At 42.1% G+C, this 127,500-nt stretch overlaps 4 protein-coding genes across 5 annotated transcripts; all 4 read right to left on the bottom strand.

Annotated features, from left to right (window-relative positions):
* Positions 1–3,365: 3,365 nt before the first annotated feature.
* On the bottom strand, positions 3,366–30,020 carry slc24a2 (solute carrier family 24 member 2; the record flags this gene model as incomplete). The annotated part of the gene is made up of 9 exons (XM_079498291.1): positions 3,366–3,615; positions 4,023–4,189; positions 6,092–6,181; positions 10,572–10,709; positions 10,932–11,038; positions 14,588–14,671; positions 16,160–16,289; positions 17,095–17,130; positions 29,046–30,020. The coding sequence occupies 9 exons, from the start codon at positions 30,018–30,020 to the stop codon at positions 3,366–3,368; spliced, it is 1,977 nt and encodes a 658-aa protein (XP_079354417.1).
* Positions 30,021–36,102: 6,082 nt separating this feature from the next.
* nansa (N-acetylneuraminic acid synthase a) lies at positions 36,103–44,111 on the bottom strand. The gene is made up of 6 exons (XM_079499807.1): positions 43,794–44,111; positions 41,656–41,871; positions 39,907–40,006; positions 39,162–39,316; positions 38,410–38,676; positions 36,103–38,203 (listed from the first exon to the last, which is right to left on the bottom strand). The coding sequence occupies exons 1-6, from the start codon at positions 43,923–43,925 to the stop codon at positions 37,994–37,996; spliced, it is 1,080 nt and encodes a 359-aa protein (XP_079355933.1). The 5' UTR covers positions 43,926–44,111; the 3' UTR covers positions 36,103–37,993.
* Positions 44,112–53,568: 9,457 nt separating this feature from the next.
* Positions 53,569–66,699, bottom strand: clta (clathrin, light chain A). The gene is made up of 5 exons (XM_079500168.1): positions 66,317–66,699; positions 64,147–64,175; positions 63,158–63,275; positions 62,807–62,918; positions 53,569–55,366 (listed from the first exon to the last, which is right to left on the bottom strand). The coding sequence occupies exons 1-5, from the start codon at positions 66,510–66,512 to the stop codon at positions 55,195–55,197; spliced, it is 627 nt and encodes a 208-aa protein (XP_079356294.1). The 5' UTR covers positions 66,513–66,699; the 3' UTR covers positions 53,569–55,194.
* Positions 66,700–69,417: 2,718 nt separating this feature from the next.
* Positions 69,418–116,842, bottom strand: gne (glucosamine (UDP-N-acetyl)-2-epimerase/N-acetylmannosamine kinase). Of its 2 annotated transcripts, none has more exons than XM_079498229.1 (14): positions 116,716–116,842; positions 95,796–95,867; positions 94,886–95,043; positions 84,597–84,843; positions 83,664–83,871; positions 82,688–82,840; positions 81,751–81,963; positions 81,357–81,444; positions 79,530–79,740; positions 76,344–76,473; positions 75,957–76,178; positions 73,868–74,050; positions 73,426–73,539; positions 69,418–72,389 (listed from the first exon to the last, which is right to left on the bottom strand). In XM_079498229.1, exons 2-14 carry the CDS (start codon positions 95,847–95,849, stop codon positions 72,154–72,156), a joined length of 2,217 nt encoding a protein of 738 aa, XP_079354355.1. In that variant the 5' UTR covers positions 95,850–95,867; positions 116,716–116,842; the 3' UTR covers positions 69,418–72,153. The 2 variants fall into 2 exon arrangements, with proteins under 2 accessions (XP_079354355.1, XP_079354354.1); XM_079498228.1 differs by lacking the exon at positions 116,716–116,842 and adding an exon at positions 104,827–105,046.
* Between the last annotated feature and the right edge of the window lie 10,658 nt (positions 116,843–127,500).

Raw genomic sequence — 127,500 nt, 5'->3', positions numbered from 1 at the left:
CTTAAGGGAGATGACATACAGTATGATAAGAAATGGGATATTGGTTATGATTTGTCAATGATTTAGAGTACAAATATTTTATTTTTATACACATAAAAAACACTTATCACTGATGACAATGCAAAAAACAGAGAAGCTGGGATTTTGTTTTTCTTTATAGAACATTTTTTTGAATGAAAAGAAAGAAAGAAATGGTCTACGAAATGCGTTTGAGTTGAAAACAACACAACATTTGAGAATTCAATTAATGTTTTTCATCAACTTGCTCTAAAATGTGATTGTTAGAAACATCAAGACGTATTCAACGTGGTTTTATGTCTGCAAATAATACTCAGAATCAACAAATAATTGTATTTCTGCATACAGTTTACACTTGAAAGCTTGTGACCTGAGATGTTTGTCTTTCCATATTCAAGCACTACAATGTAACAACATACTGTTTCTACAGTAGCCTATCTTTATTTTGCCTTTAATGTGATTGTTGGGGTACACTGAGCATTATTTTAAGTATTAAAGTATGCTTCACATGCATCTTTATAGAACACAGGCAACATAAGGATGTTGAAGGATGCATTATTTAGCAACATATATTTTGGATAGTAGCCAAAGATCGGTCATTCTCATGCAAGTGTGAATTGTTGTTTTGATGTAAAAGATGTTGATCTGATGTTAGAATAGTCTTAAAGAAAGTACACCTCAAATAAATTAAACTTTGTAATATCTCCCTTTGAGAGCTGCATTTAATTTGTGGGACATCATGTAGTTCAATATGCAACAATAGGTGATGGGTTACAAAAACAAAATGGTTAAAAACTTTCAATATCTGCTCCACAAATCCAAATCTGATCTTATTATTTGCAAGTTATCAGATCAGATTTATGTACTCTGATTGCCCAGTCTGCATTATTTGCTGTGATAACAACAACAACAATGTCACTCACAACATGTTGGAATGTGATGCATGCCTTGCATGGTGACGTTCTAGATCTGCTATTTTAGGCAAGAAAACACCTTTGTATACAACAACGTATAAATCAGGCTTCAGTGTCCAGACTGAGACACATCTTTAGAAATCAGATTTAAATGGCATTTGCATCCACCTAGGAATTAGTTCCCATCCAATTCCAAAAATCAGTTTCCATCCGTTGTTCTGCTGTTCAGACTTGATAAAAGACAATCTAATTACAATCTGGATAGGCTAAAAATCTGATTCGGGCTATCAGTCTGAGAACACAACCTAATATGCTAGCTACTGTAGTGTAGCCTATATGATCTCTTCACATCAGTGACAATGGGATTTACAGTAAGCTCAAAATTGGAGAAGTTTCCCTTTAGGGACCGATTACTATCATAATTATAATCTACTTACGAAATTGGTGTGAAAACACCTGTATGCCTACTTTTTGTGTAAACTATTAATCTAATATAGCAGAGGTGGACTTTTAGGGGAACACATATAATGGGCCTATTTGATTTTAATTAATACAAGAAGCCTACAACGACCAGATGGCCTGTGGAGAAGTGGAAACATACTGTTACATTACATTTACTTGATATCAAAAGGTCCAAGAGAAAAACAATGATTATAATTTGCTTTCATATACAGTACAGTATTTTGTTACATCAATGGCTTTGCCTCAAAATACTGCAAAAGAAACCCAGTTACACTTTACATGAAACATCCCCTTTACAAATAACCAGGTTCAGAAAAAAGAAAAAATAACCCACTCTTGTGGTTAACAATTTTTAATAGATATATATATATATATAGATAATGATAATACATTTTCACATGCTGTCCAGACACCATACCCTCGTAGGTTGTCACTTGCTTGTTGTGTCATGCACTGCAAACATGAACCAGCATTTTCAGTTTTTATCCATCGGGGCGTGACGCTGATGTTTCCGTTATCGAGTGTGTTTGCATCATGCATGATAATGTTCCCAAGTCATTGAAGACAATCAAGTATTTAGTTTGTGCTGTTGGGGGCCGGTGGATGGGCCAAACTGAAGCTGGTCAATCCAATCAGATCAGTCATATCTGACACATGTCACGCATACAGTGAAACATGTCACACATAAAGTGGAACAAAGCAAAACTCTTTCTTTTCTTTTCTTTTCTTTTTTTCCCCTCAATGTTTTCACTTCCTGTGTTCAAGTAAGAGGGACAACCCACAGGTTGTAATGGCTGCTGATAAGAGTATGTGTACCAGTACCAGTGGTATCCTGCTGGTTTCCTCCCTTCCATTAAGAGTATGTGTACCAGTACCAGTACCAGTGGTATCCTGCTGGTTTCCTCCCTTCCATTAAGAGTATGTGTACCAGTACCAGTGGTATCCTGCTGGTTTCCTCCCTTCCATTAAGAGTATGTGTACCAGTACCAGTGGTATCCTGCTGGTTTCCTCCCTTCCATTAAGAGTATGTGTACCAGTACCAGTGGTATCCTGCTGGTTTCCTCCCTTCCATTAAGAGTATGTGTACCAGTACCAGTGGTATCCTGCTGGTTTCCTCCCTTCCATTAAGAGTATGTGTACCAGTACCAGTGGTATCCTGCTGGTTTCCTCCCTTCCATTAAGAGTATGTGTACCAGTACCAGTACCAGTGGTATCCAGCTGGTTTCCTCCCTTCCATTAAGAGTATGTGTACCAGTACCAGTGGTATCCTGCTGGTTTCCTCCCTTCCATTAAGCACTCTGAACAAACATGAACACATCTTTGATTCTCTCAGGTTGAATGGCTGTGATTGGCTCATGCAGCTGCTGACCAATGCAAGCATGTGAGTGCAGTCACACGATGGCGAGGGAACTCGCTCCTATTGGTTGACATAAAGATGAATGATTCCATCTGAAGACATTGATGTTTCCACATCAACTTGGAGGGTTGATAAAGGTCAGTCCTTGTCCCTAGCTGTTATGTTCCATTCGCAACTTGTGATTGCTATGTAAGGAAAGGGTGTGTATTGTGCGTGCCTGATGGGTGGGTGTATACGACCGGGTGGGTATAGGATTGTTGCTGAGGTTAGCCCTCACTGTGTGACTGTGTCTGGCATTTTGCTTTAAAATACAAAATTACTTTTTTCATATATGCTATACTCCAAGTGATGTCGTTTACAAACGCATGTTGCTTACGTGCTCATGTACAGCTAAATGGTCCATTAAAATGTTAATGTGCATACATGCAGGCAGGCTGTAAGTTTGTGTGCGTGCGTGTGCGTGTGCATGTGTGTGTGTGTGTGTGTGTGTGTGTGTGTGTGTGTGTGTGTGTGTGTGTGTGTGTGTGTGTGTGTGTGTGTGTGTGTGTGTGTGTGCGCGTGCGTGTTCATGCGTGCGTCTCTGTTCAGATCCGTGCGTGCTGTACGTGTCTCAATCAGACGGTGATGGGACAGGTGATGATCTTGTCCTCCAGCATCACGCTGACGATGAGGAAGACAAAGTAGAGCAGGAACATGCAGAAGCCCAGCATCTTGCTCATCCTCCACTTGCACGCGGCGATGGAGATGATGACAAAAAGGAGCATGAGGAAGAGGAGCACGATGGCACAGAAGAGGCCATTGCTGCTCACCTGCACCGGCTTGAAATCGTTGATGAAGTGGTAGATCAGCCAGGGGAAAGGCAACCTGAGAGAGGAAGAGGAGACGAGACATTTTTAATATCTTATGTTTTATTTCACTCATATTTTCATATTATTTGGGTTCTCATGTGGTTAAATGAGTGCCTAACAACATAAGCCCTTATTTAATTCTTCTTTGTTCGACGGTGTCACATGGCGGAAATGGCGCATCTATAAGCTAACTACATGTCGCGATGTGACACATTGTAAGCTGTAAACAGTCAAATCCACAAGGAAGGTTTTCCAGGCACATCCAGGATGCCATGGGGCAGACCGTGGACCAGGTGGGGGGCATTATATCTCCACACTGGCCTGGGAACGCCTCAGGATCCCCAGTCAGAGCTGGCTAACGTGGCCACGGAAAGGGAAGTCTGTGGCACCCTGCTGGAATGGATGGATGGATGCTGGACTCACCCCACAGTGATATCAAAGATGTTGGATCCCACAGAGCTGGACACAGCCATGTCACCCAGGCCCTTCCGTGCAACGATCACACTGGTGATGAGATCAGGGATGGAGGTTCCGGCTGCTAATATGGTCAGACCCATGATCTCCTCTGTGATCCAGAAGGTCTCTCCAACCTGAGTTCATCAAAAGAACAAGTCAGTCAACCTCTTAGAGAGCCTACCATGATGGAACTATTCTTGTCATCACATGAAACAATCTGGTGTAACTTTTACAGCAGGTAAATAGCATCTTTGACAGCAAAACCCAACCCAAGACCAAACAGATATTCACAATAGCCCCATTAAGCAACTTATAGAAGCATTGAGAGAGAGAGAGAGAGAGAGAGAGAGAGAGAGAGAGAGAGATAACACAGCTCTGTTTACACCTTTATTTGATTCCTATTTATATCCAATATTTATTTGTAAATACATTGTTCTATTTTGATTGTCTTGTTCCACTTCTGCTTTGGCAATGTAAACGTACGTTTTCTCATGCCAATAAAGCTCAATTGAATTGAATTGAATTGAATTGAATAGACGCCTTATCAGACGACGTCACACTGATAAGAAACGGCATGCGCGCGCATAAAGGCAGCAGAAGAACACCACCTCTCATAAGATGCAATGGAAAAGTTCTAACTGCACTCACGTGTAAAAAATGCCCCATCAAACTTTCAGATGCTGTTTTTCTCCCAGTGTGGAGGAAGAATGATTAGGATTTTTATTGTGATCTCTCGCCCTTGAAATATATAATCCTTGGTTTCTGTTGTGTTTGAACAATAATCAATAATTCAAAACAGTTGTCCTCAAAACCACACCTCCAGTCGCTGTCATAAGAACGGGAGGTGCGCTCATGAACACGGCAGCAGTGCCTGTTTGTCCACGGCTGCACGCGCACCTGCAGTCCATCAAGTATAATGTATGCTTCGTCCCGCGATGGTGTCGCGCATGCAGACCTCTACGCTCACAACAGTCGCATTTGCGATGCGATGTGAGCTTGTATATCAGCTGTTCTCTGTGCGCAACACTGTTGGGCTTTGAAGTATAAATGTATCCTAGGGTGCATCTCACTAGCCAAGTCACAAGAGGAGGTTGAATGGACTGAAACCAGCGCTCTGCGCTCCCCAAAACAACAGGTTTGGAGATCTGTTGGGAATTGATTACATGAAACAGTCACCTGTGCGCCCAGTCCCAATGTTTGTAAACAAATAATTGGTCTATTGAATTGAATTGAATTGAATTGAAGAGAGAGAGAGAGAGAGAGAGAGAGAGAGAGAGAGAGAGAAGGGGGGCAGTGAGGCACCTTTGATTAGTTTCTAAACTAGTAAGAGAGACAACATCAAAAAAGAAAGGCAGGCCCGGGCGGTTAGCTCAACCGTCTGGGCACCTAGGCTGCTGAGCCAGCCTGACGGTGTGCCGCGGGTTCGACTCCCGATCCCGACTGCCTTTTCCGCGTGTCATCTCTCTCCCCATTTCCTGTCAGTCTACTTTCAATCTATCAATAAAGGCAGAAAAAGCCCAAAAAAACATCTAAAAAAAGGCAGATAAAGCTATCAAGGATGACTTGTTATACTGAGTGAAAAAATGCTGAGATATATTTGGGCCAGACTGATTTGGTTGAGTTGAGCTGAGCTGAGCTGTACTGGCACTGTCCAGAATAGAATCTCATCTGGTCCTGGAGCCAGGGAGATTAGGTGGGATTAGCTGCCACGCTCACACATAGAATGACCTGACTCCTGATTAGACCAATTTCAGAGAGGAGAAGAGAAGAGAAGAGAAGAGAAGAGAAGCTCCACAGATGCATATTAAATATGTGTGAGAGAGGAGATAGATGATGATGCCCATTGATCAAAATGGGAATGTTACAGGGAATTAATATAGCCCATTAATGAATGATAAGTGTGCGCGAAAGAGACAGCTTTGAGTGTGTGTGTGTGTGTGTGTGTGTGTGTGTGTGTGTGTGTGTGTGTGTGTGTGTGTGTGTGTGTGTGTGTGTGTGTGTGTGTGTGCGTGTGTGCGTGCGTGTGTGTGTTTTACCTGGTGAGCCCACCACACCATCAGATAAGAGAAGGCAGCGATCCAACTGATGGAGCCAATAAAAGTGATTGGAAAAAACCTTTCGGATGTCTGAAATAACAACAACAAAAAGGAATCACCTATCAATCGATTATATACACTAGGGCCTTACCCGTTCTAATATATGAACAGGGAATTATGTAAAGTGTGGCTAATGCGATATAATAGATCACATTGATTGGGAGGGAAGTGTTAATGGATGATTGGGAAGTTGGGTTGAATTTGGGAACAAAATAAGTGGTATTATCTGACAGATAGGACATTTGGGTGTCTTCTCATCTCCTGCAGCCCCTCTCACCTGTGGGGTACCCCAGGGCTCTATTTTGGCCCATCTACTATTCCTCCTATATGCTCCCCCTCGGTCCCATCCTCTCCAAACACGATATATCCTTCCACTGTTACGTCCTGAGCACGACGTTAAACTGCTCCCGGTCCTCCAGGTTGGGGGTTGGGCGTGGGGTTAACAACCCCACCCTGTAAAACAAAAGCCTGTTACAGAAACGACGAGAAGAAGCCATTCCGGTAAATCACGGCGAAGAAGAGACGGCACATCCTTGGATGTAGCAATGACGGGGCCGGGTGAAATCCAGCAGGAAGCCCGACCCTTGATGACCCCGATCTTCAACACCAAAGCTAACACCAGAGTAGGCACCTGGAACGTACGCACACTATTCCAGTGTGGTCGCATGGACCAGGTGCTGAAGAGTATGAAAGACTATCGCCTGGACATCTTAGGCGTTAGCGAAATGAGGTGGACAGGGCAGGGGCGCCTCATGGTTGATGGAGCAATCGTTCTTTACTCTGGGAAGCAAGACCACCATACCCATGGAGTCGGCATCATCCTCTCCAGCCATGCAGCAAAAGCGTTGGTTGGATGGAAGCCGGTGAACGAACGCATCATCACAGCGAGGCTTTACACCAGACATGCCAAAGTAACCATCGTGCAAGTTTATGCCCCAACCGAAGTTGCCTCAGAAGAAGATAAGGACGCCTTCTACAATCAGCTCCAAACCGTGCTCGAAGAGATCCCCAGCTATGACATCAAGATGCTGATTGGAGACTTCAATGCAAAACTGGATAACGACAGAAGGGGCCTTAACACCACAGTGGGACCACACGGGTCTGCAAGCTCCACAAACGACAACGGGGAGAGACTGTTGATGCTAACCAGCACCAACGGTTTCAGTATCGGAAACACCTTTTTTGGGCACAAGCAGATCCACAAGATGACCTGGGTTTCACCTGGTGGTGGGACCCGGAACGAGCTGGACTACATTTGCATCAACACAAGGTGGCGCTCGTCATTGCTAGACGTTCGCTCCCATAGAGGTGCAGATGTAGGATCAGATCACTTCCTTGTGGTGGGTAAAATCAGGCTGAAGCTAAAGAAGGTGGAAAAGGTACAGCCCAAGAGACCTTACGCGGTGGACAAGCTGAAGAATAACAACATATCAGAAAGCTTCCGTGAGGAGTTGAGTAAGAAGCTTGCGGTACCACAACATCCTTCAACCATTGAGGAGCAGTGGAGCCTGTTCTCGCGTGCCATCACTGAGACTGCAGAGGCAGTTTTAGGCAGAAGGAGGGGTACCAACAAAGAAAGGTGGATAACAGACCACACATGGAAGTTGATCGATGAACGGAAGGTGGCCAAGATAAAAAGAGAACAGAAGAGGAGGCTCCGGAGTTGGAGGATGGAAGACGAGGAGTACAGGCGTCTGGACAGGGAAGTGAAGAAGAGCTGCAGAAATGATAAAAGGCGGTGGCTAGAGGAGAAAGCAAGAGAGGCACAGGAGGCAGCGGAGAAGAACAACACAAAAACGCTGTACAGGATCGTGCGGGAGCTAACCAGCTCCAAGAGCAGCTCCGGTGTGCCAATCAGGAGCAAGGATGGCAGGGCACTCCTGACCGACGAAGAGCAGGAGGCAAGGTGGGTGGAGCACTTCAGAGAGGTTCTCAATCAGCCAATACCTTCCATTCTCTTCAATTTCGATCACGAAACACCGGCTCCAACTCTGAATGTTACTTCAGGAGAGATATCCGGGACTGAGGTTGTCCGAGCAATCAAGAGCCTCAAAAACAATAAGGCACCGGGACTCGATGAGGTAGCCGCCGAGTTGTTGAAGCATGGCCAGGACGTTGTTGTGGAGAGCCTCACTAGCCTGTTCAACATGATTTGGCATGCTGAAGACGTTCCAGCCGACTGGAGACGTGGGGTCATTGTGACGCTGCCCAAGAAGGGAAACCTCGCGGACTGTAACAACTGGCGGGGCATCACACTGCTGTCTATCCCTGGCAAGGTATTCTGCAGTGTATTGCTCCAACGCCTTAAAGAGGAGGTGGACAACATCTTAAGGGAAGAGCAAGCTGGTTTCAGGAAGGGAAGGTCCTGCTCCGAACAGATCTTTACTCTTCGCAACATCATCGAGCAGTGCCAAGAGCTTCAGACACCCCTCATGATTAACTACATAGATTTTAAGAAAGCTTTCGACAGCATCCACCGGGAATCACTGTGGCAGATCGTCCAGCTGTATGGTGTACCACCCAAGTACGTAAACATCTTCAGGTCCCTGTACCACAACTCCACTTGTAGAGTCAAAACCAACAACGGCACAACCGATGACTTTGACATCGTGACCGGTGTAAGACAGGGTTGCATTCTGTCACCACTGCTCTTCATCATTACAATTGACTTTGTGATGAGGAAGTCCGTCACCGGGGAAAACTTCGGTATCAAGTGGGGAGGGGGCAGACTGGCCGATCTGGACTTTGCGGACGACTTGGCTCTGTTAAGTCATACCCAGCCGGCACTCCAAGAGTTGACCAACAGTCTCCATGAGCACGGAGATAAGGTCGGTTTACGGATAAGCCAAGAAAAGACTAAGGCCATGACCATTGGACAATACCAACACCTTCCACCACTCACTATAGGCCTACATGACATAGAATATGTTGAAAACTTCACGTATCTTGGAAGTAACATCTCAAACACAGGAGACGTGGAGAAAGACGTCAATAACCGAGTTGGAAAAGCTGCAGGAGTGTTTCAGCGGCTCCGCAACATTTGGTCGTCTAAAACCATCTCTACGGCCACCAAGCTACGCCTCTATATGTCAGTGGTCATCCCAACAGCGATGTCTTCCACCGACGATGCCTCAGATCCGTCCTGAGGATCTCATGGAGAGACCACATCACCAATGAGGAGGTGATGAGAAGGGCAGGGGTAGCACCACTGTCTGTCATCGTCGATGAAAGGAGAAGGAGAATGGCTGGACACGTACTCCGACTGCCAAGAGAGAGACCGGCAAGTGTGGCAATGGACTGGATGCCAGAAGGTGGAAAGAGGAAGAGAGGGAGGCCAAAGAAGACATGGAGACAGACAGCTAAGGAAGACCTAAGCGAGATGGGTGTCAGCTGGCACGGAGCAAGAAGGGTCGCCAGAGACCGGAGTAAATGGAGAGGACTCGTCGCCCAATGTTCCAATAGGAACGGGAGGAACTAAGTCTAAGTAAGACTAAGTCTAAGACTAAGTCTAAGTCTAAGTTACGCTGATGACGCCTGCAATTAGTTCAAAACACTGCTGCCCGCTTCCTCACCAGTACCAAAGAATTTGACCACATCACACCAGTCCTTATTTCTTTCCATTGGTTCCCGATCAAACAAAGGATCGATTTCAAGATCCTTTTATTTACTTTTAAATCCCTTAATGGCCTGGCTCCCCCATATATGGCCGAACTTATACATCGCCACAACCCACCTAGAGCTCTGAGGTCTGCTGACCAGTCACTATTGACAATGCCAACAGACCTAACCCGGAAATCAGGAGGTGACCGTGCTTTTGCGGTTGCGGCCCCAGAGTTATGGACTCCACTTTGGGAACCACTGCTAACCCTAACCTCACAGAAACTATGCCTAAACCTAACCTCAAAACCACATCAACCTGGGCGAAATACCGGGAAAGGACACAGTCCGTTCCCAGTTTCCACCTGTGAACCCACTGTGAAATGCACATCATTTTGGGGGTCCTTGGCATGAAAACTTTGAGAACAACTGATTTAAAAAGCATTTTTAGATTCTCATTAATTACTTGCTCACATCACTATAGCAATATTATCAGTTCTGACCCAGAAAATTAGACAATCTTTTAAGTCAATCTTTATGTTTTATGGAGTTATTCTTTATGTCACAGATTAGGAGGTGGGCTGGAATATCTGCTATTTCCAAATATTCCTTATGTTGGAGTAACGTTTCAAGTCTAAAACTCCCTGTACAATATACGCCTCTAAAAAGAAAACTTTAAAACCATCTTGATTCTTTATAGTGTGTTTGTTGAAACGATAATTGTGGTGTTTGTTGTTAATGATTTCCCTTCAGTACTGAGGCAATGTCATCTTGTTTTAGTGTGAGTGCGTGTGTGCGTGTGTGCGTACTGCGTAGTGCATACCTCTCTCCTGACATCAGGCAGTGTGAGCCACAGGGGCAGGACGATGGGGAGGATGATGAGGTACGTGACACGTTTCCTGTTGGTGTCTGGCCAGGCCAGGCTCAGGGGCTGGTCCTCATCCTCCTCTTCATCATAAGCCTGAGGAAGAAAATGTATATTGTCTCTGTCGGGTGAAAACGCGACGCAAAGATCTGCTACTTTTGATACTTTTGTATGATCAAGTAGGGCGTTCATTTATGAAAAAACAAAAAGTAAAAAGTAATAGACAGCATAATCTCAGAAAATTATCTATAGTTGCAGCCCTAAACTCAAGAGTGAGGATAATAACAATGATGATGATAAGAAAGATGGAAGCCACACCACGTCTCCTCCTATGCTGCCGTTCATTGGTGGCGTGACCTCCACGGACACGTTCATCTTGGGGGTCTTAGAAATGTCTTTTGCCTCCACGGTGGAGCCTTTGTTTCCTAGAAGAAAGAAAGAAAATTAGGGCGGAAAAGAGGAAAGAAAGAAAGAGTTGTTTTTAAAGCTGCCAGTGATAGTAAAGGGGCACGTCGGTAGCGCTGTCGTCTCACAGCTAGAAGGTCCTGGGTTCGATTTCCTACTGGGGACGCTGTGGGCGTGTTCTCTCCTCCACGTCATCAGTGCCGATACCCTAGGTGGGGTTGGCAAAAAAGGGCCTTTCTGTGTGGAGTTTGCATGTTCTCCCCGTGTCCCCGGACCTAGGCCTAGGTACCCTCACAAAAAACATGCAGTAATCCTGGTCTCTATACTGCCTCCCCCTGGCCAGTCAGGGCACCTGATGGAGGTTGGAATAACGTGTTCTTTCCACACGCTATGTCTAACTGGGGAAACTCCCCACTGTCAGGTGAAAAGAAGAGGCTTGGGGCCCTATTAAGCAAGACGAAAAACCCATGCGGTAAATACAGATTTCGCCCTCGCTCTGCGCCTTTTCGTATTATGGAAGCCGTGGTGAGCGCTCACTCATATGGAATACCACGTTCCTGCATAATTTAGCATTGGGGGAGTGTCCATATGTTAATTATTTTCGCTTTGCGCTAGTTGCTATTAAGCCCCTTGACCTAAAAACACTCAGCGCATACCGATTCCGCCTGGGTCTGACCACGTCTTAAAAGCAAAAAGCACTGTTTGATTTTACACTTGAGCGGCTCTAGGTGCTGCCAGACGGTCAAAAGAGCTGCGCACGTTCTCGGCTGCGCGCAGCTTAAAGCTTGAGTTTTTAGACAGCTGGTGGATGGAAATTAAGCTCCACCTCCGCTGAATTCTTGCGCGACGGCCAGATTCCCGGAAACGCTCTCCTCCGCTCAAGTCTTCAGCGGAGGTGGAGCTTCTTTTCCATCCACCAGCTGTCTAAAAACTCAAGCTTTAAGCTGCGCGCAGCTTAAGAAGTGCGCAGCTTAAAACCTTTTTGCGCTCAGGTGTGGAGACGGTGTCTGGAGTGCTGCTGGAGTGTTGCCATGTCTGTTTATTATAAGCGGCTTCTTTTTCTGCAAAGTTGCTTGTAAATATTGGTAGTTGTGGTTGCTTTTCTTGTTTCTAAAGTGCTTATTTGGGCTTTTCTCCTAATGTTGTTTAAACCAGTGATCCTCACACAGCGACATTCCCATGTCAAGGACCCCCATATGAATGCATTTGCCCAACTAAGCCAGTGACCCCCATGACAGATTTGTGTTTTTAAATGTTTCAATAACATTTTTCAAAAATATTCTTATTGTCACTTTTTTCAAAGATTACTTTTGAAAATAGCAGATCTACCAGCTCACAATGCATCACATTCATTCATTAAAACAATGAACTCTGACTGCAGGGGGATATATATTTATAATGATCATTATAACAATGTGCAAGAAAATATGTAAAAAGAAGGAAGAACTTTATATTTGTGGACAATCAAAATATGCTGGAAATTTTAATGTGGTGTCATTAAAAGGAATCTTGATATGGCAGACTCACTATCTAGAAAATAAAAACATGGCACTTCATTTAAAATAGGTTGTAGACCCCTGTTATATGCGATTCTTTTGGGAGTATGTTTATAGACCTATTTACTTGTTTCTATGAGACATGGCAACAGCGAGCTGTCTGGCTTTCTCGTTGAGATTATAAAGGGTCATATATCGCTCATTTCTAAACCTTTTTTAAAAATTAAAACATCTCCATAATCACTGGGAATTCTTCTTCAATAAAATGCTACGAGCGAAGACCATAACATTGGGGCCGCAGCAATACGCATGGCGCACGTATGGCATTTCAACTCATTCCTTCGTCGTGACTCGAATGAAATAAAATAAAATAAACGTTATTTTACTGGTGTTTTTCAATAGAAACAAATAAAGAGCGTGTGTGCAACAGTCAGTGCATATACGTGCATGCACTATAGGCTATATTTCCTCCTTGTCGGGATGGTGAGCTGAGCTCTTCACAGCCCGTTTGTCTTTCATATTATTCTTATAATATTTGATATTATAAACACTCATGGTTCTCTCATTTCTCAACCGTTTTTTAAAATGTAAAAATCCCCATATTCCTTAGGAATCTTGCTTTCATTCGCTGTATGGTACATGGTTCTATTTTTATCGAATTAAACAATATCAAACGAACTTGTATGTTCGGGGGTTAGACGATTCTGGGAACATTACGCATGGATTGCCAATTTGCCAGCCAATGCTGCGTATCTACTCGCAGTTCCATTCCGATCTGAAAGGTATAGGTAGGTGCCATTTCAAAGGCTTAGTTATTCATTTATGAATCAAATGAACTAGAATAAAGATTTTTACAGCTGTTTTTCATGCTTAGAACAGAAACAAATTAAGTGATGATGTGCGTATATCTCCCTCCCTTAGCATATGGCTGCGCCGCTGTAATGACTTTCCAATGAAAACTGCAAGTTACTTAACAAAATAGAGACATAGGCCTACAAGCTATGCACATCATGGCTGTGACAGCTTGTGGATCTGTTCTTTTGAGGCATAAAGGTGACAGCATGCAGTGCAATATGAATAATTAACCCAAATGTGACAAAGTCATGTCATGTCTATGGTGCCAGTCTGCAGAAATGTAATACCACTTGCCGAAAAGGGCGCATTCCATGAGGACATCAGCTGGTGTCGTAAAGAGAATAGTACGGACATGTTCATTGGGTAAGCCTCAAAACTCCCTGAAACACTCCCATGACTAATTCAAGGCCGTTTTGCTCACACCACGGGGTGTCGAAAGCGCTTCTCACCTGGCCCATAATTGTAATATGACATTGCACCCGCCCCCACGTCTTAAAAACTGTAAAATTATATGTAATTAGATTCCACTTGCTTAATAGGGCCCTTGGGCTCCTAATGCATATATGCATGAAGGAAGAATGAGTTCAGTCTGTTGCTCTCCCCAGGTTGGCAGAGGGAGTATAGCGCCCAGGATTACACTCAATTGACAATTGACACTGGGTGAAATAAATGGTTTAAAAAAAACGTGCGATAAAAAAAGCTCTAAAGAAGTCAGGGTAAATAATAGCTGGGAATCTTACTGATAAAGAAGTGATGTAGATTGTAGAGCATTACAATTTACAATTTAGGCATTTAGCAGATGCTCTGAATCCAGAGCGACTTACCATAAGTAAGAACAACACAAGGTAATACATCAAATGCATAGAAATAGTCACCTAAGAATAAGATCATAAATAAACTAAGAACCATCAATCTTAACTACGTCTACATAATATACTACCTAAATTACATATTTTAGCCTTTGCATACGCCTGCAAGGTGGTAGAGGACGCACGCTGTCCGCTTCCATCTCATATGAGCTGAACTGTCAATAAAGTTGGGCCAAGTTCAATCTGGCTGGGCCTGGGCCCACCCAGCTCACCCGTAGGTCTTGCACAATAACAGACGTGTCTCATATGAAGTAGTTTGATAGATGATTTCCAGCATCGTCTCAGGGCTGATCATAAAATTTTGCAAAGAATGAATCAGAGCAGCAGTGGTTTACTTTACTGTACTCACCAAGACCGTTGGCACCGCCACCCTCATCCTTACACTTCTTCTTAGCCATTCTGTGGAGGATTGATGCCTTCTCTTTGAATTGTTCTAGAAACACAACCAACCGGTGAATCAGACGTGTGTGTGTGTGTGTGTGTATGTGTGTGTGTCATCCTACTCCTCCCGCCCACCCAACAGGTGCCGCTCCAGCCCGTGGGTAGGAATACATGCAGAGATACCCTCCCAGCCCAGCTTCTCTCCCCCCGAATACAGACCAATTCACCCTTTGTCAGCCTTCTGATTGGCCCTGACTGACTAACCAGCAGGCTCTTTCTGCCTTGTTCCGCCCTGGTTCCGCCTTGTTTATGTTGAATTTGTTAAAACATCATTTTTGGAAAAAACTAAAAACAAACATGATATGCCCAGTCACCATGCTGCACCTGTGATGTTCCTTTTTACTGACACCAAGTTTAAAATAAGAATTGAGTGAACAGAATATCAATATTAAGCAACTGAAAAACATGTTATTTCAATGGTAGTGGATGGAGAGAGAGGATTTTTGTCCAACCACGAAACGGCAACCAATGGGTGCGAAGAGGGCCACAACCACGGGTGGGACTTGACAAAAGGTGAATTGTGTGCGTATAGACGGTGGATTCGAACCCACAACATTCACGGTGGTGGGCAGATACTTTACCACTGCGCCACCCGGAGCATCTATATATATATATAACACAGAGACATTGCTATCACTTTCAACCTGGTGTCCCACAACATGTTGTGATGCATGCTACCTTTGCAGTATAACGTATATAACGTTACAACGTAACGTATAACGTACAGCATTCATTTATTGTGAAAAAACATAAATACATTGAAGATAAGGTTTCTGTCAGACAGCAGCAATATTTTTGTATATATGTCCACTGAGTGTGTGTGTGTGTGTGTGTGTGTGTGTGTGTGTGTGTGTGTGTGTGTGTGTGTGTGTGTGTGTGTGTGTGTGTGTGTGTGTGTGTGCGTGTTGTGGTTGATGAAGAGTCCAGAGAAGTGTCTGTATTAGAGATAGGGATGTCCTGACACTTTTTTCGTTCCCGATCCGATCCCGATAACACAATTTCTGTGTTAGCCGATACCGATACCGAATACCGATACCAGTGTTGTGATCTTGTGTTGTGTTTATAGCTATCTAGGTATATATATCTCGTGTTGTGTTTATAGCAGACTCCTCACTCATATGTGCACCTCACTCCACATGCCCCAACATTTTATTTACCTGCCATAGTGGCAACCCCTTACCCCTGTGTCGGATCGGTGGTGAGACTGGCATATTCGGCGATACCGATATGACCCGATATGACAAATAAGGGCCGATACCGAAACTTTTCCGATACCGATACAGTATCAGGGCATCTCTAATTAGAGATATAGCCTGCACCTTTGACACTAGCCTAGAGGAAGCCTTTATGACTACTGTGTGTGTGTGTGTGTGTGTGTGTGTGTGTGTGTGTGTGTGTGTGTGTGTGTGTGTGTGTGTGTGTGTGTGTGTGTGTGTGTGTGTGTGTGTGCGTGTGTGCGTGCGTGCGTGCGTGCGTGTACCATGAACATCAATTGTACCATGTGAACTAATCGGGTCGAGTGTGTGGATCATGAGCTGGAAGATGCTGTTTCTCATCAGGGAGTTGTGTAAAGATGCACAGCTGCCTTCCCTCTGCAGCCTGGGCTTGGTCTGAAGAAAGAAAGACAGACAGACAAACAGACAGAGGTAAGGCTGGGAGAAAGGCTCAGTTGTGTGTATACACTGTGCCAGGCACAACAAGCTACAGTGGGTGAAGTCATGATATATGGAGATCTAGGGGTGATCAGGTGTGATCTATTGGCTAATTTGGGGCCCTATCCAGTAGTGTTTTACGGCCTATGGTATAGAGCGTCACAGTCCCGCCCCCTACCAGGGCCCAGGAAATGATTCTCCGTTCATTTTCCTCATAGACATTTCAGAAAGTATTTAATTAAAGACGTTTACGCCGCGGACAAAGCCAACTCTTGTCGTGACAAATCATGACAACAAACTGGGCCGAACAAATAATTAGAAAGAAGAAACACTTTTTTTGTTGTTTTTCTTCTTTGTAATTATTTGTTTGGTCCAAAGATATTGTGTTTGTTGTCATGAGTTGTCACGACTCGAGTTGGCTTTGTCCGCGGCGTAACCGTCTTTAAATAAATTATTTTTCAAATGTCTATGGGGAAAATGCATTGGGAATCATTTCCTGGGCCTGGCGTCGTCATGAAAGGGGGCGGGACTGCGACGCTCTATAGTCCCTGTCTCTGCTAACCCCTGGTCATGTGGGAGAGTGTACTGTAGACAACCATGTGTCTCCTCCGATGCACTGTTGCACTAGGAGGAACGTACAGTATGCGAATGCGGCCATTTGTATTCGTTGGAGATAATTCAAACACCATCCCCCCATCGTGGTTTGGCAGGAACTTTACCCTGCGCCACTCAGACCACACACACACATTCTTGCACATCTTACCGTCAGCTTGCCCTCATCCTCTCCAGCTTCGTTTGCCTTGAAGAAAAACACACAGTGAGAGTTAAATACATCTGGATATGTGAGGGGGAAGAAAGCAGTGAAAGTTTCAAATGTATAAGGGCATAAAATGGGTAAACAGTCAGATGAGATGCGTAAACCTGATTAACCACTTGAAAATATAACACACTCAAAATGAACAAAGTCACAATAACGTTTTTGAAACAACACCAACTAAACAGATGCAGTAGGTTATTGAACATGTCACAATAGAATTTGTATCAGGCAAGAAATGGTAGTGAAAGAAACAAGTCAGATGTACGGTATCAGTGATTGTTCTCCATTTCAGCATCATTCATTTTAATGATTTTAATGACAATAGCCTATATATCTTCAATAAGATATTTATATCTAATATAAAATCTTCTAGTTCTGCAAAAGGTGGATGTACAGTAGGCCTATATCAAAATGTTTTTTCAAGGCAGTGGCCAACTGGAATGAAAATTTGTCAAATTATATAATTTATATTTTTACAGAAACAAGAGAATCATTTGTGACAAGAAACTTTTTAAGCTAACAAATTGTCAAAATGTTGAAACTCAAAACTATCAGCTGTAGTTACCTTGCCATGATGTAACTGTTGTTTTCTGTCAGAATCAGCTTTTTTTTGGTTTATTTGGCTAAAAAAGCTCCTCCTGAGCTTCTTCACTGTACAATGTAGATCAATGATGAGCATATATTTTGAATTATCAATTCCTAGTCAGTGGAATCAAATTATTTTAAATGTCTTGCCCACCGTTGTAGTTACATCATGGCAATTTAACTACACAACCCAAATCTCTACCAAAGTGGTCTTGCCCTTCAAGGGGTGATTTATAGTTAGTTGTGCGCTGGACGGTGTCACGCCCCAACAGTAGCAGATTTACAAGCTCATAATGTGTTGCAGACAGTGCAACGTGTTGCTTTTGAAGAGACAGAGGACACTTTTCAGTGCGTGACATATGGCGCACAGTGAAGTATAAATCAGACCTACGGTAAAACTAATCTAACCCCAGCATTTCTTCAGAGGACATATTCTGTACAGGGTACAGGACAGCCATGTTGCCTCAAACAAATAACACACATTTGAGTGGTTTATATGTTGCCACTTTGCCAGCATGTTTTGTGATTTATGGTATGAGGAAGCTGATGACTTATATATTTTTATATACTGTAGATAGGTTGTTTTTATATCTAGCTTGGACAGCCAGATATTACACAGCTAGCTTAGGTGCCCCTGTGTGCACATGCACGCACGCACACACACACACACAAACGTCCAGTCATCCACACATTGCATGTTAAATAATACAATTTCTTCTCCTATGGTATAGTCAAAGTGTATTGATTATGTACATTTTGATTGTTTGGTAAGGCTAATTTCTTAAATGTTTAAATGACAACTTTAGTTTTTTTCAACCAAGGCTCATGTTTTAGGTTGTTATTAGATAAACTAAAAGATGAGTGTAATGTTTTATATATTTTTTTCATTTGCTGCTTTCTTTCATTTTAGCGATGTTAGCTATTCTTTACAGGGGGCGAGGGCATTCGAGCATGGGGCTAAATATGTATTTATTTATTTTTACAAAATTATGTATTAATTATTATTTACTGTAGTCCTACTAGACCCTGTAAAATTACATCTGGCCACAAAAGATCACAGGATCTGCTGAATGTGAAGGGGAGGTGACAAACTGACAGCCTACAACACAGTATGGCAGCTCCCTATAGTACCCCCTTCACATTCAGTAGATCCTGTGATACAATGTGATATGTTCGGGGGGAAAAAGAAAAGAAACTAAAATCACTAAAACAAAAGAAAGCAGTAAATGAAAAAATATATAACATTAATCTTTTACTTTCTCTAATAACAACCTAATGAACCTTGGTTGAAAATAACTAAAGTTGTCCTTTAAAGTGTTACTAGTTTTGTTGAAAGACACATCAAAATAAACATCTCATTCTCTCAGCCTAGACCTAGAGTAACAAATTCCACACAAAGCAATGGGATCTAGTCTGAGTTTTGGGCCACACAACAAAGTGTGTCATCATTAATTAATGATCATTAAACAAAAACAAAAGTCCTTCTCAGAACCACTGCAGGGTCATATCTATCTAGTGAAAGGTTCTTGTTGTTCACATGATTTCTCGGTTCATTCTCAGACTTTTGAGCATCGATAATCCCTTTCAGATGAATGAGAAGACACCTGCTGCTGTTTACGTCAGCTCACAGCAGGGGGCGGGGTTCTATCCTTATTAGCCACCATTATTTACATAAACAAACACTTACTAAAGGTCTGTGCAGGATATTAAAGAACACGGCATGCAATCATCGTCATGCCCTGTAAACCTGTGTCATCCATATGGTATATTGAACTATCACAAACACATCATGTAGCCTACATTATGTCAAATCCCAAGACTGACTGCTTCTTTAAACCATGGAAAAAAAACACACAAATGATTGATTCTCATTGTTTTAGAATATCCCTACAGGCAGAGCAGGTTCCATGGCCCTTGGTTCAAAACCTTTTACTTGTACTTTTTTGTGGTAAAAGCCTCAAACTCTCTTCTTTCCTGGCATGATCTCCTTAGCAGGGGTGCCCAAAAGGTAGATCGCGATCTACCAGTAGATCACAAAGGCTGTGCAGGTAGATCACATGACATGCCCCTAAAGAGTATTTCATTTAAATATATTGAAGAAAAAAAAAAAAACATTTCTCCCCCTCTATTTCCCATTCCAAGTGCATTTGTCTTATACTGTACAGAATGTAACACGAACTCTACTATTCCAAAGCCCCCTCAGGTACATATTTAAACTATTTTCAGCAATGCTATAATAATTTATTTGGTGGGTAGATCTTGCCGAGCTGGTCATTTTGAAAGTAGCTCTCAAGTCAAAAAGTGTGGGCACCCCTGCAGCGGCTATACGATCACCATTACATCCAATCATATTTGGAGTCAGTACTGTGTCAATAAATTACATTAATAAATAAAAAGGTGAAAGTGGAAAATACAGAGAGAAAGCAGAGGGTGTTTAATTGCGTGCGCGTGAGAGAGAGAGTTAGAGAGAGAGAGAGAGAGAGAGAGAGAGAGAGAGAGAGAGAGAGAGAGAGAGAGAGAGAGAGAGAGAGAGAGAGAGAGAGAGATGATGATGTTCAGCATTAGGTTCACATGGCTCCTGGGACAGACATTATTAGCCCTCAGCACCTGCTGCTCTGAAGCTTACACAGAGAGGGGGTGGGGTGGGGGGGTTAACACTGCACTTGGGCCATTTTTACACGCTCACAGAGTTACATTGTATGGATATACTGATCTACACACACACACACACACACACACACACACACACACACACACACACACACACACACACACACACACTCTGTCTGTTGGTTTCATAAATATTTAACCAATGAAAAGTAATAGAGATTCTGACTACTTAATAACCACATTTGATTCATTAGAACACAATTAAGTTAATTTTTCAATTTTTCTTTTTTGACAGGCTAGGATTCCACTCGACAGCAACCATATGCAAAACAGGTAATTGTTTACGCTTATCATTGAACCTAGCTTGAGGAGACAGGATCTCCACTAGCAGTTATTTTAAAAACCCATTCATATTAGATTCAAGGAGGCATTATTAGATAAAAAAAGAAATACTAGTAATGTCTAAAGAAAGTTTGGACCTCTGTTCATCCCCAATCTAGAAGACATTATTATGAAGCACTTATAGACTGCCTGCCTGACAGAATCATCAATCATTTAGAGAAAACATTTTGATGGGCAATAGAGGGAGACATCTACTGTAAATTCTACATGATTTGGTTCCTTGTATTGCCGGTGGTGTGATATAGCTGTGGTCCAACTATGTTATTCCACAAGCTTTCTAGATCTGTCTTTTTCTTGAAAAATCTTGAAATATCTTGAAAAGGTCTAACAAAACAAATCTCCTATGGGTGTCCCTGGCATACAATTCCAGACGGGAGACAGTGGACAAATAACTGACATGAAAATGTTTGAGAACCAATTACTTGGCTAGTGAACATTAGCCTGGAAACCAGACTTATCTGTAATAAAAAATGGCCCTCTTGCAGATTTGGTCTGGCACCGCTCAGTTGTGATTGGATTTCACTCCCTCCAAAGTAGTGAGGGATCAACCTGGAATACCAGTACGGAAATATGGGGCATTTTTTAATCCCCCCCTCGGACATGTAGGTTCCACACCGAGATTCCATACTAATATCTACGCAGTGATATTAGTCTGGCCATGCCAGGCTAAGTGAACATGGCTGAATGACTGGAAACACCCATATTGTGTGCACACACATACTGTATACACACGCTTGCACACTGTGAGCATAACTATATGCATATTTATATCACAAACCTGTGTTCATAAATACTGTAGTTTATGTGATTCTGCATGCGGTGGTCCACTATATCAGCATTGAAAGAGAAGTCATTGTGAACTATTTACAACAACAAAGCCATGTTTTTTTATACCACATTAACTGTAAAAATGATGGTACACACTAGTTTCCAAAAGAAACCCATAAACTCTGTAATATAGCCAGAAGTCAACCACTTAAACTTAATTGACCAGGGTCCCACTATATCCTTGTATTTACACCAAATCTATTCAGTGACAATAGCAGATCTACAAGCTTACAATGAGCGTGTACACCTGCTATTTTCACAGATTGCTCAACCCAGAATAATTTACAGAACAGAGTCAACATGCACACAAGAACCGAACCCATGACTGCAGACCTAAAAAGCCAATGAAGCAGACGGGGCTGAGGGTTCAGCCTCACTTTGTCTTTATTTTGTAGGTCATTCCAAGTCACTGGCTGCAGCCAGGTTTGTTCTATTTTTTGGGACCTTCAACAAATAGCTAAGGGCAAGGCGGCTATTCTGTTCGTCTCCATCAACCAGTAGCACCTGCAGTGTGTCTGTCTACTTGACCGTTCATCCAAGCTGTGGGACTTATCTAGGATTTAATCGGCAGAGATCTCCACTTTTAGAAACGGTGACTTTAAACCCTGCGTGTGAACTCTCTCAACAATCTTCACATGATGTTCGGGAGTTCTCCGTTTACTGCTTCATCCTCACTAATATGTGTAGACTATCGTTTCCACTTTGATGGTTTCATTTTCTAGTTTGTATTTATTGTAAATTCTCAAGTAACCTGCAACCTATACTGACCTCACAGTCAGGACAGAACGGTGATAGCTCAGAGGCTCAGCCCAGGATTCAAGAGACTAGAAATAGATAGTTTCTTTTTACCTCATGCACGCTCCTTCACCTCACCCTTGAAATGGGTCGCTAACGCAAACTATTAGATTCTCTTCCTCATAGCCAGCCTCCAAACAACAGCACTTTGTTATGTTTTGTAATTAGGATAATGTAATGGCTTGGGCGTGAAGGGGTGGGCGACCTCTCTTTTTGTTGTTATTATTTTCTCTGTGTTTGTTAGTTATTTGGTTAGATATTTGTATTTCTGGTTTCCTTTATGTTAGTAAGAGTAGGAGTTCTGTTTTGTGTTTAGGATTTATACACCCTGAGGTTCATGTTTTTATCTTAAATGTCAAATATATCCTTGACTTGTGGGATTTTAAACCTTTTATGTGACTTGGCTGTTTGGGGACTGGGAAGGAAGGAGTCCATCTTTTATGTTGTTATGTAATGGGGTGGCAGTGGCTCAGGTGTAGAGTGGCCGGTAGAACGCTCCAGATGGGAAACGCCAGGTTAGTTTGATCCTGGGTTCCCCCAGAGAGTGTATAAGTGTCCTTGAGCAAGACTCTGAACTCCTAATTGCTCCCGATGTGCAGGTTGATGCCTTGCATGGTTTCCTCCGCCTTCGGTGTATGAATGGGTGAATGTGATGCACATCTAAGGACTTTGGATAAAAGCGCTATATAAATGCACCATTCACAATTTAGGTTACACCTAGTGCGTGACCCCTAGCCTGGGCCGTAACACTGATGCATCATGACCATTGCGAGAAACGTGGGTGTCCAATTTGACCCCAAACTCTGCTTTGAATGCCAGGTAGAAAAGGTGCTACAGACCTACCTCATGCACATAAGAAACATCCAAAAGATAAAACCATTTCTTTCTACAGGTATTCTTAAGACTCTTGTGAACGCTCTGGTGTATTCTCGCTTAGATTACTGCAATGCCTTGTACTCTGGTCTTAACCATAGCTCAAAATGCTAGGCTATAGGCTCATCACTGGTACCAGGAGCTTTGAGCACATAACACCTGTTTTACCTGCACTTCACTGGCTGCCAGTGTCCTTCAGGATTGATTTTAAGATTTTATTGCCAACTTTTTTCTTAATGGTCTAGCTTCTAGCTATGTATGAATATTTTGGAATATTTTAGAAACATTTTAACAACACAAATCTTGAAGGGGGCCCCGCACCAAAAGATCTTCAGAAGGTGGTCCGTGGGCCTGGGCCATGGCTGTGGTCCAGGCACCTTGGCTGGCAACCCAGTCTGGCAGTGTGCCGCAGGTTCGACTCCCGATCCCGACGGCCTTTACTGCATGTCTTCCCCCCATCTCTCTCCCCATTTACTGTCAGCCTACTGTCTGTCCCTCCATAAAAAATATAAAATAAAACAAAGTGGCCAAGTACATATTAATTTGGCGGTGCTTGACATGACACTGCTGTACATTTTTCTGCTGCATTTCAGAAGCACAATGTTGAATGGCATGTTTCATAAGACACCTGACGAGACGCACCAGGGGGGTATAAGTGACAGCGAGGAGATTGCTGTCCTGTGTTTGTTTGCCGTCGTCACAGCGGGTATAAGCAGGTGATCAGGGGATCAGAGAGGATTGGAGACTTTAGAATGTTCAACCAACAAAACCAACTCATGTCCCATCATCACGGACTCCGGCCATATCTGCCGTCAAATCAGCACAAACATAAACTATGTGCAACAGGAAAAATGCTCCATGAAATGAACACGGTGACATTACAACTGAAGGCTTTTATTTTCACTCTGTGACTCTGCGATGATTTCTGGCCCCACCCTGCAGCCGTCTATTCTTAGTGGCTCTAATAGGATTGATGCAGATTTAACCTGGGGGATTAACGCATGAGCCGCCGACACATGCGGGGCAAGTAAAATCGTACATCAAGTGCCCGACGACAGAAACACAAAAGCTGTTGCCAACTCATCAGACTCATCTTTGAGGTGAGACGGACTGAGGAACAAACCAATATAGCGCTTAGCTTACCCAATGATACTAAGGCTAAAGGCTCTGCTCAATTTAGTGTAACCTTTTTGGGGCCACCAGTGGTATTAGTGGTTGGGAACCTGATTCTAACATACACGACGACAGCACCCTGACTCTGTTTGACCTGAATGGAATATAGTTGACCCATGTACTAAGTCCGCTCCATTTTTCCTTCTAGTCTACACCCAATCATATCTCTTTGCAGCTTGCCATCGCTGTGAGCTTGCAGATCTGCTATTTCCACAGAACGCTAGGGTTCTAGCATAACAGCTGTGTTATTTAATGTCAAAATGGCTGCTGTGAAAAAGGTCTATTCCCAGAGAGACAGCAAGGAATGCTTCAGTGAGGTTGAGATTGAGGCAGTGAGAAGGGTGTGATGAGGATAAAACAAACCATTGTATGTAAATGGTGCATTTATATAGCACATTAGATTGTGCATTACGTCATTTACCCATTCACACACATTCATACACCAATGGTGGAGTAAGCCATGCAAGGCTCATCGGGAGCAATTAGGGGTTCAGCGTCTTGCTCAAGGACACTTCGACACTATAACTCTGGGGGAACCCAGGATCGAACCGGGAACCTTCCGCTGGGAACCAATTGAGAGTGGATATGTTACTCTGAACCCGTTCCTTATCAATGTAAATACAATTATAAAAAGAAAATTGCTTTTTTAAGGTTTTGTTGAATTGACAGCATAAATGACACAAAAGTCATGTCACGGTAAATAAAGGTCATGTGGGCTCACTGACCTTTATTTACCTTTATTTACAAAGCAGTTGTGGTTAGCATAGCACTCTAATCTTCTTAGAGTGACATTTTAATTGAACCCTTGTTGACATGCAATACAATACGGGTCTATAAGACAAGTCAATCAAACCTAATATTATATTGTAGATGCTCCAGTACAGTGGTTTTCAACCAGTGGTTCGGGGACCACCAGTGGTCCTTGAGAGGATTCCAGGTGGTCCCCAGCTAAATGATGGAGAGTTGGTAACTACATTTTGGACCCTTATAGATCTTTAACTCTGTTAAAAATGTATGCAGGTGTGTTTGTAGCACGGAGTGTGATGATTTCATTGGCTGATGTATGATGATAAGAGCACTCCTCTTATCATCATAAGCTTGTGAAATGAGGGCATAAAATACGCTCATTTTACGATCTCAATAGTTACATTAGTGTTAAACATCTGAATTACTTAATTTACAAGAAGTCTACACAATTAGAAAATGTAGAAGAATTGTTATTTTGATCGTTTGCCTGAGAGACCTCATCAAATGGTGGTCCGTGGCTAAAATTCTGAATAAATAAGTGAGCCCTGGTATCAAAATGGTTGAAAACCACTGCTCCAGTATACAAGATCAGTAATGTTTGGACACTTGTGTGACAAATAATTACTTCTGGTTACAGGGTGGTCCCTATATCTGTTATTACTTTCACAAACTGATATGGCTGAGTTAACCACTTACTAAACTAATACAGGAATTTTATAATTACAACTAATATGCACATCAAATGTCATGGGGGGTTTTAAGAAAAAACTAAACAAAACAAAGGTCAATTGTGAATGGTCTGTGAAACTGCTCAGTATATGCCCCTGAAGAACTGGTGTTGGGTTCTTATTTCACACCACTGTACACAACAGACATGCTGCGCTAGGACGTGGCTACAATGTGCAGTTGTTTGAGCAGAATCACCTGACTTCCATATGTGATTACAACATCAGAGAGCAACAGCTCTGACTCCGACTGCACACAGACAGACAGAACACATAAGAGATGGAGACAAATGTGACAATAAATAAAATCATAGCCTTAATTTTGTGGGTTTTTCTTTTTACTAGTTTGACCAAATGCGCCACATGATCATGTCTTTTCTCTCTCATGGTGATGCTTTCTTGTGGGCAGGAAACTTAAAAGAATATGAAACACAGATATTACAGGCAAACATTTTCAAAGAATTTCGAAAATAGCACGTCTAAAAACCTGAGAGATGTAAACTTAAAGATCAGAAGAGGTTCACTTCCACAATATCAGACTTTCCCAAATGGCAAATGTCTTAATTCATTTATGGTTATTATGGCCATGTATAGATCCATTTTTTATTTGAGCAACTGGTATAATATGACATGGATATACCCGAGGCATGTTAACTTTCGTTCTAAACTCCTTGACCTTCGAATACTGTGGCCCTCAAAACCACGCTTCTTCCATCAAACTGAAACAGAGCATACAGTGTGCAAATGTGTGCAATTATCAAGGAAGTCTGTCTGGTTTTCTGTGAAACCTGGTATAATTTTGGTCTAAACTCATCCACTGAGTGAGTAAAAATGTAGCTCTCAAACTATGATCACTGAACGAGGTGATTAAAATGAACTACGTACTGTAGTTGATGTTTATCAAAGCAAAAAAAAAAAAAAACATGTCCTAGTTAAAAAGAAGGGGCAGGCTGTCCATTGATGTTAAAGTTGCTGCTAAACTATTTGAAAACATTGAAGTATTTTTCATTTGATTTGAACATCCAACATCCGTCAGTAGAACCATGAAGGTTTAAGGCTATAGCAAACTGCTTTCACAATCTGTCTATGACTCTCTACAGGAATAGACCATAACATGACTAGTTAGACTAGATAATAACAGTCCTCTCTACAGGAATAGACCATAACATGACTAGTTAGACTAGATAATAACAGTCCTCTCTACAGGAATAGACCATAACATGACTAGTTAGACTAGATAATAACAGTCCTCTCTACAGGAATAGACCATAACATGACTAGTTAGACTAGATAATAACAGTCCTCTCTACAGGAATAGACCATAACATGACTAGTTAGACTAGATAATAACAGTCCTCTCTACAGGAATAGACCATAACATGACTAGTTAGACTAGATAACATGACTAGTTAGACTAGATAACATGACTAGTTAGACTAGATAATAACAGTCCGACAGGCATTAGTCCGACAACACCGCCGCTCCCGACATGCGTGGCCGTTTGGAACAAACCTGTGGCCGGGTTAAAACTCACCCGTGGCAGGTTAAAACTAACCTGTGGCTCCTGACATGCGTGGCAGGTTAAAACTAACCTGTAGCAGATTAAAACTAATTTGTGGCTTCCTGAGAGGTTAGGTTTATGGTTGGGTTTTGGGTAGGGTTGGTTGGCTAATAGACTGCCAACCAAAACCAGGTTATTGATGGCAAGCGATAACAATCACACGATGGAGTAAATTAAGCTTAGACTGTTCTCCCATATTGTTTTAGAAGACTGTTCTCCCATATTGTTTTAGAAGACTGTTCTCCCATATTGTTTTAGAAGACTGTTCTCCCATATTGTTTTAGAAGACTATTCTCCCATATTGTTTTAGAAGACTGTTCTCCCATATTGTTTTAGAAGACTGTTCTCCCATATTGTTTTAGAAGACTGTTCTCCCATATTGTTTTAGAAGACTGTTCTCCCATATTGTTTTAGAAGACTGTTCTCCCATATTGTTTTAGAAGACTGTTCTCCCATATTGTTTTAGAAGACTGTTCTCCCATATTGTTTTAGAAGACTGTTCTCCCATATTGTTTTAGAAGACTGTTCTCCCATATTGTTTTACATTTCATATAGAAGTGTTTCTGGGAAGCCATGCATGGCCTGAGTCACAGCTGCATGCAGTAGGTTGATTCCTGTTTTCTGGGCATATGCCGTCATTCGTTCTAAACGGTTGAATTTAGATCTGTGCACTGTACACAGATACCACTCAATACTGAGTGGTAATTTAACCCTGAGAGGATCCATTCTTACACTGTCAAAGTGTATGTACCATATTTGCTGACTTGGACAGTGTCTATCTAATCTAATTGAAGAACCAATGACAGTGTCACATGTACCCTCAAGACATCATCCCTACATACTGGAGGAGAGTATTTCATTTTCCACCTTTTTCTTTCATTCTTTGATTTGTAGCCAGTTGTAATTATTTCTGTTTAGATTTTTGTCAAGCTATTGTGTGAGGGAGGGAAAGTTAACTGGCTCTGGTAATAGATTGGTTTCCAATAAGAAACGCCAACAAGGCCATGTTTGAAAGAAACTGAAAGCAAAAACATTGTTAACTTGTTGCTAAAACCAGAAAAACCTGGTTCTAGGATTTGGGATGATTCTGATTGCAGGTGAAACAAACCAGTGTGTGTGTGTGTGTGTGTGTGTGTGTGTGTGTGCGTGTGTGTGTGTGTGTGTGTGTGTGTGTGTGTGTGTGTGTGTGTGTGTGTGATTGCGTATTCTTTCATGCTATAAGATTTGTTTTCAGTTTCGTTATAAGTGAAACTATAAGTGAAACTGAAAATGTTCTTTTGAGTGGCACTAGCCCCTCCTATGCACAGCTTTGTGTGCAGGTGTGTTTGTAGCACGGAATGTAATGGTTTCATTGGCTGAGTAGTATGATGATAAGAGCACTCCTCACTTCACACGAGTGTGACATTTTTACTCAAATCTAATTTTCAAATAGGGTAGGCATAATCAGCTTCAGGGTTTTTTGGTGCCATTGTGTACTTTGGTGCCATTGTGTAAACTAAACTGTAGTATCTATCCATGTTTTGTAAAAAGGACAGAAATAAACCATTCATAATTTCATTATTCATTCATTCAGATGGTGGTGAAACCGGAGGACTCACCTTCGGCGGTGGTGCTTCCAGCTCATCCACCTGGTTGCTTCCCAGCAGGCTTTTGACGATTTGCTCTATCCTGGAATTGAACTTCATGAAGGTCACGTACATGATGTAGCACGACAGAAGGCTTGCGCTCTCCCTCGTGGTGATCTCGTTATCCAGAAAGAAATAGATGAGCATCAGTAGCCCAATGATGTAGAAGGAAACATCTCGGAACAGAGGCCACCACGTGAGGTTCAGCACTTCCTTGGAAAACAGGGCGCACATCCCGATCACGAACAGGATGTTGAAGACGGCCGAGCCCACGATGGTGCCGATGCCCACGTTGCTGTGAGAGACGAACATTCCTATGATGGAGGTGAAGAGCTCGGGGGCCGAACCGCCAGCTGCCATGAAGGTGGCCCCCGCCACATCGTCCGAGATTTCAAGCTGCTCGGTGATGACGGTGAGCGCTGGGACAAAAAACTCATCGCAAACGATAGCTAAGGCGATGAACATGTACAACATGCCTAACATGTGAAACACCACGAAACCCTGGCGCCTCTCCTCCAGTGAGAAGTAGTCTGTGGGGTAGTCGCCCTGGGGCATCTCTGACTCTGACCCGGACCCGTGGTTCCTGTCAGCTTTCCTGGCAGAAGACACCGGTGTGTCTTCTGCCAGGCCTTTTGCCAGGAGAGTTCTTTGGGGCACCGGGGCGGCCTTCGCCGAGCCCTCAGCGCCGTCCGGTGCCCGCCCTGGGTCCACCGTTGTGTCCAGCGTCAAGGCACTCCATGAGAATACTGTGCACACCACCGCCAGGCTGATGACCAAACCTAAGATCCGTCCCGGACGCAGCTTTCTCCTGATGTTCTGGTATTTGTGCCGGGAGCAGCCGCCGTGAGCGCCTCGGAGAGGAGCATAGGAACACGAAGAGGAAGGGATGGCCTCACCGGAAGCCGCGGCGTACCGGCCGCGACTTCTGGTTGGTAGCATCAGATCCATGGTGTCTGCAGGTGCTCGCAGTCAGAGAGGACACCTACTGGGGTCCCCCACAAGGCCAAGTTCCTGCTGCTGCTGAGGTGGCTACAAGGGTAGGGGTTCGACAGGGCTGACAGTGGATCACCGGTGGTTTGGCATACTGCTTGCCCCACAGCCGTCTAGACACAATGGAATCCCTGTGGTCTGATACCAGGGTCGAGCACATTCACAGGCTTCCACATATTAGTCTCTGGAAGACAGGAAGAAACAGAGAAAATGGCACAGGGACAAATTACTTAGTTTTCAGTGGGTGAGCTGAAGAAGAATAGAAAGACGCATTTCAGTTTCTGGTGAAAACCTGGGTATCGTGCAGTCATAAATGACCCTCTTGTTTCAATACATGAGGTCACTGGTAAACAATACTGTAGTCGTGTATTCTAACATCGCTATACTAACATAAACAGCATGACAATTTTTTTATAGTTTTTATCTTCTGTTATTTTTGTTTTAACTGTTACCCATTGATTTTGTGTTATATATGCTGTTTTAACGTGTACGGTTATTATAATGCTCTTTTATCTGTAAAGCACTTTGTAACCTTGTTGGGAAAAGCGCTATATAAATAAATTCATTATCATTATCAACATACAATCCCCAGTGATGTTGAAGTGCAACAGGTGCAAGCCCTGAAACTGTACCTAATAACTTATACCTTGTATAAGACGCTAAAGGCAGTGTAACCTTGTCCTCCATTCTCTCTATAGAAAGATTATAGTGATTAAGCTCACACGGCAGCGATAAGTGAATACATTTTCCGGCAACATGATTTCAAGACAAACTTGGAATAATACAACATAATTCTGAGATTATTAAGGTTTATATGATTCATTTTCAAAGATATGTCTTTACTCTTTAAATATAGTGAATACATAGGTTAATAATGATGTAACTGTAACTGCCAGAACTGATGAGGTGAGATGTCATTGGCAACGGTATCAAAACTTCTATTTAAAATGTTTAATTATAGTTTGAACTGAACATTATCCAAAATTGCAGCCAGGACTGAGTGGAGTTTAAATTTAAAACACATTGTGGTGATTTTACATAAAACTATTTACTGTAAAATCTAACTAAACAAACCAATAAATAACTATACATTTGGGGAAACAAAAACACCACACACATTTATTTAATTATAATGAATGAAATGAGTGGCCTTCTTGACATTGCCCTGATCCCTTTCAGTGAGAGCTGCCCCTGATAAGTGAAAAGCTCATTATAGGGCCTGAGAAGATGTACTTACAGTAGATTAGCTTCAGGGCCTGCACACTGCTTGCACTGCACAAAGTCAAAGACCAATAGATGTGTACTGTGTGAATCTTGTTTTGGTGGAGGTAAGACACAAGGTACATTTCTTTGAGCACTGTGATATGGACCTGACCATTATATGCATAGGCTACACGAGAGACACCAAACAGAAAGCTTTCAGTTGATTACCAATTAACAAACTCACAAATACTGCAGACAGTTCACTTAGTCTTAAACCATGTGCATCCTTACGCTTATTGAAATAAATACCCTAAAGGCCTTAAAATGACTAAATGACTCCCTGAAACCTTACAGTGACTACACATTACAGATACATCATACATGCATTGCAGAAGCAATAGATATTTAGGCAGATATAGATATCATCATCATACCACTCTTTGCAGGCTCCTGTCGTACGGTGGAGAATCCAGCGGGCAAGTAAAGCAGCACAGGCCGGTCGGTGCAGGGTGGTGCAGGGGGGGTTATTCCAGTGCTGAAAGGCTCAGTGGTTCATCAGAAGGTCCGAACGGTAAAAGCTGTGTGCGATGTTCCTCCCTTCAGCAGAGGTGGAGCTTCAAGACACCAGGTCAGAAGCCAAGGAGCATGGCTCCTCCTTCACCTCTCTCTCCCTCCCTGCCTTTTACATGCCTCTTTAGAACTTTAACCTCCACCTCCTTGCCTCCCTCTCTCCCTCTCCCTCTCAATGTCAGTCTCCAAGGGGATAAATCAGAGCACACTGTGGAAAGGGTGGGGGAAATTGAGAACAGGTGGCATCTATGAAACAATTCAAGACCAACATGTATGTACTTTAACTGTACAACTCCTTTTATTTTTGCCCCACTGGCATCAACAATAGAAAATAGAACAATGGCAACGTCAGTCAGTTTGATTGGTTGACAAGATATCTTATCGATACTGCATGCAATGCATCTTTATGCATCCTAAAGGATGAACCTTCCTAATTTTGCTAACCCCCATGGCCTTTCCTGTAGTGCCTGCAGCCACGTCAACTTTGCATGCAAATTATCTCTGTTTGAGCCTCGATCACCTTGCCCTGTGAGACAAGCTTTAGCAAGCCCCTGATGTTGAACTCATCTAAATCTATTTGGCTTTAAAGTTCAATAGCAATTGAACATCACAATCGGATGTTTGGGCAGCAAAAAGTAATAGAATGATTGTTGGGTTGTCAGCAACTTGTCACCACTTAACAAAAAGTGGAGTCAGCCCGGCTGCGGATCGAAGGTTTCATTGATTATGGCTGCTGACTGTTGTTACCGTTATTATTGTTGTTACTGTGCAGTGTGCATTTATTTGTGTCTCCCTCTGTTTTTCTCTCTCTCTCAACCTAACCTGAGAGAAATGCATTGTACGCATTCTCCAGATCCAGCAGAAAATAGCAAATAATGGACGATACCCACTCATATTCAAAATAAAAGGGAGCACTTACATGTTACAACCACCTGAAAGAAAGTGTCCCAGATGCACTCCATAACAAGGCACTCACACAGACCGAAACTCTAGAGAGATGCCCCCTCAGCCAGCTGGCCCTGTAACTCTGTGCACAAACACAAACAGAGACACTAGATAGAAAACTCATTGGATTAAGCCAAATGATAAAACAGCAAAAGGAAAGCTATCTGACACATTGGAAAGAAGCATCCAAAAAGCAAAGTAAACTAGTGAACACAGTCTTGCGATCGTGAAAAGCTGTCATAGGCAGACCTGTCTCCCTAGAGAAGACAGACTATGCACCCACTGCAAACTAAATTAAGTGGAAACCAAGCTACATTTCCTAACGGTCTGTCCACTGTACTAAGACATCAGAGACACATACTTCCCACAGATTACAATCTTCCAAGGAGTTTGAAAACATGGCTAATGACAAAAACCTCCCATATCTGCTGGGCGAAGTACAACAATGTGCAAACAGCAGCAGGATTTGTGAGCTGCTGTGACAGGATATCAAATGGAACACAACCTTAAAGAATACTAATCATTCTGGGTATCTGCATCGAGTGACCTCGGTACATAGAAATCGATCTATTGGATACTCTCACTTTCAATTACATTTTGTTTTGATTGTCCTTTGAATTGAATTGAATATCTACCATGTTGATGACATAATGTGTATATGAAGTATAAAACCCTACACACGGTACACTCGTCTGTGTTAATGTATCCATTTGTACATGCTCAGGGTTTAATAATAATAATAATAGCTTGAATTTATATAGCGCCTTTCATGAACCCAAGGACGCTTTACAAAATTACCAACAACAATCAAAGACTATATGCCATAAGCCTGAGAAAATAAGTGTCTTTTCAAGGCAGCCTTAAAAGAGTCCAGTGTTGGAGCATGGCGAATCTCTATTGGAAGAGAGTTCCACAGGGTGGGGGCTGCCACACTGAACGCTCTGTCCCCGAAGGTTCGCTTTCGGGTTTAATTAACACTTAGGATGTTACAGTGTGAGTTTATGTTGTCAGATGTGTGACTCGTCGGTGGCTGTTTGACCCGAGTAGGAGATCTGGATTGGGGGGTGTGGTCACTGTGGTGGCTGCTATAATAGGACTTACAGTATATGTGCTGTCCTCAACTGGATAAGGTTGTTATAATCACCCAAGTCAACCGAGCGCTCCTTCTGTGTAGCATATAACTGTGACATTGCATGTATACCTTGAAGTCAAACAAATCTACTGTCATGGAGAAGAAAAAAATGAACAAAACAAAAAACACAATCTATCTAACATTCGCTAGGTGTTTCAAAGAGGGTGTTCAGTAATTTACATTACTGTGGCCAGGCTGTTTAGACAAGAGAAATTAGCTGACAGTTGTATTATTTATTACCTTACCTAATGTTCATTAGACAGGGTATACTGAATTATTAATAAAATAGAAGAAAAAAAAGATTTCTTCAAAGCTACTTGTATCAATACTGGAGGAGATCAAACCTATTTGCACTGATGCACAATCATTATTTGAGTCATTAATCAATCAATTAATTTGAGAAAAACGTACCAATTGCATTACACTCAGAGAAGGTTAGATGTGATTTGTCACAAGGATATTCATGTAACTGTGTGAAGGTAAGGTTAGCAGCAGCAGCTTAATGCCGCCCTAAAGCCTCCGCTAACTAAAGTGTACTATATATATCTACATGGTTAATGGGCTTGAGAAACCAAGGCAGGTTGAAGGAGAACGCATGCAGGCTCATGAATGGGTGCTTGAATTTAGATGGCTTTTCCCAGCAATTCACTTTTTTTTTTTACAGTGGTACTGATGATATATAAATATTTCTTTCTTTCGCATTATTTCTTTGGTTGCTTCCTTTTCTTTCAAATTATTTTGCTCATACTGATTTGTTATTTTGTATTTTCATTTATTAGTTAGCCTAATAACATTGATGACATGACATTGTTTTGAAACATTATCCACATTCAACCTGGCATCCCTATTTTGGACACTGTATGATGCAGTATGAGTTAAGATTTCATCAGCAGGGCGTGATTATAAAGTTTTTATTTTATCTCCACCACTCCAGTGTTTTTGCCCTCGTAGAATAAGAACATTTGACCAACTCCTCTCCTCTCCATGCGCATCCACAGCTGAATGGGCAGAGGCTTGGCACCAGCAATGTGTCGATACATTTCCCACAAAGTAAAACAGAAATTACTTCATCCATTTCTCCGCTGAAATTTCTTATTTGTTAAAAGGTGAAAGAATTTCAACTCCAGAGGGAGTTGGAGTTAAATAAGTTGGTTAAAAATGAATAAATTATATATGGTTATTGGTTAGACATTACATTCTTAACATTCTTTTTTAGATGCACACTGGATTTCACCGACTTTATTAAACTTCTGTAAATAATGATCTCTTACTGTACCTTTGATTATGTTTTGTTTATAACCTCTTGATCAGTTTATTGCTCAAAACGAATAAAATAAATCATGTTGCCATTGTTAATGTTATTGTCAGCTAGTTTGGAAGCCAACAGATTGGTAGGTATTCACCCTTGCTTTGAGTTGCTACTGTTGCTTAGTGGATTGGATCCACTAAAACAACACATATTGGCCATTTTTACACTTTATTAATTTTACACTAGGTGTTAGGGAACTCAGTTGCGGGTTGAAGATCCAAAAGCAACTGCCAACAGCTTGGCATGATATGGGGCAGTATCTCTCTCACAGGCAAGACAGAACTTGAGGTTGTCACCATTGAAAGAAATCTCAAATGCAGTGAGATATCGGGATGAGATTCTGGAGCCAGTGGTGATCCCATATCTTCAGAATCTGGGACCTAACACCATCCTCCAGGATGACAACGCTCACCCCTACAGAGCCAGGATCATCACAGAGTAGCCTACCTCCAGAATTTGGGAGTGGAGGATGGGATGGCTTGCCGTGAGTCCAGACCTCAACCAATTTGAACACTTGTGGGATCAGTTTGGACGACAACCACATTGGATGACTTTCAACAAAACATGGTTGAGGAATGGGATGCCATCCCACAACAAAATGTGGCTAGGTTTGGTGACCAGCATGATCCACTAAGCAACTCGAAGCAAGGGTTGAATACCAACCATTTGGGCACTTCTTTTGGATATATATATATATATATATATATATATATATATATAATCACTTTGATTATTTCATTAATCAAAAGATGATAAAAGAAAATAATCAATAATTGTAGCCCTACCAATGAGTCAACATGCCTAGCAGTGTTCAGCCTGTGTCCAAATGACTGAAAAGGGACTAAACTCTTAGCTAAGAAATAACAACCAACAGCTCCACCTAGTGGTGCAAAAACATTATTTTAATTTTTGGTCCATCCACGTTCTAGTCTAGTATACAATACCAGTAGTGAACAGTTTTTCCATTGTTATTGTAACATATACTGACCTTTCCGTACATGAAGATGCAACAAATATTATTGGCACCCTGGATTTCCCAATCCACGTTAAGAAAACAAACCAAACTACAAATCAACTGTCACAAACATGTCAGTTATGATGAAGCACTACAAGCCCTCGTAGTACAGTACATTGAGGAGGTACGTTCCTATTCCATTTCATGACTCCTTTTGAGTCAGGCACTTTACACAACAGATGAACAACTATTTGTAGTTGGAAAGGGGGAAGTTGTCAGGATGATGATCAACCTATCCTCATGAAAACTACCAAACTACGACCCTTTCTGACAACATTGAAAAACAATCCGTTTAACTTTGTTTTGGGTAAACATTGTGGAATAGAAAAGTGTTTAATAGACCTAGCAATTGTATTTCCATTAAAACCGGGAAAGTGTTATTTTTAGATTTTTGCGTTGGCTATTCAAAATTAACAGATGTACATCTGCTATTTTTAAACATTTTCGAAAATTCTTGAAAGTGTTTGAATTTATTTTTTTGAATTACAAAAAAGTTTGATAACTACTGGTTTAGAAGGCATTTGTAGAATCGGCCTCAGGTCTTAATGGGTTAAGAGTCTGACACCACATTGTGAGTGTTATCAGGAGTCATGTGACACTGTAAAGCATCCTGCCTAAGGGGCTCACGGGTAAAGGGATAGTTCAGATTTTTTTTTACTTAAGCTGTATGAAATACTTGAAATACTATTAATATAGTGGTTGCAACTGAATTAATTAATTGCCCGAGTCCCGTGGTGGGAGTTCTGATCTGGTTTTGGTGAAATATGAAGTAGTTCCGGACATTTTGTGGGGGGCACAGGGGGCCATGCATTAAAACTAACGTCATTTGTATTGTTGACCTATTTCTAAAATATTAGTGCAACTTTCGTTCATTTTTTACCCCTCAATCACACAGAACTATGTATTTTGTGTCCATATCACTACGCCCAAAAAATAGTTCCATGTGATAGAGGGGTCAAAGTTGAACGAAAGTTGCGCTAATATTTTAGAAATAGGTCAACAATATAAATGACGTTAGTTTTGTGAATTAATTTACTTTTACTGCGTGGCCCCTGTGACCAAAACCAGAGCAGAACTCCCACCACGGGACTCGGACCATCAATTAATACAGTTGCAACCACTATATTAATGGAAACTATTTCATACAGCATAATATATTAATTAGAAAAATCTGAACTATCCCTTTAAAGCACGTGAGAAAAGATCATGTGATGACTCTTGACATCAAACACAAATAGTTAGACTGGTCTTATGACCTGGCCTGAAATTTGGACTTTCACTCACTTTTAAGGTCCATAATATAAATTAATAAGACCAGTCCCATGATCTTATTTGAAATAATGTCAATGGCAATTGATTCTGTTTAAGAGTTAACCACTTGAACACTATATGAACCTATTCAGGGAATGACATAATGGGCCAACATTTGGAGAAAACAACAGACCTACACCTCACAGCGTGCGTGGAGCTTGTAGATCCGATTCTTTTCGGCAAAGAGACTTTGTGTAGAAGGAGAAAATGAGGGGACAATGTGTAGAGTAGACCCTGGGAGAGTCTGGTCAATAAAGTATAGGTTTTAAGTGGTTAAATGCATCGTTTGGCTGAACACTGCGGTGAAAATGTACTCATTTCTGAGTCCCGTACACGTCTCTACATTATGCAACAATGGTTCTTCATATGTGAGAAACTAAATTGTTATTTTAGCCGCACTACATCAATGACTTCCCACCCTGGCTTTTTTTTAATTCCACCTGATCTCAGCACTTGGCCTTCTTGCCGTAGCTGTCCACCACATCTGGCGTGATGCTCTCGTCCTCCTCTGTGTCTTCAATGAGGGTCTTACCGACCAGCGTGAAGATGTCCTCCGGCGGGACACCCTTGGGCTCGGCCACCTTCACTGCCAGCATGTCCAGAGTCAGGACAGTTTTTTTGGGGATATGAACCTTGGCAACAATAGACTTCCCCAGCTGGGGGGAGAGGGGGGGAGAGAGAGAGAGAGAGAGAGAGAGAGAAAGAGAGAGAAATGTTTTAATTTTAAGGTATTATTTACTGTAGATGCCATTGAACTCTTATTGGTCTGTGATCTCTAAAAAGAAAAGAATACTGTACAGAACTGAAAAGAGAAATTTCACTATTAAATTGGGACGTTTTAACAGATCTTCCAATCCTTTACCTTATCATGACATGGCTTCTCACAGGGGAGCATGGTTTTGACACCAGTCCCCAGGGCTCTCTCCACCAATCGGATGGATCGGACCAGTTCTGTCAGCTCTGCAGGCTCCAAGGAGGCTGCGTGGTCACTTCCTTTCCACGTCTTGTCTAAGGTCACGTGGCGCTCGATGACCTTTGCCCCCAGAGCTACGGCGGCCACTGAGATACTAATCCCAGACTCATGGCCAGAATATCCGATGGGAATATCGGGAAACTCCTTCTGGTACTCCTGGATATGAAGAGTGGAGGGAGACGTGTGTTATGATACTTTTCCACACTGGAAAGTTTAGCTGTTGAAAATATGCATGTCTAACCAAAGATGATATCTCACCACTTTTTGTGAGAGGCCTCAATTTATTTTATCATTCATTCAACTCCTACGTTGTATAAATACATAAAAATAAATACAATACTACCTAGTGACTGACATTTGAACTGTTCTTAAGGCGTGTCGGGAGGAAAAACTGCTGAATAAATTAAATTAATAATGAAGTGCTTTCATCCCTCCATAAGGGGCCGTTCAAATTGGAGAACGTTTTCGGCTTGAATACCAAGACCCGACTCTCTCTGTATTTTGTGTATAGTGTTCAGGGATGCTTGCGGAACATGGGCTCCGCCTCGTTCGTGACCGCGTCACTGTCGTGCCAATATAATCACAGTAAAGCACACCCTTGTGTAATATTGCTTAATTGTATTGTGTTCTGTCGTCTTTACCGCGATGACTCGGAGGTTGACGTCCTCTGCTTCCAGAGGGTAGGCACTGGTGCACTGCAGGATGGTGAAGTTTTTGTTGTGCTCCTTCACCGTCTGGTAGACCCGACGCATGGTGTCCATGGACTGCATTCCACTGGATACCACCATGGGACGGCCTGGCACACAGACAAGAGTTATGTGGCAATGCCTGATTGATAGAATGTACTTACAGAGCCAGAGAGAACCGCATTTCTAGTCCAAACTCCCAAAATCTAACCCCAACACTGAAAGTGCAGTTCTCCGTGGGAACTCAGCATTGAGCTGATGAAAATGCATCAACCACAGAAGTGCTGCATTTATGGTTTGAATGTGGTCGGAGGCTTGAGCTGCATGTTGTTCAGTCTCTCTGTCCTCAGCTTCCTGTCTCTCTACACTCTGCTAAATGAAGAAAGGACAAAGAAACAGCCTAAAGAAATCACCTGAAAACAAGGATTATAAGAAAGTTGTAAAAACTGTAGGGTGACACAGCTCTGACACCGACATGGGAAGTGGGTCCAAGGAAATTAATAGATGATAATAATAAAATCACACAACCAGCTTGTGGAAGCTGTGTCAATAATGTTGCAAAATATCTTTGAAATATAGTATGAATACACAGTGTGCTAAAACGAGGCAATCAAAACGAGGAAAATCAAAATGCTTTACATAAAAACATAAAAAGTATTTATATAAAAGTATTCAACCCTATGAGGTTTTGTCTCCTCACCTTTCTTGGCTGTCTTCTCCAGTAAAGGGAAATTGTTGGTGTCCCCAGAGCCCACTTTGAAGAAAGGAACCTTCAGCCCATGGAGAAACTCCACAGCCATCTGAGAAAAGCAACACTTTAAGGTCATTCCTCCTGAACCAGTATCCCAATTTCTATGAATGTGGAAGTTTGAGGTCACACAACCTCATTGGCTAACCACCCACCAGATCCTTATCTTGACCTTAACCTCGAACATAACTATCTCCATCCCAATGTCTAAGCAAAACCATTTTAACTTTATATTTAAGCTGTTTCCATGTCAACTTGTGACTGTCACTCGTAGTAAGTCACACACACGCACGTGCACACATAAATTCACTCCTGTATTGGCAATAACAGGAGACATGGGATGGGAGCCGTTTGACATAAGCTGGAGAGTTTCCAGGAAAATGTTCAACTGGGATGAATCGGTAAAAGGTGCATGGGCAAATGCAGTCCTTGAGCAAGACTCTGAACCCCAAATTGCTCCCGAAGTGCAGGTTGGTGCCTTGCATGGTTTCCTCCGCCATCAGTGTGTGAATGTGTGTACAGATGGGTGAATGTAAATCTAAGTAAAGTGCTTTGGATAAAAGCACTATATAAATGCACCATTTACACTTCATAGCTTATATCAGAACAAATGGTCACATGATATATTGCATAAACCAAAGCTGAGAACATTTGTTATGATAAAGGCTGTTATGCTAGTGAAAAGTATGTGCTCCTTTATCCAAAAGACAAAGATCTCTAGTATGTGCCCAACTCCGTTCATCTTGCCCCTGCACCTTGAGACTGGTAGGTAGAGAGGAGTAATAGAAGAAGAGCAGATTTGCACGTACTGTGATATAAACTATATTGAGAATTGGTTCAACTTTATTCTATACTGCCCTTTTTAATCACAAATTGCATAACAAATTGTTAAGTAGGTGTGGAGCCCTGGATCCGATATGGTTAAGCAGAGAGACTGGTGTGGATTTTCAAACATAAGATATTCACACTTACAGAATACTTGGGACAAACGGAAAATTAAACATATGAGATATGATTATTGAGTATTAACCAAATATTTTCTTTTTGTGTAGTTTCTGTGTTCAGGAAGTTAATGTAATATTCTTTATTTATGTTTTTGGTATTATAATCCCGTAAGGGGTGGGTCTTTATGACAAGACACACAAATAAAAATGCATTAATTAATTCACACGCACACACGTCAGTCTGTCGGCTAGTCGCAACTCGCAAGTCACGTCACCTCTAATTTAATTAATGAATCCAGGACCATTATCCATTCTCTTTTGGACTGCTTCAGGACATCTGACAATAACCTATGCCTATACAGACTACAGTACAGGTCACACAATGGACCATTGACATGGAGCCAGATTCCAGCCAGGGTCTTTCATTCCTATGTTTATTCAGCTGTTCAGACTGAACGAGTCTGGCAGCTTTTTTTTAGCTTGGTAAAAGGCGCGAATGGGGAAGCCAATTTATCTATTGTCATCGTAGGAGTAGCAGATTTTTTTCTCACCCCCATCTTTCAGCAGCTAGGCTGGGCAGGAGCAACATTCCTAACGGCCGCTACACTTCTGAGTGCAAGAATGATAACAGTTCATGCCCTTGAAATGTCATGAGACGGTGTTACTGCAGCATGACTCCTCCTCTCTATCTCCCTGCTCCACATTCCCTGACCTCGTCTACGGCTCCTTAAGTAAAACAGAAAATAAATGCCATTACCTCATCCATTCCTGAGGCGGTGAAGAAGATGCCAACCTCCTTGGCATACTTCTGCAGCTCCCTGTACTGCTCATGGCTGAACTCCAGATGGCGCTTGTGCTCTCCGTAGGTTTTGCCCCAGGAGTGCTTGGAGGTGTAAGGCCGCTCCAAGGCTTGTTTGTTGAACTTGTGGTCCAGCTCGCTCTTCTGGAACTTGGCACAGTCGGCACCGCAGTCCTGTACAGGTGGATGAGAAAGGATGACAGAGAAAGAGAATTACAGCTGTACAGAAAACCAGTGAAGGAGCTGGAAGCATTGCATTGTTGTAATACATTTTTATGTTACTAAACAAACATACAAATTTGTGAAAGGATTTATAGGTGTTTATTAGCCGCAATTTGCAACGCTAGATTTTTTTATAATGGGATGAATCTAGAGTTGCAATACCCTCCATTGACTCCCCACTCATCCAATTTGGTTTGCGATCTGCTTGTCTTAAACGACGTTAAACTCACCAACATTGCAGCTGTAGTCCAAGCTTGAATTATCCTCTTTCAATCTGCCGAGCTTGTTTTTCATACAAATCCACCGTAGAGATGTTATGAGCTACTTTCTGTCAAGACATCCTCTGCAGGTGATTATTTTTCTAAGTGTTGCAGTTTGGAAGCACTCGTTTTTGTTAACGGGTCGCGCTGCTGCCTCCTGCATTATGTGCAAATTCGAAACAGGTGGTACGCAGAGCCGTTCAGTGACATACGACGAGTGCTTCCAAACTCCAGCACTCCACTCCAGAAAAAGAATCACCTGCACAGAATTTCTTGACAGAAAGTAGCTTATAACATGTTTACGGTGGATTTTTATGAAAAACAAGCTCGGCAGATTGAAAGAGGATAATTCAAGCTTGGACTACAGCTGCAATGTTGGTGAGTTTAACGTCGTTTAAGACAAGCAGATCGCAAACCAAATTGGATGAGTGGGGAGTCAATGGAGGGTATTGCAACTCTAGATTCATCCCATTGTAAAAAAAATCTAGAGTTGCAAATTGCGGCTAGGTGTTTATTTGCACTTTTGAAAACAACAATCATAATAATAATCTAGCCCAGTGGTTCTATAGTTCCCAACCACTTGTGAAATATATGCTAGCATTAGCAATCAACCTTTTCCAGCCCAAGTTTGACTACAATTTCTAGGTTGTGCAGCCAAACTGTTGCAGTTCTGAAATCAACACACAGTTTAGGCTACTGCATAATCATGCATATCACCACTTGAGAGCTGCAGTCTTCAAAGGAGATTATGTTGTGCTTTTACACGAGTTATTTTCAACGCAAACACTCTTATGTTGTACTTGAGTGATATTTAAGTCAAGTAACAGTATTTCTACTTGAGTAGGAAAGTGAGTGAATACCAGCCTTGCTGATTGTTGCAGTAAACCTAAGAAATGGCATTAACTGTGTTCAGATTACTGTACCTTTGGCAGTGGTGAAAGTAATTAAAAAATCACACCCGTGTCATGTGAACTGTGTGGTGCAAGGTCTTATATAGCCTGATCAGTTGTGGTCTGACGTAATGCCAGTGACCATAGTAACCATAGTGCTCATTTTAGTGGGTCCCACGTACAGGTACACACACGTACAGGTACACACATACATAGACACATAGATACAGACAAAGCTGGTTGTTGTAGTGGTTTGCACCACTCAAAAATATAGTAGGCTACAATTTTGATGTACTTTTTGTATTTTTTTAGGTGTTTACATGACTGGAGGTTTTTTTACGCCTACTTGATACTATAGTTTCTTGTAATTGTATTACCGGTATTTATTAATGAAAAACACACATTATAACTCTGATAAGCCTAATTTGTAAAGCACATAAAATTCATTCAAATCAGACCCACGTTTACGTTTACCTGCTGCAACATTAAAGTGTTATAATCTGAATGCAATAATCTGATTCAGTGAAATGGGCCATTCTGCACAATGACAAATTATTTACATTTGGATGCCTGCCAATACATTTGCACGTTTCTCTCCAGTACAAATATGAAAGCAAGGTTTTACTAGTAGCCTAAACATAGTAGCTATAGTTATACTTATTATGTGGTATTTCTACGTTGACAAAAGATCCGAGATTCCGAGTGCTTGTTCTGAAATCTGTACCTTTGCCATCTTAATCATTTTCTTGGCTATCTCGATGTCTCCCTGGTGGTTCTGTCCGATCTCCGCTATGATGAAACACGGGTTGGACCCGCCGATCATCCTCCCAGGACACAGTTCAAACTTCAACGGCATTCTGACACTAGAGACAGATACACAGCTGCGACACGGAGAGAGATTAACAGTGAGGGAATGTAATAAAACAGCCTAAATGCTACTGTACTAATGTAACGTGGACAACGGGAGATACAGAAGGACTGTACTGTACGCAACTGCTGCCATACATCCAAATGCCGGAGGAAGCTGGAACGTTACGTAGAGCAAGCGCACAGCCGGGTTGGCTGGTTCGCTGTGCGTCATAAATGTAATTTCCACTTTGCAGTTTGCGTATCCGGACTAGAGCGGATACGGAAACAATCTGCGTGCGTGCGTGCGAAGATCGTTCAATAATCATTGCTCCATTTTGAGCATGATTTGATATGAAACAAAAGATTTGCCTCTGACTCAGAGGCAAATCTTTTGTTTCATATCAAATCATGCTCAAATGGACCATTATTAAAAAAAACTTATTTTTTACGGTCTATGTATCTATAAAAACATATGTTTTAAACTAAAGTAAGGTAGAATTGGATTTAACTTTGTTTTCAATACCGGTAGCATAGACATATAGGTGGGGGTGGGGGCCTATGGCTATGGGGAATCGAATGCCATCCTATTCTGATTTTGTTTTGGTTCTTTAAATTTACGGGTAGGCCTACTGCGCGGTGCCCAGTGGGCCTACTTGGAACGATGCAAATTGGAAATGAATGCCCCACCCAGTTATTATATCTGTGTCCCTTTTATGCCCATATATGGAGTTCTTTGTCAGGCATGCCCAAATATGGAGTCTATGCAGATGTCAGAACATCCAGCTCCACTGTCGTATGCAGTTCAAGATTTTCCATTATCGGCCTGGGCTCAGCGGTCCAGGCACCTTGGCCGGTAGTCAGAGTCTGGCAGTGTGCCGCGGGTTCGACTTCCGATCCTGACGGCCTTTACTGCATGTCACTCCCCCATCTCTCTCCCCCATTTCCTGTCAGTCTGTCCCTCTATAAAAATAAATATATAAAATAAAGGCGAAAGCCGCAAAAAACAAAACAAAACAGGATTGTCCATTATAGACTACACTACTCGAATGTCAAACTGCATAGAATATTCCCCTCTGTGTCACCTCTGTGTGAAAGATGCGTGTGTCGAATTTGAAATCGGTGGGGTTCTCGAGTTGTAATGTGGATTACAGACGTACGTACACACAGTTGGTACCTTTATACATTGTAGCTGTGGAGCTCAAGTGCACATTTTCAGCAATGCCCCGCACAGACAGACATGAAAACATGAGCTGACCAATACAGCCACAGCCTACCATTGTTGGCCACTGAGCAGCTCCACTAGAGCAGTTGGGGGTTCAGTGCCTTGCTCAAGGGCACTTCAGCAGGGTCGTGGAGGGGTGAGGAGGGTGACCAACCATTCACTTCCCTAGTTAGTAATAGTTAGTGCGCTCTAATCTTTAGGCCACCACTGCCCCATCTGAAATCAAATGTGAGGAAACTGCTTGAAACTCATACTGTATATTGTGAATCTATTGGTGAATGACTTTTTCAACCAACTTGATCTAAAAAATATGATCTGCTGTCAAATAATAATTACCTCAATTAAGATTGAGGCTACCATCACTTCTATTACACACCACCCATGTTACATTCTATTACATACCACATATGTTTGAAATTAAAAAGCATAGAATCCAGTAAGTAACCGATCTAAAGATAGCAGTGAGGAACATTAGGCCTATTCATTTTGTGTCAGACAGTGGTCATTTTGTAAAAGCTTGTATCACTCACTAGAATGTGAAACATAACTTTGTAAGCTAGGCTTCTAACCTAAAGTGTCTGTGAATCTTAAAGTCAATATGACAGAGACACAAGGTGAAGTTAACAATGAATGGGTGTGAATGTGTGTATAGCCTATAGAGGTCAAATTAAAACTGTGAAACTTAATTAAAAAAAACATTGGCTGATGATTATTATTTGACAAGACATCTACCTTTGTTCAAAGTAGACATTCGTTTAGGGGGAGCATGATTCTTAAAAAAGAAGAGAGAAACAAAGTAGCCTATATGCCTACTTATTCAATTCCTTTATTGAAGCTGCAAGAATTTACAAGAAATGATAACGGAAGTGTGAGAATTGTTGTGGTCAGGTTGATGTTGATGTCGCTGTTCAGTGTTTCCTGTTTCAGAGACTGGGTGAGGATTGTGTGCTCTGGGGCCTCTGGCACTGCCCTGAGACAACAGAACACATTGTGTGCTCTGGGGCCTCTGGCACTGCCCTGAGACAACAGAACACTCTGGGGCCTCTGGCACTGCCCTGAGACAACAGAACACATTGTGTGCTCTGGGGCCTCTGGCACTGCCCTGAGACAACAGAACAGCTCTGGGGCCTCTGGCACTGCCCTGAGACAACAGAACACTCTGGGGCCTCTGCACTGCCCTGAGACAACAGAACACTCTGGGGCCTCTGGCACTGCCCTGAGACAACAGAACACTCTGGGGCCTCTGGCACTGCCCTGAGACAACAGAACACATTGCTCTGGGGCCTCTGGCACTGCCCTGAGACAACAGAACACATTGTGCTCTGGGGCCTCTGGCACTGCCCTGAGACAACAGAACACATTGTGCTCTGGGGCCTCTGGCACTGCCCTGAGACAACAGAACGCTCTGGGGCCTCTGGCACTGCCCTGAGACAACAGAACACACTGGGGCCTCTGACACTGCCCTGAGACAACAGAACACATTGTGCTCTGGGGCCTCTGGCACTGCCCTGAGACAACAGAACACATTGTGCTCTGGGGCCTCTGGCACTGCCCTGAGACAACAGAACGCTCTGGGGCCTCTGGCACTGCCCTGAGACAACAGAACACACTGGGGCCTCTGGCACTGCCCTGAGACAACAGAACACACTGGGGCCTCTGGCACTGCCCTGACACAACAGAACACATTGTGCTCTGGGGCCTCTGGCACTGCCCTGAGACAACAGAACGCTCTGGGGCCTCTGGCACTGCCCTGAGACAACATGTGCTCTGGGGCCTCTGGCACTGCCCTGAGACAACAGAACGCTCTGGGGCCTCTGGCACTGCCCTGAGACAACAGAACGCTCTGGGGCCTCTGGCACTGCCCTGAGACAACAGAACACATTGCTCTGGGGCCTCTGGCACTAGCCTGGCTAATAAGCCAGACCGAATCAGCCGTTGGCAAAAAAAGAATTGCCTGTCGGCGGATTACGGTCTGGAGAGGCTCAATTGTACGCCCATTTCCTACACCAGAGAACTGGTGTGGCCAATCGGGACACATTATGCAATATGGGCGGGCTTTGGTACAGTGACGTTCAATGCTTGAGACCTTTGACTGACAGTAGCTCTGACCAATTGCGTCAAAGAGAACATGTTTGAACCCGCCCCCCGGGAAACAAGATCCATACACAGCATCTCCAGACTCAAATACCACACGACAGTATGATTTGAGTCTGGCTTATTAGCCAGGCTACTCTGGCACTGCCCTGAGACAACAGAACACATTGTGCTCTGGGGCCTCTGGCACTGCCCTGAGACAACAGAACACATTGCTACGATCACACAACAAAGAGTTCAGCAATGCTGAGCTGTCAGCAATTACAAATTGGCATTTACTGAACATCATAAGAAATTCTGTCAGCTGATCTGTCAAGAAGAAGAAATCATACTGGGGACAGACATAATTATGAAGTTATTGTGTTAAAATGCACTGTGGTTAGAATCTACTGAATTAACTAGGTGCCTTTTGGACTGTAGGACAACTGTACTTCAAGTCTTTGTTTATGTATTTATTTTATATGGACAATTTGAGGACAGCAATTCAAAAAATACAGCAATTTATAATTAGTCCTGTTGGTTACAGTCGGAACTTAGTCTATTATTAAAGTTTGTTGTTGTGTTGTGGGCTGTCACTTTTATTTATGAAAAGCCCAGGGTGTTTGTAACAGTGATGGGTTTGCTTATACAGTACAGTGTCTCTCCCTATATTTACTTAGATTAAAACGGGCTACGACCATACATGAGGCAGCCTGCAGCCCTGCAGTCACATATCCTCTCCAAGCGGAACTTGACAAGTCATCTGCAGTTCATTTGCAGTAGATGTGTCAAAAAGTGTGTGGTAGAGGGCAGAGGAACAGAGTAGAGCTTAATAAAATGGCATTTTGTAAAGACAGATTGTAAAGACATCTATCTATCCTTTATAACAGAAGAAAATGTTTCATCTTTCAGCTGACATCTCTAAGAAGAGATCAGTGTTTGTGTTCATAATCTGATGTTTGTTACCTCAGATTTGTAGGCTACAGTATTTAGGTTAACAGTTTGTAGAATGGGTACAGTTCAACGAAAGTACAGGTCAATACAAAATCTGCTAAGAGAAAAAGAAAAAGCACTAAGACTTGTTAGTTGTTTACATAAGGGTCCTATATTCAATTCACCAGAACATTTAAAGACATACAAATATACACTTAAATGCAAATACAAAAATATCTATATTTTTATAGAAAATTTGAGGATATCAAACAATACATAGGCCTACTTACGTTATATAGCTGCAATTTACAAATATAAAGACAGACCCTTTTTTTGTGAAAAATCACAGGGGGGTTTCAGGGACAATGGGGTTGGGTTTAGTTGACTGTAATATACCGTAGTGTTCCTCCCAAAGTAAAAGTGAAACATACACCCATGCACTGTACCATATGAGCTAGTCTCTAATCGTCTCCCACCAGAACTGGACAAGTCATCTTCACCGTTGTCATCATGAGAAATGTCTACATTTACTGTTTGCTTTCTGGTGGTGAGTGACCTCTGCTAATTGTTTTCGTCTCTCTGGCTGTGTGGTTGTCTCTGTCTCTGAGTGTCTGTACAGTATGATGCTCTCAGTGTCTGTCTCATCTTTTGTCCTCCCACTGTTGTGGAGCATCTAGAATCCTTCTGCAAAAATACACTCCTCACATCATGTTGTCAATTATTACGTTTGTGTGTCATATTTATGAGTGTCCATGATTATCTCTTATACTGTAGTGTTGAGTATTGCGGAGACAACACCTATCACCATAACCGGCCATGTTGGAGGTGAAGTGTCTTTCACCTGCTCAAGATGGAATGTCTGGACGTCCACCGAGGATACAACAAAGTCCCTCTGTAAAGTTCCATGCCGAATAGACAACATTATCAAGGCAGAATCTGGAAAAACTACAATAAAAGGTAGGATAGGCTTGATAAACTCAGGAAAAGACTTATTAGTATCCATCGCTAAACTCAAGAAGTCAGACTCTGGACAATACATATGCGGACTGCAGAGGGAACTCTGGGCTGATTCACATATACAAGTGCACCTGTATGTAAAAGATGGTAAGTGTGTAACTATACTGTGCTTCAATGAACTGTACATCATGTTTACTCTGTAAGTTATAATATTTCCTGGGTTCTATATTTTATTCTCCGTAACTTGAAAGTACTATACATTATTGATGTGGCAAAATTACTTGATAGAACTCGTATTATTTCAAACATGCTTCCAGCTCCCGTTACAACAGCTGAGATGACCGTAGTTGTTACAACTAAGAGGACCACTACCGTTAAAACAACTACGATGACCTCTCCCATTACAACACCTCAGAAGACCACTACAGCATCTACGCTTCAACATCCTGATGTTTCTACAACAACCTCCATTGTATCAACACCAACCGTGTCTCAGGAATCCTCCTCCTCATCTTTAGGGACTGGTATGTCATCTGTTTACTCAAATCCTTTGTGTCCTGTAATACAGCACATAGTCAAAGAGAGTCAGTTTATTGTGTCGTCCAGATGATGTCTTACGTTGACATGTACTGCCCTAGACAAACATTAAAGTCCATAGACTTGGCTGGCGACCGGTTATTTTTAATTAGGCTCTAAACAAACATGAAAAAGTCCATAGACTTGGCTGCCACATGACAGAATTTCGTAAAGCCATTGGAGGGGCTAGCTAGTAAAAAATGAAATTAGCTGGTTTCTGCCCAACAGCGATGATATGGTGTTGGATACATATTTTCAATCTTTAGACAGTGATGGGATATATTTAGACAGACAATAATGTCGAGTGTGACCTACTAACGTGACGACTTACTTACTGTACTGTAGGCTGTCAAGGACGATGTGCAGTAAAGTGGAAACTGTGGGTCTGTGGCCATGTGGTTGAGGTCAGTGTAACCGTGGGTGTGTAAAATAGTGCATGTAAAAACAGAAGAGAACAGGTTGTGGTCAAAAGTGCAGCAGTTAGGTATATGGGTGAATATGTACACTTTTTCAGTGTGTGTTCCACACCACAGCCTTGTGGGCTGGCAGTGTAAACAGTCTGCTTCTACAGCATTTGATACGGTGGTATCACCTGTATGACGTTCATATTCTTACTATTACTTGAGCCGTGATGCAAAGATTTTGCAATTAAGGGTCAACTCTTGACCCTGTCCCGGTCAACTCTTGACCCTGATTTTTAAGAACTCTTGTGCTTTGCTATATGAAACCCTCTCCAAAGAGCACCTGTCTACAGTTTTCTCTACATATAAAGGACCCACGTAGCGCTTCTTCTTTTCTTTTTTTCAATAATTCACTTAGTTTAAACATCACGTTTTTAGGAAATTGGCTATAAGGGGTGACTATAATCACTAAACTACTAACATTATGGAAAACTTTACTACCGGTACCTACTTCCGACATTATTTGCATAATTTTAAAATGCCCTGCATGATGGATTGTTTTAATTATTAAACTTAACTTGCTTACAAAGAACATGGGGTGAGGCTACCACAACATGAAGATGGCTGCAGTGGCATGCCCTACTGACCTGTGTAGGCTACTAATAACCTTAGATGCAACATAAAAGTGCTTTTCCGTTAAGGTTTGATAAGTGAAACAGTGGCTACTGTAGGCTACCTGAGTGTTATGAAATGCTTTTCAAGATGTATTCGGAATGTTGGAATATGTTGATTCATGGTTAATGCTATACAGTTCCCTCTTTATATTGTAGACTTTCAAGTCTGCAAAACTGTCCACCAGAGGGTGCTGATGCAACTCAATTATGCACTCTTCTAGGTTTGCTTGCTGGTTTAACTGTTGCACTTGCTGTGACTGTGGTGGCAGGGCTGATGTTCTACATAAAGAGGATCAGAAAACCACAAGGTCACACACACACACACACACACACACACACACACACACACACACACACACACACACACACACACACACACACACACACACACACACACACACACACACACACACACACACACACACACACACACACACACACACACACACACACACACACACGCTTCCTCTTTCACACAGAATCAAATTACTCATCTTTCACATTTATTTTCCAGTGGACATCATCGGCAGTGCCAGGAAGACCACGGAAGATGATGGAGAAGTGAGTATTATGATTCTTCATTATTTGTTCTGGTGTAACGTGTGTATTGTTTAATAAAGTTTAATTAAACCATTTTCCTAGTGGGTGTCGATCCTCATATAAATGGAGTTGGGTCGATTATCTACATCGACACGTTGTGAGCTTGTAGATCGACTATTTGAACTATTCAAAAATGTTTTAAAATATTACATTTTTTACTGATTAAATAAAGCTTAAATAAATAAATAAAGTTCTGGGTATGTGCACTTGTACTTGTACTAATGAAACTTTCTCCTCCCTCTCCCCTATATGTCAGACCACAGGTCCGGACTGCATCTATCAGAGCCTCCAACCAGCCACTATGGGTGATCATGACTATGATGTCATAACACAAAAACAACAAGGTTAGTGAATCAGACAAACATATGCACATGCACACACAAACTCACACGCACACATGTAGCAGCTACATTCCCTTTGGAATCACACTGAATTATTTCACCTGACTCAACAGTAAAGAGGACACAATAACACTATGCACTTTATACTATGTGCTGAGGTTTTTAAGTGACATCTTAAAGTGACAAATGAAGTGAATCTTAATACGTTTCATTTATATTATCGGTTAGATGAACATGTTTTGCATATATTCAAGGAGGATGTGCAGTAAAGTGGAAACTGACCACAGGTCCGGACTGCATCTATCAGAGCCTCCAACCAGCCACTATGGGTGATCATGACTATGATGTCATAACACAAAAACAACAAGGTTAGTGAATCAGACAAACATATGCACATGCACACACAAACGCACACTCACACATGTAGCAGCTACATTACCTTTGGAATCACACTGAATTATTTCACCTGACTCAACAGTAAAGAGGACACAATAACACTATGCACTTTATACTATGTGCTGAGGTTTTTAAGTGACAAATTAAGTGAATCTAAATACGTTTCATTTATATTATCGGTTAGATGAACATGTTTTGCATATATTCTTTAGTGTCCAGGAACCCCACTGAAGAGTATTATGAGTTTTCTTATGATTTTCATTGTTCTTGTGTACAGTGTAACCTTTGTGTCTTTGCATTATAGTAGGGGTGCAACAGCTAATTGAACTAATCGATTATGAAAAGCTATCATTAATTGTATTTCAGGAGAAAATGTCAAATGCTTGCATTAGATTTAAAAGAATAGTGAAAATTGCTGTTCGCTGCTCAGTCTTGGTCAAATGTCTCAGTCTCTGGGAACTCCTCCCTGGATGTTGATCAACAGCTTCCCACTGCATACAGTTAAGACGGTTTAATGCATAGGACTAATTTAGGATAGTGTGCACACGTATACTTGACTAATGAACTTTCTCCTTCCCCTCCTCTACATCTGTCAGACCACAGGTCCACATTCCATCTATCAGAGCCTCCAACCAGCTTCTATGGATCAGAATAGTCTAATGGTGACATGTATGACCGCCGTACATTACAATGAACATTCATTCATACTTGTTATGTACTCTCCCCTTATGTACAGTGTGCTCCCCCATGTGCTCCTGGCTTCTGTTTGTAAGATTTATCATCCAATTGGTTCTTAATTCACTTCCCTACAGTACGTCACCGATTCCTAATCATTTTGTTACATTCGCTTATTTGTGTAAATATGTTTAATAAAGTCTTGATAACATCCTTGTGTTCTGCATCCTATTCTTTTCTGAAATGTGAATCAGTTCATCACGGTTGGTTTGTTTGGTTGAAAGATTGACACTATGCTATCAAACCAGTAAGTAAAGAAGGCGAGAAGCGACCTCAACAGAAGGGTAAGGTCGCGCTGAAACAATGGGAATGCCCATATAAGGACAGTCATTTACTTTTTTAAATTGACGCTTTCGGCCGGCTAGGGCGTAAACTGTGTGATAATTAGTAAGGCCAGACGGGGCCTTGGGCCAGCCCAGTTAGGACCGGGCCTTACCCTTATTTTTTTTTGAGAACTCTAGGTTTTGCCGGGTGCGCTAATGACTTAGGGGTGGACCCATCTAGAGTTTGAATGGACAGGTCAAAAGGGAGACATCGAAGAGAAAGGACGGGTGGGGAACTGAGGAAGGATCAACATATGTAATTTCAGAAGGGTTTGAAGGTTGGATTGGAATGATAGCAGTAATACAGGAGACAGATGTACAATAGTTCAGTATTATTTATCCAGTCGTATCGCCTTCAATGGCCGTCGGTAAAACCCCAATCATGCATTATGGTGTGATACAAATGACACGAATTCAAGTTTTCACTTTTTACTGATATCAATTAAATCAAATGGACAATGAACACGCACGAGCAAGCAACAGTTGGCTAACAGCTAGTTCTCTTTAAGACCACAATTTGTCTAATCCTCATGACATAAACGTGTATTGTTTTGTATACTGTATATATATATATTGCCCTCTGTATATGTACATAGGTACACGCATATAGAGTACACACACACACACACACAAATCATTGTTTAAACACACATACAAACAAGGTCACATTAAAGGTCACATTAATTGTAATGTCTGGACTTTTGTTCACTTCCTGACCGATAACGGTAGTGGGAGGTTTTTTCAAGGAAATGCATAGATTGAAAGCTTTAACACTATTATACGCCACAAGTTGGCTTTACACGGTTCAAAGTACACTCACTAAACTTGGGATTATTTGTGTTTCATAATTTGGTCCGTAAAAAGAAACGGCAATGGAAAATAAAAATGAGTGCGTCTATTTTTGATTTGTTGAACAAAAATAGATGAGGCGATGAAGGGTTGGGAGAAGATGAGGCAGGGTACAACCAGTTACATCAACGGATGCTCATTGGTCAGTATAAAGCAATGGTTCTCAAAAAGGTAAAGGGACCCTCAGGGTTCCTTGAGTGTGTTACAAAATGGACCTTTACAGGTCTGTAACTCTGAGTGTACGAATTCGTACACTCAAGACTTATGGAGGTCCTTGAAATGAAAAGAGTTTGAGAACCACTGGAGAGGGGGGTGAAAGGTGAGAGCACAGTATCTTGGTAGTGATAGCGCTCAACAACGAGGAGTTTTTGCAGTGTCGTTCCAGGGAATCACCTAGCATTAAAACCATCATCAAGGCTTCCCTTTATAGTGTCCCAACTCTCCACTCTTATCCTCTGACATGCTAACGCAGTAAACACACAAAAGCTCAGACCCACATATCTCTAACACTAGGGGCCTGTGGCTACGACAGAATGTTAAAACGGGAGGGAAATAGGCTCTGTAGTGTGTGTATAACCATCGTCCTGGGTTTCCCCAAAGGTGCCATTACCAGTTTCTGGTTCCGTTTCCCATAGCTTCGCCTGACTAGGGTGCAGCAGCATCTTCTCATATATCGTCTCATATAATACCACTTTAAACGCGGCATGTCATTTCAGCGTAAATAACAGATCTACAAGCTCACAACGCATCGCAGCGAGTTGTGAGCTTGTAGATACTGTTGTAGTGTTGTATTTGTCATACAACAAAGTAGGACTTAAGGTGGGAATTTGCCACCTTCTGGAAACATGGGTGGGACTACAGTTACACACAGAGCCTATAGGAGCTGCAGGGTTCAAATTGGTCTCATGGTCTGTGGAAGATGTGCAAACAAAAACACGAAACATTCAGAGGACCAACAGCTGGAGAGTTGGGGCTTTGAGGCTATTCTCTACAGTACAAGGAAAAAGGAGACACAATGGAGCTCATAACATTACACTAGGACACAGAACAGGGAGGAACATGGTTATGGGATATAGACAGTTGTCGTGTCGAGGCCCCCTTGTGTCTGTAGATGTCAGACAGCAGGTGGATGGGTAGATGGAAGGGGGGCTCTGTTGGTATGTAGGAATACATAGGATATGGAATGACAGCACTGCCTAGCGGACCAGCGGAGACTGCTTCAGTGAGATGAGCACAGAGCGCATGCGCGACACGTCTTTGGCCTGCTTGCTGGACTTGGGGTTGAAGTCGCAGAGCCGCGCCACGCGCTCCCACTCCGTCCCCGGGTTGTTCTCGTCCAGGTCTGAAACCATGGCGTCCTCGGCCGCCCTAAACATGAGGAGGAGGAGGAGGAGGAGAGGAAGGGAGAGGAGAAAGGGTATTAGTGGAGGGAGGGGCAAATGGCAAAAAGACAGATAAAACATGTAGACCACTGAGGGGGTCATCTGCTGATCACCAACCACCATCCAGCTGATCATATTCACACACGATGGCCATTTTGCTCTTATGTCATACTCAAGAAGAGGTCAAAATACCAGCCAAGATAATAAAAGTAATAAAATAGATGTGTGTTTTGGCAATAATACGCTCGAATGAGCTTAAACTATTTCAACAGCCTCAACGTTAGAGGATCTACAACTGAAGCAAAGATGGATCATAGATTCGGCACTTTGATATTATAATTATTTTATATCAAATTAGCTTTTACTGTTGAACTTAATATTGATCAGCCAGCCACTGCGAGCAGGACACAGTGTTGTTGCTTCAGCAGAGTCTTCCTCAGGGCGAAAGTCTGACCACACAGAGAGAAACATCCATCTATCTGTAGCCATCCACTAACTAGATGAGACTCATCCCCTGTGGCATGCCCCCTCGCCCAGCCCTCTACACACCACAGCAGACAGTCACCTGCTGGACTGTCTCTCGCCAACAATCAGGGGGATGGAGTCATGACATTCCTACCAAATCAAATCAAATGATAATAAATCAAACTTGAAAACAAATAGGATTATTAAGCGTTTTGGTTGGTTAAAAAATTCAGTACTGTGGGGGAGGGTCGAGCCCCAACACCTTTAACTTGCCCTTGCTTTGGTCCCATAGGTTCCATGTGGTCTCCTGGAACACTAGTCCTCGTTTGAAAAGGACCAACTGAGGCAAGTTCTGTTGTAGTTCTTTTCTTTTTTTCTCCCTTCTTTTTTTTTAACCAAGCCCAAAACTACTAAAGCCTACTTTGCCATGCATTTTGCTGCAGCTGAAGAAGCAGGCCGTTTTGAAATGCAGCAAAGACTGGGGAAACATTTAAAATGTTATCGCTTTGATTTGGGACTAACCAATGTATTCTTAACCAAACTACCAAACCAAAAGGACTTTTTAATACACAGGGCTTACCACACGCACACACATACACCCCCGAAATGAAAATACAAGAAAACAAGAAAAACTGAAAACAAAAACAAGTAGATTTTCATTTAAATGGAAGGGTACCACAATCACAAAGACAAAAACATTTTGAGATGCGAGCCACAGATTATGGCGTTAACATACCTGATCTGAGTGATCTCACACTTTACCCCACCCATAACAGAAAACAATTCCACTGCCATGGACTACTAATTTTCTAGTAACTAGCGTTAAGATAATAAATAATGCATCCAATAATAATATACGTCCACCCCTCATCCCAAACCCCATCTACTGATAATACACAATACACACAGCAAGATGGGGATGAGAAGCCAATGAACATTCACGATCACATCCAACTACAAATACACACAGGACTACTAGCAGGACCACGACATCACAGGGGAAAGATTACAACCAGCTCGTACTTAGGCAGTGGATCTAGCTACATGCTACTTAACTAAACAACTAACACGAACTATCTGTGTAACTAGTTCTTAATCTAATACAGGCAACACCGTTAACCGTCACCTAACAAGGATAGAGATTTGTTTTTGGACGTTCTGGGGTTTTATATTTTTACTTAACTGGTCTAGGCGGTAGCAAGGATGGTTAATGTGTGTGCTTTAAGGTGCATAGGAAAAGAAAACAGGGAGAATCAGTTTCACAAGTCAGAATATAGAAGAGATAGAACGGGGAGGGGGAGAAATGAAATACAACAAAAATGAGCTCAATGCAGATGACAAAAGCCAGCATGCAAAAGCAACATCTCATTCAAAGTCTTTCTTCTATAGCTTTGTTTCACGTCCCGGAAGTGTTCTATATTCCGGCAGACTGGTGAATAGGTGCTTAGCGCGGGCAGCCTTTTGTGTGATGCCATTGGTCGGGTAAGAGGACTCGGGGCACACTCCTACGCACACCGCCCTGAGCCATTCTTTTGTCACACGGACCAAAGTCAGAGATTCTGCTCTGCATTGAATATAACATTTTTAATTGAGACCTTGAGCCACTGGATCAAACTGCTAAAAAGCTCAAATTAAGGCTGCAGTGAGGAGTGAGACTAAAGGCTCTTGCACAGAGAGTCCAATGACATTTTTATTTGTCCGATACGGATTTCACACATCTGAAAAGAATGCAGGAATCGAATTTGGATAGACTGGAAAAGGACAGGTCAGATGACAATTTAGGAGTAGGTTGCACTAGGATTAGGTTATTGACCGTCAGTTATTTGTTGCAAAACAAATTGGACTGTGTGCAATGGCCTTAACATAAAAACTAAGAAGAATTATTATACTGTATATGAACATGGTGGTGCTTGTAAATTCAGTTGACTAGGTCTACATCTGGTGCTTAGCACAGCCAAATAAAATGCTAATGAAAAGACACATTTTATTCTTAACCACATTAAAGATGGTGTGCCCATTATGAGCATGTCCTTATAGGCGAACATTATTCTATTCATGGTACAAATAATGATATAGGGCTTAAGTGGTTATCAACTGACTTCTATTCTTAAAGACTCCGGTCTCTTCCTTGGTAAAAAATGTAATATATTAAACTAAAACTTTGAGTAACAAACAAAATAACTTTGTGTGAACACCACAATGCCACCTGGTGCCTGCAAGACATTGTTTTTTTTTTATAGAACCCAATGGCAAAACTAAAGGCTCCATTGCTAAGGCTACGCTTGCTAGATAGGCAACATTAGCATGTCATTCTGTTGGAATGCAGTAGCTAGACAGCAGCTAACATTCTATGTAAAGCACAAAACACAGGTTGGAGCATTTGTGTATCCATGGAACGGTAAGCGATGCTCATTAAAAAAAACGTTATTTTTCTTTATTATTATTAATTATTTTAATCATCGTAATGCTTCATAATGGCACTATACAGAGAAAAAGAAAATGGGACTGGAGAGGGGATATTTTTCAAGCAAGTGTTATCTTTTAGAACAGCACATTGTTTATCTTGCTTGTTTGTTTAATGTCCTTAAATTGTCAAGCTATGCAGAGTATAAGTCCTCTCATTCAATGTTTAAATGTGTTCTGTAACTACGTTACCCAACATCAGTGAAGAAGCAAAGGGAAGTGTGTGTGTGTGTGTGTGTGTGTGTGTGTGTGGAAAATGCACACAGATTCCGAGGAAGGAAGTAGGTCTCGAGGAACATTGCCTACACTGCACATTGTATACTATTCACGACTACCCAAGAGATACATATCTGTCAACTACACAAAAAGAAACCCATTACAGTCTAAGATGGTGCCCGCAGCCCTGCACAGATATAGCCAATTTACAAATTCACAACGCTCGTTTGTGGACAACTAGTATAATAGTAATTAGGCTTGAGTGATGGAAACATCGGCTCCAGCTGGATACACAATTGCTTCCAAAAGACCTACAGGCAAAGTTCTATTAGCATAAAACACAGTAACTCGTCAAGTGAATTCATTCAGTTGTGAGACTAAACCACAAATAAACTATCGTTTCTGTGAGACAGTTCATACTAACATTCAGGCAAGTGGGTAAGTGTTAGAGAAACACAAAGGGTCATTGATGGTTGAGCGAAATGGATTTGGCTTGACGTGAAAATTAAAACAAAGTGGGAGCAAATCAACGTGGGCACGGCAATAAGAGAATCAAAATGAATTCTAATATCAGTGAGCAACAGGGGAGCTCAGGGTCCATGGACACGTGGCGACGTGCATTCATTCGCTGTAGGAAACCATTCAAAATGTAAATTAAAAAAAATTAACATGCGTATACTGTATGCGCAGTCCAATAACAACAATAATAAACCTGACACCTTTTGAGATTTGTTAAGCATCCACGCAATTAACAACACCAAAGTAAGGGACTAAAAGTATACAAATTCATTAACATGATGAGGAAAGGAATTTTTGAGCACGGGGGAGGGGTGGGGGTTGGGCACTGAGAAGATGAAGGGTCAAAGGTTGGATGAGGAAGTGTGGAACATAGCAGAAATAAAGGAAACAAGGAAACCAGGAGGGAGGAGGATGTTAGTTGGAGCAACATACACATAACCAATGAGATCAGAGAAGGGCTGCTTGTAGAAGTCTTCGTCCAGCACCCTGGACAAACATCCAGAGCGTCCAGAGCAGCGAATGACAGAGCAGCGAGAAGGCAGGAGAGAAGAGAGACAGTGGTAAAAGAACAGGAGGAGGAAAGACAACACAGGTCAACATGATAATACAAAGTGGGGTTATCAGAGCATCTACCCTGCCGACATAGTGAAACGTTTAAGCCGCACATAAAAATCATCTTTTTTGCTATTCTGCATCCTGTCTCTACTACTGTATGAGAACACTTTGCTCACATCTTTTTATGAAGTTTAATTAATACTACTTGTTTACACGTATTGTATAATGTAAATTCCTGAAGCTTATTCCATCAGTCCTGCGTCTTACTGCGGTGAAAGAAATTATGATCTCTTGGAAGATCAACATCTCATCTTCAAGTTAATAACACACTAATGCAAAGCATCAAGGTTTATGTTGGAGTTCATAGGCTATACTTCCCTAGTTGGCTACTGCATAATGCATCATTTCGGCACACAACAATGCGCCGTGATGAGACGACATCAGTGTACGATTAAGTATATATATCAGGCTTAATGCCAACTGCATGGTACCCAGTCAGCCAGCTGTACTGCTAGGTCTGGGTACTGGGTAGGCTCCATTTATTCTTCAATATTCTGTTCTAATAGTTTGAATGGAATGCAGTTGTTCCAGTTGAAAACACAGCATTTTGTGTCAGACGAAGCAGCCGTGCGACAAGGTATGAATTAGACTTTAGTTAATAGAAGAATGACATGACTTGTGGCACTATGGATTGGTTTCATGAGGCAATACATAGATCATGATTTGTTAGCTTCAAGATGGGGATAGCCTACCAGTGTAGGAAAACAAAGGAAGTCCATTCTTTATGTAATATGATAACAAGATCAAAGAAGACCTCCCACACTCTGGATGCAGTCCCAGACCAGAGTTGTGTTAGCCTGGCTAATATCTCCCTGCAAAGCAGCTCTTTCCTTATATGGCTCTGTCATTCTCTGGGGGGTATTATTAAATATTGCAGTTTTGACTTCTGAATAAAACTTTTGTGTCACATCAGACTTAGGTAACATCTTAGCCCTCTTAAAAAAAAGATATGTGGTAACGCTAGTTATTCAAATGTTTTATCTCAGGTGATAAGAAGTTAGAATTAATAAAGGAATGTTCAGAAAGTAGAAACAAAGACATATCTTGTGACAATTTAGAGCAAGGTCAGAGAGAAATGACAGAAGTTGACATGTGAGGGGGAAGAAAAGCGATTAATACGTTAAAATCATCTTTGGTTTGGTTTTTTTAAGAAATAAATCATATCAATGTTGTCAGTCCTTCCCATTTGAGTATTTTTGTCAACACAATCTCCAACATAACATCCTGTATGTTACTGAGGATCTGGTACATTATTAATAAGTGGACCTGTGCCATCATGTGTCTGGCTGTCTCCCTCTTGTATCTGTTGGCTCATGTAGTGAACCAAGGAGCAATCAATCCATTCAGTAGAGCATTCTAGCCCTTGCCGTTATTTTCAAGACCTGGATCAAGTGTTCGAAGTTGACCGATTGTAGGGTTTTGAAGAATAAAAACATAGTTTTGTAGGGGAAATAGGCTTACAAAATATAATTGAAATGTTTGATATTTACAGTACAGTAAGATCTGTGTGTAGTGTAGCCCTCCATCATAGACCACCCTCTATACACAAATAAGGATACATTCAAAAACCGCTGATTAAATAAAATAGAATATCATTTAGGCATTTAGCAGACGAACCTTGTTGTTATGGTGTGAATGTAATGTGTCAGGTATTGATGGAGGTCAGTGTTGTACTAATAGTACTATACATCCAAAATGCCCATTCTAACTGTTCTGTCCTCCCAGTGACCTTGGTCGACAGCTAATGAGGAAGTGTTAAGCTCAAGGACAACTAAAGCAGCAAAAAAACCTAACCAATTCCTTACTTATCCTCAGTAAAACAAACACAAGAACCGCTGGGGGCGAGTGGTCCACGGACAAAATGGTGGGGAGCGTGTTTTGGGGCGAGCCTTCCAGTTACCGCATATGGGGGTGCTTCACAATCTCTTCCAAGTATGGAAGGAGCAGTGAAGGCTGTATATATATATATATATATATATATATATATATATATATATATATATATATATATATATATATATATATATATGACAGGGTCACTAACTGGAAGCTAAAATATGTCTGGCGAATGTTATAATTACTTAATGGAAATTCACATAACTGAAACCTATGCATAAAAGACAGGAATCTGTATTTGCTAAGTGCCCACAAATGCTTTTCCTAATCAAAAGCTGCATGTACAGCTGAGACTGCAAAAATAATTGTGAAACCACTCCCTCAAACAGTCAACAAAGCCATTATTTACAATCATTTATATTAAAGTGCGTAATCAGCACTCACATCCAATGATATTTATTAAATATCTAATGAGCCAAGTTGACCTCTAGTACCCACCTACTGTGGATGATGCAAATCTATTATAATACTAACATTCATAGACTATTGTTTCACCTTTACATGCCCTTCAGGAGTGCCTAAAATCACTTTTTTGTACTGCAGTAGTGCTTGGGCATGATTATGGTGCCATTAGCCACCCTTGTGTGGTGTTACAATAAAAACAGACTGAATTATGAAGCACAAGAAACGTAGTCCTAATGTTTTCAGATCAATTATGCTTTCAAGTTTTCTCATGCAACTGTGATCATTTTCTGGTGGCGTTGTGCTACATTTGACAACACCACTCCACACCACTAACACCACTCCACACTGCCTACTTGTGCCACCATTTCTTTTGTTTTTTTTCCCCTTCCACTTTTTAAATATATTTTATTTAAATTATTCATGGTACAATTTATGCAGTCATATTACATTGAAGCATTTTGTAGACAAGTACAGTAGTAAGGCATTTCAATACATAAATATACAGAGTACAAACATTTTTTCCCCCCTCTTTTTTCCACTACAAGGAATTGGGCTGAGTGGTGTCAAAGTGGTACTAAATGAGTGCCTAAAACATACCCACTCCAGGGTGAGTCTGAGCTAGGCTAAGTAGGGCCAAACATTAATGTGATGAGTATGTCAAATAATAAAACAAATGCTTTGATATTATTTGTCTCTGTAATTATTTTCAGTTATCCTGTGCCAAATTGTATCAATCATAATCCCTCCAACTTGTTCACCATGTTATTTGTTTTGTACTTGCTATGTGTTCCTCCTTCACTGTGCAGTTACATACCGTAAATTATGTATGTCAGTGTGAAGGCAGTACCTGTTGTTGACTTTGGTCTTCTCAAGCTGCTCGTTCTGTCTGGTGTGCCATTCTTCAAGCTCCACTTTGGCCTTCTCCTTCCACTCTGCCTCCTGCTGACGGGAGTTGGCATCTGGGGGGGGGGGGGGGGGGTCACAGGAGAGGTTGGTTAGAAAAGAAAAAGAGGTGGTTGGAGATGTTGGTTAACCCATTAAGCCCCGCTACAAGCTTGTAGATCTGCTTATTTTTTGAAAAATCGTGAAACGTGTGGCTGGTGGGCTAGCTAAGCTTACCAACGAGGCTTATGGGATTCATCACACAAGTGTTCCAAGTTGTCAGTTTGCCTATAGAAGTCTAATGTGGAGTGCTTACCTAGTGCCTCCAGTCTCTCTCTCTGCTCCTCTCTCCACTTGCGCAGGCTCTCTGGTTCAGCCTGCAGTCTGTCAGCACTGGAGATCGCTGCGTAGGCATCTGATGGACCGTTGCTCGCCTAACGAAATTAGAGACAACAGATCAGCATTTCAGTAAATTACAGTCAAGGGTTTCTCTTAACACCAAGAGAAAATGTGTCTCTTCAACAATACAAAAATACTCTCTCTCTCAAACTCAAATACATACAGTATAGCTTTCCCTGACTAATGAACTCTCCCGAGTTTCTTATATAAATGACAAATGAAACAATGGGTTGTGTATCTTCTGCAGCTTGCACAATGTTTCTAAATTGATTTGTTTTTGAAGGGTGTCATTCTCCCCAAAATGACTGAACACAGTTCAGTCATTTTGGAACAGTTGTATGGAACAGAACAGTTGTTTCTAATCAGCCAGTCACTTGGTAACTCAAACAGGGCTCCACTTCCTGAAGCAAATTAAAAAAAAAGTCCCCAAATGAAAGTTGAACTCGCCAGGTCGCAGTTCCTTTAGATTTGATACTAAAAGTATTTTACCATATCAACATAAAGCAAGCCTAGCCTGGTATAAACTAAACTTCTAGAAAAGCCCTGACAGTGCAAAAGGATGGACAGTGAAAGGATGACAACACAGGAAGGAGGATGTTTGACCAGCCAGAGATTTAAGTCAATTGTTACAGAGAGATGACTTGGCATCTGTTTTCCCTTCTACTGCTCCTACTATCCTGTCAGCAATTTAGAACTTAAAAAGATTTACAACATTCAAAGTATTACACCTTCATGTGAATGTTGCAAGATTTAAGGATAACAAAAATACAATGGAAACGTCTTACTGAAAACAATCTGAATTAGTTTAGAATCTGAGCCATTTAATTAGCAAGGAATGTAAGCACACATGTGAGGAACTTTGCTCAGTTGAGAACAGTAATGTTATCCAAGGGAACCAAGCATTACCTCATGAAGTTCTCCATTTACAGCTGAATCTAGAAAGGAGGGAAAACCGTATTCATTATCCATAAAGCATCACACATCACTTTTTAAAACACATGTGAATAAATTACTACTACTTTAACTTCAGGGATGTCATGACAAATTTTGTTTTCACTGGCAATGCAGACACTTTGTTATACGACATGTCACAACTTAAACTAAAAAATATTATATAATATCTAATTTAAAAGGCTTTTTTGAAAAGGGAGAAACCCAACTCATTTCCTTGTGGTACTGTATTTACTGTACAAACTACCGTTTGTAAGTGTGCACCAGAATACCGGGCTGGCATTAATACGAGTGACCCATACATGTCCAAAGCTACGATACAAATGCTATGTTTATGTATTGACTTTTTAAACAAACAGTAAACTAATCTTGAAGGTTTCCTGTTTGAATACAGACACTGTATTCAGACAGTTGTTTCTGGTGGTCATGATAACAGTGTCTATTCATATTGCATATTATGCAGGCCTATGTATTCATTGTTTGTGTGTATTGTTACATTGGCTGATGGTTGTGTGACTGATGCATACAATTTCTCCATCTAACAATTTCCCATGAATTACAATAGGACATGCCAGCACTTCTGGTCAACATGGTTGCGCAATAAGTAACTCACACTTCCTAGAAGGTGCACTGCTTAGCGTGATTAAATGGAAATGCCTTGAATCTGGGAATCACTCATATGTATAGAAGACTGTGGATACACTGCCATACATTTTATGCATATATCACATTTGATGCCATTTGTTATTTCTAAGTTGTTTATTTGCGCAAGAGCCTGCAGCGCGCGCGCACACACACACACACACACACACACACACACACACACACAGCTCTGGTGTACTGTCTATCTAGTCCATAGCTCTAATGAATTTGCGCATTAGAGCTATCGACTAGAACTAACTCTTATTCTATATTTAAAATATAACTGCAATTCATGGGAAGCTATAGCCTTGCAAACATAATTCCACCTCTTCTAATTCCACTCTCTCTTGTACAATGTAGTACCTGGTGTGAACTTGTGATGTGACAGTAAAGTGCGGCCAAAGGTCGCTAACTATAGTGACTATGTACTGTGACTATGTGGTATCCACCAGCACAGACAGTTAGCAGGTTGATACATGTCAAATCAATGAATGACAGTAGGCTACCTTGACCGACTCCCATTCATTCTTTTAAAATGCAGGCAGTGTTAGTAGTACCAAACATATGGTAATCAACCAGTTCTCTCTCCACTAGCCGGCTCGGTGATTCTTAAAGACGGGGTCGGCTAAATGAGAAACTATTTCATTTAACTATTATTACATTTTGTGACATGAATGAACCTCATCATCGCTTACCCCTGAGCTAGCTGACGTTAGCACGTTCGGCTAACATGCTAACGGCTAGCAAAGCTCACCTGGCTGACAACAACACACACACACACTGGCATCTGTGTTATCAGTTTCTAAGCAACGTTGTCTGATAAAACACATTTTAGTAGAGTAACGTAGGGTCGTGTGTGATATGTCACACGACAATGTCGCTTGCCGACAAGAAACTGATCATATGTAGAAGGTGATGCGTCGCGTTGGTCAGGACTCAGTTCTTGTCGGCAAGCGACATTGTACGTGATGAATGGATGGCACGACCCTTTCGAGTGGTGTATTCGGTCTGACCCCCCCCCCCCCCCACCCTTGCTGAACTTGACACCAAAATGACGTATCTGCCGTATCATGAAATTACAAACACAAAAAAACGCATCGTTTAATAGTCGCGTCAATTTCTCGATCAAAAAACGCCACTTGAGCCCCCTAGCAAGCAACCCCTGTCCAAGATGGCAGATCTACAAGCTCACACCGCATCACAATGCGTCGCGTTGTGGGCTTATAGATTTGCTCTATTCGGCGAGGAGATTTGCCTGGTGTTTGTTTTATTCGTTATTGATTGTGTTGCATTTATTATGCTGCTGGCCTGACTGGCTGACGGTGCTCAGAGTCAGACCGTGCTCTGTATGAGTGTAGCCTAAGATTTAGAGTAGACTCTCGTAGATGTATTTAATCGATTCTGACATTGAAAATGTCACAATCGATAAAATGCATCTCTACCATATTCAGCCTCTTTAGGCTAGGTGCTCTCCTCTGCTCACCCATGGCGTCCCCCCCGGCCAGGTCCAGGGACTGGGGCACCTCTCCTCCGTCCAGGATGCTGAAGCCCTCGTCGTTCTCGATGCCCGCTATCTCGCTCTCCTGCTGGGCCAGGAAGGCTGCAGCGGGGTCCACATCCTCGGAGCCACCGACGCCGTTACCTGCTGCCGGGGCGCTGAGCATGTCGAAGTCGTCCATTTCTAATATAAATAATGGAAGATCGGTCGATCTATTCTACTACTACGCCACGGGGATATATGAAACGATAGACCGGGGAGGAGGACAGTGGGTGAAGCAGCTTGCAGGTGTATATCCGTGCCTTGACCGAGCCGAGGCGATTAGCTCAACACATCCAGAGGGGAGGAGAGTGGACACTAGAGCGACCGGAGATAACACTGGAATAGTGGTGTATTGCCAAGGTTAGGTCAGTGACGTCACAAACACTGTTTCCTTTTCCCGAAAAATGTTTCCTATATTATTCAGGGTAAAAAAGAAAGGCAAAATGAAATAAAAAAATAAAATAAAATACAAATTAGAATTAAGATTTACTTTATTTATTTATGTATTTATAATTTATCATATTTCACTCTGAAAGTTTGGGAACCACTGCTTTGGAGTACTTCCGCATTAGGGTGACGTCACTGACGCATCCTTGGTGTAGACAAACGAATCAAGCGGAAACGGATGAAGACCAATCAGACACTATTGGCTGGTGATTGACAACCCCGTGAACCAATAGCACTTCAAAGCCTTCAAAACGACCAATGAAATTTAACACGCACGAGTCCCATGATCTGCAAGATTCTGAATGCCATGTCTATGCTGATGGTTCAGATTCTATCATAGCAAATGATAGAATGTTTTTTTGTATAGCAAAATAATGTTTGTATAGCAAAATACAAACATGCACGCCATAGCATTTTTACTTGGCCAGTATGCCTATAGCATTCTCTGACTAATTAAACATTAAATAGTGCACTAATTTATTTTCAGAATGAAACTAGAAGTAGAATGGAAATGAAAGCCAATTTCCTTATTTATATGGGATGGGCCTATTTACTATGAGCAGCTGAGCTACAAATACAAAGGCTGTTTGTACTGTGGATGTGTTTGTTGTGACTGATATGTTAACAATTGCAGTTGCAGCTCATTTACATACATCAAAGTATAAATGTATTAAAATGGTGAAATATTGATGTATTGCAGGGTCAGCAGCAGGCTGACAGCCGGCAACAACCAGGACAGTTTCCCTTTTGGATATTTTATTAAAAAGAGTTTCTGGGCATTTTTAATAACCCCTGGCTTACAGAATACTATCCCACATCCCAATTTGTTTCGTGTTAGAATGCTTGTTTGTGTTAGAATGCCCCATGCCCAGTATACAGTAGGCCTATACAACTAGAGGTAGGCTTTCTTGACCAGTTGCAGAACAATGCCATTGCAGTTAATTATTAACAGGTCAGCCTGTCTCAAAGGGTTCAGGTGACAAGCACTCACCTGACTCCCTTCATGCAACTAGCTGCACACACTATGGGATTTGAATTAAACAAATGAATGCATTATATTTATACACGAAATGCATCAAAACACAAATATATTCCCCATGTCTGTGTAACCACAGCTGCTTTAACTGTGAGATATGCCTGATTTGTGCAATAAATGTCAGCATTTAGTGTATTGGTAATAGCAGTGGAAAGACATTGGAGTTGTCGCTCCTGAACCTCACAATCACATGACAAGTTACTCAAACCCGTCTAGAACACTGGTCATGAATTAACTCTGTACTTTCACTCTGTACGATCTACAAGCTCACAACGCTTCACAACGACACTATTTTTGCCCAATTCCAGAATATGGATGCTGGGGTTCAAGTGGTACGTATTTAAAGGACATGATTTTACTCATGGCTGGAACCCTGTTATTATATAGTTCCCAGCATCTGTCGCAGTATAAACAACAAATCAGAGATAGGTCATTAGGCTGATAAATAAATACTTCAATGCCACTCTTCCTGGTCCCAAAGAGATTGTAGAGGACGGATAAAAAAAAAGACAAATGAAAACAGACATACTGTTACAGGTGTATTTTGTTAACTGTATGTTAACACATAACATAATATAAAGGCACAAAAGATCTACTGCAGCATCACAGAGGAAAATGATATTCATATAAACATAGCCGAGTCTTGGCAGCGCCACATACTGTAAGCAGAGCCACAAATGACATATTGGATCAATCAGAGATTGGGTCCACTTAGTATGACTAATATAATTCTTGAATTATATTCTGTGAACAGCTTTTATATTCCAAAATATATAAATAAATAACTGACATTGGAATATTTAATATTTAATTTGAACCAAGTCATTTTACTATTTGACTGAAATGGGCCCGATCAAGATGTACAGGAACAGCAAATTACTGATACAGTACATAAAAACGGTCAAGTGTGCTTCAGCTCAATCACACACTACTGGTTCTGTTCAGGTTTTAACATGTTTCAAGATGTTTATTTCTAACGAAGGTTGTCCGATTGACCGTTGTTTGATAATAGGACTGACTATGTGACTGAGCATGAAATTACATGTATTTGAAGGCTCTTCACATGTATTTGGAGATACACAATGTGTTTGTGTCTCCATGTTGAAGTCAGACTATTCTGTACAGTACACAGTAAATATCCTCAGTGTTAATTTAACTCAACGAAGCGGCTTCGTAACATCTTATTTGCTACACTTGAATTGAAGCCTATTTCTTGTTCCCATGTACAAATAAACATGCAAGTGAAACAATGCATTAATGATATAAATGAAAATTAAAAGCCCTACCATAAAACTGTTTAGATAGTACACACAGGTAACAGATAACGAATATTGTCAGCAAATATTCTAAAAAGAAAAGAGACACTCCAAAAACTGTTATTTTCTCATTCGTGCTCAGTGACTCCTTATTTTTCTATTCCTACATTGTCCAATAGATGGGGTCGCTTAGCAAGGGGGGGTTATTGGCCTATAAACAACATTGGCACGTTTCTTTTCTTTTTGTCATGTTCTGTGCAAATGAAAAACAAATGCATTAAAAATTGCAAACTAAAATTGTAAGAAACATTTAACCTGAATGTTTATTGATCTATAAGCTATTGATCCCAGAGGCATTTGACCTAGCAGTGCTGCTCAGATGTAATGGGGAGCATTTTAGAACAAATGGTCCGTGAGGATCAAACCGTGGACCATTTGATCTACAAGATGTCTTGTGAATTGATGCAACACATTGTTAGCTTTGAGATCAGTTATTTTTGGCAAGCAACACCATTGTACTATGGATTATGAATTAGGCTTTACAAACAGCACCTCACACTTTTCTGTGTCACAGCCAGGATCAGAGCAGCCACACCCATGAAGACACGTTTTGGAGACTATTGTAACAGCTCTGGAGAATCACTTTGTTCTTCTTAAAAATAAAAATAAAACACTCAGCCCTATAACATCCTACCTAACAAGGTGGTTTGTTATTTTCAGTTTAAATACTTTCAAAACAAAAACATATTACCGGTATGTACCATTAAAATTTACTCAAAATCTCCAAGAACAGGTACATAAATTACATTTACATCTCTTACCTAATATGATCGGTTGCGAACATATATCAATTCCTTAACTAATCAAACTGACAGAATAGACATTCAGTTAGCGGATTGACATACAAATAATAATAAAGAACGAAAACGATTGATATTCCAAAATGAGCACTTGTTTCAGCAATATTTTGGTCATGTCTAAAACGTTCTTTCCGTCTCAGGCATGTGATTGTACCTCAAGCAATAGAGCGTCGCAGTCCCGCCCCCGGTCATGACGACGCCAGGCCCAGGAAATGATTCCCAATGCATTTTTCCCATAGACAAATGACAAATCATGACAATAAACACAATATTTTGGACCAAACAAATAATTACAAAGAAGAAAAACAACAAAAAAAGTGTTGTAACATACCGTTTTTTTCTTCTAATTCTTTGTTCGGCCCAAAAAATTGTGTTTGTCACGACAAGAGTTGGCTTTGTACGAGGATTAAAAGTTATTTAAATAAATACTTTTTGAAAAGTCTATGAGGAAAATGAACGGAGAATCATTTCCTGGGCCCTGGTAGGGGGCGGGACTGCGACGCTCTATACACAGTAAAAATGTATATTTTCTGAATAGAAAAACAAGGCTCTAGAGTACCTTACAGGCAATAGCAGATAGAGAATATCACCTAGACTCAAAGTGTGGACAAACATCAGTGGATGGATGCTCTTTGGTAGCCGTCAATCTGCTTCACAATAACATAAATTAATTGGCGTTTCTTTTGTCAAAGTATACATTCAATTATACACATTTTGTATCACTATGAACGGTACCTTTACCTGCAGCAATTTTGCACTGGGAATGTTTATGTGCAACAGAACACTGTGCCTATTTGTCAACCGCTTTTGTTCTTGCGATAGGGTGTAGGAATTGCATACCATTTAAACTGGGATTAGATTTAAAGTGCTCTGGCAAAAAAATAAAATAAAAGATAAACTCTTTTAACCAGATTGCTAGACAATAAAGCAAATCACATTATAGACTCATCCTGAACACACATAAGCAGTAATAGGCTACACTCTGGATCATGCTGTACTGTGAGATATTGGCACTAGTGTGCTGTGGTTGTATAGGCACGAGATCAAAGGGGAATCTCTGCTAGCCTACAGCATGTCAAACAGCATGTTTTGCGTACGCTACTGCCGGAGACGTTTCAATGCCTACAGAGCATGCTCTCGACACACAGAAAACACTGGGAAGTGTTATATGAGATTTTGACCTCATCTTCACAAGTGGGAAAAAAGTCAGGCCTTTATTGATCCCATGTGGGAAATTCAATTAAATCCAGGCTAAAAGAATCATGGTTGACCTTTAAAGTCCATATGTATTGGCCATATCAACTCTGATGTGTGGCCCCACTGGTAACAGAATATGTAATTTTGTAATGATAGCAGTCTTAACAAAGACATATAGCAGCAATGGTCAGTTAGCTGTATCCCTAAGGACTATATGGAACATGGGATGGGTGTAGACTTATGTTCTCATTTATCACCATTCTACATGAATGTATGAACAAAATCACAACATCCTTTTTTCTTTTAGCTATATACTACTGTATATACTGAATGTGTAGGGACTTGCATCTCTGAGGGAAGCGCCAGTATAATTTCTGCTCTCCCTTTCTCATTATTGTAGCACCATGCAAGAAGCCTCTGCAACAACAGGCTCCTCTGGAAGTGATGCGACGTTGGCCAAGGGTGTTGCTGGACAGCATAGTCCTTAGCATGTGGCATTTGTAATGTTAATCTGTTTGTCCTGCAGTCCTTATAAGTTTACCATGTAATGTTTCCAGTTGTCTAATATATACAGATACAGCACACAATTGAATCTAGCACTGTGCCAGACAGTAGAACAAGGGATGATGCAAGGTCAGGACTCAATGCCGTGGATGCTGTAACAGTGTAACATGGTACCTGTAGTCTTTTAACAGGCGGTGTGTTTTAGTACACTGGTTCTCAAGGTGGGGGTGCGACCGGGAACCCCCAGGGTGTCCTTGAGGGGGTTCCAGGGGCTCACCAGCAAAATGTTTGATAGTTAGGAACCAAATGGACCCTCACAGGTCTGTAACTCAGAGAGTGTACATAAGGACCCTTACAGGTTCATTTTTTGTACACTCTCAAAGTTATTGGGGGGGTCCGTGGTCCTAATGCATACCAAACTAAGGGTCCCCTGAAGTCCCAAAGCCTAAGAAGCAGCGCTCTCTCTCTCTCTCTCTCTCTCTAGTATATCCTCCTGGTGGTATAATCTAGCACCATGCTAGCGGCTCCCAGTAAAGCAGGCTCCTCCAGGTCAGAGGTGAGCACCTGGATGCTCTGGGTGGAGTACAGGGCCCTCTGGGAGATGATGTGTTGCACTGGTTCCTGGTAGTAGTTGGCCAGCACGCCCGACAGGATCACCATGGACGGGTTGACGATGTGGAGGATGTTCACGATGCCCACGCCCAACGCCGTGGAGGCTGCCGAGGAAATAAGAGTGTTGATTTTAACAGCAAATTTTGATTTAGTTTTTAGTCGTAGTCTTTTGAATAAAATGTTCATTTAGTTTTGGTCACATTTAGTCACCTGAAATGTTTTAGTGTTTTTAGTCGACTGAATAGCGTAAGAATTTAGTCGACTAAATCTACAGTTGATTTAGTCGACTAGAATCTATTTTGGCGGGCTTTGAGGGCATTTTAATAACATATTTTACACTTGGTTGCATGCTAAAAATAGCCAATCTACAAGCCCACAACATGTCACACTGTGAGCTTGTAGATCAGCTATTTTCAGCATGTAACCAAGCATTAAAATGATTTGTATTTTAGTTCTACTGGATCTCTTCTCCACTAGTTCCTCCCTAACATTTTAGTATAGTTTTTATTTGTTCGCAAAATTGTCAATATATTTAGTCGTCGTTTTAGTCATCATAGCTTAGTTTTTATTTTGTTTTCTTCAGCGAAAAAAGGTAGATTTTTCATCATAGGATTAGTTGACGAAATCAAAACTACAAGGAAAACAAAAACAAGAGAGAGACAATTCGTTTTTTATTTTTCTGACACAAGCACTGTATAATGTTGTTGGTGTGTGTGTGTGTGTGTGTGTGTGTGTGTGTGTGTGTGTGTGTGTGTGTGTGTGTGTGTGTGTGTGTGGTTTTCCGCTAGCCATTTTTTGATAATATTAAAATTTACTGGACGAATATTTAAATGCACTGAGCTGTGTTAATCCTCTAGTAAACCATGTTTCATACGTTTCGCTTGACAAAAAGAACAAATAGTCCAGTAGTCAGAATAGACAAGTGACACATTGCGTCGCGAGGTGTCTCTTTTTGGTATGTTTAACCCATTGGCGCGCTATGAGCTTGTAGATCTGCTATTTTTCAATAGCTAAAGCATAACATAATGCTAACACCAAAAGGGGTTACCGCCCAAAATGGGTTAAACCGTTGTACTACAGATTATAAACTAGGTTTCCATCTTGTTCAATAACTGTGTGTTTGTGTGTGTGTATTCTAACCTGTGTGAAGGATAGCTTCAGCTTTGGAGTTGCCCAGTTTGGCAGCGTTGATGAGGTGAACAGCAGTGACTGGCTCAACCAGTCCATCCATACCATCCACTTTCAACTGGTCCTCTGTAGAACACGAACGAGCACACGCACGCACACACACACACACACACACACACACACACACACACACACACACACACACACACACACACACACACACACACACACACACACACACACACACACACACACACACACACACACACACACACACACACACACACACACACACACACACACACACACACACACACACACACACACACACACACACACACACACACACACACACACGCACACCATTATACAGTGCTCTCTCGCACACAGTGTATCTTAAAAGTGTAATCTTCCAAATACTCGTACACACAAATGCACGCACGCACACTCTTACCGTCGTGCAGTCTCTTTGCCTCTCTCTGCAAGGCCATTCCAGATGCGTAGGCCTCTATACATCCTCGGCTGCCACACATGCACTCCGGGCCGTCCAGTGACACCATGATGTGACCCAGCTCTGCAGCGCAGAATGTACTGCCGTGGACCAACTCATTGTGCTGGATGATGCCTCCTCCGATGCCTGCACACAATCCAATCCAAGGAGCCAAGGAGTACAAGTGAGTTTTCAAGCGTGATTTAAACACAGGCAAGGTCTGGGAAGCTCTAACATGAGGTGGAAGATCAAAGGGAGTCTACCAACGCGCCTCAAGCCTAAAACGGCTGATCCGGTGCTTCACAGGTACAAGGAGTTGCAGAGGGAGAAGAGACTGGAGCAGCACGGACATTTAGAGCCTTTTATTAGGTGCTAAAGTATACAAAGACTAACGTTTCGACATTGCGGTCTTCATCAGAGTCATGAGGTGGAAGATCTTTCCACTGTGTGGACTGTGGGTGCTACAGCGGCAAATGATCTTTCTCCCCGGGACTTTGGATTTGTTTTAGCGACCTATAGTAACTGGTCAGTCAGTAGACCTGAAAACCCTTGCAGATTATTTTGGAGGCAAAAGCTCTGATATGTACAATGGTGCCAACCCATTTAAAGCAAAAGCAACGACAAGCAGGCTTGGGTAACGTCAACATAAAGTGCATTACAGTAGTCGGGTTGAGATAAAAGCATGGATAAGACGTTCAAAATCCGAAAAGGATGCAGCAGACTTGACTTTGGGTTAACCCCCAAGGGGTCCCAGACCCCCTGTTGAAGAGACCTAGCATTAAGTAAGCCTTGCCGAGCCATGAGGCCCATAGGGCAGGAGCCTATCTCCTGTTTCTGTAGCGTGAGGCAGCTTGATGTACAAGTACACCCCCTGGACATGACGCTAGTATGTCGCAGGGACTTACCCCCAATCCAACCCTTGATGCTGAGTGCCAAGCAGGGAGGCACTGGGTCCCATTTTTTGGTAAGACCCGGCCGGGGATCAAACCCCGACCTCCCAGTCCCAGGGCGGACATTCTAACCACAAGGCCACTGAGCTGGTTGAAGAGACCTAGCATTAGGCAAGTGGTTCATTGTTATGTCAAGGACCCCAGAATTAACATGAATTTGGCTTAGTTCAGACCCCAATCTAAAAATATTTTGTGCCAGGGTGCCAGGTTGTCAAAATGCTTAAAAATATTCAATTGTTTTAAAGATTCTTTGAAAATAGCAGATCTACAAGCTCACAATGCGTTGCTTGAAGGTGGGCCATTTTGAAATAGCCAATGTTAAAGTGGTAAAACAGATGCTATATGAACTAATTTTGCTAAATAACAATGCTATATGAACTAATTTTGCTGAGGACCTCCTGGAACCCCCTCAAGGAACCCTGGGTCCCCGGACTCCACTTTGAGAACCACTGCATTAGATTAGCCCTAGCCAATCAGATGAGGGCTGGTTTAGGGCCCAGCCAATCAGGTGAGGGCTGATTTAGGGCCCAGCCAATTCAGATGTGGGCTGGTTTAGGGCCCAGCCAATTCAAATGAGGGCTGGTTTAGGGCCCAGCCAATTCAGAAGAGGGCTGGTTTAGGGCCCAGCCAATTCAGAAGAGGGCTGGTTTAGGGCCCAGCCAATTCAGAAGAGGTCTGGTTTAGGGCCCAGCCAATTTAGAGAGGGCTGGTTTAGGGCCCAGCTAATAAGAAGAGGGCTGGTTTAGGGCCCAGCTAATAAGAAGAGGGCTGGTTTAGGGCAGAGTCAATCAGAAGAGGGCTGGTTTAGGGCCCAGCCAATCAGAAGAGGGCTGGTTAGAGCTCAGTCAATCACATGAGGGCTGGTTTAGGGCCCAGCCAATCAGATGTGGGCTGGTTTAGGGCCTAGCCAATCAGAAGAAAGCTGGTTAGAGCCCAGCCTATCAGATGAGGGCTGGTTAAGGGCCTCATTAGGGCCTAATCATTAGGCCATGGGCTCTAGGCTATACAGTTGACTGAAACATTGATGTACAAATTAAAAACAAATAAAACTAAATTGATTGATCGAAAAATGTAACGATAGAATAATGGCTAAGTTCTAAGACCTGTTCCGGTGATGATGGCGGCAAAGTTCTCCACTCCCTTGCCGTGTCCGAACTTCCTCTCGGCCAGCGCGGCACAGTTGCCGTCGTTGTCCACCCAGACGGGCAGGTGCAGGGCGTCAGAGATGGGGGTCCGCAGGTCCACCGACGACCACTCCTGGATCAGCTTGGTGGAGTGGAGGACCACACCCTCCTGGGGGTTGACCCGCCCTCCTGTGGACACGCCTGCCAATGGAAATGAAGAACCGATTAGTGTTAGAGGAGGAGTTATGCTCAAGAAAGAGAAGTGTGTGTGTGTGTGTGTGTGTGTGTGTGTGTGTGTGTGTGTGTGTGTGTGTGTGTGTGTGTGTGTGTGTGTGTGTGTGTGTGTGTGTGTGCATGTATACATACCTACTCCCAGTATCCTACAGTTGAGACGGACAGCGTCCAGCAGGGCATCTCTACACATCTGCAGTATGAGCTGGATCCTCACCTCGTACGTCTTGGGGTTGGGCTGTGTGTACTTCTTCACTATCTTACCCTGCAGGGACACATGGAGGACAGGGACAGACATAGTGGACACATGGAGAAGGACAGGGACACATGGAGAAGGACAGGGACACATGGAGGAGGACAGGGACACATGGAGAAGGACAGGGACACATGGAGAAGGACAGGGGCACATGGAGAAGGACAGGGACACATGGAGAAGGACAGTGACAGACAGAGTGGACACATGGAGAAGGACAGGGACACATGGAGGAGGACAGGGACACATGGAGGAGGACAGGGACACATGGAGGACAGGGACACATGGAGGACAGGGACACATGGAGAAGGACAGGGACACATGGAGGAGGACAGGGACACATGGAGGAGGACAGGGACACATGGATAAGGACAGGGACACATGGAGGAGGACGGGGACACATGGAGGAGGACAGGGACACATGGAGGAGGACAAGGACACATGGAGAAGGACAGGGGCACATGGAGAAGGACAGGGACACATGGAGGAGGACAGGGACAGACAGAGTGGACACATGGAGGAGGACAGGGACAGACAGAGTGGACACATGGAGGAGGACAGGGACAGACAGAGTGGACACATGGAGGAGGACAGGGATAGACAGAGTGGACAGATGGAGGAGGACAGGGACAGACAGAGTGGACAGATGGAGGAGGACAGGGACAGACAGAGTGGACACATGGAGGAGGACAGGGACACATGGAGGACAGGGGCACATGGAGGAGGACAGGGACACATGGAGGACAGGGACAGACAGAGTGGACACATGGAGGAGGACAGGGACAGACACACAGAGATGTGGAGAAGAGGATACAGCAAGTCAGTGAGGGAAGAACAACATTATTTGTCATTGTTAAACACACAACAGAATATTCAAATGTTCCCGTGCAAAAATTACCACTTGGCAGTGTGAAAAGGCCGGTGACATTGCACTCGCCAGTCAGATGTAATTGAGGTCATGCAAATTAATATGGTCATAGAATGGAGACCATCCATAGCAACCACTCCCTGGTCCATGGTTATAGGGAGTTAATCCGGCTTGATTTGATTCATCCTCCAGTATCAGCTGTGTGTTCATTTTAAAATCACAGTTCAGGCCATGATAAATTGGCAACATTTTGAGGCAGCACGGATATGATTAATATAATCGTTACAAAGTAAGTTTACCGCAATTTCTTGTTCCGTCTTGTCCTTTAAAAAGGAGCAGTTCACCCCAAATTACCATATTTGTATTATCTTACCTGGATTGCTATTTATCCATCAGCATATGTTTCTGCTATTTTTGAGTGGTGTAAACCACTCCTACAACTGGCTTTTGTGTGCAGAAAAAAATGAGCATGGTTGCTATGTTCAAAATAATTTCTGACGTAATTAAATCACACCCGGGTGAACTGGATGACTGTAGCAACCATGCTCATTTTTTCTGCACAAAAAAAGCCAGTTGTGAAATCACATCCGGGTGTGATTTCATTACGTCAGACATTACGTCAGACCACAGCTGATCATGCTATATAAAACCTTACACCACTCAGTTCACACGGGTGTGATTTTTTCCATGCAGATATTGTTTTGGTGTGAGATATTAGAGTGGTTTAGATGTTTAATGAAACCCCAATACAATAGAACTCAATGAATGACATGCATATCTTGGCATGCATATATTTTAAAAACAGAGAATCATCTCTTTGCAGTAATCATGGCCCAGTTACCCGATAATTCACAGAACAGTTTCACTGAGAACCTTTTTTTCTGCCCGAGAAGAAAGTAGTCGAGTTATTCTTTAGCGATTTCAGCATCACAAATCAAATGCCTCTGAGCTTGTATTGGGGCGATGGGAGACAAAAACTGGGTAAGTCACCAAAACCTTTATAAAAACAAATTATGTTTTGGGTGAACTGCCCCTTTATCGACTTAAACCCCTATATACTTTGTTGACCTTTTCTCAGTCTGCACCAAATCTCTTCTCCATTAATAGCCAACCTAGAAGCTCACACTGCATTGTGACCACATTGTGAGCTTGCACTGCAGATCAGCTATTTTTGCGAAATATTTTCCAAATGTTTGCCTATTTTATGATAAGCCCACAATAGGGATGCTAGGGTTCATTTGGTTAAAGTGCATTATCTATTAGCGAACGCAAGCCCTTCCGTTATCATTACCAGCCACACACGTTGCCTCAATAAGCTGCCTATTTGCTACATGGTCCTGAGTTTTGTTGGTCAGAATACTTTGGTTGATAAGGAGGTACCTGATAGTGGTTTACACCAGGCCCCTCGGCAGCCAGGGATATAGTAGATTCCTACAGCCAGCAGAGAACCCAATGAGATTACCATGGTCTGAGATAATTCTCACCTCTATGAGTGTATTACTTATACTCACCTCTGGTTGGCTGAAATGGGACCACAGAACATACAATGCGATGTATGTTTTTATCTGCATGGTAGAGTATGTTAATACAATATAAATCTATGTTGCATTGGCGGTCTCCCTACTCTTCGGTTGAGAACTTTAGATACTGGTGTTGTTACACCTCCATGTAAAATTGGCTATTTTGTCCAAAAATGTTTAAAACAATATATATTATTTTATAAATAAAAATGATGAGAACATGCTTAAACATTTGACAATTAAGGTCCTTGCAGACTGGACACGTTTTTTTTGGAAAAACAGCAGTGTGCAGGGACCTTTAAGGTCTAATATTTCTACAATTGCAACACATTGCTACAAAACCTGTACCCAAAAATTGTGGGGCATAAAAGAAGTTGAAGAATAAAATGTAGTCTGATGCAGTAGTGCATGTTCTCATCATGTAGCCTATACTTTACTTTACTTAACTTAACCAATTAAAACTGGGCACGCATCTGTGTCATTTTAGAGTTTTGCGTTGCGCTATTTTTTGGAAAATCTTGAAAGTGTGAGAACTACCGATTCAGACGGCATTTGTAGGTCTTAATGGGTTAAGACCATTTTTCTTATATTTAAACATTTTGGACAATATGGCCGATTTTACATGGAGGCGTCCCCTCGTCGTTAGTGCCAGCTCTTCCTGTAATCCCGTACCAACGTACCCTCATGCAGACGATGGCCACGCGAAGGTTGGTCCCTCCTAGGTCCACGGCCAGGGCGCTCTGCGTCTCCAGAATGTGGTCGATGTCCTGCGAGCTGGGGTCCTTGACGGGGGGGAAGCAGAAGGACTTCTGCAGGGGCTCGTCCAGGTCGATGCTCCGCAGGAACTTGAGGATGCGAGGCACGGCGCTGCCGTCGCCGTAGATCTTAGAGCTGAAAGGCGGAGAGATTCACATTGGCTGTTAACTTTGTGTGAGCGGTTCACTGAGTAAACATTCATCTGTCCCTTAGAACATTATTCATTCATTATTTATTCTGCATTTGAGCCACAGACCACCATTTGATGAGATTTAGCCTCTCAGACCCAAGACTTTAGAATATTCTGTTATTATTGGAAAATATCTTCTCCACAATTCCATGCTGTATTAATGTGGCCGCCATAGGAGAGATAACAGGCAAATGAAAAAACAATCCTTCTACATTCTCTCAAATTGTGTAGACTGCAAATGTTTAACAATAATTTAACTCTTGAGAGTAGAATGAAACCAAATTGATCCGTAAGAATCCATTTGGTTTCATTCTACACTGTCAAGAGTTAAAGATTCAGGGTTCATTTGGTTACCAACTCTCCCTCATTTAGCTGGGGACCACCTGGAACCCCCTCAAGGGTCACTGGTGGTCCCCAGACCACTGGTTGAAAATCACTGCCTTGGCTTAGAACACTGATTCCCAAACAGTGGGTCAGGACCCATTTGTGGGTCACAGACCAATTTTTGTGGGTCATGTCTCGAGTAAAAATACCATATTCTTCTATTTATATTTCAAATTACTTTTTTTTAAACAAAAAACTAATTCAAATAATGTTATGAATTTTAAACAAACAAACAAATATAATAAATGCCATGAATAAAAATATATAAATAACTAAGAAGCACAACGTGTCGCTTCGTGCAGTGTTAGAATGGCTATTTTCACTAGTTTGGGCAAACGTCTATATCTATTTTGGTCTCGACCAGTTTGGGAACCACTGCCTTAGAACTGTTGTTCTAAAACTCTTTCTTAGATGTTTTGTGCCAGAGACCCACAGAAGAGAAGATCTGTGTTAAAAAGAAAATACCAAAACGTTCAAAAATAGCAGATGTACAAGTTCCCAGCACGTCACTTTGTGCTGCACTGTAAGCTTGTATATCTGCTATTTTTGAATAGCCAACGTATACAAATATGCATAAAGTGATTCAAATGATTGTGATACTGTATTAACCATTTTCGATGTCCCCAAAAAGGACCCCACTTTGAGAACCACTGCCTTAGAAAAACAACTAGACCAGTGTCTCTCAACTTGGGGTCCAGTCCAAGCTCCCCTTTGGGGACATCACTTTCAACCTAGCATCCCTATTTTGCGCATATTGCAAAGAACTCAAACATATTTGTTTGGATTTTTTTCAAAATGTTTTTAAACTTCTCACATTATGTTCATCCAGTCAAATGGGAATACCGGTACATTCAAAAAAGGAAATATTTATTGATACATTTGTTCTTTTCTGGACCATGAATTCTGACGTTTATGGACACAATCAGTGCTAAAAGTGTAGAATGATTGGTATCACAGCTCTTGTAAGAATGTGGCACTGTATCCTAATAGTTTTGTGTATCTCTATTTCACACACAATGTATAAAACATGACATACTTGTAATTGTGAAATTCATTAAAGATATATATAAGATAATCCTTTTTATTAATTATTTGAATGGGACAATAAGACTAAGAAGTCTGTTCATGCCAACATGAAACCAACAGATAGGAAAGAAGAGAAACAGCACTGTCTCACCAGGGGTATCTCTTTCCAAACTGCAGTTCCAGGGCATGGTAGATCTTATTGTGGGTGTCAGCATCTCTCACATGGAGAACATTCTCACCTGAAAAACAGACACATTCAATGACATTCAGTGCGTGCGTGTGCGTGCGCGCATGTGTTGCATGCGTGTTTGACTGCTGGATAAACAACATTACCTTAATTTTACCATCATTGTATGGTCTAAAATTAACTAATCCCATTTAAAAACTAAATTTGTGTGTCTGGTATTTTCGGAATCGGGTGACCCGTGAAGGCCTTTGGCCACTCAGAATAACCAAATGGCCTTGATCCAGGTCTCCAGGTCTTAAGTTAAGTAATAAGACCTGGTACTTAAGACACGCAAAATACAGCCCTGTGTGTCTTGTACCTGTCTCTCTTCCAGTCTGTCTGGTGCCCAGGTTGATGACGGGCGTTCCAAAGGCCCCGGCCTCTCTCACGCCACAGCTGCTGTTTCCGATCATGCAGCCGGCGTGAGACACCAGCTGGATGAACTGATCGAAGGGAACGTGCTTCACCGCCCGGAAGTTAGGGTGCTGCTCGATGCCCTTCTTCCTCATCACACGCACCATCTCCTTACTGCCTGTGTGCATGGACACAGGATGTACAAATAAAATACAAATAACCCGTGTGAAGTGAGGGGCGCTCTTATCATCGTACATCATCATGACGAAAAATAGACACTAAGCCAATTTGCTCAGACACTATGATGTAAAGTTCTCCATTCATTGTCAATGGGAATTTAATGTTTGTGTAAGACGAAAATCTACACTAATAACTTAATATAGGAGGGTCTAAAAGAGGAGGTGTTTGCTGTAACAAGTACATCAGTCTCTTGTGGAACTAGGAGTGCAGCAGTTAAAGGACCACTTCGCCCATTTTCAACTTATCTTCATATTATTGGTCCTCACTAGTGCTCATGATGTCACCATTTCTGTCTATTCTGTCTGTGTCTCAGAGGAGGGCTGTGGGCAGTTCAGAAACCTACCTAGCTGCGACATCAATAGACACAGGTTTGGTTTGTTTTTGTTTGTTTGTTTTATTAATGCCAGAATGATGCTTCCATTTCAGAATGATAACTTCCTGGAAAGAAGAAGGCTGTAGTTTCTATGATGATGTCACTGGTAGGCAGGTTTCCGAACTGTCCATAACCCACCAATGAAACGCAGAATGTGCCGTCTTATTATGAGCATTAGAGAGGAGCAATTAAGGCAATTATATGAAGAGTAACAAACAAAACAAAAGACGGCGGGGTCAACGGCAAAAGGAAGTGGACGGACGTGTATGGTGCGGGGGAGGGGACTAACCGGCGTCTATGTTGGGGAACAGGATGAGTGTCCTCTTGTTGAAGGACAGCAGAGCGTCCAGCATCAGACCGTAGATCTTTATGGAGGTCTGGATGTCTGTGGTGACCGGATGCTGCAGGGCCACTATGTAGTCATGATTCTGAACCTTGTCACCTGTCACACACAGAGAGAGAGAGAGAGAGAGAGAGAGAGAGAGAGAGAGAGAGAGAGAGAGAGGCAGAGGCAGAGAAAGTGGAGGATTTAAATATCTATCTATTCCACTGCATCTCAGATGCAAATATTGTACTTTTTTACTCCACCACAATTATGTGACAATTACTAGTTATAGTTGGCAGATTTAGATTCTGAATACAAAACATACATTGCCTGATACATTATGATATCTTTGATATATCTTATTATCTATGCAGTTGGACAGAAACCTCTATCTATCTATCTCCATATTCTAACTTTTGGATTTTCTTTTTTTGTAAATTAACACCCTACTTGATCATGTACAATTGTCACAGCGTCACACAAAAGTATCAAACGACAATCTGCTACTTTTGCCATTTTATTTTAACAGTTTTGGACGTACAGTATGAGGTTTCCACCCGACAGACGATATTATGTTACCTATCTTTACAATTGGCTTAATTCCACGCCCTGTTTATCCACAACGCAATTCTGTGATGTATGCAGAGTCAGACATGCCTTTTATACAATAGCTGTGTAGCCTATCGCCAAGTACAAATCTGCCACCTTTACTTTTCTCTTGCCAACATAAAGACAGCTTACTCTGCAAAGTGCAAACCATGCACGCACACACACACACACACACACACACACACACACACACACACACACACACACACACACACACACACACACACACACACACACACACACACACACACACACACACACACACACACACACACACACACACACACACACACACACACACACACACACACACACACACACACAGCCTTACCCAGCCAGCATTTGATGATGTCCATGTAGTCGGCTCGGCGGTGCGCTGTGAGCAGCTTGTCGTAGGAGGGGCAGCCGGCCAGCAGGATGCGCGAGTGGTCCTCGCACATGGCGATGAGGTGTTGCTCGGCGCTGCGCGTGCAACAGGCGTGGTAGTGGGCCAGCTTACTGATGGAGTGGCGGATCGAGTCGTCAATGGTGCCGCTCACCTGAGAGAGAGATAGACCAACGGATGGTGAGAGAGAGGGATTAAGAGACAGACAGACACTGGGCTCACTTTCCTCCTGGACTACATATTGTCTCAGTAAGACAGACATCCCCCTATCCACAAGGAGGAGCAGTGCACCAAAGCATTATGGGAATTGTAGTCCAGGCAGGAAGTGAGCCCAGTGTCCATGACATCATGTACACTGAGGAAATCTAAAATATCTAAAACCACATATTACACACCTAAAGACCCCAGGAACGTGTTCTAAATCTTCTAAATGTCATTAACATATATTTTTGCAAACAGGGTGAAGTGTCCCTTTAACTTTGTTTATTATACGGCTTGGTTAAATGCTTGATTCTGATTGGTCAATCACTGATGAACTCAATAACAGACCGCTGTCTAATGCTGCGCTGTTTATTTTGTGCTTATACATCTGTTAGATAGCATTTTATACAGACTTATAGCATGTTACGTATACAGCACTAGAATTGCATTTTATGTTGTCATAGCACTTTATACTGATTGTATAAAAAGACAGTTATTGCCTGTACTGCAGACAATATCTCTGCTATACTCCCCATCTAGTCTACCCTCTAGAGACTCTACTGTCTATATACTCCCCATCTAGTCTACCCTCTAGAGACTCTACTGTGATACTCATTCATGGTCATTCCCGTGTCCCTCGGCCGTTCATACACTCCAGCACGGTTCCACCACACCCACCTCTCCTCCCTCCAGGTGCAATATCCGGATGTTCATGAGAGCGGCGGCGGTGGCCAGCGCCAGCGCGTCGAAGCGGTCCCCGTGGACGATCAGGATGTCCGGGCGGAGCCTCTGCAGGACGTCGGGCAGCTTGACCAGCGCCAGGCCCACGCTCTCCACCATGGCCGCCTCGTCCTCCCCACGCACGATGGTGTGCAGCTTGGAGCCGATGTCGAAGTCGTCCTGCTCGATCATGCGGAACGTGTTCCTGTGTGTGTGTGTGTGAGGGAGGGAGGGAGGGAGGGAGGGAGGGAGAAAGGGACAAAGAGGAGAAGACAGACAGGATGGAGAAGATGAATGGAGTGGAAAAACATTCCATGGGAGGACTAATCCTCCATGCCTATTACTGTATGTGAAACCTGTTTGTTTCACCTTTTCTTTTTGTTTGTTTCAACTTTTCTTGTTTCACAAACTGGTCTATTGAACTGCACTTTAAGAACACTGTACCTGCTCCTTACACACACCTGCACATCGTCTCTGTTGGGTCGGAAGACTCGGTACAAAATAGCCAAAATAGTCCAAAACTAGCAAAAGCTATTTTTTTTTTTAAGTTAAGGTTTCTGCCCGACACCAACGTTCTAAACATCATGTGCAGCATATACAGTACCTACTACTACATATATCTTTTTGATTATGTAAACTGTTATAACCTGTGTTTTCTCCTCGTTTCTCTCCTGCTCTCATTCTACCTCTATCTTCTCACAGAAACTACCAAATGATGGAGCAGCGCAGGAAAGACATTATTTCACCTGCAAACCTGTGATGTGACAAAGTCCGATTCTGATTCTATCCTTTGAGTCAACATCCAAGTCAACCTACATAATACTATGGAAGGTATTTGTGGGAGGATTGAAGAGGAAGAAAAAACAACATCAACTAAGTTCGAATTCTTCTGGTTCTGGTCATGATTCCACTCCCTTTGGGAGAGGATGTTTCTGAAAGAGACAGAATCTTCCTCAGAAAACCAAATCCCAGAAAAACAGATTAATGTCAGGAGACGATTACTGTCATCTTACTTTAATGACTTAATGTTTCCCAGCCTAGCGATAGATCCACATTTAGAGCAGTTGGGGGAAAAAACTAATCTGTTTGTGCCATAACACATCTGTGTCATTTTTGGTGTTTGGGTTTAGCCTGGCTAATAAGCCAGACTAATATCACACAACACTGTCGCCGGCAGGCAATCTTTTTTGCCAACGGCTTAGCCAGGCTAGTTAGGGTTGGCTATTTAAAAATAGCAGATATACAAGATTACAGAGTGGCTTGTACGTTTACTATTTTGAACATTTTTGAAAGAACTTGAAAGTGTGAGAACTACTGATTTACATATAAGACAGGTAATGACTTTAGATAGCTTTAAAAGCAAGCTCAAGAATATACTAAATCTACATTTACAGGAGTAACTAAAACTCCTGTTAATGTAGATTTAGTATATCTTTCAATAGGTAGAGTCTGTGTGGTCCCTTATTGAAGTGTGTACCGGTGACAGGTAGTCAGTATAGTTCCCTATAAATGTAAATGGTAAATGGTGCATTTATATAGCGCCTTTATCCAAGGCGCTTTACATAGATTGTGCATTACATTCACCCATTCATACACCGATTGCGGCAGAAGCCATGCAAGGTACCAACCAGCACATCGGGAGCAATTTGGGGTTCAGTGTCTTGCCCAAGGACACTTCGACATGTAGACAGGAGGAGCCGGGATTCGAACCGCCGACCCATGGATCATTGGACGACCTGCTCTACCTCCTGAGCCACAGTCGGCCTAAATGTAGATAGGCCTAATAAAAAAAAATTAACAGTGTGTTGTTCTTGCTATTTTCTTTCCTCCCTTTAATTTGTTCTTGATCATGTATTTGATCTTATTGTTTTTAATCTTGTTTAATATTGTGTTATTACATTTTTTTCTCCTTATTATGTAATGCACTTTGGGCTGCATTTGATGTCATGAAAGGCGCTACAAATAAAGTTTATTATTATTATATTATTATTGTTGTATTTAGATGGCATTTGTAGAATCAGCCAGGTCTTAATGGGTTAAGCAGCAGTGTTCAACTTCAAGACACCTCTGCACTGTTGTTACCATCACATGGGGAGTTGTTGTCACTAAATATAAAAAGGAGACACTTTGTCTCATGTTGTTGTCTGTTGGTGGGCCTGGTCCAAAATGTAACAGCTGTACACCGCCTAGTCTGTCATTATCCTGAGACCTGGGAAAACTACAAGCAGTGGTCGAAGAAGTACTCAGACGAATTAGTAAAAGTAGCAATACCACAATGTAGAAATACTATGTTACAAGTAACTGCCCTGTATTCAAAATCGGACTTAAGTAAAAGTACAAAAGTATCGCCATCAACATATCGAAAGTAAAGGTACAGGGGTAAAAGTAAAAGTACAAGGGTCATCCTCATGTCAGGCATTGCCAGCTCAAAAATGTTTTGCCACAGCCATACGAAATAAGTGGTCAATAATAAATAATATTACCAGAAATAAAAACCTATACTAGCCTGAATCCTGAGACAGGCAATAAATGCAGCATGGCAGCAAGTCTATTCTGTGTGAGTGCTTCCATGGTCGCAATGTTAATTAAATGAGCATAAACTTAAAAAGGCCACTTAGCTGCAAGGGTATTACTGTATAGCAGTGGGTTTTAACAACCCTTTTCATACCAGTATTTAGTCATTTGATGAGATTTAACCTCTCAGACCCAATGATAATTTGTTGCCATTGGATAAGATTTTGTTCACAATTCCACACTGTATTGATGCTGTAGCATAGAAGAGACAACAGGCAGACGTTGATCAAAATAACAATTATTCAACATTCTCTAATTGTCTAGACTTCTTGAGAATTATGTAATGCAGATGTTAACAATAATGTAACTCTTGAGAGCATAACATTTACCAATTTTACCAAATGAACCAATGAACAAATGGACCCTTATGGATCCATTTGGTTAATTTTACACTCTAGAGTTAAAGGTTCCATTTGGTTACAAACTCTCCATCATTTAGCTGGAACCCAGACCACTGGTTGAGAACCACTGCTGTATAGGGTTGCTGACTTTTCAGAGGACAGTGTTACTTGAGGAGATCAAATTCTACCAGCTAAAATAGCTCTCTGTTCGTCAAGCTAACTTCAATAGGAAGAGGTATTCCATGTTTATGCGAAAGACCATGCGTAGGTGTGATGAAAGTTTGACAATGGAAAAATTATAAATACGCTCAAGAGTCAAAACAGATACGTATGATGAGTAATAATTAATCAAGGGTATGAGAGGTGTGATGAAAGGTTTACCAATGGAAAATGTTTATACACTTACAAAACTACAAAACAGATACAATGAGTGATGATTAATAGGGCAGCCGCATGACTGTCTTTCATTTGAAAGCAATCCAGTTTCACCACTACTTTGATGCAAGGTTGCTGCCTAACATTGATCAGAGGAGAGCAAAACCTTTAGGTTGGATCTAGGTCTGATGGTGATTGTGTGAACCCCAGGCTGTGGATGGAGGGTTTAGGGTTTGTAGTACACTTGTAAATGTACATAGTTACTTTCCACCACTGAGAACCTAATTGCAATGCTAGAGCCAGGCTGGTGTGGATGTGAAACATGAGGAATGGTTAAAATATGGGATGACAGCAACACCATCCCTTAGATAAATGAAGATTAAAACATGAATCCAGTTGAGATTGGGTGGTCTCAGCTCATACAAGCACATTATCGTTGCTGTCGGGCAGAAACCTCTTACCTCTTGTGTTTGGTTTTTTTCCGTAAATGAATGCCCTACTTGATCAAATTAGCAGATCCACAAGCATGAAACACGGTGCAAAGCGATGCGTTTTGAGCTTGTAGAGCTGCTACTTTTCATGTTTTTGAATTTGAATCCTGAAAAGTAAGGTTTGCAACTTTGCACATATGAGTTTTCCACCCGACAGAGGTGTTAGGCTTGACACTAGTGCACCCAAGTGGCTATATGTTAGAAGTACACAGGCCACAAAATGGGGACAAAATGTACTTCCAGACCGGGCATGTGAGGATACTGCGGAAATGGGAACGTAACTCCTTTGAATTAATTTGTTTCATCAATAGTTTATTTATAGATTTTTTTACCGTGGCCACAAAAAGTACTTGTTTCTGATTGGCAGAAATGTCACTTAAAATGTATCGGTATATTAGGACATCTAAAATATAGTCCCATTCAACAGAATAAGGATAAACAATATCTAAATTGCAAACAAAGCAGTAGATTTTTTTGGACTATAAGATGTTTATCTAATAATATTTTCAATTATGAAAGTAAAAGATATAAACAGCTTCTCATTTATTTTTGTTTGGTAAGCAGTCTTGGTAATAGAGTGATAATACTCGCTGAGGTATCCCAATATAGAAGAATAACGGACATCATCCCTTAGCTCATTAATATGTGCATTAATATCACTTCATATTTTAGAGCTCAGAAGGTTCAAGTGTCTTTGAGCAAGACACTGAACACCTATAGCTCCCGATGAGCCAGTAGTTGTTGGTGCCTTGCATGGTCCCCTCTGCTGTCGGTGTATGAATGTAAAACACCTTGCATGGTCCCCTCTGCTGTCGGTATATGAATGTAAAACACCACATTGTGAAGGGCTTTGGAGAAAGCCACTTTCTTCAGCCTTACCGGACTAAAGTAACATTCTTCCTTTTTGTTCTTTTTTTTTTAAATCAATAACTGTTTGACAGTCTGCCATAACTGAAACAAAGTAAGGAAATCTATCAAGGAGTGGTAGCAAGAGACAAGAATGACTGAACATGAGGAAATACTCATGTTAAACATCCTGCTCTAGCTCTGTGTACCAGGGCACCACCCATTACACAGTAAGGGACATTCCACAATGAAAACTCACCCAAATGTGAGATGAATCGATAAAGGTGATCACAAGTTAACACAACTTTGTGTGTTGTGATCTCTGTCTGTGTCCTCGTATTTTTAAATACTGTTTACAGGTTAGTAGTTCACCCAAAATGTTTTTTTTTTATCAATTACACACCCCATGAAGCCTTGAATTCACAGAGATGCATTTGTTTTTGTCACATTCCTAATCTAAGCCAGTCTGACCGGCAGAGTCTCCTAGAGACAGGGACTCAGCTGGAGAGAGGCAGAAAGGACTTAGATAGCATTTTATACTGACTTATAGCATGCGATGTAGACAGCACTAGAATTGCATTGTATGTTGTCATAGCACTTTATAGTATATAACTATAGTATAGTATATATGTATAGTTTATATGTATAGTTTCATTATATAGAGATTCCACTGTCACGTTCCTAGCTTACGCATGTTTCTTGAATATTACTCTTTATGTATGTGATGTATTGCCAGGCTTTTTTGTTCTTACCTAATGTAAATCGCTCTGGATTAAGAGCGTCTGCTAAATGCCTAAATTGTAAATTGTAAATTGTAAAGGACAGCCCAAAACCGTGTTGGATGGAGAGTCGTAGATGGCCTATGCTCCACTGGGAGCGATGGGCCTAAGTAAGTAAGTAGAGTCTCCTACTCAATTGAGTCTCCTCCTGAGTCTCGTGCTGACCAATCACCCGGTCATCAAATTATTGGCTTAGGAATGTGACAAAAACTAAAGAACCGTGATGAATTCAAGGCTTCATGGGGTGTGTATTTAATGACATTTATTGGGTGAACTACTACTTTAAGGCATGTTGGATACATGACAGAAGAACTGGGGATTTGTCTTAACTCAAAACGACTGATCTACACTTGTGGAGGCTGGTTGTAGATCAGAGATAGTCGCTCCTGCAAAAGTCTTCTGTATACTACAGATTCAAGTACACCATTCTACCCTACACAGATTAACCTTTTGCCACATCGTTTCACTGAAAACCTTAATTTTTAAATAAGCACCAAGTGTGCATGGATGCCCTGCCAAGGCTGAAAACCTACTGTATAATCCACAGTCCAGCAGTCTGATCCTATTACACATACTGTATCTGAGTCAGAAGAACCAGAATGTCTGCTATGTGATACAGTGTATCACATAGCAGACATTCTGGTTCTTCGGACTCCGCTAGAGGTTACAGACAACCAGGTCACATCTGCAGTGGTCACATTAAGTTTAATTTGTATCCACCCCAAAGGGAAATGAAGTAGTGGCAAAAAATGATTTAACATTCTTCTCTCATTCTGCCTGGAATTCATGAAATAAATTATGTAAGACTAAAAGAGTGTAATTATGACGTCTTTGAAGGGTAAACACATTAACCCATTTTGGGCGGGAACCCCTTTTGGTGTTAGCATTATGTTATGCTTTAGCTATTGAAAAATAGCAGATCTACAAGCTCATAGCGCGCCACCGAGTGGCGCGCTACGAGCTTGTAGATCTGCTATTTTTGAAAAATCGAAGAACGACTGACATAGAAACATAGCTTTTTCAGAAAACTGTCAGGATTTAGAAGACATTTTTAGAATCTGATCTCTCTGTGGGCTGATTCTTAGTTTTAGTTTTAGTTTTATTCGCACAATAAAAACAGTACAAAAAAGATAAATATTTTGCAGGTGAGAAAATAAACCCATGGAGGGCTTGTTCTCACCAAAGATAATATACAAATATACAAATATAATATACAAAGTAATCAAACATAGGTATGGTATATAAATCCAATCCTTCTAAATCAGTAGTTCTCACACTTTCAAGATTTTTCTAAAATGTTACAAAGATAGCAGATGTACAAGCTTGCAGCACGTCACTTCATGCCGTGCTGTGGGCTTGTACCATATATCTAACACAAATCTAAAATGTTACAAAGATAGCAGATGTACAAGCACGCAGCACGTCACTTCATGCCGTGCTGTGGGCTTGTACCATATATCAAACACAAATCTAAAAGTGACATGCTTTCCCTTCCGTCTTGATCCTGACCACTCTGATCTGGCTACTGATTCTACACTGAATTCTAACTTTTCACACGTCTTTCAAGTGCATGTGATTTGCTTCTGTATCCGTCTATCTAGATACATGATGCTGCTTTTTGGGCCTGGTGTGGTATTGGTGGCGGGGAGTGTTAAGTTGGCTATTTTTAAGCCCAATTACAGATACCATCGAGTTGTGGAATCGTGCAGACAAAGACAATTACGCTTGTCATAGTTTTTGACTCAAGCAGACTGTACCGCAAAATAACTGCTGAACAGACAGGAAATGCATTGTCACTTCAGAGGAGAAAACAATTAACTAACCGTAATGCAAAACATTAGTGCTTCAATACAAGCTTAAACTAGCCCTGGTGGTACTTGTGAGAGAGAGAGAGAGCGAGAGCGAGAGCGAGAGCGAGAGAGAGAGAGAGAGAGAGAGAGAGAGAGAGAGAGAGAGAGAGAGAGAGAATAACAGGCAGGAAATTGAAAGTACAGAACAAATGTATTGACTGTACGAATAAGAATTAAAAAAAATAGTATGTATTGAATATAGTAAATTGGAAAACAAGAACATAAACATTCAAACATGATTGTCCATGATTTGACTAAGCTTAACCGATTACATGGCGCCAGGTGCCTCCACTCAGAGCCAGTGCCAGCTTGACACTCTTTAGAGCTCTGCTTTAGTTTAGAGAGCCGTGAACCTCCACTCAGAGCCAGTGCCAGCTTGACACTCTTTAGAGCTCTGCTTTAGTTTAGAGAGCCGTGAACCTCCACTCAGAGCCAGTGCCAGCTTGACACTCTTTAGAGCTCTGCTTTAGTTTAGAGAGCCGTGAACCTCCACTCAGAGCCAGTGCCAGCTTGACACTCTTTAGAGCTCTGCTTTAGTTTAGAGAGCCGTGAACCTCCACTCAGAGCCAGTGCCAGCTTGACACTCTTTAGAGCTCTGCTTTAGTTTAGAGAGCCGTGAACCTCCACTCAGAGCCAGTGCCAGCTTGACACTCTTTAGAGCTATGCTTTAGTTTAGAGAGCCGTGAACCTCCACTCAGAGCCAGGGCCAGCTTGACACTCTTTAGAGCTCTGCTTTAGTTTAGAGAGCCGTGAACCTCCACTCAGAGCCAGTGCCAGCTTGACACTCTTTAGAGCTCTGCTTTAGTTTAGAGAGCCGTGAACCGGAAGTGATTGTGTGCCAGTGTGATGACTCATAACTTCATTCCGGAGCGTCATCTCTCAATGTAAAACATTACTTTTCTACTCGCGAGGTCAGATTAAAGTTTTATTAAGCTCAAAACATCGTCCTTTACCTCAATCTGAGCCCCTAAAGATGCTTTAGATATTCGGACTAGTTGTTTTGGCCGATAAAGTATAGTTTTAGACCACGACGGAGGGGCGCCGTCTCTAGCTAACTTGAGCCACTAGATACCACCGAGCACGAGTTGCCGTGTCGAGCATTGCAAAGTTCGCTAGAGCCAACTCTGCCCCGTTCGAGTTACAATCGGATTTGGACAGAATAGTAAAATATTAACCCCCAGGCAATTCCAACACCGACTATCCACCTCAGAGGAAAGTCTGGTTACCACGGAGCAAAGATGGGCAGTGTCGGTAGGCCAATCAGAGGCAGGCGGGGGTGGGTGTTTACGCAACCCTATCGGGATTTTGAATAACGCTACACCAGTGGTAACCAACCTTTTCAAGCCCAAGAGCCCATTTTATTCCCAATTGTAAGCCATGATCTACCACTATATGTTTTTTAAAAAAACACTTGTTTTTTGTGATTTCTGACAGGCTCAATGCATGTGCACACATCCAGACAAAGACTATAGTTTAAGAATAAATTCTGATACTCTTTCTAAGGAACGCACGTTCTTTGCAGGAAAGTGCAAGGTCAGATACATTATTTGGCTCTCATACAGAACTTTTACTGTCATACTAGTTACTTATTCTTGTTTCCTTGTTCCTCCCAGTAATTAGGATTTATGGGTTTTGATACTCTATCAAAACCCATAAATCCTAATTACTATCAGATAGAGAACTGATGAACAAACGAGTGCTTTGTGAAATAAGGTTACAGGTTACAGTTGTGTCAAAGTACACATAAAGAAACCAATAAACGTACTGGCACTGCAATAAAACAATGCTGCTAGCCGTGCTAGGATGTAGGATCCTGTTTTGGTCACGGCCACACAGCCAACTCAAGGTACGGCCACGGAGCCGACTTGGGGACCCAACGCAGCTCCTCCAAGGAAAACAAACAAATGAACGGAGCTGAACGTGAATCCCCCCCACCGCCCACCCCTTTTATTCCCTCACTGTATATGTTTCTTTTCCCTTTTTACCTCCTTTATGATGAATTCCTGTTCTGTCCTTTGTCTATATAGAAGTGTCTATTTGTACGTCTCTAAATGTGTTTGATGAATTGAACATTGTGGACCCTATTGGAAACAAGTGTAATGCTTAATTGGGTCGTCCACTCACAGTTAACAGCCTTTGTATTGAGTTTGTGCTTGAAATGTACTGTAATTCTGCAAACTGTTAATACATTTTTCAATCAATCAATCAATGTTGAGAGTGCGGAAATGTGACCACACTGACTCTCCTGATAGTTCAGATTTTTTTTAACTTAAGCTGCATGAAATACTTGCCATTAATATAGTGGTTGCAAGTTGCAACTGTATTAATTGATTGCCCGAGTCCCGTGGTGGGAGTTCTGCTCTGGTTTTGGTGAAATATTAAGTAGTTCCGGTCATTTTGTGGGAGCACAGGGGACCACGTATTAAAAGTAAATGAATCCACAAAACTAACGTCATTTGTATTCTTGACCTATTTCTAAAATATTAGTGCAACTTTCGTTCATTTTTTACCCCTCTATCACTCACTACGACCAAAACATTGTTCCATGTGATAGAGAGGTCAAAGTTGAACGAATGTTTTTCCGCCGGACCCTCCATAGTCAGAGTAGAGTAATCACTGCTTGCCTGTGTAGGTATAGTAGTGAGTGAGAGGCTGTTTATCTCTGTGGGTTTTTATACTGTTCTGTTCTGATATGCATGACTATTATGCACAAGTTGTGCATCACAACACGGGGGTTACCGGAGATAGCGGTCAAACAATAGAACAAGCGAACTCCGCAGTTGATGGCCCAATACACATGTCTGGGGCCATCACTGCAAGCTAATTCTAAATCCACGTGTATTGGTAGAGATGGCTGGCTGACACCCGCTTACTCCGGGATCTACTTGAATGGCTCGTGCGAGCTACTGGTAGCTCGCGAACCCCTGGTTGGTTACCCCTGCGCTACACCATCACTCAGTGGCTGTGATGCATGAGTGGCTGTGAACGTACCCGTAGTCATCGATGAGATGTGAGCCCAGCACCACCACCTCCAGCTCAAACTCGTCCGGCTGGGCTTTGATCCCAAACATGATGGGGGCCAGTTTGGAGTAGTCCGCCCGGTTACAGGTTGCCACACACACCCTCAACTTCTTCTTCATGTGCACCACCTGTGGGCAAGGTAACAGTTGAATTACAGATGCAGAGAGAGAGAGAGAACGAGAGAGAGACAGACAGACAGACACACTTAGAGCATTTCACTCAATTAAATCCTGATGCTTAGAGTCAGCACTACATGTCTAATGTAATGACCATTACACTGTAATCCTCTACAGACACCTTAGTCTGTGTGTAGAAGCCAGTGTTATCACACACACAAACGCGCACGCACACACACACACACACACACACACACACACACACACACACACACACACACACACACACACACACACACACACACACACACACACACACACACACACACACACACACACACACACACACACACACACACACACACACACAGTAAAATGGTGCATTTATATAGCACCTTTATCCAAGGTGCAACATTCACCCATATTCATATACTGATGGCAGCGGAAACCATACAAGGCACCAACCAGCACATCAGGAGCGATTAGGGGTTCAGTGTCTTGCTCAAGGACACTTCGACACTAACTCTGGGGGAGCCAGGGTTCGAACTGGCAACCCTGCGGTTACCATCCAGCCACTCTGCCACAGTGACACACACACACACACACACACACACACACACACACACACACACACACACACACACACACACACACACACACACACACACACACACACACACACACACACACACACACACACACACACACACACACACACACACACACACACACACACACACACACACACACACACACACACACACCTGATGTTGCTCCTCCAGTATCCCCCTCTCCATCTTTTCCCTGCTCCTTTGCATTCTCAAGTAGTACAGCTCCTAGAGAGAGAGAGAGAGAGAGAGAGAGAGAGAGAGAGAGAGAGAGAGAGAGAGACACAGACAGACAGAGTTAGGACAGTGTGAAAGCATGGTTGGTCGTCCACTCATTAAAACAAACACGGGTCATACTCACATGAGTTTTCCTATTATGCAGACGCTGAGGCATGGAAACAAAACATAACAAAAAGACAACTATGCTAAATTAATCTCTAGTGCCACTCATCATCATCATCATCAGTAGTATGCAGTTACACTTAATACACACAAAATCCTCAGTGTTAATTTAACATAAAAAAGGTTACAAATGGAAACGGAATTGACAAACAAACACATTGACCTCCTCAAATCAGAGAGCGTACCATGGAACCAAATAGCATTTGGTTCCATTTGTGTTTTGTAACCCGAGTTAAACTAACAGTAAGGATTGTACTACAGTATACAATGGTTCAGACCGTGGGAGAATGTGCATGCCATTCCAGGAATTCAAGTCATTCCACGTTCTCACGAGCTCTGTGAAAAGCGAGGCAAAGTATGCAAATTGGCATCCTGTCAGCTGGACAGACGCAAAATGTACAAGCCTAGATATGACCACAGGAAGTGATGACAGAAAGCATTAAGCCAATGACAGTCAGGGACTGGGCCCAGTCCTTTTGCATTTCAGTGAATGGATAAGGAGGAGGTCGTTAACATCACAAAACAGTGAAGGAAAAAAACAACAAACATGCCAAATATGTCAGAAGTATGTATTTGTTGCCTTAGTTGCTACTGCTACGCTTACAGTTTTCCAATATAATTTACATGTTCCCAGATCTCAATGTGTCCAGTATGTTTGCATTTTTCAGATTTGCAAAAGACCAAAAAAGTTCAACAACATAACTTTTGATAATTTTAGTATTTTATTTTAATGCCCTAGGTATACAGTAGATGGCCATTTATCCTTCTTTAAAAGATAAGATAAGATAAGATTCATAAGATACAATAAGATGATATATAGACCATTATTCCTTCCTCCATTACCTCCCTCCCTCCCAATTGTAGCACCAAAGCAGTACGAGTGAAACAGTGATACGTAGGTAATAATTTGAGTTTAATATACTATATATTTAATTTAGTCAATTATTACTTAAAACGGAAAACATTTGTGTTTCCTTGCAGATAAGATCTACAGTTACAATATAATATATAATCCACGTACACTGATCCATAATTTCAGGCGATGGAGATGAGAGACCTTTCTAACCAATGACATTTAGGCTATACTGTACAGGGTACGGTTAAAACAATCATCTCATCCTCATATAGCTACGATGTGATATCTTTTATATTCCTGCCTTGAGTAACTATGCATGGACTGTAGCATCGAATGAAACAACCGCTATTGTTCAGACTATAATTGGCATGGGGAAGAAGGGGGACCCCTAATGACCCCAACCCTCCGACCAGCTACAGAGGCTGGACTGTGGATGATTCCTGGTATCACACTGACCGGACCACCGCACCCCACCACACCGCCTTTGTTCCCCGCTATGTTGATCAAGGCCCAGAGTCAATATTGGCCTGGAGTGACCTATAGAGGCCTGTGCACAGATGTGTTGATGCTCCATCCATTCTAGAACACACTGTCCTCATGGCCGGTACAAGCTTTTCACAAACACAATGTTTACCAAGCCAGGAGGACTGCCCCTCCGCCCTGGAATTGTACAAAAGTCAGAGCCATGAAGTGTTTTTGCACCAGACAAGAGAGAGCAGCCTAAGTGTTGACTTCAAATGCAACAATGGCACCACCGCCATTTCTATGGCGACAACACGTTAACTTTTAGCCAGCTGAGCAGAAAAATCACGTGCAACACAAGATACATCTTTGAAAAGGGGACTGTGGAGCTAGCATGCCATGCATGGCTGCCACTGAAATCTGTGCCATGGTCATACTCTTGAATTTCTTATCGTCTCTGATGGGTGGTAACCTCATTTGTCCAAATCTGTTCATTTTCAAGATTCAAATTCTAAAGTAGCTTTTAAAAAAATGGCGCTTTGCTCCATGTTTCCAGCTTGTGGATCTTTTGTGTGACGCTGTAGTATGATAGGGCGTTAATTTACACAAAAACACACACAAAGTTAGAATATGGAGATAGGAGGTTTCTGCCTGACAGCGATGTTATGTAACGCAGAATTTCTCTGTCGGAGCCAGGTGGCTTTTTCACTACAGGAAACAGCCACTGTATTCTCCTTGTTACTGTGTAACCAGGCTTAACAGTCACACTGAATACATTATCAGGAATGAGGCCTGCCGTAAGGGATTCCTGTCTACTATTAGAAGTCTCAGTTGGTCAGAAGGTTTTTCCTCTGCCCAGATTAGGTTGAACCACAATTGCTAAGTGGAATCTCTCAAACACATCTAAATGACAACTTCTGCATTGGTTTTCAAATAGACAGAAGAATCACCACAGCCAAATCTTTATTAACAGGTGGATAACGACAGCTGCGTCCCATTTGGAGCATTATTATTTATGTGGAATGACAGAACACTTAATATGCCATATTGACAGTTAGAAATATATTATTTTGTTCCAAATATCCACAGGTTGATAAACTAGATATAGCCAATGTTCTGGGCTTTATTTAATATTGTGAAAACGTCCGGAAATACCCATTGGTTTACGAAACATTCTGATCTGGTTAGCCAGTGATATATTCCCCTCTCTAAAGTTGGCTGTGTGTGACTTTGTAAAACCAAACCAAACCATGTTACCAGCCAACAGAGATGTAGTCAGTGACTGCCCAGAGGGCTGGCATAGCTGTCTGGGCACCTAGGCTGCCTGACAGCGTGTCACAGGTTCGAGTCCCGATCCGAATCTTATAAAGTGACATGCTTCTGCATTCTGCAGCACAGTGACATGCTTGGTGCTCCATTATCTCCCTGTTCACACAGCCAGCCATGTGCCAAACCATTTCAAATGTTACTGGGCGAGCTCGTTCAAATCAAAAAGGCCAGTGGTTCCCAAACCTAAACACTTAAAATGTGTTCCGTGACCCAGTTCAAAGAGGAAAGTTGCCAATAGCCAATCTACAAGCTCACAACGTGATGTGCTGTGAGCTTGTAGATTGTCTGTTTTCTTTTTTTAATGTTCACCTACAGTAGAATGACATGCCCAAAGTATAGGTCACCAGGTTGAATCTATAGTGGAATAATTGCTGATATCAATGTTGTCAAAAACATTAAGTACCGGTAATAAATGAACAACATATTGGCCAGACCGATATATTGGTCAGACTCTACCATAAAGTTAAGTTAGTTAACAGAGAAAAACAACACTCTGGAATGCTTGGTTCAATTTTGTGATTTGTTTTCCCAATGGTGTCCGTGAATATTTCCTTAGCCTCATTTCTTAACCTGCTGCCTCCATAAATCTACATTATTTATCGTTAAAGACTGATCTTCACTTGGTCTGATAGTTTGACAAACAAACAAACAGTCTTGGAACAGCAAAAAAGTTGAAAACATTAAAACTTTTTGTTTATGTAAGACTGTTTTAATAGGGTTGCATCATCATCCATCATTCACCGTCTAGTTATAATGTGAAGGGGGCCATGAATTCAGCCGCCTAAGTAATTACACTAGAGAAGACGTCAAGTTGAGCAGGAAAAGCCTTTGAGTTCATAGTTGACATTTGGCAAGATAGATAAAACACATTCACATTTCCAAAAACAGTGACTCAACTTCCAGTTAAGAGTTTGTGCTCCGTCACACCGCAGTGTCTTGTGCTGAAAATAGCCGATATACAAGCTCACAACGCGGTGCGGATGCTCCACGTTCTGATATAGAGCTGATATTTTCAACAGGGTATGAATCAGCATTTTGGTCTCAGGTGGTCAGAGTCAGACCAATCTGAGAATCCCATCGGCAAATAGAGTCAGACAGATCCACCCATCTCATTACGTCATCAGTTCCAGTCATCAGTCCTCATGTCTGGGTTTTACCAGGGAAAACTGAAGCCCAGAGGTAGAAAAAGTACTCAATTGTTTTACTTAAGTAAAAGTATCAATAACACAATGTAGAACTACTTCATTACAAGTAACAAGTAAATCCGGAACTCAAAATGTACTTGAGTAAAAGTACACAAGTATGGGCATCAAAATATACTTAAAGTACCAAAAGTAGAAAGAACTCACTATGCAGAATGTGCATAACGGGGTAACGGAGGTGTTTAACCCATTCAGGCCTGACGTCGAAATTTAAAAAAAAAAGTTTTCTAAATCATGACAATTTTCGGAAAGATTTGAGGCACATTTTAACGATTTTTCAAAAATAGCAGACCTACAAGTTCATAGCGCGCCACTCGGTGGCGCGCTATGAGCTTGTAGATCTGCTATTTTTCAATAGCTAAATTATAACAATGTTTAAAACACCAAAACGGGTTCCCGCCCCAAAATGGGTTAATGGTTAATGTGGTTAAACGCTAACGTGACATGGATGCGTTCCAGGTCTCAATGGATTAAGGGATTTAGACAGGTAACCAAAATACCAACTTTAGTGGGGGAACACCCTTTCCCCACTCCTAAATCCCCAAATAGTGGCTTTAGACAGATGAGACAAAAATGGAGCCCTAGATTTCTTAGAAGTGCTTTAAAAGTCCTCACTCCAGCAGTGACAAACATCTGGCTAGCACTGCCCCCTCTAGTATTCTCATGGCATCATTATATGCAACTTGCAACCTGTGCATGCTAGACTTTTTCTAACATGACCACAGGTGTGCAGTATAAAGCGGTGTGCAATATGCCTTGAACAAGGACACTTTCACTTTAGTGGAACAATGGCAGAACTTTCGGGCAATAGTGTTTGCTTGAGCATACAACTTCCGACATTGTCTGTATATATCATCATCATCAGTCATTTGATCCGAACAATTACTTGATTACAGTATTCCATAATAAATTTGTTTTGGCCTCGCCAACTTTATGCACCTCACTGAGGTGCTGGACAGACTCACAATTCAATTCATACACAGTATATTCTTTCCTTTTTCTTCTTTTTTCTCCATTCATTTATGATTTCTTACTTTTAATCAATGCTAAATATCTCTGTATTCCAATATTCCGGTAATCATTGCCATAGTGTGTTTATTTCAGTAGCAGGGGCCTCCCGGCTCCCAGTCGCTCCACCTCCACCAGGGCTGGTTCTAAGGGGACGGGGTGTGCAGAGTGCAGACCCCACCGAAATGTGCGTGACGGTGTGTCCTGCCCAGTGCCCACCAAATCAAAAGTTAATATTTATTTGTAGCCAATATAAAACATACCACAAAATATCAGTACCATTTATCAGTTATGATTGGGTGGGCAGCATTTTTAGAGAAATTGAACCCATCTGAACAATGTTTTCCTTTAAGTGCTGTTAACCGACAGGAAGTGGCGTGCACATAAGACACTAGGTGGTGCTTGAGCACCTGCCCTTTTGCCCTCTGGACAGCAATGTGCCCTTTTGAATGTTCGTTTTTTGTAAATTTTATTTTTGTTTTGTACAGTGTACAGTATGTGGCCCATGGTGATCAATTCTGGATTAAAAGCTTCCAATATATTATTTATGCCCTAAAAATCTATAAATCTCACACACTATTAAGGCGGTGGTTCCATGCACCGCACAAGGTGCCCTTTTTTTCCTTCACTTGAGCACCTGCCCCTATAAATGTCTGTGCACGCCACTGCCAACTAACCTGACTCCGCCAGATTGGGCAGCAGAGAGTACACTGGGTTTCCCCCCTCCTGCTCCCATCTGGGAACTCTCAGGCAGACTTGATGCTCCGGCCACCAAATGGCCTGGCCAATCAGCGGCAGCTAGAGGCGGGATCAAGGCATACACAGTGCTGCCTTGATCCCACCTCTAGCTGCCGCTGATTGGTAGGGTGCGGATGGAAATTGGGTTACTGTTGGTCAAAGAAGGAGAAGATAGATAGACTAGAAAAAGTGCCCCTCGGGGCACAGGTCTCCACCAGGGTAGGTCAGGTTGTGGCCTCCTGGTGGCGCTATAATAGGCCAATGTGAAAAGGGTACAATTTCTTCTTACGACTTGGATGGCAATTGGATGATCTGCAAAAATCCACCTGTTGGTGGCGCTATAACAGGCCAATGTGAAAAGGTGGGATATATTCCTCAGCCTAGTAGGAACGTCTGTGAAAGATTTCACATAAATTGCACGCTGCGTTCATGATTTGAGGCTTTTTGTTCAAATCGGGCCAATCCTGCAAATTTTGAAAGTCACTGTTAGCCAATCAGGATGGAATATGCAATATCGGACAGATCTGTCTTGATCACATGACTATAGAGATACTGTGTAACGATTTGCGGGATTTTTGGACAAAATATGGAGGAGTAATATCAAAAAATGTGTTTTACAAAAGTCGGCCTCCTGGTGGCGCTATAACAGGCCGTTCTGGAAAATGTGGGGCAGAGGTTCATTGTTGGCATCCATGGAGTGTGTGTGCAAAGTTTGGCATGGATCGGGCCAACGGTGCCGGAGATTAGCTGGTAACAGACGGACGGAAGGACGGACACACACACACACACACACACACACACACACACACACACACGGACGGAGTGCAAAACATACTCTCTCCCCATGCCTTCGGCCTGGTGGAGACAATAATCTCAGATGATAGCATAGTTTTCTATGCATTTCGGGGGATTATTACGCTATGCGGTGCGTGCGGGATGCCCCCCCATATATTCGTCCTGCCCACCCTAGTGGGCCAGGCTACAGCAATAAATCGTCAACTTACATTTTCTAACAGTGACACTAACCCTATTCTCGATTTCTAAAAAGAAACATAATATTAGGAATGATTATGACTAATAATGGTCGTTAATGGTTGCTTCAGACCAGAGCAGTCTCAGCAGTGTTCTGTGAAGCAGTGTTTCAAGAAGAAATCAAACTAAATTTTAAGAAATTCCATAAATTAGAAAACAAATGTTTAAGAAGTAGTGAAACAAGAAGTGAAATACTAGTTAAATTAGCAGATCTACAAGCTCACAATGAAGTATGAAGTGGCGCGTTGTGAGCGTTTTTTGGGATCTTGACCTAAACAGTAAACAGTTTGGGAACCACGGAACTAGATGTTGTCCCCCAGGCCTGGACCACCACCACCAACATGACAGCACACTCTCCTGGGTGAATAATCTGGGAAATACACTGGACTGTGGACAGAATGTGACACAGTCCTACTGATGAAGCACAACACACATGAAAGTCAGGTTGTGTACTGATTGAAGACACCATATACACAAACCTATCAACATTATTTTTTTAAACTTTTTGTGGATTGTTTTTTGTAAATTAGAGCCCTACTTGATCCTACTACAGTATCACACAAAAGCATTACAATATGCGTGCCGTGAAGTGATGCTACTTTTGAATCCTGAAAAGCAAGCATTTTGGACACGTGAGGTTTCCACCTGACTGACGATATGGTATACATACTTGTATTTGTTTTTTAATAATCTCTCTCTATATATATATTTTTTATAATAGATTGAATTGATTAGTTTGATTCACCGCGTTGCACCACACTAACACATACAAACTGTATGGCCTCTGCACACATGTTGCTGTGTGTAACACGATCAGAACAATGTGTCCCACAAAATTAGACACACACAAAAAAGTGAGATTAGATTTGCCTGTCTGTCTGTGTGGCGCACACACCCACACCCACATGTGTTGTGGGTGGGTGGGTGGGGTCGCGTCCGAGGTCCCACACCCTCGCTTTACTCAACAAGTTTAGACAGCAGAATAGCTCTTTACAGCGGTGGTCTGGAAGAACAGTGACGGGGGAGGGTGGGTGGGTGGGTGGGCTTCTATACTGTTAGTACAGTTTGTACTGCCTGGAAGTTCAGCTCCAGTGAAGCAGGCCGGAGATTTAAAAGTGTCTTGCTCAAAGGCAGCTGATGACCGTTTTGAGCATGTCCGCGTAGTAGTGTGTAACATACGCGTTTTACAGAATGACAATTACATTATTAGGACACTCCTTTGGTGTGCTGATGATCTGTTCTTTCCTGAACGTGTGTGAGTTCTATTATGGGTTAATAATAATAATGTTTATTGTCCCGAAGGATATTCATCTTCACAGGTCTGTTCAACACCAACAACAAAAACAACACATAGTACAGAAAAACATAACACCAAGACAAACAAAAACATGAGTTCCCCACTGTATACAGAACCAACTTCCCAGCCGTGACAACTTGATCCACCGAGTGTATTTAGTGGTTGGTTCATTGGTTGTTCGTTTGGGTGCCAGATGGGCCATTGTGACAGGACCTGCTGCACCACCCTTTTTTGTTGTTGTCTCAGGCCATCATTGAGAGCCCAAGGCCTCTTTTATGCTTCGTTGTACGCCGAACGTAGAAGATCTACGTAGAAGATCGGCTATGTTTGGCAACTCCACCCCGCTGAACAAATCTAATTTACAAAAAATATATATCTGTAAACATGTGATGAAGTCCAATGAATGAATAAACACACACACATACAAGCACAAAACCTCCAGTCCATGGCATGCAGTCATGCCTTTTTCCTCCCACCACAAAATATTCATAATTCCACATAGACACTTTATGCTATAAATCCTGTGGTTCTGCCTAAACCTCACTCAGCACGCCCACTAACACACACACACACACACACACACACACACACACACACACACACACACACACACACACACGCACACGCACGCACAATTTCTAAACAAGCATCACAAGACAGCATCAGCAGCAGCCGGCAAACACTGTGCTATGCTATGGGGGCAGGGAGGGAAGCATGTGAGATAGATAAGGCAGAATGAAACAGCCTAAAGGTAGGAAGAGAGAGAGACAGGGACACACATACAGAGACAGAGAGAGAGAGAGAAACAGACAGACCGACTGAGAGAGAAGACATGAAAACAGAACAAGGCATCTGACTCACATGAGGGTTTCTGCCCATGGGTCCCAGATGGATATCCATCCCACACCTCTTTGGATTCTATAAGCCAAAACGCTCTCTGCTCTGCTCTCTCCTTTCCTTTCCTTTCCTCTCCTCTCCTCTCTCTCTCTTTCTCTCTCTCTCTCAGGTCTGTCTCTCTCTAGGCATCAACCAGGCCAGCTCGGCTCCGCTGCATTACAGAGGCCTAGCAATACGCCAGCAAGGCAGCAGAGAGGAAAAGGAGAGAATGAAAGGAAGAGACAGAGGGAGGCCGGCGCAGACATAGAACGGGGGGGGAGGGGCCGCGCGGGGGTAGCTCATTTGCATCCGAGCTCCTGATTGGCCGGGAGGGAGAGGGTGAGAGGAAATGTGGGTTCCTTCCTGTGTGTGTGTGTGTGTGTGTGTGTGTGTGTGTGTGTGTGTGTGTGTGTGTGTGTGTGTGTGTGTGTGTGTGTGTGTGTGTGTGTGTGAAATGCAGCATCCTCTTCTCTGACACTAGACGCATGCTAGCTTGGAGTCTCCTAGAGACCAGTGGTTCTCAAACTGGGAGTTGGATCCCCAAATTATTGTCTCCACCAGGCCAAAGGCATGGGGAGAGAGTATGTTTTGCACTCTGTCCGTGTTACCAGCTAATCTCCGGCACCGGTAACCCGGTCGATGCCAAACTTTGCACACACACTCCCTAGATGCCAACGATGAACCTCTGCCCCAGATTTTCCAAAACGGTCTGTTATAGCGCCACCATGGAGGCCGACTTTTGTAAAACAAATTTTTTGCTATTACTCCTCCATATTTTGTCCAAAAATCCCGCAAATCGTTACACACTATTTCTATAGTCATGTGCTCAAGGCGGATCCGATATCTCATATTCCATCCTGATTGGCTAACATTGGCTTTCAAAGTTTGCAGGATTGGCCCGTTTTGAACAAAAAGCCTCAAGTCATGAACGCAGCGTGCAATTTACGTGAAATCTTTCACAGACGTTCCTACTAACTAGGCTGAGGAATATATCCCACCCTTTTCACACTGGCCTGTTATAGCGCCACCAACAGGTGGATTTTTGCAAAACACATTTTTGGAACAAAATGCCTCACCAGTAGGCCACAACCTGACCTGCCCTGGTGGAGACCTGTGCCCCGAGGGGCACTTTTTCTAGTTATATTTTATTTATTTTTTGGGGGGGTCCAGTCCCTAGATTATTTGCAATATTGAAACTCACTCAGTAAAAGGAACAATTTAAGGACTTTTAAGAAAAAAAAATAAGACCATTACTGCATCAAAAGTAAACTATTCTATATGAACAATAAGCAATTTACAGTATATTGTCAAACATTCATGGTCAATTACTTAAGAAATACGCATAAGAAATAGGCTATGTGAAAATAGCAGATATACACGAGTCACGACGTGAATGTAGATCTGTGGAACAGAGTCAAACAAAATGCAATGCCTCAACAGTCCAACTCCTACAAGGAGATCACAGCCAGAAGAGTTTGAGAACTGCTCTAATCTAGACTCCAGAGAGCACCGATTTTCACAGTGAGCTTGTTAAGATTGACTATTTAAAAAGAAAAGAAAAAAAAACACTTGACAAAAGCTGACAAAACTTCTTGGCATGAAAATGTTCGAGAACCAAGAACACGAGACAGTTCCAACTGAGACATCAACCGAGCCTGGGATAACACAACAACTTTAGATAGCACTTTTTATATTCATAAAGCAGTGATCGAGTACTTTACAAGCTTGATCCTCATGCCACTGTAAATATGAGACAGAGAAAATACAGTAGAGACACAGGAAGCGAACAATTGTTGTCAGGAGAGACAACATAAAACATAGCAGCAAAGTAGGTTAATCCTCAGACAGAACAATGAATAATGACCACAAGCTCAGCTAACACAGGATGTCTGATCCTCCCTTTCCTAGGACACTCTGGCCAACACTCCCTACAGGCTCCCCAGTTGTGACTTTTATTTTTGAGTGGTGAAACCACTCCTATAGACAGCTATGTGTGTGTCTGTCCCTGTGTCCCTGTGTCCGAGCACGAAAATAGCGTTATAGAGTTTGTTCACCACCACCAAGTGTCACTGTTGCACAGCCTAACACACAGACACAGTCACACACAGGCCAGGGAGGAGGGCTTGTACAGTACAGTCAGCGACGGCTCCAGAAAATTGTGACTGGGGGTGCTGGCTATTTAGAGGGGGGGCTAATGAATCTTGGTTTACATAGAAGTCAGTCAATTGGGCTTGTTTTGAGGGGGGGCTTAGGGGGGGCTAAGCCTCCACCAGAGGGGGATAAAGCCCCCCGTCCCCATGCCCCCGTCCCCGAGTACAGTACAGTACAGTACAGTACAGTACAGTACAACTCACTTCAGACGGGTCTGATTTTTATCTTTTATTTTATAGTTTTAGCCTTTATTTAACCAGACAGGCTAGATTAACCCATTATTAAGACCTGGCTGAGGCTGATTCTACAAATTCCTTCTAAATCAGTAGTTCTCTAACTTTTTTGTGCCATTAAGGACGTGACAAAGGATGTGTTTGGCCAGACGCAGACAACCATCAGATTTTTGTGCCAGGGTCCCCCAGGGTCCCCAGGTTTTTTGAAACCACGTGATCAGTGATTTTCTGTTGGGCGCCAAACGTGAACCGTAACAGAAACTCAGAAAGGCTTCTTAAAGGGGGGCATGCCTGACATACCAATAGTCACTCACCCGTGGCTCCGACATACGTGGCCGGTTAAGACACACCTGTGGCTTCTGCGTGTGTTTAGGATTAGGCTATTGTTTGGGGTAGGGTGTTGGACTATTGTGTGTTGGACTGTTGGGATGTTGGACCAAAACTATGCGCCCCTTCTTACAAAAGCGATTGTGAAACATTGAGCAAGCAAATAAGTTTAAGGTGTGGAACAGGACAGTAATTCCAAGATAGTAGCTGTTCTGCTATTTGTCGTAGTTTAAAAGGAAGTGTTTCTATATATAACCTGTCAATGGTAAGGACAGGCTCTTGGCGTGCTATAAACGGAAAATCCTGAACCTTTTTTTAGGTGTAGTCTATAGTCCAGGGGTTCCAAAACTGGATACCCACAAAAGGTTCTCAACCTTTTCAGGCCGCAAATCAAATTTGAACTGGGGACCTGACTTGTGACCCTTAATTGTAGGAGTTGAGGCATTACATTTACTTGGTTACAGATAAATCTTACTGATTTTCTTTGGTAATATTTGACAATTTGGCCAATTTTTATAGTATAGTTTGTTCATTACTTTTGAAGCAGTAATGAATGGTCAAAAAAGATACCCTGTATAGTATACGCTGGTTTGTTTACTGTTTAGTGATAAAACAACACTTGGGGACCCCCCAAAATAATTTGGGTCCCCCAGGGGGTCCCAGCCAACAGTTTGAGAACCACTGCTCTAGACCACACATGGGCAACATACAGCCTGTGGGCCATAGTCACAGACCCGGCACAAACAGGCCAACTAGTTTTAATTAACAGGCCAACAAGTTTTAATTTCGACCGCAGGTCGCATTTACTATGAAAACGTGCATTTCCCGTTAGTCAGTCCGTCCGTCCGTCCGTCACCCACCCCACACCTCCATATATGGTCATGCCTTGTGACATCACGTGACATCATCAGGGATGGAGATCCCTGATGTCATCAATATTAAGCCCATATATGGGAATGCTCATATATGGAGATCCCTGATGTCATCAATATTGGCCAGCAACTCTACATCTGACCTCAAACCCTTAGATCTCCATATATGGAGATGAACTGTTCTGACATTCCTGATTGATCCTTCCCCATACATCCTTCGTCTCCCTTTTGACTGATACCTGTCCATTCAAACTCTAGACGGGCCCGCCCCAAAGTTAGTAGTGTAGCCGGTGAAAACTACAGTTCTCAACAGCCCGACCCTATCTGGGCCATCATCAAACCCTGTACACTGCCCCCGCTGCCACCCTTAGATCTCCATATATGGAGCTGACCTGTTCTGACATTCCATATGTTGATCTGACCTCATCAAACCCTGTACAGTCAAGACACGCTCCATATATGGCCAGTACAGAATTCATTACATATGTTGATCTGACCCCCTATGCCAAAGCACCAGCGCTCGCCCAGCAGTCTGCCGTCACCCAGGCAGATGCGTGCACGCGACCTCGCCTGTCGCTTCTCGCCCTCAGGGCGTCTTACTGGTATAATTGTCTCCACCAGGCCGAAGGCATGGGGAGAGAGTATGTTTTGCACTCCGTCCGTCCGTGTGTCCGTCCGTCCGTCTGTGAACAGCTAATCTCCGGCACCGCTAACCCGGTCGATGTCAAATTTTGCCTTGAAGTCTTTCAGATTTCTCAGACTCCATCTTGATTGGCTAAGATTGGCTTCCAAAGTTCACAGGAGTTCTCAGTTTCAAACAAAATGCTGCTGCAAATCATGAACACATTGTGTGATTTCTGTGAAATTGTGCACCCACATTCCCACTAGGCAGAGGAAGAAATGCCACATGCACATTTTCAACTCAGCCTCATGGTGGCGCTATAACTGGCCGAAAAGTGTTTTTACCTCTAACTGCACGGATCTGTGGATAACTTTGTATGCCAACTCCCTAGAGGCCAAGGAAAAACCTTTGCCTGGAATTTTTCACATCTGCTCTTTATAGCGCCACCAGGAGGTCATTTTCTAATATTACTCCTTCAGATTTTATCCAAATTTCACGCAAATCGGTACACATGCTCTCCATAGTCATGTGATCAAGACGGGTTTGTTTGATTTCTCATAATCCACCCTCATTGGCTACGATTGGCTTCTAAACTTTTCAGGAGTAGCCCGCTTTGTATCCGTTTTGTACAAATCGCCACAACTACTCAACGCAGCGTCCGATTGTGGTGAAACTGTGCATGCATATTCCCACTAGGCTTTGGAAGAAATGCCACTTGACAGTTTTCAAATCAGCCTCATGGTGGCGCTACAACAGGCCAAGCCGCGTCACACACACACACACACACACACACACACACACACACACACACACACACACACACACACACACACACACACACACACACACACACACACACACACACACACACACACACACACACACACACACACACACACACACACACACACACACACACACACACGTTTATATTGCTCCTAAACATTTTGCCAAACATCACACACACACACTCCTATCCTCCTGGTGGAGACCTGTGCCCAGAAGGGCACTTTTTCTAGTTCAGTCTTCCGTTTTAAGTTTCGGCCCTTCACTCGCTTTACTTTATTGAAGTCAGTAACTATGGCCTTCTGGGGGGAAAATGCTGCCCACCCATGATCTACATTTACAACAATGACCAGTAATCTTCAAGAGTCATTGTTGGGTAGAGGGGGTTGGGGAGCTAGGAGACAACAAAAACACCTTTTCAGGAGATTGAACATTAAGTTTGATGTCACCGTCACCAGCTAGTTATTCATGTGAGAATTTGTCGTAAGACAATCCATATTACTATACTTTGGGGTACACCGGCGTTGCGAGGGGAAAATTGCCTATTTACAAGCTTGTAGATTGGCTATTTCTGCTATTTTGTTAGCGAAAGGGACACCAGGTTGAAGGTGGTTAAACCCGACATGCTTCTTAGCCATGGGGAGAACAAAAGTAATACCACTTGAACTTCTAACTTTTACACAAAACTAAAGTCTAGGGTTTTCAAATCACTAGTCGAAGAGGCTTATGGAAGAGAGAAATGTATACCCCAGACAAAATATAGCCTAATGGCATCTGCCAGCTTGCTGGTGGTGATTTCCCACCTTACTTCTCTCTTATTTTAACCAATGGAGCTCACTTCTGCATCTGTGTCGACTAGAGGAAATGTAGGTGGGTACATGCACTTCAAGTCTTTCAGTTGTAGCAGATTATGTAGAAAAAGAATGTGTCATGTCATACCATTGAAAGTAATGAAATGGTAAGAAAACACTAAATCCTGGCTAAAAGAGGAAATAAGAGAAGTTAGAATTAGGACATAGATAGATAGGATAAAGCAAAGAATAGTAATAAAGCACAAAGTAATAAAACAAGAACAAGAAATGGGTAAGGGATTATAAAAAGTTAAAAAACACAAAAGGTTAAAATATGGAGATAAGAGGTTGCTGCTCGGCAGTGACAATATACTCAGTTGACCGGAGTCTCACAGGGCTTTATACTAGGCCCACTTCTGTTTTCGCGCTACACTAAACATTTCACTGAAAATAGCAGATCTACAAGCACACAACGATCTGTGTGCTTGCCTTTTTGCAACAATTTGGACATACAATGGTGGTTAAAAGATGCTACTAGAGTTGTCTAATCTGGTACGCTAATTTAGAACAGACAGGAGAAGGCGACCAATATAAAATCGTATCTAAAAACAAGCAGTGAACCAGCGAAGAGAGGCTAGGATGGGTGCAATCTGGTCGCCCTTAATCTAAATGAAAATCGAAATAAAAGCATGGATGACTTTCTCAAGGTCGATATGGAATAAGCAGGATTTAACTTTTCCTTAGCTGAAGGAGGCAAGATTCAATAGCCAAGGTTCAGTCTAAATACTCCCACAGTCAGGGCAGCATAACAACAAGAACACAAGCCACCAGGATTCCCCTGAATAATGCAGATTAACTCAAAGGGGCCAAATATTAAAATAACTTTTTATCTTTTATTTTTCAGCTGGAGGAAATTCTCATACACAAGTCACAATGTGCTGCATGTTGTTTGCATCCCTGGCTTTTAGGGGGATGTAAATCCGTGTCATAACACTGAATGTTATGTTATGTTATGTTAAATATGCGTAAAAAACAACAATAATCTGTATTACTGCCTGGTATATGATCTGATATCAAACCGGCTTTAAAATGTCTACACAGACCCAGACCTACCAGCAACGTGCACTGCTGAAGCTGATTGGGCACAGCTGAGGTCAGAGGTGAATTCTAACGAGCGATGTAAAAGTGTAACTGCCTTTTCTAACTGCGTTCACAACTTCCCCAATCCCATTCCATACAGGAATGATCCGAATGAATAATGGCTTTGGCCCATTATTAAACACATGATCACTTTAACTGGATCAAACAGTTGATTTGGACAAAAATAAAATAAAAACAAAATAAATAATTCCACATAGACATTGTATCTATAATCATTTCACTTTTTCTTAACAATTATAGCCGAAATTGCAGATCTACAAGCTCACAACCCCTGCTGACAATGCATCGCAATGCGACACGTTGTTACTACTTTCGAATAGCCAAGATATAAAATAGGGCTTAAACATGTTTAAACTGTTCCTCATTTTGCTGGGAACCCCCTGCCCCGACACCCCGTCAAGGACCCCCGGGGTTCTCTGGACCCCAGGTTGAGAACCACTGAGCTAAAAGATATGGCCAATGTAGCCACAGTTCAAAGGGAAGTGTAGTGCATTCTGCATCTTTATTCCTTGCCTAAAGGCCAAATCCTCCCACTGAAAGAGTCCTTTAATAACTAAACAAAGGAATGCTAAAGTTTTTGCCTTCGGGCTAGTATTTCTGATTGAAGTAGGAAGCCGGTTGCCTCAACTTGTCTTACTATTTTTACTATGCTTCTAAATGTTAGAAAAGTTTAGAAAACGTTCACCTGGCTCCTGTAACGCCAAAACATTGTTGGCTAAACAACAATGTTTGATATGTGCAGCATGGTAGAGCCTAACCAGGCTCTTTTTCACAGCACTGTCATGTTGTGGTTCTCAAAGTGGGGTCCAGGGACCCCCAGGGGTCCATGGGGGACTTCCAGAGGGTCAACAGCAAATGTAGCAATAACTACTTGATGCATATATAAGTTGGCTATTCAAAACTAGCAGATGTACAAGCTGTGAGCTTGTGAACGTTTCAAAAATAGTGAAAATAGCCAAGCTCAGAACATTGTGAAGCTCTTGTAAACTGAAGTGAGTGGGACCCTATCTTGCGCATCGCCTTACTCCTTACGTATTAGCCATATTCTACTATTTTTAGAAACATTTTAAAATAGTTCAACTAGTCGACCTGTCACCTAAATCAACACATTGTGAGCTTGTTGATTGGCTTTTTGAACTATTTAAAAATGTTTTCCAAAATAGTAAAAATCACACCCGTGTGAACTGAGTGGTGTAAGGTCTTATATAGACTGATCAGCTGTGGTCTGACGTAATGTCTGACGTAATGAAATCACACCCGTGTGAACTGGGTGACCATAGCAACCATGCTCATTTTTTGGTACGAACAGACAGACAGACAGACAGACAGACAGACAGACAGACAGACAGACACGTAAACTAACAAAGCCAGTTGTAGGAGTGGTTTACACCACTCAAAAATGGCAAAAATGTTTAGGGGTAAGGGGTAAGGCAGCGTGCAAGATATAGGGCCCAAAATGTGTTTTGGTGCATACAAGGTATTAGTGCACACTACACTACTATGTGGCCTTTGTAATGTGGTGAGAAATTGAACCCAGATTACAGCAAGCCAAGCCGGAGCTGACCTCCACAGGGTTGACTTTCACATGTGTACTGACTAAGTGATGCCTGTTTTATTACAGTTAATCTTAGATTAACTGTAATAAAACAGGCTGCTATTTGACATGAGGGAATGGCATTATTGGCAACACTTCACCAAGCTTGTTGTTGTATGTAGGCTAGGATGGACTTGGCATGAGAAAACTGACATCTTCTTGATGTTGACATAGTTACAACACCCTGATGTGTACCAGGATCTGTATAAAACAAATAATCAAAGATCTAAAGCTGGTTTCTGAGAATCGGTTCTACAGTTTGTAGAATGGGCACAGTTAAAACAAAAGTACAGGTCAATACAAAATCTTTACATCAGGGTACTCCATTTTCAATTCATCAGAACATTTAAAGACGTAAAAATATACATTTCTATGAAAAAAGGAAATAATCATATTGATGATTTCAGTTGAAGAAAGTAAAGTGCTATTTGAGAATGGTTTTGAAGGAGTCAAAGGACAATGTTTTATTATTAGTAGAACGCAGGACGAACCTTCCGAGTACATTCTGGTCCCCTTCAATGACCCAGGTAAGATATATTGTAGTAGCCTGGCTAATAAGCCAGACTAATATCACACAACATTTTTTTGCCAACGGCTGATTCGGTCTGGTTTATTAACCAGGCTAATATTGTAGTACCATTGTCAAGAAGTGCAACCTTTAATTCGTACAATATTCACTCAAAAAAAGAAAACTCTTAATCATAGTTAATGATGCTCAATGTTTCTATTTTGTACACAATTATGTACACAATTACTTATATTCTGATATGTTAGACAATTTTTGCTAGTTGTCTGACAGCAAACAGGCTTCTTTTGTTTAAAGTGGGACATTTGGTTTTTTGTATTGGCCAAAAATGTTGTCTATATACATACATTCATGAATCCACTTGCTGACCGGCTGTCGGTAATGGTATTGAGCAATTTTTTTATAGGGGGATATATGTGACCATACCATTAACAACCTACTGTATATAAGGCAAGATTTTCAAATTTTCATTATGCTTTATGTAGCATGTGAAATGTAAAAAAAAAAACACTCCTTGGGCTAACAACGGCCATAGCCGACTGTGGCTCAAGAGGTAGAGCAGGTCGTCCAATGATCCATTGGTCGGCGGTTCGAATCCCGGCTCCTCCTGTCTACATGTCGAAGTGTCCTTGGGCAAGACACTGAACCCCAAATTGCTCCTGATGTGCTGGTTGGTACCTTGCATGGCTTCCGCTGCAATCGGTGTATGAATGCGTGTGTGAATGGGTGAATGTAATGCACAATCTATGTAAAGCGCCTTGGATAAAGGCGCTATATAAATGCACCATTTACCATTTAGCCACATGCCCAAATGTGCCCGAAATGTGCTGACCTCATCACATTTGTGACAACACAAGAGTGTTTTTGTGCTAAACTAATGCTTGGAATGGATACAGAATCATGAGTTTGACACGATACATGCTACTTAAAGCATAATACAATGTTGACATTTTTTACATTTTTGCTTTATATAGGTTTTAATGGTATGGTGGTCACATATAAACCCTGATACAAAACATATATAAATAAATAGAAAAAGTGCCCCTCGGGGCACAGGTCTCCACCAGGGCAGGTGGCCTCCTGGTGGCGCTATAGGCCAATGTGAAAAGGGTGCCATTTGTTCTTATGCCTTTGATGTCAATTGGATGATTTGATTGCCGGGCAATGTGCAGTTTACTGAAACACCACCATGAAGGATTTTATGATTATTATCAGAGTACTAAAAATACCAGAAGATTGGCATCTCAACTTTATAAATCCTGTCAAACAGCACTGGCAGGTTTGGTGTAGTGGTCTCTCGAAACCAGACTGTTGGCTCACACCATTTTCAAATGCTTCCACCTAAATGTCTATTTGTAGTTGTCTGGCCTGAGAGACTAGGTTTGGTGTAACTGATATGACAGGCTACTTGAGAGACAGAAATAAAAAATAAAATATGTATTTCCTGGCCCTGACAATAAACCTGTAGTAGTCAAGAATTCCAAGTATCTGGCTATCTGCTGTTACATGTGCATCTCTGGACAGCGGCCACAAAAGCAAGGAAATAGTGCCACCTGCTGGTGAATAGACGGCAGTTTCTGGGCGTGTAGTGTAGTAGTAGCCTGGTTTCCAGCCCATAGACCCGCCCACACGACTGAGCGCACTGGTTCAAGAGCTGGAGGCTCTCAGAGTCTGACAATCAGGCTAGTGTGTAGTAGTGTAGCCAGTACTAGACTACCTTTGCCATGTTATAACATGTTTAAATGCTGTTAACCTCAGCACAAGCTTACATAGTTTCACCACATTCATAAATAGGCCCTATACTTATTCATACTTCTACAAACTGTAGGCCTATTTTGCTGTAAGTTGTTTTGGGTCTGTTTGCAAACAATTGAGCAAAAGTGAACATAGGCTACATAAAACAACAACAACAATTTGTTTTATGTATGATGTGGTAATAAAGTCCCACATAGCATTAGCCTGCTGTATTATTATTCATATTAACAATCAAAACGAGTTGGTCCTTTAAAAGCACAGAGTTGGCCTAATAAATATAACTTGACATCAAGTTTTCCCACACGGTCCGTTTCCGTATACATCAACAAGCGAGGTACGGCGAGCGGCGAGCCTAATTCGAATTCATGCTCAGTCGAAAATAGCAGATCTACAAGGTCGCGTAGTGGTGAGCTTGTAGATCTGCTAGGCTATATGATGAATTGAACATGGTGGAGCCTATTGTAAACAGATGTAATGCTTTATGGTGTCGTCCCCAGTTAACAGTTTTGTACTGAGTTGTGCTTGAAATGTACGCCTAATGTAATTCTCCAATCTGTTAATAAATCAATCAATCAATCAATGCTATTTTCGTCTGAAGTATGCGGAACCAGGCGTGTGTACGCAGACTACGCGCACGCACACGCACGGGCCACGCACTACTGCTCTACCCCAAGAGCCCATGCATTGCAGGACCATGCTAGCCACCGTTAGCTGCTCTGTGGGACAGTTATTCACGTTTGGGGGAAAAGTTCCGCCGATCGATTGTTAAACGGAAGGTTTTATATCCAACAAACAGTATGACCCGCCGAGGAATTGTGACCCGAATCCGATGAGGTTATTAGCCTATACACTGCAGTTCTTTAGAATCCTTATGGTACAATTACAGCACATTCATTGGGCTTACTTATTAAAAAAAAGTTTCCATCAGTTTGTGTTGTTGTAGTAGTACGTAGTAGTAGCAGTGCCTACATAGCACCATGGCTAACTAGCACAGAACCGTTATGAAGATAAACATAAAGAAGAGGGAGTGAGGTTTAGTAACTTGGTCTGCGTTACCTTTTAGTTGTACAGACGCGTCCTTTTCATCTCAGGCTGCAATCGCTGTGGTCCTTTTTTACTGCTTCACTAGTTTACCAACACCAGAGGCACGTTCGCGTAGTCACCTAATTCTCCATGAACGCACAATGACGAGCAGCAGCAACAACATCAAGCAACAACAACGACGCTACGCCGTCTGCTGCGGTGGATCCGCAGTTCAACACGCACGGAAACCATGGCAACAACGCTGAAAACATCACCACCGTGCACGAGCGTAGCGGTTGGTGGGGGTGGGGTGTGTGGTTGTTACTAGTATACACTGGGACTGGGTTCTCGAACCCCCACCCATGTGTGTGTTTCATGTTTTAGCTGCGGACCCCAAAATTAAATATATTTATGTTGTTTTAAAAAATAAATAATAATAATCATAAATTGCAACTTGTAACTCCTTTGCAATCATCCTGGCAAATAAAAAGTTACAGGACGGTCCCATATCCAAGGATTTATGAGGAATTGTGCTTTTCTTCTTTCATTCAAAGCAAAGCAAAGTTCTTTGTTTACCCAGGGAAGTGGACTAAGCTCGAGATGCTTGTTTACAGCCACACCCTGCTCATAGAACATTTCATGGTAGGGGTTCAATGCCTTGCTCAAGGGCACTTCAGCGGTGGTAATTCGAGCTGGCGACCTTCCGGTATCAAGACCGCTCCGCAAACCGTTCGGCCACCGCTGCCCCCTGCCCCCCGCTGCCCCCTGTCCACTTGTGACTTTGTAGCAACACATTTCAATTTATCTTATTAGATCTATTTCTCATTAACAATTACGACATTTAGACAAATAAACTAAATCGTATACACGTATATCATCAGGGTCCCGGTCCCAGGCCAGAATCGTTTGAAAGGGTGCTTCATTCACGGATGAAAGTCCATTGGCCCAATGGACCCCAATGGCATTGGGGGTCTGTTACATAAAAAAAGCCCTTTTGCAGACCTAGTAGGCCTAATAGGACAGCTGGGCAGGAGTGAAGAAGAGCCAACTCATAGGAAGAGGACAAACTCTGTCACATCAGTTGACTCATATGCCTCAGTTACCTGATGAAGGTCAGTCGACCAGAACAATGTGTTCTCATCAATAAATAATGTAACTGTAGTGTGTAGACAGTGTGCGGGATGTTTACCTCTTCCTTTGCGGGGGTCTGTGACATGACAGGAGTTTGAGAACCCCAAGTTGATAGGTAGTTTAGGAAGTGATTCTACAATTTACTCTATCTATTCAAATCAAATGAGAGTAGGAACATGTTTTCGTCGCAACACGTGTCACATTTGCCATTGACAATGAAAGGAGAATTTACGTCATATGTGTCTGCACAAATCGGCTTTTTGTGGCAACACAAACATTAAATGCCATTGACAATCCAACGGATTGTGTGGCCCTGGTCTTTCCCTAGTGGGTCTTGATCACCCCGGCTGGGTCACCTGAGTGAGGGGTATGATTTTCGCGAGACCCGAAACCCCGATGACCTTGGGATACATCACTGAGGATACGTCCCAGTTGCATCCATGCAATGTATTTTCGTTCAAAAGATAATTTATGTCATATGTAGACGAGCAAATCGACTTTTCTAAACACAACTGTTTTAATTCAGCTCGGGGCTTATAAATATCAATTATATATCAATTATATTAACATTAAATACATTGAATATTTTCTTTTAACATTGTATCATGGTTAAAAGATAACATAAATTGACAAATTAATTCATGAGGAAGTATATTCATTTTTTATTGGATGATGTATGATGATAAGAGCGCCCCTCACTTCACACAGGTGTGATTTATTTTATTTTATAGCAAACTGTCATGGTGAGATACACTGTCCTACAATGAAACACAAACCGCACTTAACAGTCTATATAGGCAAGCCCAGTGATTCTCAAAGTGGGTTCCGGGGACCCCCAGGGGACCTTGAGGGGGTTCCAGCCAGGGTATAGCCCAGCTACAAATTATTGATATTTAGTGGGAAAAAAAGGACTCATACAGGTCTGTAACTCTGAGAGTTATTGGGGCTCGGCTGCCAAACCGGGGATCCATGAAATTAAACACTACCATAGGCTCCATCCATCTGTCTGGGGTTTCCTGTCCTGCCAGGGCAGAGGCACGGTGCCATCATGGCCGCCTGGCCGGCATTCTGCTCTGTAATGCTGCTATTTGGTGTGCTGCATTGCAGGGCTATTTCCTCAAACTGAGGCTGGTTTTGCAAGACGAATGCTGCTGACATGATGGTGGCACTGGCGGGGCAGCAAAGCCTGGAGGGAGCTGGAGAAATGTTATGCCTAATCATTTACAGTCCGCCGTGTGGCGGTGTCGCAGAGAGAAGGAAGGGAGAAAGGAGGTGAAGAAGATAAAGAAACATGGGAGGAGGGGAGCACTGAAGGAATTGCAGTGGAGAAAGGGAAGGGAAAGAGAGATGTGAAGCAAAATGGTTTTGCACGCTGAAAATGGCAGACCTACAAGCTCACAGAGCATCATGTTCGCAGAGCATTGTAAGCTTGTAGGTCTGCTATTTTAGACAAAGTACAAATCGTGGGGGGAGAGAGAGAGAGAGAGAGAGAGAGTGGAAAGTGGAGGAGAATAGCAGTGAAATGGGAAACCAGAGTCTAGGGAGGAACAAGTGATATATGGAAAGAGGAGGGATATATGGAAGGAGGAGGGGTGAGTGCCGGAGGGCAAGATGTAAAGAGAGAAGGGGGGGAGGGGGGGGTAAAGCAAAGAGAGGAGAGGAAAGGAAGATGGAGGGATAAGGACAGTTGGGGGAGAAGATAGAGAATTTGAAGAGAAAAGGAGTTCATAAAGAATCACAGTCAGAAGTGAATGTTCAGTTCAAAGGAGAAAGAGTTGTGGAGAAAGAGAGATTTTGTCTACTGTGTGTGTGTGTGTGTGTGTGTGTGTGTGTGTGTGTGTGTGTGTGTGTGTGTGTGTGTGTGTGTGTGTGTGTGTGTGTGTGTGTGTGACGCAGTAGGACGTGCACTGGGACTGAAATGCATTTATCTCACATCTCTTCTACTCGCCCGATCCACTCAACCCTGAGACATTACGAAAACACTGCTGCACTGCTCAGTGCTTGTGTGTGTGTGTGTGTGTGTGTGTGTGTGTGTGTGTGTGTGTGTGTGTGTGTGTGTGTGTGTGTGTGTGTGTGTGTGTGTGTGTGTGTGTCACACCCTTTTGACTGTGCAGGAGTGTTTGCCCACTTACGCTCTGCTGAATCTCTATAGACTAGAGTCACTAGACTGATGTTATTTTCATTTGTTAGTCAGGCTAAGTGGAAAGCATGCATTGAATGCAGTGCAGTATGCAGTGAAAAACGGTCCATTCAGACTGTATTAGTCACTTCGTACAAATATTTGTTTTGGTTGGGCTGGGTATTTAACCACAGTAACCACACAACAACATTCATGGATGCGTCGTACACAATTCATGTTGTACTGTTTTCTGAAGACTCGTGCTACTCTTAACACCCTCTGTAAAGGATAGTTAAAGACTGTATTTATGTGCAACTTCTAATTGCAATGTCGTTGCATTTGTGGAAATGTCAAATCAGATATTGCAGACGTGTTCATGTCATAGACAGACACACTGACTGTCGTCAGTTGATGGATCTCCCTTTCAAATTCTCTCCTAGGAAGCATAATACGAAAATATGTTATGGTTGAAATTAAATTAATGGCAAAAACAGCTGATCAACAAGCTCATAATGTGCCACATTGTGATCTTGTAGATCTAAGAATTGGGCAATGTTTTTTGAAAATGATGCATAATGACATCTCAAAATAGAGTGAAAGTGGTTAAATTTATTTAACTGTACATGATGGATTGAATCATAGTGTTACATTGAAATGTTTATTAGACAACCCACTCGGGGGGAGCAAGGGTTAACCCCTTAAATCATATATGGTTGACCGGAGTCCCTCAGGGGTCTATTTTCTGTTTTCTGTTATGGTGGAGAAAGCTTTAGTTGAAAAAAGAGCATAGTATTTTGCTCAGGGACACTGACCTCTGACCTCTAGTCTACCCACTCATCTACGGCCACCTCCACAAACCCCAAAGTATCTGTAAAATGCAACACTTAATTTGTAATATTTAGTCCCTCACTTTCGCCAACAATAAACAACAGTGAAATAGATTTTTTTGATCCATTTGATGGTCTAATACAGAAAATTAAACAAGTGAAGGAGCCATTTGTAATTCTAGACTGGAAGTGGAACCCCAACATTTGTATAATCTATCAAAATGGTAGCTTGGAGAGTCCCTATCTAGTGGTTTCATCGGGTGCCTTTGCATGCATTCACATAATTCAAACTAGGCCTCCTGGTGGCGCTATAATAGGCCAATGTGAAAAGGGTGCCATTTGTTCTTACGCCTTTGGTGGCAATTGGATGATTTGAGGCATTTTGTTAAAAAAATGTGTTTTGCAAAAATCCACCTGTTGGTGGCGCTATAACAGACCAATGTGAAAAGGGTGGGATATATTCCTCAGCCTAGTAGGAAAGTGCATGAAAGATTTCACGTAAATTGCACACTGCGTTCATGATTTGAGGCTTTTTGTTCAAAACGGGCCAATCCTGCAAACTTTGAAGGCCAATGTTAGCCAATTAGGATGGAATATGTAATACCGGACAGATCCGTCTTGAGCACATGACTATAGAGATAGTGTGTAACTATTTGCTGGATTTTTGGACAAAATCTGGAGGAGTAATATTAAAAAAATGTGTTTTACAAAAGTCGGCCTCCTGGTGGCGCTATAACAGGCCGTTCTGGAAACTTTGGGGCAGAGGTTAATTGTTGACATCCAGGGATTGTGTGTGCAAAGTTTGGCATCGACCGGGTTAACGCACTGACGGACGGAGTGCAAAACATACTCTCTCCCCATGCCTTCGGCCTGGTGGAGACAATAATCGAGTAGTAGTGCATATAATCCAACCTCCCGAAGATAGGTGCTGGCCCCGAAGTGAACCGAGAACAAATAACCAAAAGACGAGTTGCACTCTCCCGCTGCCAATTTCTTTCTTTCAGTTTCAGAGAGTGATGTTTTGAGCCCATGCTCTTCTCAAACAGTCTGAAGAAGAGCATGGGCTCCAAACGTCACTCTATGACACGGAAAAATAAGAATTAGACTAAAATATATCGCTGTTGTTAGGGCAGAAAACATCTGCCCTACTTGACATTACTACGGCATCACACAGATAAAGTAACAAAAGTAGCAGATCTACATGCTCGAAAAGCCACGCGAAGCTTTTGCTGTTTTTGAATTTGAATCTTGAAAAGTAATAGTTTTGGGCTCTTTGGTTTCCACCCGACAGAGATAGACATGTTGTAAACTTAAGGATGGATCATGTTCAGAACAGTAGCGGCACAAGTTACTATTATTTAGTCTCAAGCTCTTGTTTATTAGCTACTTATTTACGGTATAAAACACACCGACAGTCTTAACCACTGTCAACCTAGCCTACTTTTTTATTTTTATAGCATAAAATAGGACATTTTAATTTATGAAACATAAAAGTTTGAAATAAGGAAATACAAGAATTCTGCTCTACAGTGACAAAGTTCCACTATTAAATAAATTAATATATTCTCTCTCCAAATACACTCTTTTAGCAGTACTTTAGTTGTATGATAAATAAATAAATTCATACTTTGTACCAGTATATACCAGTATAAAACATAATTAAATAAATACAAACTCTTTAAAAAAAAACGCTTTGCCCACATTATAAGTTGAAGCCGCGAACTAGCGTAATTTCCATCCACCAGGTGTTTAAAAATCACACCTGTGTGAAGTGAGCGGTGCAACTGTAACGTGTGGGGGTCCCCGCAACATCCAGACCCCCAGGAACACCCCGGGGCGGCCCGGTTCCGGCGAGCCGCCCCGCGTCCGAAACAGACAGAGTTACCGTGTTGCAGCTTTCCGTGCTCGGACATACAGACACAGACATACGGATGGACGGACATAGCTCCGTAATGGAGCGGAGGCACCGCTCAAAAACCCGGAAGAGACGCCTGACGCCTGGACTAGGCGTTTTCTTGACGGCTCTTGACACTACTGTCTGGTCATACCCCCAGTGTGTGTGTGTGTGTGTATGTGCGCGCGCGTGTGTGCATCTCGTTCTGTCTCTGTACACCTCATATCTCTCTCTGTATCTGTGCTTCATTGTTCATGGGCTCTCTCTGGGGTTCATTGCCCACACAAACATACATGTAACAAGCGCCACACACACACACACACACACACACACACACACACACACACACACACACACACACACACACACACACACACACACACACACACACACACACACACACACACACACACACACACACACACACACACACACACACACAAATAAATTACATTTCACAGCAAGTCAGACAATGCCCCTTTTTTGTGTCATATCTTTTTCTCCCTAATCAGTCAGGCCTTAGTGCAGAGACAGAGAGAGCTGCTTATCGCAACGGTGACATGAGTTATTGACTAAGCCAGCCAGGACACAAACCATTATGTCCCTCCCTGGCTAAATATAGCCAGGAGCACTACAAGGCAATCTAAATCAAATCACGTCGTGACAAGCACATGATCAATTGTTACCTCACATCCTTACTTCAACATGAAGACGCACAACATGCGTTGTGCCCCGAAAATAGTTGACATATTTTTTTATTTTATTTAACCAGTAAAAACACATTGAGACTGAAGTCTCAATGTGTGAACTGGCCAAGAGAAGAGGCAAAATAAGTAACACAGCTCAGCTCTGCCAGTAACAATGAATACAAGACAATAACAGGATAACAGGACAACATGATGCAACGCTCATAAATACAGTACCCACTACCCACCCATACAGTACCCACCTACAATGAGATTGTAGGTCTGCTTTTTGCTGGCATGCAACACCGTCATAAGACAGAGCATAAATTTGGCTTAAGTCATCCACTTCGCACTCAATCTCCACCGAATGTAGCCTACACATTTGCATTTTTATTTGATATCTTATACCATTCTCTCAAGGGAGTATCTGTGACTAGACAGTTCAATTCAATTCCATTCAATTCAAATGAGCTTTATTGGCATGAGAAAACATATGTTTACATTGCCAAAGCAAGTGTCAAAATATAATAAAAACTGTTGAAAATGGGGAAGGTATATAGAGGGGGTACAGTATTGTACCGTATAAACAGAGCTGTCACAGTTCAATCAATCATTGAACAAAAAGTCATACCGTGAGCTGAATCCAAAATTGAACACACCACGGTCTGCTTTGAAAAAAAGGTTTGGCAGTAATTTCAAGTTTAATATGAGTCACAGTCAATGTGCTACCATATACAGTACATGCCAGACCACCTTTAAAAGGTGTGGGTTTAGTGATTGTGAGCCAGGGACCACCATCCTACCAAACCAAGTTACATACTCAAGTTACATAGTTACATACTCAAGTTACATAGGGCTGAGGGAACATAAGCATGACCCCCAGAAGGGACCTGTCCATCACTATACAGAATAGCCAAGAATAGACAGACAATACAAGTCCATATCCCCACCCGACACAGCCGTGAGGGGTCATGCCTATGGACCTTTGTATTGTCTATTCTTGGCTATTCTGTATAGTGGACAGGGACATTCTGATTTTTTTTTACTACACACCCACATTGCTTTTACTGTAGGCTAAGCTTGGGGAATTATGCCTGCCAAGTTGCCAACTGACCCAGAACTTCACAAGGAATTGTGTTTAATACATGTGCCTCTTGACAGAGTTTGTGAATCTTAATGTGCGGATCCTCTTCTGTGCTAGTTAGCTTTAAGAGCTTTTGGAATTGAAGCACAAGCCTCCGCAAATGACCACTGACAATGATAATGATAATGGTAATGTCTTTCAGTGGAATGACAATCACACAAATACCAATAGTGGTGATCAAAGTGTCACCAAAATAAAACAAAATAAAATCATGACCATGCATTAATTGAATGCTACTTAATGCAAGGCATTATCTAGATTTCAGCATCACCAAAACCTGACGGCACAAGAAGGAGTGGACTCCAATAGAGGGTATGCGCGTGACATCATCATCAAACCCGGAAGTTATGCAGGAATGCCTACTGAGTGGCAAAAAACTATTTTCTGGCCTTGACAGCCCATACATCCAAACAGAAAAGTCCTATCTGATTGCATTAAACAACATTGAACAATGTTAAACTCACTTTGCATGTTGCTTTGCCACTCGATGTGCCATTCACTTTAAGCATGCGCATACCCTCTATAATGGTATGCATAACTCTAGGAATATGCAGTACAACAGGGTCGGGTTTCTAAAAGACAGAGGGACACAGGAACTATATCCTAGTCAGTGTGCAACAGAACATAGTCATATTATTATATTGTTTGAAAGATGCTAGTGGTCCAGAGTTCAAAAAAGCACTTCTCTATCTCTTGATGAAGAACAGGTTTAGGGTCAGCCACAATCTTTCTTCAATTATTTCCTGCGGAGGAGATGTCTAATGGCTATACGCATTTGTTTCCCTGCTCTGTTGATGACATTCAGAATATGACAGGCACAGTCGGTAGTGCTGTCGCCTCACAGCTAGAAGGTCCTGGGTTCGATTCCCGCTGGGGACGCTGTGGGCGCTGGGGGCGTGTTCCCTCTTCCGCGTCATCAGTGCCCATACCCGAGGTGGGGTTGGCGATAGGGCCTTTCTGTGTGGAGTTTGCATGTTCTCCCCGTGTCCCCTAGGATAGGTACCCTCACAAAAACATACAGTAATCCTGGTCTTTAAAACTACCTCCCCCTGGCCAGCCAGGGCGCCTGATGGAGGGGAAAGGAACTGGTCAGAATAACGTGTTCCTTCCACGCGCTATGTCCGGCTGGGGAAACTCCCCCCTATCAGGTGAAAAGAAGCAGCTTGGACTCCTCATGCATAGAAGGAGGCATGAGGTCAGTCCGCTGCCCCCCCAGGTTGGCAGAGGAAGTGTAGCGCCCAGGATTACATTAGATAATTGGCACTGGGTGAAAAAACTGGGTTGCAAAATCGTGGGATAAAAATTAAATAATAAAAAAAAAGAATATGACATTTGAAACATGTAGTCATGATATGATGCATTGTGAGCGGTTGTGAAGTTGGAGATAGACTATTTTCACTATTCTGAACAATAAAAAAGAAGAGTTTGTTTATTTTTAAAATATATTTTACTTAGAATAATGACATGTCCAAAATAGGGATGCCATGTTGAAAGCGGTTAATTTTGATTTTTACAAAGATAAACTTTAGTTTGAAAAGTGTGTAGCATGAGACAGCATTAATTCCAACGCATGCATGCAGTATAAACTATGCATATGAGGCCATGGGTGGGATTTGCGAAACTAGAGTGAGCAGTATTTTCCTTATTCACAAGCTCTGAGCCAAAGCATTTATTTTTAGATTGCTCGGCTCCTAAATTAAACATGACATTTTTGCTGACCCATCATTCCCTGTCATGTTTCTTGCTTTGTTGACTGTAACACATTTGATCAATCTGGAACTGTTTGGACACACAAATGCCAGCAGAGGGTGGTGAGAGGTGACAGAAAAGGCATTTTGAACACGAGGAGCTTAATTTATCTTGTGCAGTCATTCTACTGGATGTCAGAGTTACATTGCTTGTGATGGCTACAGGAACTGTCAACTTCCAATAAAATATGTAGTATGTATGTGTGTGTATATTAGGGCTCTCCTCAACTAAAGACATTCATAGTCGACTAATAGACATAGGAATTGGTTGACTAATGAATGTTTATTTAATTAACAATTCTGTAAAATTATAATCATGCTGAGACCAGCCTTTCCAGGTCAGTTGAGAAATCAAAATTGTAATATTGTAATATTTCTCAATGAATATTCACTATTGCAAGTTACAGTATAGAAACTGGTAGAGTAGCCCACAGGAGATGGATAAGAAATCAACAAAATGAAAAGAAATTAAATTAAACAAAATAAAACGATTCACAGCAGCGCAATCTGGGGCAACCCAATAGCCGAGTAGTTAGGCCGTGCACCACCACATGGGCTCTAGTGCCATGACAGTCAGTTTGATATCCCGGATGGCTGGACCATTTGCTGCATAACGCTCCCCTACTCCCTGAATTTCAACCACATTTGAATAATACAGGACTAAGCGAGCCTGGAACTGTTAGATATGACTGGGGTTTGCATATGCCACCCACTCACCCCTCTAGGCTATAGGGCAAAGTCATGCAATGGAATCATTTTAGACCTGCACCTTCACATCTGCATTCTGGTTCATATGCCTCAGAAAATAGGCAGAAACAAACAGACACAAGGCGGAGCATAATATGTCTTCATGTCAATGAGATTTTAAGGGCTTTGTGAAATCAGTAAGAAACTAAAGATATTATTTTGGACCAAAGTAACAATTCTGTAGTAATTGTGTCTTACTATATTGTGCCCACTAGCAACAGAACTCTAAATAAAAAGGCTACAGTCCCTCAGTCCGTCCATCTATTCTAACACTATCATCCAAAATATATGTTAAAAACGAATGGCCGGATGTTCAACTCTATACTGACTCCATGGCCATTCCTCTATAGGTTCAAATATCCACTTACTTGCCTAAGATGTAATGAAGGGATTGCCAACTTGCTGAGTGCATTCATGCTCCCTTGAGGATATGACCTAATTTCCTCTTGCTGTCTTGCGCCATGCACCGGCCCTCTGGCCAAAATATCAACTTTACACTCAATATACATGATCTAGGACAGA

The sequence above is a fragment of the Electrona antarctica genome, assembly GCF_951216825.1.
Source record: "Electrona antarctica genome assembly, chromosome: 4".
Taxonomy (NCBI): domain Eukaryota; kingdom Metazoa; phylum Chordata; class Actinopteri; order Myctophiformes; family Myctophidae; genus Electrona; species Electrona antarctica.
The sequence above is the reverse complement of the archived record's forward strand: the minus strand, read 5'-3'. Positions and strand labels throughout refer to the sequence as shown.

What these genes read in the sequence shown, in the direction of transcription:
- nansa (XM_079499807.1), bottom strand. Translation starts at nt 43,925, where the DNA reads ATGCCGTTGAAGTTTGAACTGTGTCCTGGGAGGATGATCGGCGGGTCC. An exon ending in CCGCCTCAGGAATGGATGAG is followed by an intron (nt 40,007 to 41,655) that starts GTAATGGCATTT and finishes TGCTTTTCTCAG; the next exon opens with ATGGCTGTGGAGTTTCTCCA. An exon ending in TCAACCTCCGAGTCATCGCG is followed by an intron (nt 38,677 to 39,161) that starts GTAAAGACGACA and finishes CTTCATATCCAG; the next exon opens with GAGTACCAGAAGGAGTTTCC.
- clta (XM_079500168.1), bottom strand. Translation starts at nt 66,512, where the DNA reads ATGGACGACTTCGACATGCTCAGCGCCCCGGCAGCAGGTAACGGCGTC. An exon ending in GGCCGGGGGGGACGCCATGG is followed by an intron (nt 64,176 to 66,316) that starts GTGAGCAGAGGA and finishes CCTCCTTTCTAG; the next exon opens with ATTCAGCTGTAAATGGAGAA. An exon ending in TAAATGGAGAACTTCATGAG is followed by an intron (nt 63,276 to 64,146) that starts GTAATGCTTGGT and finishes TAATTTCGTTAG; the next exon opens with GCGAGCAACGGTCCATCAGA.
- gne (XM_079498228.1), bottom strand. Translation starts at nt 104,865, where the DNA reads ATGGATATCCATCTGGGACCCATGGGCAGAAACCCTCAT. An exon ending in CATCATCAAATGCTGGCTGG is followed by an intron (nt 82,841 to 83,663) that starts GTAAGGCTGTGT and finishes TGTGTGTGACAG; the next exon opens with GTGACAAGGTTCAGAATCAT. An exon ending in CTGTAGGATACTGGGAGTAG is followed by an intron (nt 76,179 to 76,343) that starts GTATGTATACAT and finishes TTCCATTGGCAG; the next exon opens with GCGTGTCCACAGGAGGGCGG.